A 112769-nucleotide genomic window follows, 5' to 3' on the forward strand; every position below is an offset into this window, starting at 1 on the left:
TTACTTTGTCTTCATCAAAACAAAATAGATGGAAAGTTTTGACTTCACAGAGTGGGCAACAGTGTCGAAATTAAATCGGTTACCTTCAAGATTCATTTGATCATAATCTTACTTAATGAAGGAAAGGTTGCAAACTTGAGCAAATTCTTCAAGGGACATAGTGATAAGATATTTCTTGACCTCGGAGTTGATGATTCCATCTTTGTAGGAAATATTGGCATAGAAAATTTTCACTAGTTCCGGGTACCTCTCTTGAGGCTTCTCAAATACAAAGTCCTTCAACCCAAAAGTTGAAGGCTTCCATGAAAGAGTGTTTCTTGAACAGATCTTCATCCAAGTAGTGAGAGATAAATAGTTCTCTATCAGAGTAGTAGAGATTAAAATTGGTTTCTTAAGCTTGGGAAGAGAAGTCTTAAGAGAGGTATGATGAAGAAGGTTTGGATGAGCGGGTTCTTCTTTAGGAAATTTTGAGATGATGGATGAGTGGGAGAACTAATATATTTATAATGCAATACACAAGTGAAGAAATGATGAGATGAGAAGAAGCAAAAAAGTTACCTTTATTTGTAGCTTTCTGCCTAATCAATTGAAGGTTAGAGATAATCAATTGGCACCGACAAATTTTGGGAGCTAGCTCTTGAAAATAGTTGTTGTCTTATTTATTCACCATCCTAGCCGTTGTGGTGAGAATGTTCGAATTTCTGAATTTTCACATTATCTAATCGATTGGATGCTAGTGTCAATTGACTATTCACTACTACAAATAATATATTTCATGACAAAATTTTTACCTCACCCAACAAAAAACCGAGGTATAATGCCAAGGCGCACCATGTTTTATTTTTTTATAAATAAAAACCACTTACTCCCTCGGTTTTTAATATAATTGAAGGGAAAAACAATTCAGGATACGCTTCAGATCCCAGCTATTGGGGTTTATGTTTTTATTTCTTTATCAGTGTAAACTAAATGATCTATCCCTTCGTTTTTGTAACAATCGAGGAATATAATAATCAAATTTTACTATGAAAACACTCTTTAAATAGATTTAACCATAATCCCAACTTATGTATCCACTCCAAACTCGTATGCATCATTCTTTGGGATGGATTGCAAGAAAGAAAAAATCTTCAATATTTTATGTTCTTCTATCTTGAAAAAAACATTTTTTTCTGTCCTTTCAATCTATCTCAAATAATGGTGTGGATATATTTTTGGAATAACCTTACTTTGTTGTCAATCAAAGAAAATAAAAATTCTTTTCCTTGGTTGACAACATTGAGAAATTTATTATTAAGCATGGTGTAAACTGCACACAAAAAATGGTGACTAGTTAAATATTGAAATTGAAACACGACATGTTACTTTCAATTATTTACCATTCACCTTTTTTTTCTCGAAACTTATCACCTCAATTGTTTACTATAATCGAGGGGTTTCCTTATTTTATTTTATTTTTTAATTAAAAAAGAAAATACTTTTCTCCTTGGTTTTTAAACAAAATCGAGGGGTCTTGTTACACAGCTACAACAACGAATCTCTAACCTACATTTATAAAGGAACAACACTCAGGATATTGTCAAGACATCAATCCACAACAAACTATTACATCCACCATTATATATTTTATTCACTTTCTTGTGAAAGCATTTGCTCGAGATAATGAAATTTTTTCTTAAAGTTAAATAAGGTTGAAAAAGTTCTCTATGATGAATTGCAAGTGCAGAAAATCATTCTTGCTTCAAGTTAAACAAAGAAGGGAATTTGAAAAAATTAGAAGTTGGATGCATACAAGATATGCAACAAAATCAGGATTTGTTGTCCTCCAAGAATAACAGCGACAATGATGAATATGGATTTGTTGTAATCAATGTATTTTAATATTTTGTGTAAACAACGTAATGTTTAAAAAAATGGAGGGTCCATTACTATAGTTTTGTGTGTATAAAAGTAAATAAATATTAAATATGTGTCACATGTCTTAGAAATATGTGCAATTTACACGCAAAACTATAGTAATTGACCATCTATTTCTTTTTGAGAAATTGATCCTTACTCGCATTTGATATACCCAAATTTCAATGATCCGAAGATCTAAAATTAGATCTTTAGGGGAATTCATTTTTTTATTATTATTTTGAGTAAACTATGTAATATTATTAGTAAACAATGTAGTTTGTAAACAAATTAATTTATTAATATTTTGTGTAAACAATTTAACGATTTTTTTATATAAAAATAATAATAATATATCTTACCCCTCAGTTTTAATGATAAACCGAGAGGTATAGTTTAGAAAATAATAAAATTGTAGATGCTGGAGTTCGAACCACCCATGTGCAGATAACTTAACCCCTCGTTTTTTATTAATTGAGGGGTAAAGTGACAATGTTCCATGACGCCCTTCGTTAACCCGCTTCTGTAGTCGAGGTTAAATGCATTTCGCGTCTAAGGTGAAATGTGTTTTTTGTAGTAGCGATTTATAATCGTTGAATGCGATAGTTGGTAAAAACAACAAAATGAATAACTCCATCATAGATATATTCATTTAATTGATCACTAAGGATCATAAACCTTGATATATTCTCAAATAATTTTCTTTGATCACAACGGTTGATATTTGCCATCATCGTTTTTCCTTGGATCAAAGACTTCATAAATATTGTATACTTTAGAAGTGTATTTTTGCTTTGCACAATTTTATTAATATTTTTCTTAAGACTTGAGTTACAAAGCATACTTGCAAAACATTAAGGTTGCACCTTTGGTGCTCATATCTTCTTGGGCCCAGGTGCATTTGTTACAGAAGACCTAAGAATGTTACCTTTAGATCTTTTCAATTTATCAAAGCAAAAGGGTTATAAGTGTTCTATTCTCTTGCAGTGTATGCATTTATAAACTGGACGCTTCTTTTCTTTATGATTTATATCTTTCATAGGTTTTCTATCTTTCTTAAAATCTAAACCATTTTTGTTTATGGAGAATCTTTAGCTTGATAGGATCAGGTCAAGTTTCTCCTTTTCTTGGGTGAACTTTCCTAGGGTTTCACGTGAATCAATAACTTCTTCTATAAGGCAGCTACACTGCTTACATTGTTCTCTCGAATTTCTAACCTTAGTTATTTCTATCTTGAAGGAATTATTTGTTTCTTTAATATGTCTAAATAATTCTTTAAGACCTAAGATATGGTCCCTCATTTTTTTTTCATTTTCTAAACAGTTATGAATAAAATAGTTTGATATCTAGAATAGTATATTCCTCGTAGGAGACCTTTAAGCATATTTAATCTTCTTCATTAGAAGCGTATTCCTTTATATTTCTCCCAGAAGTTGATGTTTTCCCCATTTTTTTCGATTGAGTATGGAAGAAACTTCTTATTCTTCTTTATCAGTTCTTGAAAAAAAGGGTTCTTCGTTCGATGTTGAATCTTTTGAGGATCATTCAACTACTGAGTATGTTCTTTAGAAGGATTGCACTAGAGTTGTATTATAGGAGTATGATGAAGATGATGATTCTTCAGTTTTTATTTCTTCATCTTTGGGTAATCGAACTAGTTCGTTCAATTTCTCCATAATATCCTTTTTTATTGATTTTTCCTGAAACTCATGAAGGCTCCCATCTTTTGATTTAAGAGTTGGATTAAACTTCCAATTCTTAATTCTTAGATATTTGTCAGTGATACAATTTCCAACAAAATTTCCAATATTCCTAAACTTTGAAAAACATCTGAGAGAGATATCTTTATCTTCTTCGCTTTGTTAGTTCGTCTTCTCTTGTTCAATACTTGGGGAAACTCCATATATCATTTCAAGAGTATCCCACATTTTCTTAGCGGTGTTGTATTGATGAACATAGGAAAATTTTATATCATCTAGAGACATTGTTATAAAGCTCTTGATTTTGAAATTTATTTTAAATTTCATCTTTTCCTCTCGGTCCAAAGGAAATTGAGTTTATCTACTACTTCATCATCTACTTGATGAGTTGGGATAAATTGACCATTTACTATTGTTTCCCACAATTCATAATTTATTATTTGAAAAATAAAATCTAAACCTATCTAGTCAAATACCAAATCTACTATCATTGAAATGTGGTGGTGTATTTAAAAAATGTCTTTTGTCGGAAGTCATCTTCCTTCTGAGACGATTAGTCCTTAAACATGAGTTAGACTCTGTCACTTGTTAGACATATGAATTTACACACAAGAGAATTACTTTTATACCTTTTTTTTCGGGTAAGGATCAATTAGTTGGTTGATTGTGGTGGTTAGGTGTTTAGGTTCTTCAGTGGCAATTATTTGATCTTTTGGTCATCTTCCTTTATTTTAGAAAGTTGGATTTTTGATGACTTGATTGCTCATATGTAAATTAGAGATGGTGGATATTTATTCGACTCATTTCTGATAATGAACATGAATTGACAATGTAAAATAATTTTATATTATTATTCAATAGAAAGTCATCTTTCAACAAGTCTTACCATTCACTTCAAAATATTTATGTAATTTATCAAAATACACTATGTTTATTGAATGATAGTGTAAAACATTAACCATGCATATTTTATATAGGGGAAAAAAATTGGAAGAGGGAGTAATGCATTTGCAAACAAGTCAACGGGCCAAAAATTCATAAAATCAAACGTTATAGTTTATCGTTACATGTAATTCTCATTCTCAAGTAAATATTGGAAATAAGCAATTTTAAAATGTCATGTTTTTTATCAATAGAAACTCAAATTTTCTCATTTCCGATTACAATATCACAATTTATTCTTGCATGTAATTAAAAACTAATTTCGGTTAATACGTGTCGATGTGGCAATTGGCAAAATTTGGAACATAGATTAAAAAATTCACACTATTTTATTAATGTCAGATATAATGTATTTATAATAAATAAAGGCAAATAGAATGGGAAAAAGGATGATAGAAACTCACATGGGGTTTGAGGTGGAGTGCTGATGATGATGCTTTTGGTATGAATGTTTTGCAGAGAGAGAGAGAGGGGAAATAGTATTACTATTATGAGGTTGCTTGCTAATCAAGGAAAATCACCAATGTACTTGATGGACCACCACCTCCTACTCTCTAATTTATTAATTAATATAACCTTAATTATGCTATACATTTTACATGTTTTTTTGTGACAAAATTTAAGCTAGTTGAATTTGTAGGATTCATCAGAATTAGGGAAAGTTTTAAAGCTCAGAAAACATTTATATAAATAAATATTTACATATTGTCTATAGGTTGATCTACATATGTGTCATCTAAATTGAACTAACTTATTAATTATTTTAACTCACTTATATTTAAAATATGATATGTTTAAAAAATATATATTGTAGATAAACTCGAACTAAAGACTTTTTTCATAATAAAATTCAAAATAATTACTAGGTTATGAGTTAAATATTACTTATTTTTTGAAACAGGATTATATGTTATTTATTTTATTATATTTCTATAAAAAAAATAACATAAAATAGATATGTTTAATTATTTGAGGTCTTGTGCGTCTTCTTGTGCATGTATAGAATTTGCACTGCTTTATGTAGGTGAATTCGATTCAACCCACAATATTTTGCATAGTTTTTATTTTAGTACATTAAGTTTGAGTTTTTAAACTCGTAAACTTGTGTGACATTAATAATTTTTATTTTTCGATTATTATAAATGAAAATTACAATTATAAAATGCAAATGATCTACTTTAATATATTTTTTTTACTATTATAAATGAAAATTACAATTATAAAATGCAATTGATCTACTCAAATATATTTTTTTATTATTATATATAAAAATTACAATTATAAAATGCAAATGATCTACTCAGATATATTTTTGTAAGCATTATTATTGGTGATGGTGTTATTTACGAGCTCCAATATAATAATTTTTTGTTATATGTTTAATGGTGGAGGTGTATCTATAAATACTCTCACAATTAAATTTGTGACAGTAGAAACTAGAAAGTGTGAAGTTTAAAATTTTATAATCTTTTATATATATATATATATATATATATATATATATATATATATATATATATATATATATATATATATATATATATATATATATATATATATATATATATATATATATATATATATATGTGTGTGTGTGTGTGAGATTCAATTTTCAGTAGATTGAACCATAACTGGAACAATCAAATATAAAAATCTAGATCCAAATCAAAACTAGTGTGAACATGAAAGTCTAGCCTTTTTTTCTTTTTCATTTGTCACAAACTTTACCCTTGTATTATTTTTATTCTAGTATAATATAAAGTATTGATACACATCATATTATGTAGTTTCACATAATATACACATATAAAAGAACAAAGAACATAGCCCCATGCATCATGTGGGTCCTGCATCAGCATGAAAAATCTTTGGCCTTCAAAAAGTATCTCAATCAGATGATGGTTAAGCTTCACGTTTATAACTAATTCTATGGTGTGCAGTCAAGAAATAAAATCATGGAGGGACCCTTATCATGTTACATTCAGTATAATAAATAAATGGTTATGATTGCACCTTTTTCTGTGCAATTTCCAATCTTAAAATTTCATTTTAAGATCTTAATTTTCACCTAAAAATATCATAGTCTTAAGGAATATTTATTATCTTATCTTTAGAGGATCGTATATTTGAGAGAAAAATAGACCTACCAAATTAACAAAAGAACCAAAAATAATTCAACTAGTATATTTCATTGAAAATATTAAATATAATAAAATTGCTTTTAATTATCCATTTAAATTGATGCATTATTCTAACAAATCGATGGGGCCCCTCTATCTTAATAAATTGCATAAATATTCCTTAGTTTATTATATTTATCACTATTATTTTAGTATATGGTTTAGTTGTCACACAGTGATTCAAGGAACATAATCTTTTGTGTACTAATTTTAGTGATTATACTAAAAAAAGCATAGGTTTTAATTTTATACACATTCAAATATTCTAAATACACAGCCAAAAAAAATCAAACATATAGCATAATTCATCTTTAAGGATATTTCTTCTTTTTCTTGACAAGTTTTAGGATATTGCTTAGAGTACAATTCTTTGTACGGTGGATTATGGATATGTATATTCCAGATTACAAATTTTAAAGATTTGGTTAGTATAGCTTAGTATTATTTTTATCAGAATTACAACTTAGTTGATTTAGCAACAATTCTTTGACTTATATATATTCTTCTCTACTATATATCTATAATAGTGATATTTGATATTATTTCATAAGTGATGGATCCATTAGAAAAATAATTAAATATTTGTAAATAACTCAAGATTATAGAATTTGATTTTGATTCAGTTATTTTAAATTTTTTTGATAATTTAAAAAAAATTAATAAAACTTCAATGTCAACTTCATATATAAATCAATATAAAAAGATTAAATATTCTAATACTATTTATTGAAAGTCTAGAAAATGCAGAATTCAAATCATTTTGATACCACAAATTTACTTAAAGTTTTAAAGTTGAGAAATACTTGTATGGATACGAACCTAAACCCATATTTTTAGGCACAACCAATGAAGAGAGAATATAAATTTATTTAAATTTTAATTTCGTTTTTAATTGGTATCATGGGGGTGGTTGAGATAAAAGAGGAGAGAGACAATTTTATTTTTATTTTTTAATTAATAAAAAAAAGTGATTGGTTGTGTGTAAGTACAGGTATTATGGTTGTGTCTATGTAAGTATTTTCCTTTAAAGTTTTAAGATATTATCTCACTCCCCTATCAAAAATTCTAATATCACTTATTGAAAAGTATGTAAAGCATAAAAAACGTCAATAAATTAAATATGCTAATTAATAAAAAAAATTGAAGTCTTATAGTAAAATCACTAATACTCAGATATACTAGAGAAAAAAATTCTGTTAAATTTACACATGCATGTTTTTTTTCCTATCCACTCATATTAGAACATCTGCAGGCTTAAGAATCGATCTCTTCTCCTATAGGTTAATCAAAAAATTTGTAGACCTCTCTTTTTTCACAGATACTCCTGCACGCCTAAATATATCAAATAGAACATTCTTAAAAAGTCATGTCGGTATTTGAATCCTGAAAATTCTTTGCAATCAATAGTGTTTCCGAAATATATTTAAGCACGCCTTGCGGCAAACAAAATAAATCTCAGAGAATTATAAGTCAGTATTTAAGGATGGTACGATACTCTATTGGTGATACATGTTGACCTAGACCGTCAATAAAAATAAGAAGGAGAAAATCTTCAATGTACTCTGTTTGCAAACAATAAAAACGGTTTTCTTATATATTCAATCTTTCTTTCATTTTTTTAATGTCCATAGAATTTTACTTAAAGTGGAACCATATTGAATGCAAATGTTGAAAATGGGTAAGAAATTTTAGAAAAAGGCTTGACTTAGTTTCAGTGTTTTAATATATAAAATGTGAGAAGTGAAAAAATTGATCCACTTGTTTGTTTTGGTATGGACGTCTCTTCAATGTTCCTTGTGGAGTGTAATTCTTTATTGGGTGAAAAAGGTCTTGAAATTTCACTACTACATTAGTTTGATCTAACACTCAATTTAGTCTCTCTCTTTTTCCTTTTTTTCTTTCTATAGTGAACAAATATTATAATTATTTCATTTGTGTTTCTCATCCAAATTTGTAACTTGTAGGATATAATTAAGAAGAGTCTCTAAAAGAATGAAACTAATTGGCAAGTACAGAAGTGGGTTTGACAGCTGATAATATGGAAAACAATGATGTTGATTGGTTTATTATCTTATAATTGATAGCTTTCTTCAACTTTACTCCTTAAATATTGTTTTGACCATTTGGACCCAACCTACCTTCTTTTCGTGCCAGCTTGAGAATAAGTTACAGCAAAAGCAAGAATAATTCTTAGTCCTTACACATATTTGGCAGGAAAAAGCTACAACATATTTTCGACTGTAGTAATCATGCTCATGTGTGGAAAAATCAAGGATGAAATTAAATCAATATTTATATTTATATCTGAATATAATATAGGAATATAAGTTTTTGTCAATTTTATTACTATTTACTAGAGACCATATCATCTATTAAATCAGACGATTTAAATATATTCGATCTGTAATACAAAATAATGGAGAAATAGAGAAGAATGTAAACCATCAAATTTAAGTTTAATGGTTTAAATAGAGGAGGACTTCAGGAGTTTTACATGACACAAAGATACAGCTCAAATTGTGGAAAAAAATTACCTACGATGTTGTACAGAACAAAATGTTAGATAATTAAGAATCAACACAAAAACAAATAAGTGTGACGGATACAAGAATTTTGTGTTGAATGCATAATAAAACTAGACATTATATGATTAAAATTAAAATATTAAAGGGTATTAGAGTAACATTTATAATAAAGAAAATGGTAGAAAATAAATTTTAGTGATTCGATCATGTAGAGAGGAGGCTTGTAAGAGTAGATTATGAAGAGGAAAAAAGTCAAATAAATAGAAGATGAAGACTAAAACTAAGAAAAATTAAGATCTCAAGAGATTTTGAAATTAACAATTTAGATAAAAACATGATCTTAGACAAAACATTAAGGCAGAATTTAAATCATATAACTGCCTTGCAAAATACTTGCAAAATAACTGCCTTGCAAAACATTGGATAAGACAATGTTGATCTAACGATGAATATGTAAATATTTGCCATTTGCAATTACCTGAACCACTTTCTAAATACATGTGAAAAAGTTGTATAGTATGTAAAACCTTAAATATTTATTTTAATATCCTATTTATTTACAAAATTTATTTTTATTGATTGGGATAACTTCATTTATAAAATAATAATCAAACCTGCCTTGCAAAATATGAAAGCAAAACAACATTCATCAACAAATATATTTTATTTAATTCAAAACAAGTTTACTGATCAATAAATATGACTTTGTTTCCCAGCATGGGATTTTCAGTCCGAATATTCAGAAGTTTAAAGCCCAACCTAGAAAACATACATGTGATGTGCTTCAAGGTCATTCAAATTCAATAGCTGTGTACCCAAAAATGAAGAGATATGCAGATGCTGCTTGCACACATTCACTAATTTATTGATTACAACAAGGATTAATAAGATTTTAACTTAATTATACACTTTTAGCCTTACAAGACTTGATTGCATTTCAAGAAGAATCGTAGGATGGATAAAAATCAATCTCATTTCGATCGGAACCTCCTGCTCACTGATTCATAGCTTGGAACATATAAAACTGCAAAACATGGAGCAGCAGGGTTACACTTACTACACAAGACAAAGAAATCACAGTGTTTTTTAATTAAAGATAAAAAAGAAAATCAATTTACCATCTCCATATGATGCCATTGTGAGAGGGGAAGAAATGAGCTTTTGAGAAATTGAAGCAATGTCCTTCAAATTTACTTCATCCACTGCTTTCAAAAAATCCTCCACGGGTTTCCTGTGTAGAAGGACAAGTAAGCATGCAACAAATACAAGCATCAGTTGCATCGCCCAACATTTTATTTTATAATAAAACAAACAGCTTCCGAGTAATAATCTGAATGTCATTCATAAGCCATACCTATCACCATATGTCAAAACTTGTCTTCCAATATCTTCTGAAACAACCATCTGAGAACACAAAGTACAATACTAATTAGATGGTAACAAAGGAAAACAGAAGTTTAAGTGAAAAAAAGTCATAATTTCCAAGTAAATTTTTCATTTGAGATGGATTTTCATACTCGTGATTCCAAATTCATCAAAATTGCAGATTTTGTAGCTTGTTTGGCACGATCCAGTTGTACCTGGTCAACTGCAGACAGATAGAATGTGTTATAACTGCAAGACCATTATCAATCTAAAGGTGATAGAATGTGTTATAACTGCAAGACCATTATCAATCTAGAGGTGATAATCAAGACGCAAAATACTAGTCAAAGAGCATAACAGCATACCTTGACCAGAGGTAGCAACTGCAAGAATCTCATTAGCTGCAATATCGATGGCTTTTGACACAAAATCTGAACCCTAATACATCAGATGAGAATAAGGTCACAGATGATAAAAAAAGAAAAATAAAGAATACTAATAAAAAACTTTGCAGACATTGCATTCACCATGGGTACATATAAGCCTAATGGTTCCAGGCATTTTGACCAGGAAATAAACAGGAATATCAACATGTGTTTAATTGGTTTAATACGTAAAAAAACTGAAAGAGAAAATTTTAAAATGCAAAACACTTGCTGTCCCTTGGTAAGCCAGAAATATATGGTAGGATTATATCTTCTGGAAGCTGTATAATTGCAACAAAAGTATGTATGATTGTATATATTAGTCTTTGTATTTTAAAAAGTCTTAACAGAAAAATGGATCTTAATGGCATAAAATCTTATTAGACTAAACAAATGAACCACAAATAATATGCAGAAGTCTAGCTTCAAAAACACAACATAAATCTATTCAAGCATTACCGTAAACCTGCCAAAGTTAATTTTCACACTAAGGCACAAATCTTTTTTGTTAATCATTAATACTTGTGATTTAAGCAGACTTGAATTTACGCAGATGTTGAATCATCTAATGGCTTCAAAACACACTGAAATTGTGATTAATGTCACCTTTAATGGATTAATTAAAAGTATCCATAATTACATTACTTATAACTTTGGCCAACATAAAAATTCAAATATTTCCAGAAAAAATGATTTCATTATAGACAGAATGGAGGGACTTACTGTTGTGACTTGAATACCAAAAATGCCAGTATTATTGTAAATATTGTTGAATGCTGAAATTGAATGAACTTGTGGATACTCATTCAGAACACGGAGATCTGCATGTGATAAAAGCAAGAACGTTAAGCTGACAATATTTACAGAAGAATATATATTCTATTTTTCTTAGAGGGAAACATGCTTCTTAGTTGCAAAAACTATGCATAAAATCAAGACCATCACAGATGATATGGAGCCATACAGTGCTTCCATATGTAACTGACTATTTAAATCTTATATTCCAAGCTTCAACTAAAGCAGAGAGCCAGAAAAGACTGAATACGTCAGGATAACTTACACAGCCGTGAATACATCCCTTTACCAGGGCCGCCAGCTGAGAATGATCCACCGCCTCCCAATAGCATCTGTATTATGTAAGATAAAACGGTAAATATGCTGACTTAACAGAAACTAGAATAATATAAACATACTTATAGGAGCCAACTAAACAATCCACTCTTGGACATATTTCTGACAACCTTAAAAATGGGAAGAAAAAGACAAATAAAAAGCATAATCCAGACCTGAAGAACAGTCAAAACCATAGCATCCTTCAAGTTGTGCCAGCCACCGGGAAGTTCAAATGCAAGAGCAAAATGGGTCCTCTGGCCATTAAAGGAATGTTAGACTTGACAGATGATTGAGGACAACTGTAAAAAATAGAGATGTAACATAAATAAATACAAAGAAAAATATATTTTTCTAATGCATACCCCTGTTTCAGTTTGACAACGATAATCACCACCAGTGTATACTGATTTTGGTTCCTGTGGACGCGGGACACTGGGTAAATCGGACAAAAGAGGTTCGGCAACGGATAACAACTCCTCATGCTCAACACCAGAAGCTGCAAGTACTATTCGAGGTGCGGTGTAATTTTCCTGATGTTTTACAAAATTAGAAGTCTCATAAGAAAGTTATTAACAGTTAAAAGATAGAATTTTTGAGAGGCAACTAATACTATATTATGAACTTTGAGTCGTTGAGAACTTACGGCAACAAATTCTTCCAGAAGTGCACCATTTAGTCTACCCAGTGCTGATTCTGAAGCTAAAAGAGGATTAGCCAAGGCACCAGAAAAACCAGCAGAATGAATTGCTTCCAATAGCAAGTCTTGAGGGTTTTTGGAAGCTTCACCAATCTCAGCCTTCACTTTCAGAAGCTGTATATAATTGTGGTATTAATAACAGGAGAAGATTCAAAAGGCCATGACAAATGTAAGCATCGTGAAGGTACAAAGTCGCTATATAAATCTGTCAATATTTATACACGACAACCCATATGAACCATGTTTACTCACTTTGAAACACATTCCCATTCACTTATATTGACAGAAACTTATTATTCTATAACGCAATTAAAATTTAAATATAAAAATCTGATGAGTATAGAGTATCTATGATGACTGTCTTATTATAATAAATACAAGTTTTTTTCAATGGTCAATAGTAAGTTTTTTATAATATATAACTTTAATCGTACATATATGTTAAAGCCAGTACTAGAACAAGCTCCAGGTGTTGTGCTTAAATGAGGCAAACCAAAAACAGAGCCCTAGGAATGATATATTTGAGGTGCCCGATTTTATAGTCTCTGAAAGATTAACTATCAAAAATACGTGCATACGAATTAAAGGGTAATTTTTGAGACAGGAGTTATATATTTGAAGACCAAATAAAACCAAACAGCACTGTCACATAGACACACACAAATAGGACCTGCGAATCTGTGATGTAGTTTGACAGTAGGCTGCAAAAAGTAGCTGGACCAAATAAGCAAGAAAACAAGACACACTAGATGCAATATGGAAAATATTTCTGACAGAGGCAGTTTCATCTCGATTAAAACAGACTGTTAAAATTTATTTATTTTTAAAAAAAAAAAAACATAGCATTGAAACCCACTAGTTTTTTCAGTTAAAATTATTTTACTATAGTTCAACTTAAAGTCCCCCATTTGGTCGTTAATCTCAGATAGTGTTTCGTAGTACAAACTCTTTAAAATGCTATAGCAGATAGCAGGATAGCCGCTATTGTAAAGACTAAATATCACTATACAAAGTAAACATAAATACTAAACTAGAAAAATACATAAAATTAAAGAGATCATCACACTTAATGGTTAAAGAACCTAAAGTATAGAGCATAAAACTTAAGCAGAGAAGATCATAACAAAACTGAAGTAAAAGTAGGAAGTAGGACATAAACAATTGTTTGTGAGTAAGAATATAACATAATGGAGAACAGAACACTACCCTTAAAAGGGTTCAGATTGAAATTTCTACCCTTCAAAAACAGGCAAGGGTTTAAAAAAATGGATTTGAGGAATTTATTCCTGAAACCCTAACAACAGACGCGATAACAGTTTGGGCCCATATTTAGCGGCCACAGCAACCGCTATTTCTGATGATGGCTCGCAGGCCAAAAGCCTCACACTGAACCCTGTGACCGCTACTGGCAAAACATATGTATGCATATAGTTTCTTTTGAGGCCTCCTATAGCTCACTACTGCTAGTACTATTTTCATTATGTTTGTGCTGACTTAAACTAAGGTCTATATCCCTTTTCTATAATATCTATTAGAATCATGGGAGACTACTTTCTGTTTTTAATGCTTTTTCACAGCAACTTTGCATTCAACTCATATATGTATGATGATTATCATTAAACAATTTTTTTTCTGTGAGCAGTGGTATGCATATGCTTAACGCCTTGGCATTTAGGGGTTTGACACATCAAGCCAATCTACACATTTAAGTTCCAACAGAAATGCTAAGTTGTGCACTAAACAATCAGTAAAAACATTCTACGAGTCCTCATAAGGATTCAGTGAAGTTACCTGCTCGTTAACCTCCCAATCAAGAAACGCAGGGTTCCTCACAATATCAACAAGCAACTCCACCATTTCAGGAACATAAGTCTTCAAAGCGTCAAAAGTGTAACCCATTTGCTCTCTAGAAGCCGAAGCCTGCACATTACCACCAATCGCCTCTACTTCACGAACCACTCGAAAGTGACTCCTGTTTACAGTACTCTTGAAAGCCATCCGTTCAAGCAGGTGTGTAGCCCCAAAAGTTAACGGGGTCTCATAGATTGAACCAGAATCCACATATAAACCTATCGAGGCAGCAGGAGACTAAACAACAACCCAATTAATGTCTGTCAATACTTGTAAATCCACAGATCATAAAATATATTACATAATAAAAAACCAACAATTAACTCATACCGGTGATGTTTCCGACGCGACTTTAGCTCCATTCGGGAGTGTAGTAATAATCGTTTTCCCAGGCGCAACATGATCAGGCAAAGGAGACGGAAGTACAACACCTGGAAGCGGGAAATCGAGCGGCACAGAAGCAGGTGATCCTGATCCAGTAAACCATCCAAATATTCCACCTAAACCAGAAGAAGATTGTTTCGCCGCAACCGAACTCGAACTCGCAAATCTAGTACTAGAAGGCACCCTATTGCACGAACGAGCCTAAACTCATTGGTTAACCACAATCCAAACCATTAGACAATTTAACCTAATGCAAAAAATCATAAATCTAAAACGAAATTAAAATCATATTCTAGCTACAGTAACTTCTATCAATTGCATAAACAAGTGAATTCGAATTCTATAATTCTATAATACTACAAAGCAGTAATCGGAAAACACGATTCGATTGAAGTGAATTTGAAATTATGAGATCTAGGGCATGGAATAAGGAATTGAAAATGAAGAAAAATACTAACCCTAATTGTTCTGAGGCGCGAAGAAACGTTCCTGTACATGGTGAATGAATCTGAAGGCGGAACGGAAAAGAGAAGAGAGTAAGCGAAGTTTTTGTTTATTTGATTCGGTTTAGGGCGGAGAAGAGAGAAGAAAGAAGAAGAAGAATCAGACACTTTTCTACCTATTGGACTATTTTCTTATTTTTTTCGGTAGAATATTACACAAATCTTTATAATTTGCTTTATACACCCCCGTGTTATTGATATTTAAAAGATTTATTTTGTATTTATACTTTGCTATATGAAAATGTATCCAAATATCTTACTTTTGAGTGAAAAGTTTTACAATTATATAAAAAACATTTTATTTATATTTGAAGTTTCTAAGAATATATATTTAACTTCTTGCTATTTTATAAAATATTTGGTGTTATCATCATGGATTTTAGCTTACAACAAACATGTTTTTATAAAACAATATAGATTGAGGTTTATGTTATAAGTACTTTAATTTAGAAAATTAATTGGAATTACTAATGTTTTATTTAAAATAGTTGGTCAAGAAGTATATGTTTCATGATAACATTCATCTCCATCCAAAATAAGATGTAAACTAAATATTACACAAATTTGTCATTTAAAACTTCAATGAATTCTTGTTGTCCTCCATGATGTTATTGGAGAATGTGAGTGTATAATAATCTAGAATGAAGATATTGAGTAGACCTTTCTTTTAAACTCATTTTAAAAAATATTTTTAATTAAAATTAGAGTTTTACAAGCCGAAGCACAAATTATAAATAAAAGTGAGAGGAAGTGAAGTTTTATAAAAGATATGTTTGAATGAATTTTATTGTTTGCTCAGACTATCAAGAATCACAATGATTGAAAAAGATGAAGGTTAAACAAGCAATACATCAATTAACATGATTCAATTTACACACAAAGTTCAAATTGAATTTGATTATTTGAATAGTCAATCTAACATTAAGAGTTTATACTAAGTTTACGCATATCTGGGAGCTGACCCAAAGGATGTCCTGAAGGAGATAAAAGACACTAGAGGATATAATGCTAGGTGTGGATTTCTAGAGAGCATGTATGCACAATAGCTGATAGCGGCAAAGGATGTTGATGGTGATGATGAACAAGTTATGTTTCGTAGAGCATATATATTGAAAGATTGTCTATTGTACTTGGTTGGCACGTCTACATTTATGGACAGAAGTGTCTATTATGTGGATATAGTCTACCTTAGATATTTTGTTAACTTTGAGCGGATACATGAGGAAGAGGTGAGAGAGACACTGGTGAGAAAAAGTAAAGGGTTTAGAAAAAATAAAGGCCATGTGTTAGCATTACCCAAAAAAAATTATTTTATTTACTTCATTAAATTAAACTAAGTTGTTGAGTTTTACAATCTCCCAAAAATAAACATTATTTTGTATTCACACTTGGGGGAATTGGTCATTGACGATGTGTTTTTTCTCACCCAAACTTGTCTGGTTCAACCCAATTAAACATGAGAATTTTTTGTTGCACCCCATAATCTTCTAGCTCACCGCGCGAAAATACTATAATGCCTCCAAGTTTCAAAGATGTGTCTCTGGACACACCAAACCTCTCTTAAAACATAAATTATTTCGGAAATGTATATATGTAACACCTTCGAAGGTATATTTCTAGAAACTGGCGAGGCAGAAACAGAAAAATAGAATGGAAAAATAACAACTTAACAAAATAAAAATATTATTGATCAAACATTACACTTCAATATCTAAGTGGACATTGTAACATTTTGATGATATACCGATCTAGAAATAGTCACATTCTGCCCGATCGGGACTTTTGATTCTAAATGGAAAAAGGTTATCCACATAGCCCTTAAATCAGTTGCAGTCTTCAGCTCCTTGTTGTTGAACTCAAGCTTCCCTTCTTTGTCAAGGGATGGCGAGCGTTATTCGGTCCTCATAATGTTGCGATTGTCGCTATATGGTAGAAGCTCTTGCAATGTGTAATGTAGACCTTCAAGAGGGGTGTACTCAGTGATCTTAAGTTCTCTTGATGGTGTATTGCTGATAAAGTGAATATTTCCAACATGTCAAATGATGTTCATTTTGGTTTTTTGTGTTGGTATGAAATAATATGACAAGTGATCTATATTTATAGTAGTGGGAGATTAAATGGACCTCACAAGCCCTATCTTGTACCAAGTCACATTCCAAAAATATAACTTCGGGACCTCCCTTTACTCCAAAAATATATTTCTGGAACCCACACATGACAAAACAGAAACAGAATAGGATAGAAACATGTAATCAATGCAAAAAAAATTGGGCAAACTTCAAAGTATATACATTAGACATAATAACACATTAATATAATGTCACTTACAAAAAATGATAAATATCTACTAAAATGAACATAAACACTTGTTGTCTGCCAAATCTACAACTATTGGTGGTATCCCCTTTGACTTTTGTTTATTTATTTTTTCTTTCAATCTTGCTCAATTTGGTGAGCTCTTGCATCCTTTCAACAAATTGGTCTGACTAACTCTTGGCTTTGGTTGTATAATGAGTCTTCCACTTTGGTTATGTAAGTGGTATAGGGCATTCCAGTTTCAAATAAAATTGAATAAAATGTTACGGATTTGAAACCCACCAACATGCATTACAGTGCACAGTGGTAAAAAAGTTTCCGAAAAACCGTATCTTGTAAGATCAACTACATGCATTATACTGATAAAAATGAACAAGAATATAGTTGCCGACAATGAAAACGGAAATGGTGAAGGGGAGGTGAGAAACAATGGTAATGGAAAAGTGAGAAAGTCAGTGGAGAAGGATAGGTGAGAAAGACACTGGTGAGGAAAAGTAAAGGGTCTAGAGAAAAGAAATGACACATGTTAGCATTACCCAAAAAAAAATTATTTGCTTCATTAAATTTGACTAAGTTATTGAGTTTTCAATATCCCCAAGTAAACGTGGGGAATCGGTCATCCACAGTGTGTTTTTTCTCACCCAAACTTGTCTAGTTCAACCCAATTAAAGTGGAGAATTTTTTAATGCACCCCATAACCTTCTAGCGTACCACTCGAAAATACTATAATGCCTCAAATTTTTGAGATGTATCTTTGGACGCACCGAACCTCGTTTGAAACATAAATTATTCCATAAATGTATATACGTAACATCTCTAGAGGTATAATTCCATAAATTTACGAGGTAGCAGCAGAAAAACAGAATGGAAAAATAACAACTTGACAAAATAAAATACCGTTGATATCATAAAATCAACAATACATGAGGGATTTTAACATAAATCAAATATTACACTTCAATATCTAGGTGAACATTCTAACATCTTGATAATATCATCGACTGGTCTCGAAACAATCACATCTACCTCGATCATAACATTTGATTCTAAACGACAAAAGGTTCTCCACATTGCTCTTAAATCAGCGGACGTTGTTAGAACAAGATTTGTTCTGATCAATTATCTTAGTTTTGATGATAACAATAATATGAATTTTGCTTAAGATAATATGGTACTCTAATCCAATGCAATTTCCTTTTCAGGAAATATATAAAGAGTATGCATAATTCAGCGCTCAGAAGCTTTGTCTCAAAGGGTTCAGCATGCAACATCAGAACATGGTCTGGCAAGACATCAGAAGATGGTCGAAGCAGAATCAGAACATGGGTCTATGGAAGCATCAGAAGAACATGAGATCAGAAGCACTGAAGTTCTGATGGTATCACGCTCAAAAGCACTTCAAGGTCAGAAGATCAGAAGATGCTTTGCACCAAGCTGTTTAACTCTGATGATATTCAAACGTTGTATTCACAAACATCAGATCAAAAGGAAGTACAAGTGGCAAGCTACGCTGACTGACAAAAGGAACGTTAAAAGCTATTATAGGCAACGTCAGTAGACACAGCGTGAACAAGGCTCGAGGTAGTTGACAAAAGCGTATAACATTAAATGCGATGCTGTACGGAACACGCAAAGCATTAAATGCACTCAACGGTCATCTTCTCCAACGCCTATAAATATGAAGTTCTGATGAGAAGCAAGGTTAACGATTATGAACAAAACAACTCATATTAACTTGCTGAAACTCTGTTCTATTCAAAGCTTAGAATCTTCATCTTCATCAAAGCTCACTACATTGCTGTTGTAATATATTAGTGAGATTAAGCTTAAACGTTAAGAGAAATATCACAGTTTGTGATTATAGCTTTTAAGAAGCAATTGTAATACTCTTAGAATTGATTACATTAAGTTGTAAGGAACTAGAGTGATCGTGTGGATCAGAATACTCTAGGAAGTCTTAGAGGTTATCTAAGCAGGTTGTAACTAGAGTGATCGTGTGGATCAGAATACTCTAGAAAAGTCTTAGAGGGTATCTAAGCAGTTGTTCCTGGAGTGATCAGTGTGTGATCAGAAGACTCTGGAAGACTTAGTTGCTGACTAAGTGGAGAACCATTGTAATCCGTGCGATTAGTGGATTAAATCCTCAGTTGAGGTAAATCATCTCTGCGGGGGTGGACTGGAGTAGTTTAGTTAACAACGAACCAGGATAAAAATAACTGTGCAATTTATTTTTATCTGTCAAGTTTTTAAAGCTACACTTATTCAAACCCCCCCTTTCTAAGTGTTTTTCTATCCTTCAATTGGCATCAGAGCGCCGGTTCTAAGGTGCAAGCACTTAACCGTGTTTAGAAAAGATTCAGGAAGAGAAAAACGCTTCAGTAAAAGATGGCTGATGAAACTGCAAAGTCTACACCTGCATCTACATCTGGCTCTGCTGAGCAACACAACGGTAACAATGGTTATACTAGACCGCCGGTATTTGATGGTGAAAACTTTGAATACTGGAAAGATAAACTGGAAAGTTACTTTCTTGGTCTAGATGGTGATCTATGGGATCTTCTGATGGATGGTTACAAACATCCAGTAAATGCCAGTGGCGTAAAGCTGACAAGGCAAGAAATGAATGATGATCAGAAGAAGCTTTTCAGGAATCATCATAAATGCAGAACTGTTTTGCTGAATGCTATCTCTCATGCTGAGTATGAGAAGATATCTAACAGGGAAACGGCCTATGACATATATGAGTCCTTGAAAATGACTCATGAAGGAAATGCTCTAGTCAAGGAGACTAAAGCTCTCGCTTTAATCCAGAAGTATGAAGCCTTCAAGATGGAGGATGATGAAGACATTGAAAAGATGTTTTCAAGATTTCAAACTCTTACTGCTGGATTGAGAGTTCTTGACAAGGGATACACCAAGGCTGATCACGTAAAGAAGATCATCAGAAGCTTACCCAGAAGATGGGGTCCTATGGTGACTGCATTCAAGATTGCAAAGAATCTGAATGAAGTTTCTCTGGAAGAGCTTATCAGTGCCTTGAGAAGCCATGAAATAGAGCTGGACGCAAATGAGCCTCAAAAGAAAGGTAAGTCTATTGCATTAAAATCCAATATCAAGAAATGCACTAACGCTTTTCAGGCTAGAGAAGAAGATCCTGAAGAATCAGAATCTGAAGAAGAAGATGAACTGTCCTTGATCTCCAGAAGGCTAAATCAACTCTGGAAGAACAAGCAAAGGAAGTTCAGAGGCGTCAGAAGTTCAAAGAAATTTGAACGTGGAGAATCTTCTGATGACAGAAGATTTGACAAGAAGAAGGTCATGTGCTATGAATGCAATGAGCCTGGACACTTCAAGAATGAATGTCCAAAACTTCAGAAGGAAAATCCCAAGAAGAAGTTTCATAAGAAGAAAGGTCTTATGGCAACCTGGGATGAGTCAGAAGATGATTCAGACTCTGAAGATGAGCAGGCTAACTGTGCGCTGATGGCGACAGAAGATGACGGATCAGAATCTACATCAGAATCAGATTCTGAAGAGGTATTTTCTGAACTTACTAGAGATGAGTTAGTTTCCGGTCTAACTGAACTTCTGGAATTCAAGTCTCAGATTAGTCTCAAATACAAAGAGCTGAAAAAGCTATTTGAATTTGAAACAAAGAAGCTTGAGTTGGAGAATTCTGAATTAAAAGAAAAACTTTTAAAATTATCCAATAATGTTGGACCTCCTTCTGATTCAGAAAAATCCACTCCTAGTCTAAACCATATTCTGAAAGAATATGATTTAAGTTTCAGGAAGTTCTTATCTAGAAGTATTGGCAGAAGTCAGCTAGCTTCTATGATATATGCTGTGTCTGGAAACAAAAGAGTCGGCATTGGTTTTGAGGGTGAAACCCCATACAAACTTGAACCTGTTGATGAAATGAAATTCACATACAAGCCATTGTATGATCAGTTCAAGTATGGCCACTCCCATGATATTAGGCACACTTCACATGCTCAAAGTTTTCACATAACACACACCAAAAAGCATGTGACACAACCTAGGAAATATCATGAAACTCACATTAAAAATTATCATGATGTTCCTCCTATTGCTTACAATGTTAAACCCAAGTTCAATCAGAACTTGAGAAAATCTAACAAGAAAGGACCCAAGAAGATGTGGGTACCAAAGAAAAAGACTATTTCTTTTGCAGATTCTCTTGGCGACAAAGAAGATAAAAGTCAACATGTCATGTCACCTGGACTCAAGTTGGTCTCAACACTTGAAGGGAAGAAGGACTGTCTTCCAAGTTCTGGTACTTAAATCTGTTGAAGAAACTATGTTCGTAGGAGATCAGAAAAGAAAGTTTATTAGTCTTGGAACCATCTGTTTTGTTTGTTTCTAAAGCATTGATGTTTCGTTCTTGATTATTCTGAATGCTCTAAATGCTACAGAATATACAATATTGAAACATTGATTGTGGACGAATCAATAAATATCTGGTTTGATGATAAACTTGTTTCTGATGAAACAAAGCAGCTTAAGAATTTCTGCAGATACAGTTTTGTCTTATCAGAAGCTGCAGAACAAAAAAAGTGAATCTCCAGAAGCTGTGTATATCAGAAGTAATGGATCAGAAGATCATTCAGATTTATATCAGCACACTTCAAAAGGAGTGTTTCCAGAAGAGAAACTTGATCAATTCAGAAGCAGTGATCGGAATCAGAAGGCGTAAAGCCTATTGAATATTTCACACCTGTCATCCATTATCTGATGATAAACACGTGTCTCTACGGTCAGTACGAAGCGTGCAGTTGAAAAGACGCCGACCTAGGTAACTGTTTTAAATCATTTCTTTTACCACGATCTCTCTCCTCACGTCACTCGTCATTTAATGAAAATGATTTCTTTTGATTCTGAAACTATTCATTTTGTTTATTTATTCTTTTTCATTTTCTATTTTATATTCGTCTCCTTATATTCTTTTCAAATCATATCATACATCTTTTTCGCTCCCTTGTCTCTCTTTCTTCTTGCATTCTCTCGTTTGAAAAGTTCTTAGCCGTTTTCTAAAACCCTAATCAAAAACCCAGTTCTCTTCTCCTGTTCGTTTTTGTTCATTCTGCATCCATAGCTGCCTTCTCATCCCAAAATGTTGGTACATCTGTTCCTCACCATCTCCAAGAAGAAATTTTGCAACTTACTCCTGTTGTTGCATGCTCTATTCCCAAGGACAAATTAGAAGTTATATGTGAACTCATTGTTGATTTTGACAACCTTGAAGAACATGGATTTCATCTTAAAGAAGACATCATCTTTCAAGGATGGACCTCGTTGTTCGCTGAGTTCGTTGGCCCAGTTTATCCGGATCTTGTCAAGGAATTCTGGGCACATGCTGTGGTTGCTCCAAAATCAATACTTTCTTTCGTCCATGGAAAGTTTGTTGTTATTACTGAAAACATCCTAAGAGTGATGTTTGATCTGAAAAACCCTGAAGGGGCTTTTGAGATTGATCAAAGGGCAGTTTGGGAAGATGTTCTATCCACTCTCTATCCAAATGTCAAGAAAACAAAACACGTCAAGGATTTGAGAGATATCTACAAAATCTGGACAAAGATCATTCTTGGGTGTTTCTACCATAGGAAAGCAACACATGCTTCGGATTTCATCAGTAATGAGCAAAAGTATATTCTTTATTGCATTGCCACTGGGAAGAAGGTTGATGCGATCTACATCATCTTCAACCACTTGTGGAAAGCAGTAAAGGATTCCAGAAACGCTTTCAGAGAAAAAGGTGGAACAATCATTCCTTTTGGAAGGATTATTTCAAATCTTTTGGTGCATTCAAAGATTGTTGAAAGCTTGGAATCTGAAGGTATTGTGAAAGACCTTGCTGTCACATCTGGGGCTTGTCTGAATGCATTCACTTTGAAGAAGATGAAAGTAATTAAGACTATCAGTAAGACTCCTCAACCTCTTACTGATACAAGAATTAGAAGAGCACCTGTTCTTGCTGAGTTTGAAACCTTCTTCAACTGTGAGGTACCTGTAGTCAAAACTAGGTATCTGTTATCACAAGAAGAAAATAAATATCTCAAAAATCAAGAGAAGGGTGCTCCAATGAAAATAAATAAGAAGAAGGAAGAAAGGACTAAAAGAAAACATGATTATCCTTCTGCTGTCTCTAAGAAACAAGATGTTTCTAAAGAGGTCATTGCAAAGGTTGCTAAGTCTGTCTCTGATGAGTTTGAGAAGAAAGGGAAAGAAGCTGTTGAGAAGAAGAAAACAAGAAAAAGGAAGATGATTCTTCAAGAGTCTGATGAAGAAAATGTCTCTCAAGAGGCTGAGAATCAACCAGAAGTTCTGGCATATGTCAGAAGGAAAGAAATCGCTAGCGGCAAAGCAAAGATTATTGAAGAGCCGAAGAGTAAGAAGCAGAAGAAGACTGAGGATGTGGCCAAAGCTTTTCTGAGAGGTTCCAAAGGTATATGCATTTCTGAACCTGATTTTGTTCCTGCTGTTCGTTCAGAAGTTGCACCAATAGAGGTTGTCCCTACACCTGAACCAGAAAAAGCCACATCAGAATCACCTGTCTTTGTCCATGTTCTTACACCTCCATCTTCTCCTATAACCATTCCTTCCTCTCCACCTACCATAAATCCTGTTCTGGATATACCACCCCTTCAAACTCTCTTTCCATCTCAACCTTCTCTCAATGCCACCCTTGAACATACTCCCTCCACCTCTCAAAACAATCTTTGTGATTCTCCTCTTCCAACCTCTGCATCACATGAGCAGCTGCTCCGTGATTGCAACTACACTCCCAAGCCTCGTCCTGAAGCTGAAGTGGTAGTGTTAGATTCTGATACTGAAGCAGAATCTTCTTATAGGTTGGATAGAGAACCTCATCCGTACTTCACTTCCAACCCTGCCTTTTCAAAAACCCAAATAAAATTCCGCCCTGTATATCCTATTGGTGTAGTTTTTGAAAACATAAAGAGGAATCTCAGAAGTATCTTTGATACTCTCAGAATTGCTGAAAGTTCTGGATTGAATGATGTTGCTATGCGGAACTTCTGGAGGATCTTTCGCAGAGAATCAGATGCTCTGTTTTTAGAACTTCAGGAAGCCTGTGTAGCTGCTGCCCCACGGCCTCGTGGAATTCTGAGGAATTATGAAGACTTCTGGTTTGCTAGTCTCAAAGGAAGACATCTGTTGGAAGAGAAACCCTTCTTGGATGAGATGGAACAATTAAGACTGGCTGCTGAAATGGAAGCAAATCCATGCAGGGATATCGTTATCTTTATTCCTGATTATCCTGTTCTGCTCGGAGACTTCAAGACTCTCTTTGACTATCTGAGGGAAAACCCTTCGGAGAAAGACCCAAGCTTGGTCATTCCAGAAGTTGTTGACCCACCAGAAGTTGAAGGTCCTTCTGCTCCCAGGAATCTAGCTGCCATTCTTCAGGCACTTGAGAATGGAGACTCGGAAATTCCTGCTGCAGAATATGGAGATGCTTCCATGCAAGAAGCAGATGTTGAAGATCATGTTGCTGAATCAGATCCTGTTGAGGACATCCCTGCAAATGATCTATCCATGGAAGCTATAGATCAAGTTGCTATTCCTGTGGTTGAAAGCGTTGAAGCTTCTTCTGATGAATCTTCTCGTCTTACAAGGACTCTAGAAGAAATTCAGAAGAGACAGGATGAGCAAAGCTCACTCAATGCTGAGTATAGAGCTTTCATGGTGAGGCAAGATGGACACAACAATGAGGTTCAAGAGATGCTGGCCAAGATCTTGTCAAGGCTAGGGCCATCTTAGATTGAGTCTGTGTTGTTTCTTTCTTTTCGTTGCATCTGTTTTTGTGCATCTGATCTTACTTATCTTCATGTACTTCTGTACCTGCTGTTTGAACTTCAATGAAATCATCTTCTTCCTCCGTGTGTTTCGTTTTGTTTGTCTCTGCATCTTTTTTGTTTTTTGATGATATGACAAAAAGGGGGAGAAATATGTGATAAATGATTTGATTTAATCAGTTGCTTTTACTAACAAGAACTGCAAGTTCTATATGGTTCAAGTGTTTTGCAGGTATAAAGAAGTGAAGAGAATCTTCAAAGCAAACACAAGAAGCAAAACCATAAGAAGTGTTATTCTCTAAAAAGAATAAGCTCATGGAAACTGAAGCAAGCCGAGTGCTGTCAAGCTTCAGAAATCAGAAGCAAGAAAGAAGAATAAATCAGAAGCACTGATAATAGAATTTGATCCATATTTGTCTATTTGCTCTGACAAAATTCTATTTGCTCTGATACATTATTTCAGCCTATATGGCTCTGATACATATCATGTGTTCTAATATACATTTTATGTTCTGACTCGTTCATGCTGACTTTTGTCGTTTAGTTTTTGTTCTGTAACATTTCAGGATGTAGAGATGCTCTGATGATGCTCTGGTACATTCAACAATGTTCTGATACAAATCTAGCATGAAGTGATGTTGGTAGAAATTCAAGCTCTGAAGCTATCCGAGGGAAGCAGAAATCAGAAGCTGTGAATGTTCTAAAGATCCAGAAAACTCAAGTTCTGAAGCTGTCCTAAATGGAAGCAGAAATCAGAAGCTGTGAATGTTCTGAAGATCAAAGAAATTCAAGTTCTGAAGTTGTCCTAAATGGAAGCAGAAATCAGAAGCTGTGAATGTTCTGAAGATCAAAGAAATTCAAGTTCTGAAGCTGTCCTAGATGGAAGCAGAAATCAGAAGCTGTGAGTGTTCTAGGGATCTAAAGAAATTCTAGTTCTGAAGCTGTCCAATGGAAGCAGAAGTCAGAAGCTATGAATTCTCTGAAGACAGAAGCTTATGTGATCGTCTCTACCGAAATAATCAGGGAAGTCTTTTATTAAAGTTCTTCGAGTATTTATTTCAGGGGGAGATTATTTATCTCAGGGGGAGATTGTTAATCTCAGGGGGAGACATATTCATATGCTTATGCTATAGCTGTGTAATTTGTCTTTTTCCGTCTGCTCTTTCTGATCGCAAATTCATATCATTTATATATGTTTTTGTCATCATCAAAAAGGGGGAGATTGTTAGAACAAGATTTGTTCTGATCAATTATCTTAGTTTTGATGATAACAATAATATGAATTTTGCTTAAGATAATATGGTACTCTAATCCAATGCAATTTCCTTTTCAGGAAATATATAAAGAGTATGCATAATTCAGCGCTCAGAAGCTTTGTCTCAAAGGGTTCAGCATGCAACATCAGAACATGGTCTGGCAAGACATCAGAAGATGGTCGAAGCAGAATCAGAACATGGGTCTATGGAAGCATCAGAAGAACATGAGATCAGAAGCACTGAAGTTCTGATGGTATCACGCTCAGAAGCACTTCAAGGTCAGAAGATCAGAAGATGCTTTGCACCAAGCTGTTTGACTCTGATGATATTCAAACGTTGTATTCACAAACATCAGATCAGAAGGAAGTACAAGTGGCAAGCTACGCTGACTGACAAAAGGAACGTTAAAAGCTATTATAGGCAACGTCAGTAGACACGGCGTGAACAAGGCTCGAGGTAGTTGACAAAAGCGTATAACATTAAATGCGATGCTGTACGGAACACGCAAAGCATTAAATGCACTCAACGGTCATCTTCTCCAACGCCTATAAATATGAAGTTCTGATGAGAAGCAAGGTTAACGATTCTGAACAAAACAACTCATATTAACTTGCTGAAACTCTGTTCTATTCAAAGCTCAGAATCTTCATCTTCATCAAAGCTCACTACATTGCTGTTGTAATATATTAGTGAGATTAAGCTTAAACGTTAAGAGAAATATCACAGTTTGTGATTATAGCTTTTAAGAAGCAATTGTAATACTCTTAGAATTGATTACATTAAGTTGTAAGGAACTAGAGTGATCGTGTGGATCAGAATACTCTAGGAAGTCTTAGAGGTTATCTAAGCAGGTTGTAACTAGAGTGATCGTGTGGATCAGAATACTCTAGAAAAGTCTTAGAGGGTATCTAAGCAGTTGTTCCTGGAGTGATCAGTGTGTGATCAGAAGACTCTGGAAGACTTAGTTGCTGACTAAGTGGAGAACCATTGTAATCCGTGCGATTAGTGGATTAAATCCTCAGTTGAGGTAAATCATCTCTGCGGGGGTGGACTGGAGTAGTTTAGTTAACAACGAACCAGGATAAAAATAACTGTGCAATTTATTTTTATCTGTCAAGTTTTTAAAGCTACACTTATTCAAACCCCCCCTTTCTAAGTGTTTTTCTATCCTTCAGACGTATTTAGCTCATGGTTGTTGAACTCAAGCTTCCCTTCCCTGTCAAGGGATGGCGAGTGGTATTCAATCTTCATAACATTGCGATTGTCTCCATATGGTAGAAGCTTCTGCAGTGTGTATTGCAGATCTTCCAGAGGGATGTTATTCGGGTTGAGCAGAGCAGGTGGCCAGTAACGAACAGCTTGATATTCGGTGATGGATGAGAAAAAAAGGGATTGTACCTGCAAGATACTCCGATGCCAAATTAAAAGAGAAAATAAAGGTACAACAGAAAGTATGAAGTTTTAGTCAAAGTTTGGATTACCTTGCCTTATAGGAGTAGATGGCTATTTATAATGTTCTCTTTGAGGTGGTAGGTCGTCCTATTTTTATGGGCTTGGACGTGATTTTCGGGCCCAGATTATAGGAAATAATGGAACCGTTCGTGATTAGCCAAGCAAGGGGAACTAACTGTTGGCAGGGACGGAGGCCCGGCGTGCTCGGATAGTCTTGTGTTATGGGAGACCTGTTGATGAGTCTTTCTAGGTCGAAGGGGAAGTTCTTCCTCTCCTTGCTCTAAAGAGTGTCCTAACGCTAATTGGGCCTCTTCACGCTAACTAATGGGTTGGGCCAATTTGGGACAATTGGGCTAGTCCATAATAGGTGTACTCATTGATCTTAAATTATTCTTTTTGGTGTATCGTCGGTAAAGTGAACATTTCTAACATGCCAAATGATGTTCATTTTGATTTTTTGTGTTTGGTATGAAACAATATGACAAGTGATTTATATTTATAGTAGTGGGAGATTAATATGGACCTTACAAACCCTATCTTGTACCAAGACACATTCCAAAAATATAAATCTGGAACCTCCGTTTACTCCGCAAATATATTTCCAAAACCTTCCTTGGCATAACAAAATAGAAAAAGAACAGGATAGAAACATGTAATCAATGCATTTTTTTGGGCCTATTTCAATATATATATAAATATATATATATATATATATATATATATATATATATATATATATTATAGACACCAAAATACATTAATACAATATCACTTAAAAAAAACTACTAAAATGAACATAAACACTTGTCACCTATCAAATCTACAATTATTGGTGGTACCCATTTGACTTTTGTTTATTTATTTTTCTTTGAATCTTGCTCAATTTGGTAAAATCTTGCATCTTTTCAACAAATTGATCCGACGAAGTCTTGACTTTTGTTGTATAATGAGACGTCCACTCCGGTGATGTAAGTGGTATAAGGTGTTCCCGTTTCAAATAAATTTGAACAAAATATCGTGGATTTGAAACTCATCCAACATAGATGATACAATCATTTGGATTTGTAGGTGGAGCAATGCGCAGTGGTACAAAGGTTTATGAAAAATGGTATCTTGTAAGATCAATACGCACTTGCTATTAGATGACCTATTTCATGAAAGCGCATCCATATATCCTAGGATCCAAGTCCACTAATGCAAGGTACAAGAGAGTGATAAATCTCTTCAACTTTTTCTTTATTCCCGAACACCCGTGTGTATAATTATGTATTGATCCTTAACTCTTGGATAAGAGTATGGAGGATAAGTGTGTGATCATCTTCTCTTTATCGAGTAAATTTGAAACAGTCAAAAAATCACAGTTACTGTCACCCTTGACATTGACGATCCATTCAATGTAATTGTGCATAAAAATTGGCATCTCCTAAATGAATGAGATTTTTGGTGGAGGCGGTGAAGGAGGTGGTTTTCTAATACGAACTCTTTTGAAAATACTTTTTTAAGATTTCAAAGTTGGTGAATCAGGAAAAAGTTTATCAACATGTTCAAAATATGATGGGCTATGCATTGTTGAATTTTCACTCGGTGTAGGTTCGGCCTTTTTAGGTGCTTTTTTTTTTGTTTTTATCGGTTAAGAGGGTGGATTCAAGTTTGTGGTCCCCCGAAATGTAATCTTCCTCAATTGCTCTTTGATTTGGAGTTTCGTGTTGTCATCGGCTTTTAAAAATATTTCTTGTATCACTTATCATTCAGTCAAGATGAGGATATTCAATTTATTGTCTTTCATGATACCATCATCATCAAAACGGAGTCTTTTCCAATGATTGGAGAATTTGTCCATTCGTATCGGGCTATCAAGTTTCACCTTCTTAGATATAACACAAGCACGTGGGAGACCATAGGTTCTCACACATGTACAACCGCACTTTGAGCTATTGGAACCTAAATTATGAGCTCGTTTGACTTTGTGAAAAATATAATTTAAAGTTTATCGAGATATGTTGCCGACCAACTAAGAATAAAGAGTGTTGTCTTTGAACATGTGTTCCAACACTGTGATACTACGACCAAATGATTTTTGTATCCCATTATGCTAGTTTTGTATCATTTGGTTCACAGAATCTCAATCCGCAAAGAAATCACCCTTGTTATTTTCCAACCTATTCTCCAAACAAGCATGAACACACTCAAATCGATTTGTTGTTGTATTTCCAATGTGTCTAACCTGATCGGTTCAAGCACAAACAATTTACTCCTTTACTAGGTCCAAAATTCTATTTCAACATATTTCAATAAAGCAAGATATTTCCCGCACACCTTTATGTAATGTATAATAACAGCAACGTATAGATCTAGAAACATTTATTATAGCATTCAATGCAATCCATAATTTCGGGTGCAGTTACCGTGCATAGATAAAAATCTATGCACCGTGCATAGATTATTATGGACCCTTGGATCATTAGATCAAATTCTAGACATCAATTGTTATTACTCAATACTTAATACTCACCACTCAATACTCAATACTGGATTAAAAACATGATCCAATGACTTATATAGACTTATGCATGGTGCATAAGGAAAATCCTTATGCATATTAGCCAAAGCCCATAATTTCTCCACAATATACTCCGCCTTGATCATTTTTCCATCAGCAACCTCTAATCACAACACCAAACCCCAATTTGAATGTCTCTTCACGAATCCATTATAGCATGTGATCACGGAATTCATACTCTTGTTTATTTTTAAAATGGTTTCCAATATCTACAACCTTCACATTACATGTGAAGCATCCTAAGACACAATAGGCTTGGTGATAGCATCGAGATGCACCATACCTAATGAAAGCAAAAACATAAAATAATAAGAATCATCCATAACAAAAAAATATTGCTGGAAAATAAGCACAAACAATTTCTGAAAAATGCATATTCTATCTAATGAATTCATAGAGAATCCGAAAAATACACTTGCGGTTACTGCGTGACTTTTTTTGCTTCAAATCCATATTAATGTGAGCAATGAGAGTTGAAATGATTGAACTTTACATTAAATTTCAACTCCTTTAGCTCCTTTTGATTTGATGAAACACAAGAATTTATGGAGATTTGGAGTGAAAAACTTAATTGAGAATGGATAGATTTTTGAAAAGGGTTTAAGGGGAAAAAATGGAAATAAACTCTTATCATGCATGTGGTTGTTTTTAGCAATTTCATATTTGATTTTTCCGGAGACACTTCTCCGAAATAATCTGAGATGCAAAGGTGTCAGTATTCCAAATTCCCCGCTTAAATATACCGGAGGTACATCTCCAAATTTCTCTTGTAATAGTTAATTCGCAATTTATTTTATCAAACTCCCAGAAATGTATCTCTGGAAAAAAAATTATTTGACTGTAGAGTAGAACCAAATTTGCTTGTTTGTGTTTTATGCAAATGGTACGTCCAAAAATATATTTCCGGCTGCATTACCCTTGAACCCATATTGACCAGCCCATTTATAAAAATGACAAAACTTAAGTACAATTTTTTAGGTGTGGTTCTTACTATTTTCCAATGAAAATATGACAAGTGTATAATTTCCTCTTACATATATACAAATTTCTCATATTTTCACACACTAAATAATATTTAAGTATATTTGTCATATTTTTATTGAAAAATAATAAAAACCACACCTAAAGAATTGTACTTAAGTTTTATCCTTTATTAAAACCCGTTTAGTAGGGCCAGTTCTGGACCCGCTTGCGGGTCTTGATCAACCCTAATCCAAACACAACAGAAACATTAATGATTCCAGGCTTAACTGTGTACTTAGCTCGTATTTGTTAATTGATTTAGAAGAGCAAAACCCGCACCTAACGAAAAAATACCACATAAAAAAAACAAGTTCTTGTACTATACCATTTTAGTATACCAGTCAAGTACAGTATAAATGGGAAAAAAAAACAGGTAGCTTACTTCTATTCTGCTTCCTACGGTTTAGTTGGCTGTTATTTCTAGTACAGCAGAAACTAAAGCAATAGACAAGACGGATAAGCCAATTTGCAACAGCCTGCTGAGCCTTGGTACAAATTAGGCAAGTGCAAAGAAACTGCACGAATATTGACAAGACACCCTTAGCAACCAACAATTCTGTTGATTTCACACCAATGTTTTAAACATGAACAAAGATTTCACTTGGATTTACAAGCACGCAAAAGGAAAAAATATATGTACAAGATTAAGTAGATAACTACATGATGTTCCTCTTTAACGAGTAAACATCATCTTCCCTCTTTCTTACTACGCACCCTCTCTTAAACACAATTGTACCGACTTCGTGGGAAATTATTCACTTATTTTCATAACCATCTTCTGTACAGGCCACCATGCTTGACACATGAGTGTCAAGCTGGCTTAGCAAGCACGCGACTCTGAAACTGGCAGCCGCCTTGTCATTGGAACACTACTACTGGATGCTTTTAAGGATGCAAAAAGGCAAGATAACCGTGCTATCATGGGCTTAGTCTTTGGAACTTTAGGAACAATAGCTAGCTCCATACTTGTATCAGACGTACTATGATAGCCTTCAAGATCATCTTTGGTTATGAGAACTGTGTCTCCAGAAGGAGATGGTGGTAAAGGAGAAGGTCTTTGATTGTTATAGCTTTGAACAGCCTGTGGTAAAGGAGAAGGTCTTTGGTTGTTATAACTTTGAACAGCCTGCATACAATACATGCATAGATTATACAAAAACTGAATGCTAGGAAATAAATCATTACCATAAAAGCACAACAATTGTTATATTGCGTCATTGGCCTTCTAGAAAGTAGAAGAGCAAAAATAAATAAATAAATAAATATTCTAAAACTGGGTATACCTTCCACTGTGATGGTGCTAGTAGCACTCTAGGTCTTCGAGACCGCACATACTCAAGGGCAGCCGCAGGAGTCATGTGCTTGTATTCAACCTGAAAAACGGGAATAGAATACATGGTAATCAATCAGCCCCTCAAAGCTTCGACTGGTGCCACAACTTTTAATCAGAAAGATCAGGAGCTTACCAAATAACAAAGCACAATTGTTGTACTCCTCCCACGTCCAGCTTTACAGTGAACGTAAGTTGTTTTACCACAAGTAGCATTATCTGTATTAAATACAAAAGTAAGATAAACCACACAAGCAAAACTATTTTCCAGGACACAAAACATAACTAAGAACCACATTGATAGATGGATTTACACCCCTTCCCAAAATTAAACAAAATTTAAAAAACCCACTATGAATGAACTGCACAGCCCGGTTGATATCCACAAATGAGGGAGCAAAGAGATAATCTCTTGTGGGAATTACCAAATGATCGATCCCGTGAGCCTAAAACAAATCAAGCAAACAAACAAAGCAATCAGAAATGGTCATAAACAAAATTAAAAATAGCAAAGACATAAGAAACTATCGTGGTAATGCAAAAATTCATTTTTCATGTATTAATTATACACAAACAAAATAGATATACTTGCACGCATTCATCAGAGACTCCAAAAATAGGTCATTTTGTTTTTGTAACACACAATTAGCTCAAAAAGTGCAAAGAAAATACATACTTCAAGAAAAAGGGCATAACACTTACACGATACAATGAAGATGGTACCAAAGTTTCATATGGTTCATTCAAAGTAATTACACCGCCAACACCAAGGTTCTTCAAGTGAGGAACATCTTTAGGAAACGGTACTGCACCCAGCAACAAAAACTAGAAGTAACAACAAACAAGTGTTTAATTTAACAACAACCACGCCAAAATCACCTATCGATCAAAGAACATTCAATACCACAGCCACCCTAACTAGTCATTCATTTTCAAAACATCGACAAATCATTCTAAGCAAAAAAAAAAAAAGAAAAGCAATTTCACTTCCAAATTACACTAAGCATATGTTTGGAACTACGTTTGTGTGACATTCTCGCGTCCCGAGGCACTTTCAACGTGGAAAATGGGAAGCTGGAAAATGGAGCTTTTGCTTAACGTGGTCACTTGACGCGATTTTGTTAAACTTGATGAAAATCCAAACATACACTAAATCAAAATCAAAACAACAAAAACAAAAAACCCATCACTAAAATACAGAAAAGGCAAAACCTCATCAATTTGATCCCACCATCTGAACTCAGCTTCCATTTTATTCCTCAGCACGTTATACAAAAGTGTAGGATAAAACAGAATCCGTGCACCTGCACCAACCAACGCTCTCTTCGCATCAACCCTAACAATTTGTCTCTCCAAATTCTCTTCTTCATCCCTACTACACTCTGCATCATCCAATTCCTCAATCTTCATCGCTGAAAAACCCTAAAAAAAACACAATCGTGATTCCGATTCACATAAATGAAAACCCTAAAATTGAATAATTGAAAGGAATCTTAGTTACCTTATTGATGGAATTGGAGTCAAGAAGAAGCAAAATCGAAAATTGGCGATAAATGGAAAATCGATGTGAGAGGAGAAAAAGGAATTGGGAACGACGTTAATAATCAAAGTGTTTCACAAGAAGAAGAGTGGAGTCTAGTCTAGAGAGTGGAAATTAGAAAGGACCTAATCAGAAATGCCCTTGGAATAAGGTATTACCAAACATACCCTTCTTTCTAGTCTAAAGCGACATGTCGAGGTGTCCATTTTTGGTAATTAATTTATTAATAAAACTCATCTAACTTTGGTCTATTTTCTCTTTATTGTGTTTGTATCCGCGGTGGACAGAATTGATTCTAACATAATTGAATTTGGTATAATTGATTTTGGGCCAGTTTGTTTCAGCTTTAAAAAAATGAATTTTTTCTTTGTATTTTTGAAAATAGATTTTCTAAAACCGTTTTTCAAAATATTACAAGTTTTTTTATATTCGTTTTTTCTAAAATGAAACATTAATTTTGACATCTTATAACATAAACATACATAATTGAAGACCAAAACTTAGTCAAAATCATAATTTTTTCAAAAAGTTGTATTTCAAAAATGATTTTTATGAAAATCTATTTGAAATAGCTTCAAAATTAAGTGATTTTTTGAAATTTTGATATCCAATTTTTTTTTTCATAAATAGATGAAATACCTTTAATCACATTTTAAGAATAGCTATTCAAACAAAATTTTCATTTGAAGCTTTTATAAAAAGTTTCTTTGTAAAAAAAATTTCACAAAATTTGATAACACTATAAAAATCATTTTTAAAAAAAGCCAAAACAAACGGGCCCTTTATCAGAATTGAGTTTAGTAAAATTGATTTATGTTTGGATAAATTTGTATAAAAGTGAGTTGAACAAAAAATTTCAGTGTAAAAATCATCTAGAATCAATTCAAGAGACAGAAGCTACAAATTCTAGCTTCAACTAGAATCAATTCTGGAGACAGAATCAATTCTACTTTTTTTAAACAAACATCTTAAAATCATCTAAAATCAATTTTACACTTCTATAATTGCTTTTAGCCCTTCCAAAAGTCAAACCAAACATACACGATATCTACTATCTACTATCTGCTATCAAGTTTTTACTAATGCATTGGCCAAACATCCCAAAATATCCTTCTACTATCTACTATCAAGCTTTTACTAATACATTGGCCAAACATCCTAAAATATCTTTCCCACAAAAATAATTTGCACTACATTTTGGACAACAAGGTAATTAACAAATTAACCCTAACAAACTAGCTATTTCACAGATATCTGTTTCAATTTGATTGGACCAAATTAATATATTATTTTTTCCTCCAACCTAAGAATGTTTTCATCTAGAAACATCAATTTCTCTTCACGATTCAAATTATAACTCCCTCTTCTCTCTCCTCAAACCTTGAAAGTGACTGAACAAAAAACCTAGAACACGCCTCCCTGTCGTCGCAAATCATTGAAGCATAGAAGATGAACCAGTTTTACCCACCATAGCTGCGTGTATGTTGCTGATTCTCTCTTCAATTTCACTTATTGATTTTTTCGTTTTCCTTTTGTTTAGATTTCGATAAATCTGATTGCAGATATACACAAGAAGCATTAGATTTTCAGATCTGCAATAAACTAATCTTTTTGTTGAACTAAAATTATCTGCAATTTACTTCATTAGCTAACAAAGTTTATGGCTTGAATAATGATGCATTGATATATTATTTCATTAGTGGTTTAAATCATGATACGAGACTTGAAGAATGAAAAACAATGGGTTTGTTAGCTAAAAATAAGGGAGTTGAAGTAAATTTTTGATGTTATTCTTCTTTCAATCCATATCTATTAACAGTTTAATGGTATGGATATGTTAATTGTTTGTTTATTGTCGATGTTTTTGCAGTGGAAGAAAAAATGTCTTACAGAAATTTTGAGTATCCGAGACACGGTTCTCTCGACTTTCTCCAAGGAAGCGAGATGCTCGTCATCATGAAAAAGGTTTTTTGCACTTGATTCACACTATTCTTTCAATTATTTATTTGATCTGCATTTTCATATTTCAAATCTGTGTTTAAATACATCTCTGACTTTCTTAATAGGAGTTTCAACAATGGTTGCTTATAAGGCATAACTACCTAACATACATCCTCACAAATTTGTTTTCAACCATACTGCTACTATTGGTGAACTCACTGAAGCAATATGGTCACTAGTGGTTAGTTCTTTTATATTGATGGCAGGCATGTTAGACTATTTTCTATAGATAGGTTTACATTGAATAATCATATATCTAGCTGATAGTTATTCAAATTGTCATTTTAATTCTCTGCAATGCGATTCTAATTATTTATTTTCAAGTTAATATTCCTTTCTTATCTTATCTTATGCTAACTTTTCTCACATATTCAATTTTTTTACCGAATTTGTTTCTTCACAGTTCCCGAAGCTCGAAGTGTTATTGTTATCTTCTATTTCTGTTACACGTGTGTTTATTGTTGAATTGAATTGTGTTTAATTTTTTTATGAAATTTGTTAATATTGTGTGTTGATTGTTGTAGGTTTGAGAAGAAATGTTAATGGCGTCGAAACAAGGAGTGAAATCAAAGTGGTTTGGTTCGATTGGTACAAAAGCCGCGAATTCGCCTTCTTCTTCGATGATGTCGTCTTCTAAATAGTTTCAGGAAACCTCCGTTGACGCTCCGAGCTCGTCGGCGTCGTCATCGGCGAGAAGTAAGTCGCGACAATTTTATCCAGAGACTATGCGTTTGGAGGCTTAGAAGACTAAAGAAAATGTTACTATGACAATTCGGTTTCAGACTTTGAAGTGAGTGTTTTATTTTCTGAATGCTTTGGTAGTACTTTTACATGACAGTACGAGAAAATTAATTAAGCGGAAAATCATATATGATAACAAAAACTACAAAGTGGCAAATCATATATGATAACAAAAACTACAAAGTGGCACGTGCAAATAATTTATTATTTATGTTATAGATACTTGCTTGTAAAGAATTAAAAGTATTCTTTTTCCCAGCTCCAAGATGAATAAGTTTTACTTGCAATTAGATATTATTGATTGTGAAACTATGGACTTTCGTTGAGATGTAACTACTTTCGTTGAGATACATGACTGTTACGAATGCATCAATTAATTTGATATGTATGCCAACATGTAATAATTTTTTTTGCAAAGAGTTGATGTGTGCTTATATTTGAACAGGTAGTCACTGAATGCATGACTGGTATTTTTTGCAACTGTGATGGTTTGATTCTTTGTCATTGTTTCTGAGTATATACAACTTTTAGAAATAACACCTTGTGACGGGTTTTATTTATGGGATTATGATATGGTCATTGGTTGCAGTTTTCAAATTATAATATGTATTTAACTGCGTATATACCGTTGTCATTGGCTGCAGTTTTCAAATTTCTTCAACTCATACCAGTTCATGGATTCTAACTGTTCAAGAGTTTCAAAATCTTTTAAATTTCAGAGAACGAGCATGACTTCTACTATATATGACTTGAAGTTGTTTACATTCATCCATCATCATGTACTGAACAAATGACTTCAACTATATATTAGTTGAAATTGCTTACAAATAGTGTATGATTTTTGTTTACCACAATACTAGGATTATTGACTAAAGCGTATGTTTCTTTTTGCCGACTTCTTTTCTTTTTCTTAGTAATCTAGGATTCATCTTTATTGTTGTTTAGTTTAATTAGAATTATGTACGAATTATTTTATCGAGGTTGTGATAAATATATATCGGATTTTATTGACTACCAATTTTGGCCTTTCATTCTTTTAACAATTTAGGTCTCTTATGATATTATTATTATTATTATTATTATTATTATTATTATTATTATTATTATTATTATTATTATTATTATTATTATTATTATTATTATTATTTTAAAGGAGTAAAAGAAATATTATATTAATAATGACAAGGCATGAGTCATGTCTTTCATTCTTTTCTTAAACATTGAAGCACATGCCGCCTATATTAGACCATATATGAGCCAATTTATACCAATTGCAGACAAAAAAACAAATTAATATTATACTCATAAAATTCATTAAGTGAGCACTTACATTTGTTGATTGCTGGAATGAACATAGGTGAACCGCGCCAATCTCGATCACAAATTATTTTTAATTTTGTATGTCTTTCAAATTTTTTGGTTAAAGTATAATTTAAATCTATACAATTAAATTAGTTATGTTATTTGTTAAAAGTTTTATAAAACATGTCACGTATTGCTATCAATACAATACTTATTTTATTTCAATTAATAATTATTTTTATTTAAGTTTATATGTTTATTGTTTATTTTATGAATTCTTTTTTCAAATGTTAAATATTTCTTTTTGTTCTTCCTATTTCACATGTGCTTTTTTGTATTATTATTTAATACAATTGAATTTATATGATTATTATGTATTTTACAATTAAATAGCTCATTTTAAATTTATATGTACATTTAAATGGATATATCAAATCTGATTCATCCAATAATAATTAATTCAAAGGCTTATAATTAATTTATTTAGTGATTTGTTTATTAAAAAACTAGATTCACGTGTCAAACTTGTACATTTTCTTTAACAGGACTCTATGCGCTGCCGTTTAAGGCTCTAACGCAAAAAATTATCCAGGACTGTATCGTATGTATGAACTCAACATTCTTGTATGCTCTTTGATTTTCTCTCATCATCAAATTGAAATTGATTTTTCCCCAAATTTTCAGTGTGTTCAGTTCCAGATGAGTGGGAAGGTCAGCGCCATGGAATTAATTTGTGAAATAAAGAAACACATTATGATTAAAAGTCCTTCAATTCAGTACATATCTCTGGTTTTACTAGAAACTTGTTTTAAGAATTGTGACATTACATTCTCCAAGGTGGCTGAAGAAGTGGTTCTTGATGATATGGTGAGGATTATTGATGATCTTGAAACTCTTGAGACAAACCGCAACAAACCTTTAATCATTTTTAAAGCTTGGAAAGAGTCAAGTCAACTATAGAATCTCACAGCTCCTCTGTTTTAGAGTTTAAAGGAACCTCAATTTCCAATTCAAATATGAATGATAATAACGAGGTAATGTAATATAAATAATATCTTTGCAAAAGTTTAATATTTGAAAATTTTCTATATGGTATAAGTTTTTAACTTTTACTTCTTTTACATCCAGGGCAATGAGGTTAAAAACAGTAAAGAGATTGTTTCAGAGATTTTTTTTCACGCAATGTATCAATTGACATTGAGCCCCGTAATACTTTTCCTTATGTTGGATTGGAATTTGACTCTCTCGAGGATGTTAAAAATTTCTACATAGAATTTGCTAAGAAAGAAGGATTTGGGATACGCACACTTCAAGTTCAAGTAAGCAAAATTCATACATACTTGTGTGCTCTAAGGCCGAAAAACGTATAATCAATAATATCAAAAATGAAGAAATTACTACAGTCAAACAAAAAAGTAAGAAAAAGTGTTTGACTTCAATGATTGGTTGTAAGGTGACACTTGTTACTTCAAAGACATGAAAGAGACATAAATGGACTATTGTCGGTTTCAATAATGTTCATAATTACAGTATGATCGGCCCAAATAGTGTGCAATATCTTAGGTGTCATAAGAAAATGAGAATTGCAGCAAAAAAACCTTGTGAGAAGTTTGATCAAGAGGGGTTGCCTACAGGAAAAGTTGATGCCTTATTAAACAATCAAGCTTTAACCTTCTCTAATTTGTTGGAATCATCTTAGGGATCTTCGTTCTCAAAATTTAGATGTTGGAGATGCTCAAAGTGTTTTCAACTTTTGTAAACAAAAACAGGCTGAAAATCCAAATTTCTTTTACGAAATACAATGTGACAACCATGATCGAATGATTAAAATTTTTTGGGTTGATGCAAGATGAAGGTTAGCCTATAAAGTATTTGGCGATGTTGTTACATTTGATACTACGTATAAGACCAACAAGTATAACATGCCATTTGCACCTTTTACAAGTTTGAATCATCATCACTTATCTATTTTATTTGGTTAGTCTCTCAATCAAAACGAATTAAAAGTAGCCTAGAGTTTTCAATGAATCGACTCCTGAAAAAACAACGATCATGTCAATTATGCGGAGAACATGGTCATAATCGAAGAAGTTGCAAGCTAAAAATAAGTGAAGATGAAGCTAATTCGTATACTTAAATCAGAGGTAAGAGTTTAGTAGCTCTATCTAATGATTGGTGATTTTCTTGAATTTCTGAAATTTTTATATGTTTTTACTTTGTAAGACAAAAAGTGTCTCGTCTTATATGAATGTTTTCAAGTCCTAAGTTAATTCATTTTACACTGGTTTAGCTTTGAAGGAGAAGGTGTAAGTGTAACTTTATATATGAATTTGATCTAGCTTAATTTTGTTTCTTAAATTCATATAAGGTGTAACTTAAATAGAAAGCCGGTCGTATCTAAATAAGATTCTACAATTTAGTAAAAAATGAATTCTATAGTAAAATAACATAAAACATCGGCAACATAAAGATTTAAAAGTTGCACATTAAAATGAACAATCTACAAGTATCTTGTAGATACGTTCACATTTACTCGTGGATCTATCTATGCTTACAAGGAACTTCATTACAATGAACAATCTACAACTGTTAAATTGAGAAATAAAATTAGAAATATAAAGAACTCTTAGATTAAAATACTTGACCAAAATGAATTTAGTCAACTGTTAATCGGATTTTATTAAAAAGATTCTACAATTTAGCCAAAAATGAATTTTGTAAACTTGTAAAACAATAGTAAAAAATAGATTTAAAAAATGAACATTTAAATGAACAGTCTACAACTGGTGTCTCATAAATATGTTCACATTTACTCGTAGATCTATGCCTAGGGGTGGGAATAGGCCAGGCCGGCCTACAGGGGCCTATAGCCTAGCCTACTTAAGGCCAGGCCAGGCCAGACCTATTTGATGAAAAGGCCAGGCTTAGGCTTTTTTAAAAGCCTATTTAATAAAATAGGCCAGGCTTAGGCTATTAAAAAAGCCTATAAAGCCTTATAGGCCGGCCTATATTTTCATATATATTAAAATTAGTCTAAATAGGTTGGCCTATATATGCATATATATTAGAAAGTGTTAAATAGATTGGTCTATATATGCATATATATTAGAAAAATGCTAAATAGGTCGGTCTAAATGTTCATATATATGCGACCTATAAGGCTTCTTAAGTAATATGAATTAATTGAAAACATTAATAAGAAAGAGGCTTTTAAATAGACTTTCAGGCCAGGCCAGGCTTTTAAAAAGGCCAGGCCAGGCTGAAAAAACGAGCCTATAGTAGGCCATAGGCCAGGCTCAGGCCTTGTAAGTTTATCGCAGGCCAGGCCCAGGCCTTATAAAGCCTAGCCTAGCCTAGCCTATTCCCACCCCTATCTATGCCTACAAATACATCCATTACAATGAACAATTTGCAACAGCTAAATCAAAAAATACATTACAAATAAATAAATAAAAACTAGATTAATATATTTGACCAAGAGAATATTAAATCGTTAATGTTAATCGAATTTGGTTAAAAAAATCTTTAATTTAGTCAAAAATAATTTCTTCAATAAATTAGCATATATATAATTGTAACTTATTTCCGCCGTCGACTTTTAAACATTTGTAACTTATTCTCTTTTTAAAAATAATTGTATTTAAAATATGTTTTTTTCTCATTTTTCTGATTAATTAATATTTTTAGTAATAATAAATAAATAAAATTGATTAAATATGTCGTAAAATAAAATATTTTAAACTAACATTTATATAATATAATTCTAATAAAATATATTTAAGAATAGTATTTACATAAAAAATTTATAAAAATAATTTGACTTTTTTTAATACTAGTGAAAATATACTTATCAATTTTTATTTTGCTAATAAAAATTTAAATCATTAAAATAATATCTAAACATTAACATAGTAGTTAGAAAAGACTTTTGCAAAACCCTATGTTTAAATAAGAGTAATGCTATTCTTACACCTATATTATACACCAATACAGTCATCAAAGTTGGTTAATGCAGTAATGAAGTTGGTTAATGCACGTCCGTACATGAACAGTGTCATCCGTAATTTTAAAAAAAAATTATAAATACTATTATTTTATTTTAAAAAACACTGTTCACCATATAAATACGGTGAACAGTGTTTGATGTAAATATTGGTATGTAATATGGGTGTAAGAATAACATTACTCTTAAGTATTATCTGATTTAGATATTAACTCTATGTTTTGAAACAAATGATGAATTAAAATAGTGGAAATTATAAAACGTGGAAGGGATTCATTCATTCATGGTCTACCAAAATATTTCCACCAAGATCTAGTGTTACTGGTATAAGTGGCTCGGTAGTATTTTTTCATTGTATGCATAAAAAGAGCGAGGAATGTCGTCGTAGTGCAAAGAATATTATATGCCATCTTAGAAATAACAAATGTGTATACGAAGAACAATATTCCTAAACCATTTCATACATTGATTTTGCTTAGGGTTTGTTTTGAACCGATGAAATACAAGAGAGAGAGAGAGAGAGAGAGAGAGAGAGAGAGACGAGAGACGAGAGAGAGAGAGAGAGAGAGAGAGAGTAAGCAGAGAAAGTATAAAGTTCTCTTGCTTGGTAGTGCAGAGAAATTAAGGAGAATGATTAAATTTTGTGTGGGGCCTACAACATTTCTCTTCTCCCCAATTAAGCGAAGAAAGAGGAGAGAAGACTTAAATTGTTTCTTTTTCCTGTTTTATCCTTCCAACACTCACTGTATGTATTATTTTATTTATTTTAGATAGCATTGCATTTGATTTATACTAATTTTATTAAATAATATTATAAATTAATTGAATAATTTATTTGTATTTGTTTAAAAAATTATAATGTTAAAATAAATATATTTATTAAATTAACCTAACATAGTTAATTATTTTTGTAAATAATTCATATATAATATAATTTTTTGTTTAAGAATATTAATGTCTTTTTAAAAGTTACATACATCTCTTTCTCTTTTATTTTTCTTATCTTTCTTTTATACCAAACAATATATCAAATCTACTCTATTTCTTATTATTTTCTCTCTTCTCATTATCTCTCTCACTTATTTCTCTCTTTACACTTAATCTCCACAACCAAGCACACCCTTAAGTAGCGTCACTGTTTAGACCCCACAGGTATACTACAACTTTTGAGATAACTTTTTTTCTTCGTGAGTTCAAAAAGGAGCTTCAGCTGATCCTAATTCTAATCTAAACATTGACCAAAAGTTATAGGGAAATTATTTACTAAATGCATAACATATCAAAAACTATATGGACCTGTAAAATATCATACATTGATGTGGCAAAATATGAAACATTGATGTGTGGGAAATGAGCATTATCTAGAACAATAGTAAGAGCAAAATCAATTACAGGTGCCAACTCTTTAAAGTAGTAGTTCTAATTTTTGGTGCCATCAAGTAAAGCATGCTCTAAAGAATAAAAATATCAATTAGATTTAAATTCAAAATATGGTTCATTGTGTAACACCCCTCTAAATAACCCGCGGCAATTAAACAAATTATTAAATCAGAGTAACATGTAGAGAGGTATCACAATTCATAAATAACAAAAATACACGTCACATAAGTCATGCATCATTGGAACACCTGAAAATCATAACTCATTATCCAAACCATGTTCTACACAGCGGAAAAATACCACATCAAGTCTACATTATTACTAAATGTATCAGACTTCAACCAAAACAGATAAATATAGAGTTACAATCAAAACTACAAACAAACGTTCCCAGTGTTACAACTACCAGAGCATGACACCTGACGCTAACTAAAAACACTGACTCATGAGCTAATCCTCACCGAGTCGAACAGCTGCTATCCTCAGTCTGAAAATGACAACATGTAAGGGTGAGTCTCGTCATAATTAACAAATGTTATAAGGTTATAAAGCAATAACACGTCACAGTTGCGTCATTCACCCAATTGTTTCATAAACAGACAATCAAAACAAAACAAATAACAACCAACGCATCATCAGCATTTACAACACTGGAATACCTCCAATCATGTTATGAATCATGCATATGAATGAACTGACACTATGCATGTGGTACCAACGTCATCCAATGGGAATAACCCATGACCGATCTATCATCATCCAGATACGGCCCTGCCAGCACAGATTCCACACAATGGGAATCATGCCCTTCACTGATCCAACACTTCCCTTATGGATACAGTATCAACAATGCACATGAATGAATGCAGCATATATAACATACTTATATCATTATCATCATCATCCTCAATAATCATCATCATTCAAGTATGTTCATATATATTAACATCATTCAACCACAATTCTATCATCATCATGTCGAAAACATGCACATATTTGCTACAATCATCATCATCATCAAGAAATAGCAACATATATTATCATCATTCTAAAACCAGTCAAATCATCATCACATAGATCGTTTAATAAGGTTCATTTAGCCCAAAACGGCGCATCAAATGAACCAACGGTTAGAAAGTTATGCCTCTTTGAACTTTCTTAAAATATCACAAAACATCAACAGCACGCGGCGCCATCACACATTCGCGGCGCGGAACGAATCGAAACAACGCCTTCGCGGCGCGGCCACATGTTCGCGGCGCGTACTGAACGCAACAAGACTTCCTGACCTTCTGCCTTCAGGTTCGCGGCGCCTTCCCTATGTACGCGGCGCGAACCGCGATTCTAAAAACCCCAATCTGCAGAAAAAAAACAGCATTCCATGTATCCCAAACACCCCAACACATACCAGTGCGAACATGGAGAATTAGAATGCACAAACAACACAAATTACGTCTCGTAATGCACCAAATATACATCAATTGAGATTATAACAACACATACATCATAGATTCAAACACAGGGGTCAAATATCATACAATTGACACAATCCCTAACCCTATCATATGACTCAATTGATCCGAATTCTACATCTATTCAGCATTACCAACCCCTAACCCGATAATAGATGATAATCAGACAAGTCCCCCTTACCTTAGATAATTCTGGATTCTTGGTCTCTCCCTCTATCGTTCTCCTTCACGTTCTTCGTTCTTCAGACTTCTTTCTTTCACGCTCTTTCTTTTTCCCAATTCCAATGTTTATGAAATAATAAAATTAGAAAAAGGTTTTTCAGATTTACCCCCCCTTCTTCCTCTATTTCCACATATGGCCCAAAAGCCAAAACCTCATTTATTCATTATTTCCACAATTTCTTTAATAATTCTAATTATTAATTCAATAATAAAATTAAATTAATATTAAAATTATACGGGCGTTACAACTCTCCCCCACTAAAAGAGTTTTCGTCCTCGAAAACATACCTCAAGCAAAGAGCTCCGGATAGGAATCTTTCATCTGGCTCTCTAGCTCCCAGGTAACATTCCCTTCAGCTGGTCCTCCCCAAGCTACTCTGACTAAAGCTATTTCCTTGCCACGCAATTGCTTCAGTCTTCTATCTTCAATCCTCACAGGCAATGTTTCAACCGTTAAGTTGTCTTTTACCTGTACATCGTCTACTTGGATCACATGGGACGGATCTGAAATGTACTTCCTCAATTGAGACACATGAAACACGTCGTGCAAGTTTACAAGCATCGGCGGCAAAGCGACACGATATGCCAATTCTCCCACCTTTTCAGAAATTTGGAACGGTCCAATAAAACGCGGAGTCAACTTCCTTGACTTCAATGCCCGACCAATTCCTGTCATAGGAGTAACTCTCATAAACACATGATCTCCCTCTTGAAACTCAAGTGTCTTCCTTCTTTTATCATAGTAACTCGTCTGACGACTCTGAGAAGCTCTCATCTTCTCCTGAATCATCTTAATCTTCTCCGTAGTCTGTTGAGCAATTTCTGGCCCAATCACAGCACTCTCACCAGATTCATACCAACACAACGGCGTCCTACATCTCCTACCATACAAAGCCTCAAACGGAGCCATACCAATACTCGAATGATAACTATTGTTGTAAGTAAACTCGATCAAAGGCAGATAGCTATCCCAAGTACCTCCTTTTTCCAGCACACAAGCACGTAACAAATCTTCTAACGACTGTATTGTCCTCTCCGTCTGTCCATCCGTCTGCGGATGATAAGCAGAACTCAACCTCAGTTTAGTACCTAAAGCCTTCTGCAAACCTTCCCAAAACTTAGACGTAAACCTCGGATCTCTGTCTGACACGATACTTGAAGGAATACCATGAAGACTAACTATCTTCTCGATATACAACTGAGCTAGCTTCTCCATCGGATAATCCATCCTCACCGGTATAAAATGTGCAGATTTCGTCAACCTGTCTACCACGACCCAGATAGCTTCACAATTCTTGCCAGTCCTCGGCAAACCCGACACAAAATCCATTGATATGCTATCCCACTTCCACTCAGGGATAAACATCGGTTGCATAAACCCAGACGGTTTCTGATGCTCAATCTTTGACTTCTGGCAAATTAAACAAGAGTACACAAACTCGGCAATTTCTTTCTTCATTCTCGGCCACCAAAACAACTTTTTCAAATCATGATACATCTTGGTAGCACCAGGATGAATACTCAACCCACTACGGTGTCCTTATTCTAAAATACGTTTCCGGAGTTCAACAATATCAGGGACACACACTCGATCACCAAACCTCAGTATACCATTTTCATCAATTCTAAATTCACCACCCTTGCCTTGATTAATCAAAGTCAACTTATCTATTAACTCAACATCATCTTTCTGACCCTCTCTGATCTCTTCAAGAATGCCACTAGTCAACTTCAACATACCCAATTTGACACTAGTAGGAGTACCTTCACATACCAAACTCAAGTCTCTGAATTGTTCAATCAAATCCAATTCCTTCACCATTAGCATAGACATATGCAAGGTTTTCCTACTCAATGCATCAGCAACAACGTTTGCCTTACCCGGATGGTAATTCAAACCAAAATCATAATCTTTCAGGAATTCTAACCATCTTCTCTGCCTCATATTCAACTCTTTATGGTCAAAGAGATACTTCAGGCTCTTATGATCACTGAATACCTCAAATCTTGAACCATACAAATAGTGTCGCCACAACTTCAAAACGAACACTACAGCTGCCAACTCCAAATCATGAGTCGGATAATTCCTCTCATGTACTTTAAGTTGTCTCGACGCATAAGCAACTACTTGCTGATTTTGCATTAACATACCACCTAAACCCATTAGTGATGCGTCACAATAAACCACAAATGATTCTGTCGGACTTGGCAAAATCAAGATAGGAGCACTAGTCAATCTCCTCTTGAGCTCTTGGAATCCTTCTTCACACTTTGCATCCCAAATAAAGGCTTGTCCCTTCCTGGTCAGTTTAGTTAACGGCAATGCTAACTTTGCAAATCCTTCAATAAACTTCCTGTAATAACCTGCAAGGCCAAGAAAACTACGAATCTCTGATACTGACTTCGGAGCTTCCCACTGAGACACGGCTTCTATCTTTGTAGGATCAACAGCAATACCATTCTTAGAAATCACATGTCCAAGAAAACTAACTTCTTCTAACCAGAATTCACACTTCGACAGTTTGGCAAAAAGTTGCTTCTCCTTCAACAGTTCTAACACAGTTCTGAGGTGTTCGGCATGTTCTTCCTCATTCTTAGAATATATCAGGATATCGTCGATAAATACCACCACAAACTTGTCGAGATAAGGATGAAATATTCTGTTCATATACTCCATAAAAACACCAGGTGCATTAGTAACTCCAAACGGCATTACAGAATACTCATAATGTCCATACCTTGTTCTAAAAGCAGTCTTATGAATGTCATCCTCTTTCACACGTATCTGGTGATACCCAGACCTCAAATCAATTTTACTAAATACCCGCGCTCCAACCAACTGATCCATCAAATCATCAATCCTCGGCAATGGATACCGATTCTTGATAGTAACCTTGTTCAATTGTCTGTAATCTACGCACAGCCTCATCGAACCCTCTTTCTTCTTTACTAGTAACACAGGCGCACCCCATGGAGAAACACTAGGACGAATAAATTTCTTCTCCAGCAATTCTTCTAACTGCTTCTTCAGTTCGGCTAGCTCAGACGGTACGGTGCCATCGACACTGGGCTGGTTCCCGGAATCAAATCAATAGAAAACTCCACTTCTCTTTCCGGTGGTAATTCATTTACATCTTCAGGAAAAACTTCTGGAAATTCACACACCACAGGTAATTCGCTACTAGCCACCTTTTCTTCCACATTCATCATTGCGAACAACATAAATACTGTTGCACCATCTCCGATAGCCTCATTCACCTGCCTAGCTGTCATTTCCAGATTATCAGCACAACCCTCTTCAGGAAAAATTACCGTCTTCTCAAAACAGTTGATATGAACACGGTTGAACTCCAACCAGTTCATTCCCAGGATTACATCAAGTTCTTTCAACGGAAGGCACACTAAGTCCATTCCGAATTCTCTACCAAAAATATCAAGCGGACAATTCAAGCATGCAGACGAAGTAGTTACTGAACCCGACACAGGAGTGTCAATAATCATACTTCCATTTATGTCAGATATCTCAAGATTTAACCTCGTAGCACAGTCCAAAGAAATAAAAGAATGAGTTGCTCCAGTATCAATAATCGCAACTAAAGGTGTGCCATGAATGAAACACATACCTTTAATCAATCTGTCCTCTGGAGTAGTCTCTGACCCGGTCAAAGCAAAAACTTTTCCTCCCGATTGGTTCTTCTTTGGCTTAGGACAATTAGGACTGATGTGACCCTCTTCACCACAGTTGTAACAAGTCACAACCCTCTTCTTACAATCAGCCGCGACATGACCCACTTCCTCACACTTGAAGCACTTCTTCTGGTTCAGCTTACACTCATTCCTACGATGTCCCATCTCACCACAATTGTAGCATCTGATACGAGCACTGGAATCTCCCCCACTGGGTTTCTTCCAATCAACAGGTTTACCTCTACCATATGGTTTACCTCTGTCCATAGGCTTCTTCCCCTTTCTGTCAACCAACTCGCGAGAGTGAGATGACTTCAGCTTGACGCTATCTTCCTCAAAAATCCTGCTACAATCCACCAGATCAACAAATCTCCGGATCCTCTGGTACCTGATACCCTGTTTGATCTCATCACGAAGGCCATTCTCAAACTTGACACATTTCGAGAATTCACTGGCTTCGTCGTTGTTGTAGTGCACATAGTACTTTGCCAGTTCCACAAACTTGGCAGCATACTCTGGTACAATCATGTTACCTTGAACCAACTCCAAAAATTCCACTTCTTTTCTGCCCCTGACATCCTCAGGAAAATACCTCCTCAGAAACTCCCTTTTGAATATAGCCCAAGTAACCGCTGTACCGCCGGCATCCAATTCAGCTTTTGTTGTCAACCACCAGTCATCAGCCTCCTCAGACAACATGTGGGTACCAAACCTCACCTTGAGATTCTCAGCACAATCTATGACTCGGAAAATCCTCTCGATCTCTTTGAGCCATTTCTGAGCACCCTCAGGATCGTGCGTGCCTTTGAACAATTGAGGATTGTTCCTCTGAAAATTCCCCAGTTGCCTATCAGCACCAATCCCTGCTCCTACAGTCCCTCCTCCAAGCACACCAGCAATCATGCCCAGAGCCTCAGCAAGAGCATCATCGTTTCTTCCTCCTCTTCCAGCCATTTGTTCTGCTTAAATGCAACAATCCAGTCAGAACAAAGCATCGACCAATAACTCGTATTAGTCGTATACACAGGAAAACTGACACTGACACTAAGACTCTGGTCACAACGACCGACTATGCTCTGATACCACTATTGTAACACCCCTCTAAATAACCCGCGGCAATTAAACAAATTATTAAATCAGAGTAACATGTAGAGAGGTATCACAATTCATAAATAACAAAAATACACGTCACATAAGTCATGCATCATTGGAACACCTGAAAATCATAACTCATTATCCAAACCATGTTCTACACAGCGGAAAAATACCACATCAAGTCTACATTATTACTAAATGTATCAGACTTCAACCAAAACAGATAAATATAGAGTTACAATCAAAACTACAAACAAACGTTCCCAGTGTTACAACTACCAGAGCATGACACCTGACGTTAACTAAAAACACTGACTCATGAGCTAATCCTCACCGAGTCGAACAGCTGCTATCCTCAGTCTGAAAATGACAACATGTAAGGGTGAGTCTCGTCATAATTAACAAATGTTATAAGGTTATAAAGCAATAACACGTCACAGTTGCATCATTCACCCAATTGTTTCATAAACAGACAATCAAAACAAAACAAATAACAACCAACACATCATCAGCATTTACAACACTGGAATACCTCCAATCATGTTATGAATCATGCATATGAATGAACTGACACTATGCATGTGGTACCAACGTCATCCAATGGGAATAACCCATGACCGATCTATCATCATCCAGATACGGCCCTGCCAGCACAGATTCCACACAATGGGAATCATGCCCTTCACTGATCCAACACTTCCCTTATGGATACAGTATCAACAATGCACATGAATGAATGCAGCATATATAACATACTTATATCATTATCATCATCATCCTCAATAATCATCATCATTCAAGTATGTTCATATATATTAACATCATTCAACCACAATTCTATCATCATCATGTCGAAAACATGCACATATTTGCTACAATCATCATCATCATCAAGAAATAGCAACATATATTATCATCATTCTAAAACCAGTCAAATCATCATCACATAGATCGTTTAATAAGGTTCATTTAGCCCAAAACGGCGCATCAAATGAACCAACGGTTAGAAAGTTATGCCTCTTTGAACTTTCTTAAAATATCACAAAACATCAACAGCACGCGGCGCCATCACACATTCGCGGCGCGGAACGAATCGAAACAACGCCTTCGCGGCGCGGCCACATGTTCGCGGCGCGTACTGAACGCAACAAGACTTCCTGACCTTCTGCCTTCAGGTTCGCGGCGCCTTCCCTATGTACGCGGCGCGAACCGCGATTCTAAAAACCCCAATCTGCAGAAAAAAACAGCATTCCATGTATCCCAAACACCCCAACACATACCAGTGCGAACATGGAGAATTAGAATGCACAAACAACACAAATTACGTCTCGTAATGCACCAAATATACATCAATTGAGATTATAACAACACATACATCATAGATTCAAACACAGGGGTCAAATATCATACAATTGACACAATCCCTAACCCTATCATATGACTCAATTGATCCGAATTCTACATCTATTCAGCATTACCAACCCCTAACCCGATAATAGATGATAATCAGACAAGTCCCCCCTTACCTTAGATAATTCTGGATTCTTGGTCTCTCCCTCTATCGTTCTCCTTCACGTTCTTCGTTCTTCAGACTTCTTTCTTTCACGCTCTTTCTTTTTCCCAATTCCAATGTTTATGAAATAATAAAATTAGAAAAAGGTTTTTCAGATTTACCCCCCCTTCTTCCTCTATTTCCACATATGGCCCAAAAGCCAAAACCTCATTTATTCATTATTTCCACAATTTCTTTAATAATTCTAATTATTAATTCAATAATAAAATTAAATTAATATTAAAATTATACGGGCGTTACACATTGCAGCTCTGGTAGATTTTTAGTTTTTAAATCTCAATACTATTAGTATATAGATTCGTAAGTCATAGTTCTACATATCTATCTGCTCTCTAACATCTTCCCCATTAATGATTTTCTTGCATATAACATGACCAACTTCTAATAGAGATTCTGGTTTTAATTTAATGATTTTCAAAACCACTAAGACTCTGATTCTAAAAGCAAAATGTTTATAGTTTATTAATTTTTTTATCCAGTTGTATGTGCATGAGAGGTCAAAAGGACAAATGTAATATGTTATCTGTTAGCACACCAATCCAACAACTCCAACAAAAAGAAATGAAAATAATCTAACTTGTTAATCTTCATATTTCTAACCATGATTTGAACATCTCCAAGTCCTCTATGATTACTAACGTCAACTGTCCATCCATATTTCGTTGTATGACATGGAAGGTGTTTGAGATAGTGCAAAGAAAGGGAGGATATAAACTAAAAGATGACATTATAATATAACTAGGATACATAATACGTACATGTTAACACTGCAGATAGTTGCGTAAAAAAAATGCTTGACATAAGCATATCACAATAAACCGTAATCTCAAATCTTCGTAATCAATGAGAACCTAATTACCTTTGTACATAATATATATATGATAACTGCATTGCTATAGTTTTATGTGTATATTAGACGTATTTCTAAGACATGTGACATACATTTATTATTTATTTAACTTTATGTGCCTTAAACTATAGTAATGGACCTCCATTTCATTTTATGAAACGGAGTGATCTCTACTCAATATAAAGTTACTGACCAATCAGGAAAAAGGTTAATTTGGACTTAATCAAAACATATTATTTTCTTATATGTTAGATAAACTTTCTTCATTTTTCCATCGACCATCATGACATTTGTCAAGAGTATCCCAAGCCTCATTTGATGAAGTAGCATTATGAAATTTCTTCAAATTGACAGTATCAACAAATGATGGATGAAGAAAATGCCTTGAAATCCTTATTCGATTTTTCATATTCAACAACTTAAACATCTCATGCATCATTAGAAATATCTTGCACATGTGTTTTCACTATATTCATCACATATTGAAATCCAAAGACCACTTTTATTTACCTGTTTCATCTACCTCAATTCTTTTTGTCAAAAACTAGGAGCTTCCTGCTAAATTGTTACCAAAATTCTTCAAATAACTTGCCATGTTTACTTAATATACCACTTGTTAGAATTATATGATCACATGCAGAAAAAAGAGAAAGAGATAATTTGGATTTTGGATAATAGTTTTTTGCATATAATATTATCATTAATCACATAAGTGATTATTTGTAACTACTAACTGGACTTACAAATAACCAATTAAATCCAAAACAACTTAGTTAATTAATTAATGACCTATGACAAATAACATAATTAACTTAATCACATAACTGCTTTTAACGCAATTAACTCACTAAAATTCTATATTTTAATTTCATTTCAGTCAGATTAAAATCTCTTTCACTAGAAGAGATAATAACAAAGACTCGCATGATCTTGCTAGACTAGGAAACATTTCGGGCATTAGTGTTTAATTTTATCTTAACTCAATCTATTTTTCTTATGATGTATAAAAAGCCTACTTTCAATAAAAAAAATTATTATAGGTAAATTTTTTGATATCCATTAGTTTTAATTGGATACTAGTACCTGTTAGAAATTATAAAATAATAATTACCATAGTGTGTTCTAATGTGACAAAAAATGGGAATAGATTTTTGGTTGTTGCATAATTTTTTTTTTTGAATTCAAATTTACAACATTTCATGAAGGGGTGCATTGTGTCCTTATAGATGAACCATTGCAATATATAGTGAAAATGTGTTGTTTCATCGAGAATTACAAACTTATGAAACAACACATGCATAGTCTATAAATACACATTTATGAATCCAAAATGAAACACAAAAATCATAAATCCTCCTTCAGACACTCTTCCTTACATTCGAATTTTTCGTTGGTCTTACGCAAACTCGACAAAAGGCTGAATTATCTTGGGTATTTCTGCGTTCCAACTCTAAGACATATTGAGAGTGCTTGAAATACTTATAAGGAAAGTGATTTCGTTCACGATTCTAGACTCGATTCCATTTGACTTGAATTGATTTTTCTAACAATCTTATAAGTATTCAAATAATGGCAATCGAGACTTCCGTATCAAGAATTGTCATCATGAATCTGGGTACATTTTTATTATTTCACATAAAAATTAGCACTGGAAATTTATAATATCAAGAATATAAATAGAACTTTTCTATAAATTGATAGATTATGGTTATCGCTATTATAATTCGTCTATAATGACTATTTGATTTAATAGTAATTTAAGTTTGATTCAATCAATTATATATGTTAATGTAACATAACCAATGTTGTGTTTCTTCTATACAGAAAAAAATAATTAACCTCATACCATTTCGTATTTGGTAGTAGCATAATGACAGAACGAGTTCCTTTCAAGTTCTATTTCATTAATATACATTGTATCTATGTTGCCAACACATAAACAAAACTAATATATGTTTAAAGCATGAACAATATAAATTATATATTTGATATATGTATGATGTAGATATCATGTGGTAGATATATGAATATTAATGTTATTGCTGACATTAAAAGTTCTTGCAAAGCATATAAAATGTTTTAAATTAATTGATAAGTGTGTGTAGCATGAATTAAATACACCGTTAACATTTTACAGTGTGTACTCTAATATATGTATATATTATATTTGAAATAATGAACTCAATTGATTAGTAAGTCTAATGAATTACTTTGAAATGAAGCACCGAACACTACAGTGGTGATGACATCATGGTTAATAACAGCACAGTTTGAAACTTTCAAAATTGAAAATAAAAGGTTTAATTTAAATACTTTAGTATTTTTACTTACTACATTCAAATACTACAATTCTCAGTATGCATACATAAGTGTTATTTGTATTATGGATCAAAGAGTTATATATAAAATAAATTTTTACCGTATATGGATTTGTTGGTTACTAAAAGTAGTGAAATATATGTTTCAATAAAATTTATTATTAAAAGACATATAAAGATCATATGACTTATATAGACTTATGAATTTAGAGTTTGATGTTAATATGGAGGATAAGGAATTTGAGATTCCTACAAATAAAGAATCTCGTGAGGAAGGTTCTCCACGGATTATTGAAAAACAAATCGAAAGTTTTTCACGGATTGTTGAAATATATCCCGAATTAAGGATAAGCTAGAGAGACTACAATGCTAAGGATATAGGACCGAACAAAATCACTTTTTGACTTGTTTATCTTGTGTAGAAGGAAATAGTAAGAGTTTTGTTCGTAATGTTCTTATTCTTCAAGTGGAAGACGATCCTAAGACTTATAAGGAAGCAATAGCTTCAAAGGACTCTGTTTTCGGAATAATGATATCCAAGATGAAATAGATTCAATAATGTCATACCATACTTGGAACTTGGCGATCTACTTAAAAGATCAAGATCCATTATATGCAAATGGATGTTTAGAAGAAAGTATCATAGTGATGGTACATTAAACATATACAAGGATTAATTAGAAACCAAGGGTTTTAGACAAAAGAAAGATGTTGATTATTTTGACACATATGCCCTAGATGCAAGCATAATAAAAATTATAGTTTTGTTTGCACTAGCTTCATCAAAAGGACGTCAAAACGACATTCCTAAATGGAGATCTCAATGAGGAGATTTACATGAAAAAACCAGAAAGTTATGTGCTTCTTGGTAATGAACAAAAGGTGTACAAGCTTTTTAAATCCTTGTGTGGATTAAAACAAGCACCAAAACAATGACATTAAAAGTTTAACTTTGTCATTGTAAGATTCTCCGATTAAGGTGGAGACACACAAATTAAAGGGGAGGCACGCAACTTAAGGGGAGACTTTTGAATCTTATCAAAACATTAATTCAAAGAATTTGTCATCATCAAAAAGGGGGAGATTGTGAAGAATATCTTATATCTAGTTTCGATGAAGACAAAGGTTATCAAAGAAGAAAAGGATAAAAAGTGTCATACACGTCAATGACGAAGTTGACTAAGAAGGTTTAACATATAAATTCAAGTGAAGATTTGCGATAATTGAACATAACCAATGTACTCGTTGTAATTTATATTTTACTATTTTAAATTGCTCATAATTTCATCTGTCACTTCATTTAAAAACCTTCTTGCATCACCATGCATGATTATCTAAAAATCTTCTTCATCTAATTCTTGTGACAAGTGTTTGTACACAAAGTTATGTGAGAATATTGTGATATTCCTTTGTCTCTATGTTGATTACATGTTGATCATTAGCAATGAAATGACTTGAATCTTAGAAACAAAGATGTTTTTAGCTTCCACATTCAAGATGAAAAATCTTGAAATAGTGGACACTCTTTTCGATCAAAGTAAAGCGAAAAAGTGGGGGTTTAAAACATAGTTAAACACACTATATTGAGAAAATTTTCACACTCAAGATGAAAGATCTTAGACTAGTTGACACTTTTTTAGGGATCAAAGTAATGCGAAAATAGTGGGGGTTATAAACTTAGTCAAATACACTTTGTCGAGAAAGTTATTGATAAGTTCAAACTGTCACGTTTCAAAAAGTGAATATTCAATTTGATCTTAATGTTAAAATGATGATGGAAAGTTATGGCTATATTAGAATACACAAGTGAAATTGGTTTTCTTATGCAATGTACTATATGCAATATAACAATTGCAGTTAGTAAGAGTAGATTTACTAGAAATCCAAATAGTGAGTATTGGAAGGCCATCATAAGGATTTTCGATTATCTTTTAAAGAAACCAAAATCCTGACCTCCATCATAATAGGTTTCCTATCATATTAGAAGGATATACCAATATGAGTTGGATATCGAGTGTTGGAGATCATAAATTTACAACTAAGTGGATATTTACACTAGTTGGAGGTGAGATTTCTTGGAATAGTAAGAAACAAACATGCATCACTCTCTTGACCATGGAGCCATGGTGTGTGGATCTCGCTTCCACTAGTCAAAGAAGTTAAATGGTTGAGAGACCTTCTGTCGAAAATTTCATTGGCTAAATACAGTGTTTCAAAGGTGTTAACACAACGTGTTAGTCAAGCCAATTTAGCAAGACAATTCATATAAGTTAAATGGAAAATATGGGCACTGAGGCTTAGACATTCGTGAGAAAATTGATTAAAGATGAAATCATTTACTCACATATATACGGTCGATCTATAATTTGGGAAATTCATTTACTAAGCCACTGACCAGAGACTTAGTAAAAACAACCTCGAGAGGTATGGGGTTGAAACTCCTTGAGTAAGAGTTCCGACAGCAGCGGCAACCCAATCTTACGTTAACAGAACATTAACCTCAATATTTTCAATGGGTAACAACAAGTCGTTGATTTGGATAATTGTCGAACATTTCGTGATAATGTTAATCTTAAAACGAGGGTTGAGTTTTATTTTAAAACTCTTAATGAAGTTTAATACTGAGGGTACGTGTCTCGTGGAAAAGGACGCAATATGAACTTCAGCTGTGTGAATTTCGAGATGGTGTCGTCTCAAAGTGAGAGTTGGAGTTTCTCTCATGCTAAGCGAGATATGTAGAGGAATAACCTTTAAAGAGTGCGTGTAAGGTAACGCCGTTCTAATCACATGGATTAATGGTTTAAAAGCATTGCTACCTAATATTCCGATTAAGCTTTGCATTATTCTCACTAAGGTTAAGTTTTAAATTGAAAGATACCTTACTGTATTAACATTCTTGATATCTTTATTTCTGGAATGAGTTTTTGTCATTATTAGAACAAGTGGGAGATTGTTAGAAATTATAAAATAATAATTACCATAGTGTGTTCTAATGTGACAAAAAATAGGAATAGATTTTTGGTTGTTGCATAAATTTGTTTTTTGAATTCAAATTTACAACATTTCATGAAGGGGTGCATTGTGTCATCATAGATGAACCATTGTAATATATGGTGAATATATGTTGTTTCATCAAGAGTTACAAACTTATGAAACAACACATGCATGACCTATAAATACATATTTATGAATCCAAAATGAAACACAAAAATCATAAATCCTCTTTGAGACACTCTTATTTGCATTCGAGTTTTTTGTCGGTCTTATGCAATCTCGACAAAAGGCTGAATTATCCTAGGTATTCCTGCGTTACAACTCTAAGACATATTGAGAGTGCTTGAAATATTTATAAGGAAAGTGATTTCGTTCACGATTCTAGCATCGATTCCATTTGACTTGAATTGATTTTTCTAACAGTACCTTTAGTGTAAATTCATTTAAGTTTTAATTTTTTCAAAAATAAAATAAAACAAAAAGATGATGTGGCATTGAATAATATTACTCCTCCGTTCTTTTTTAAGTGTCGTTTTAGAAGAATTTTTTTGTTCCTATTTAAGTGTCGTTTTATAATTTAATGTTATAATTTGTCAATTATACCCTTATTTTTTCAATAACTTCATCTCACATTTTTCAATTAGTTATTGGAAAAAGAGAGTAAATGAATGAATTTATTTGGAAAGAGAAAAATAAATAAGGGTATGATAGTAAAAGTAACTCTAACAATCCACTATCTTGGTTGAAGAACTTTTTGCTAAAATGACACTTAAAAAGAAACGAAAAGAGTATTTGATTGGACAAAAATATCAGTACCCAACTAAATTCAAGAGTACTGATGTGTTCACCATTATTATAACTAATTACAAATTATCATAACTAAATGAGAAACAACTAGATCAAATGTATTTTTACACAAGCACAATTAATTTCAAAGTCATTTTCTACCTACTAAATGTATTTATTTGATTGGAAGAAACAAGAAAATAGAAAATAAAAAATTTTATAATGTCATTAGAATAAGATGGACTAAATCTAATTTAACCATAGAACTGCATGCAAGTTTTTAATACCAAATTCAATTTCTCCAACGAGATTGATATACTAGTATATCGCATCCACCAGCTCTAACCATTGTCTTGTCTATGGTGATATAATATTGTTACTCACCATGTCTGTTATCAATGATTTATTTCTGCCGACTTGAAAAGCAAGAAATGCTATTCTATCTATATAGACTGCTTCACCATTGTCTATGAACACATAGTAGTCAGTATAATAATCTATAGCTTCGACAGCGCTCACCATTGTCTATGCCATCAATCAGTCCTTCTGCCGACTGCAAAAGCAAAAAGGCTATGTTTCTACCTTTTTCATAATCAACAATGTTATTTTTACATTTACACCACAAACAATGTTTTTTTTATTAATTTTGATTTTTTTAAATATATTTCTCTTTCTAAAATTACTTTAGTTAATGAAATTTTGAATATTTAATTAAGGATTTGTTAACATAGACCCACTTGATTTTATAAAATTCTATTTTAGCAATATGTATTTTAGGGTGTATTTAACTAATTTTTAGATAATGTTTGTTAAAACACGCCTTCATAAAATTAAGTGGGTGTATTTTAGCAAACGTCTGTGGGATTTACTAAAATACACTCACTTATTTTTATGAAGGTGTGTTTTAGCAACATGCACCTTAAGATGCATCTAACTATTTTGTAGTTAATTTTTGCTAAAATAGACTTTAATAAAAACAAACGGTTAGCAAATCCCTTTAATTAATACAATTGATAATTTAGTTAATATATTTTTGACATTAAAACGTAATCTTAAATTATATAATAAAATTGATTAATTAAATATAAAACTCTAGTTAATACAATTCATTGGTTAATGAAGTTTTATAATATAAATCAATTTTTGTTAATAATGTGAAAATTTATAATTAATATAATTTATAATTTAGTTAATGTTCAGACATATAAAATAAAAGAGTCTTAAGTATTAAAAATAAAATTGATTAATAAATTATAAAATATTGTAATAGATATTATAATTTAATGGATGAAAATGTTTAATATTTTGTATTTGGGTTAGTAAAATAGTGAAAATGATTAATAAATTATAAGTAAAATAAGTGATTAATAATATATATTTTTGTGATCGGTGAAGTGATAAAATTAAATAACACAAAAAATTATTCACCATATAAACAGTACAATATGATTACGATACGATGAAAGTGTGGTGTAAAACATCATTTTTGTTTTATATTTATAATACAAGGTATTACATCAATTTACCGTTAATTATAAATCAATTGTTTTCAAAGTTATTTTATACTTAAAAAAAATCTTTTAGAAATAAAATATTTGCTTACATTGCCATTATTTTTTATATCTCTTCCGCTTGTAAGTACATATTATTTTTTTAGGACACACTCTTGTCCCTTATGCCTTGTTAGAAAACAAGGGTTTTCAATGGAGCTCTTCATGTTATTGTTTTCTTAATGTTGACATTTATGTATCCTCTTTCTCTTTACAAGAAACCTAAGAACACTAACGAATATCGTCCTATTAGGCGATCGAAATGTTGGATTCCTACAAGGGATCCTTTCCACTCTTAGAGGCGATCAAAATGTTTGATCCCTACGAGGAATCATTTATACTCTTAGAGGTGATCAAAATGCTAGATTACTACGGGGGATCCTTGACGTCCTTAAAGGCGATCAAAATGTTAGATCCATACGAGGGATCCTTGTCTCCCTTAGAGGCGATCAAGATGTGGGATCCCAACAAGAGATCCTTACTTCCCTTATAGGCGATCAAGATGTTGGATCCATACGAGGGATCCTTGTCTCTCTTAGAGGCGATCAACATGTCGAATCCTTACGAGGGATCCTTAGAGCCCTTATAGGAGACTAAAATGTTGGATCCCTGTAAGGGATCCTTGCCACCCTTAGACGCAATCACAATTTTGGATCCATACGAGGGGTCATTGCCGCCCAAAAATACTTAAGCCGACATGAAAAGTCGGTATGAATATAAGTGGCTATGGCAGTGATGTCGGGTGGGCAGCAATAGCGTCGAGTAGGTCAGATACACATTTTCTGGTCAGATCATCTCCTCTACTCGGCAAGACCTTTAACTCTGAGGGATTCTCCTTCATCCACCTCTTAAATGGAAGGCGACAGAGGTTACGATCGCAACCATTACTAAGGGACTCCAAGGGTCACTTCATTAATGATGCAGTTCATCATTCTAGAGGTATAAATAGTGGTAAGCAAGACATGCTTTCATCTTGAGCTCGCACATACCATTATCATGTGGCTCAAATCCCTACAAAAATTCAGTCTAACCTACTAAGTTGCGGCCCGCTTCCGGGTTGTATTCTAAAGCAAGACATGCTTTCATCTTGAGCTCGCACATACCGTTATCGTGTGGCTCAAATCCCTACAAAAATTCAGTCTAACCTATTAAGTTGTGGCCCGCTTCCGGGTTGTATTCTAAACATATTATATATATATATATATATATATATATATATATATATATATATATATATATATATATATATATATATATATATATATATATATATATATTATCCCTGCAATTCTACCTATATATTGAATATTTACCGTCCCTCTTAATTGAAATGTTAAAAGCCTAGCAGTAACATTAAATGAAACTTTGATGGTTATTTCTGAAGCACAACAGCTTTTCACACCTACTACTTTTTCTAACAAAAACAAAACATTTACTTCTATTCTAAAGCATCAAAATTAACTAAAATCTTTTAACACTAACTCAAACTTTGAATTAGTTATCTAAGTAAACACTTAACTCATGCAAAAATTAAACTTTTCAAACCTAAATCAACAAAAAGTCCACATATTGTTTGCTGAAAAAGGTTTGCACAAAACAAAGCGTATAATCAAAGGCATAAATTTACACAAACCAAAAAGATAGTGATAAGTGACAAACCATCAAAGTAGACCCCATCATTCCATCTTGCACTCTGTCTTCCATAAAGTAACCACCTTTACTTATACACACACAAAGTCACAGCCTTAGAACTTAGAACCATTCTTCTATCTTCATCTCAAAATGAACAAAAACATCATTCAAACTTTCCTCCACCTCCTTCTCCTCCTCCTCCTCCCAAATTCATCAAAAGCTTCCATTGGTGTAGGCATTGGTGTTGGCATTGGCCTTGGCAATGGTGGTCCTAACACTAACACTAACACCCCTATCCCTTCGGGATCATCTAAGCAAAATCTAAACAATGCTTACAAAGCTCTTCAAGCTTGGAAATCTTCAATCACCAATGACCCTTTAAACATTCTATCCACATGGGTTGGTCCCAATGTTTGTTCTTACAAAGGAATCTTTTGTGAAACCAGTACAACAACAACAACTACTACTACTACTCATGTTGTTGCTGGAATAGATCTCAACCATGCAAATCTTCAAGGCCCACTTGTCAAAGAACTCTCATTACTCTCCGATTTAACACTTCTTCATCTCAACACCAACAACTTCTCCGGCACAGTTCCAGAAACATTCCAAGACTTCACTTTCCTTCAAGAGCTAGACCTCAGCAACAACCATCTCTCAGGTTCTTTTCCGACAGTTACCTTAAACATGCCAAGCCTAATCTACCTAGACCTCAGATTCAACACCTTCAAAGGCTCACTTCCTGAAGAACTCTTCAACAAGAAACTCGACGCAATATTTCTCAACAACAATCAATTCAGCGGCGAAATACCTCAAACCTTCGGAAACTCACCTGCATCAGTGATCAACTTAGCCAACAACAGATTAACAGGAAACATACCGATAAGTTTCGGTTTCATGAGTCCTAAACTGAGAGAGATTATTTTCCTGAACAATCAGTTATCTGGCTGTATTCCTCAAGGTGTTGGCGTGTACACAGAAATGCAGGTTCTTGATTTGAGTTTCAACTCTCTTGTGGGTCATTTACCTGATACGATATCGTGTTTGCGAGATATAGAAGTTCTTAATCTAGGACATAACAAGCTTTCTGGTGATATATCTGATGTTGTATGTTCTTTGAGAAGCTTGTTGAATTTAACTGTTGCTTATAATTTCTTTTCTGGGTTTAGTCAAGAATGTTGGAGGCTTTTCAATATTGGTTTTGATTTCTCGGATAATTGTATTCCTGGTAGGAATTTGCAGAGACCTGAACCTGAGTGTTCTTTGATTCCTGGTGGTGATTTGAGTTGTCTTAGAATTCCTAGTCCAAAACCTCTTGTTTGTGCTAGTTTGGCTTCAAGTATTGACTCATCATCACCTTGATTATTAATGTGATGTATTTATTTAATTCATATAACCTTGTAATTTTTGTTACTCATATTATTATAATAGTGAATTACTATATACTTAAGATTTGCAAGAGTTGTGTGTTTATTTAAGATGTATGAAGATTATGTGTGACACTTGGCATGTTCATTTGATCTGTAAAAGTATCACAGGTTATTTAGATTGGGCATTCAGGTTCATTTCCCTATATGATAAGTCTCTATTTGATTGCTTTGTGAGTTCTGATCACTGGTGAAACTTGATAGTAGTGTAATTGGAAGAAGGGTCACAAGTGGTATGAGAGAGGTAAAAATGATTTTATTTAAAGATGAAATGAATTTGTAGATTTTGAAATGAATTTAATTGATATATATCAAGAGGTGGAAGCATCAAGAGAAAGTATAATGTTTATGGAAGCATCAAGAGAAAGTATAATGTTTAGCTACCATAGTAGCTTAGAAACATACAATAAATCAAACAATGACTAAATAGTCAAAGAAGCATACCACCACAATTTTAGTGCATGACAACTTTTAATGAAAATCATTACATATGAATTGAATGAAGAACCAACTTCGACTCTAAAATCATTTATGGACTTTAAATAAATTGAGTACCAAAAGAGAAGTTCCAATACTGAAAAAAGAAAAGAAAAGAAAAGATAAACCTACAAATATGTTTTTATATAAAAAAAATAAAAATAAAAAGGAAAATGAAAAAGAGAACAGAAAAAAAAAATAGAATTAGAATAATTTCTTTAAGGTGGATATATCATAGTTATAGCTATAGACATTAGTTGAGAATTATAGTAGAGTCTAATAAAAGAAAAATAAATTAAATTAAAATATTAGAAATAATGAATTTGAAATTTAGAGTAAGGAAAAGTTGATACCAGTGTTTTAAAAACCAGACCGGCCGGTCAAACTGAGAACCGGTCAGATAACCAGTCTGGTTCAATAGTTGGATCGAGAATGTCATTAAACCGGTGTGAATCGGCCAAAACCGATGTAAACTGCTAAAACTGAGAAAATCGGCGGTTTTTGTGAACCGGCGGTTTAAATACTTTTTTTAATTTTTTTATTTTAAAAAATTAAAACTTTAATTAAAAATTAAAATAATAAATAAAATAAAAAAATTGTTTCATATGCGATTGATTTTGTTACCGATGATTTTGATATTGAAGAAGGAGATCCCAACATTGAAACAATTTTTCTTTTATTGAAATTAAATTTAGTAGACAATGGAATTATTTTGTTATAAATTATTCAATTAGATTATGTTGTAATTAAATTTTTGTTTGCAATTATATTTTATAATTATGTACTATTTTATTGTGTGTGATCCTTATGTGTAAAATTTGAATTTAAATTATGACCTTGTGAATTTTTTTATAATATGATGTTTTCAAAAAATTTAAGTGTTAGTTATATTTTGTAGAGACTGAATCATCCGGTTCGACAGATTTTATACCTATATAATTTTGTTATAACGACCGGTCTATTCAACCGAGTTATCCGGTTTAACCCGATTTAGTCGTGCGGTTCGACCAATGACCCAGTGGTTCGACCAATAAATCAGTGACCCAGTACCCTCACAGATTTGATGTCCGGTTCGTTAGAATATATATTTATATAGTCACTTTAGGTTATATTAGTTTAACCAACTTTTAATTTTTTAATTTATAAAAAAAATTTATTAATAAAATAGCATAATTAATTATTATATTTTTAAATTAACACAAAATTTATACATGATAAAATTTATATAGAAATAAAAGGTAAAGACAATATTTCAATGCACCTCGTAGATCTCTTACACACTGTGCGCGATTCTATTTTTGCCCTCTACTTTCGTAGATGCACTTCTGGAAGCACCTCATTTTTTTTTGAAAAATTTAGTTTTTTATGCATCTACGGAAGCGTTAAAACATAGTGAAATTTGAGATTTTCACAATTAATAGAGAAAATCCGATTTTTTTCTCAATTAATTGAGCAATTAATTTGGAACTTTCTCAATTAATTTGTAACTTAATTTGAGATTTTCCCAATTAATTGGGAAAATCCCAAGTATCACTACGTAAGCATTAAAACTTAGTGAAACTCTCAAAGTCGCTTCAAGTAAAATGGTCAAACATGAGAAAGCGTATTCCGATAATCAATATGCTTTTAACCCATTTGTCTTTGACACTTTTGATTTTATAACACAAAAGCAATTTATCTTTTATAAAGAATTCAAAAGTTTATGCATAACAATGTTGTGTCATCTATGACTATGAATATAGTTTTTAAGCGGATTGACTTTGTCATTAAAAAAATAATAGCGGCACAACTTGTTATCCGTTTGTTTGTTATTTCCGTATAATCTTTAAATTTGTTTTAATGTAACGTTAGTCAAAAACAATAAATGCAATACATTTAAAATTTTTTAAAAATATTTATTTTTTCCATTCTAAGTACTAAAAATTAATGGTGATGCACTCTCTTCTTTTCACAAAATTGCAATATAGAACTTTAAAGAACTTTTTCAAACTAACATTTTCACACATTAGCTTTTATCAGGGGCGGCCCAACCCGTTTAGAGGCCTAAAACAAATTTTAAAGTGAGGTCTTTAAAATGTATTTCAAAATATTAATTTTGTGGTTGTTAAGAGTTGAACTAAATACCAATAGGAAAAGAGGCCTATATATTAACAATTCAACTACAATAATATATGTAATTCAAATGTTATTATATCTAAATAAAAAATTTGAGGCCTTTTTTAAGCCCAAACTTGTGAGGCCTAAAACCCTAGCTTTAGCAGCTTGGCCCTTGGGCCGGCCCTGACTTTTATTAGCTATTACTCATGTTTATTTCTAACTAACTTCTAGCCAACTATTCCTTCAATTTCCCAACTATACCTTCCATTTCAAAAAGTATTCAAAATTAAAGCCATTGTCCTTATCTTGAACTAGAAAGAAAATAAATTCAATCATCAACAAGATTACATTTATAGATTATAGAAACAAACACACATTTACATTTAATCTTTCTGTACAGTTGAAATCTTCAAAATTCAAACTTACATTCAATCATGATATAATGTTTTTGTAACGGTGACTAAAAACTTCAACAAGCCATTTAACTTCTAGCACTCCAATCACAAACTGAACAAAAAAAATGTTCACAATATGTACTTGAACAAAATCAGGAGTTGGATTGCCTGCAAGAATTGAAAATCAATCAAATTCATTCAATGGAAGCTAAGAAAAAGAACAAAATTGTTGATCAGCACAAAGTTCTTTTCAAAGTTTATGTGAAAAAAGCTGGCAAGCATCCATGCTAAGATCAATAGCAGCAGCAAGAGCAAGAAAGACAGCAGCATCAGGCATGCAAGTCACGTGCCGCGTGCCGACTTGTACAACGGGTTTAATCACTTTCCCTTCACCACTCACAGTTGAACCCATCACAAACCCTTCACCACTCACAGTTGAACCCATCACAAACCCTTCACCGGGTAACCACTTCGATCCTAATATCCCCGAATCAATGCAGAATTTACCACCTTTTTTCACACTCATTTTGCCTTCAGCAATTGGAACTGCATTAACAGGTCCATTATCAGAGAAAAGCTCTACCTTGTAGCCCAAGCCATCTATAGAACCTCTCTCTCGCCATGCCTCGAGACGGCCCCATGGTTTCCAGCTACAGCTTGTCACGGTGGAGCCTCCTATTGGACGAGGAATAACCCACGCGCCCGCGTTTGAGCCGGGGGATGGAACAAACGGTGTGATCATCGAGGCTGCAGCAACCAGCGAGCACGATAGATTGTGAATTACTATCATCCAACCCTTCCTCTCAGTCAATTGTCCACTTTGTTCTCTATCACCTCTCAATGATCTTCTCCAATTACTTGAATTATTGTTCTTAAAATCTGATGAAAGAGACCTGAATTTTCATTTTTTCGTTAATAAACAGCAAAAAAATTAAAAAATACAACCTGTTTTATTTAATTTTATTTCTTTACATTTTTTTTTAAATAATTATTTTTCAAGGTATATTGGTAGATATTAACAACCATAAAGTGTAACATCAATAATTTTATCCATTTGAAAACTGGAATTTCCAGCCAATAAGTATAGAAAACGACATTTTAGTGGTGTGGCCGTTGCCAGTTTTCACAGTTCATTCTTTCTCTAAACAAAAAAAGCAAAGAAATTGATTATATTCGCCAACAAGAAAACGAAATATTTGTCCCACCAATTAATAATTTTGCAAAATATGTCTATTCATAAAAAAAGTGAGTTATTAGTTAAAATGGAAAAATGACTTACTGAGATTTATAATTACGATCAGCGCTGAATTTACAGCTAAAAACCGGTTGTTTAATATTCTCCTGAATCTGGAAAATAACAGGACTATACTCCAGTTCACCACTAAAGTGAAATACGAACCGAGGATCCGGTTCAGACCGGACCAGAACATGAAGCAAATGCGACGGTTTATCGTTGGTTTCATGGTTCAGTTTGAGCCAGCCATTATAGAAGGTGTTAGGAGAAGAGAGTGCGGCTGGTAATTCGACGGGGAGGACGACACTGCCGAGTAGTTTTGCACTGCGGATGCCACAGCTGCGGCTCATTGGACCGGTGTAAACGGAGATGGAGAGCGTGAGAGGTTTGGCGGAGTCAAGGTGGAATGCGGGGGCTGAGGTGGTGGATGAGGGAGGATTAGAAGTGGAGAAGAGTGGAAGGAGGGCGGTGTGTGAGGGGAAAGATGGGATGCGGATTTTGCAGAAGCAGGGAGTGGTGGAAGGGTGGATGCCGGAAAGTGGAGGAGGTTTTGTTGGAGAGGGAAGGAGTTTGAGGGAGAGGGATTCTACTATAAGGAGGATAAAAGGACAAGGATCCATGGTGGAAGAATTTAGAAGGATTAAGGATTGGTAAAACACCTTGAATGAGAATGTTGAATTTAAGAAACACTTTTCTTCTTAGTTCTCACTCTAATACGAGGATGCATGCTGTCTTTTTTTGTTTTGTAAATTGTAGTTGTGGAATTTTATAACTTTCCAATTATTTGAAGAGTATTAGGATGTGTCACTCTTAATTTGGATTTTTTAAGGAAAATATTTGGTGCACATCAACATGGTTGTAAAAGAGTGGTTTGCTATAATTCAAAAAAAAATTGGTTGGATAAATATGGTGACTTGTTGATGTGATATGAATTGGTTGGATAAATATGGTGACTTGTTGATGTGATATGAATTGGTTGTATATGTATCATTATCAATGATAAGTGTATGCTAATTTAATTTTTATTGAGTTTAACATTCTTAAAATATTATTTCGAATAATTATTAAAGTTATAGTTATTTTTTTTTAAAAATATTTATATTGTAGATGATTGGGAATCTATGTATTTGCTAGGATAGTGTCTGGAGCAGTCAAATATCCATAATGATTTTGATAACATTATGATGTGAAGTCTTCATCAGTCAAGATCAAGGTATTATATCAAGATGATCAAAATGCTTTGTTGGTGAGATCAAGATGTTAAAGTCAATCTCTCTAAGAACAACACCTAATATCATGCGGCGTTCAATGAAATTCCTATTGATCTCAAGTCAAGTAATCTCTAATAATGGTTTCTATGTCAAAAAGCTCTATCGAGTCTCGTAAGTTGGAAGAATTCAAATCTCATATGAAGCGAGGAATCAAAAAAGTGATTTTGAAGTTTCAAAGATTGTGAAAGAGAGAAACTATGAAAGTTCGTTTTTTTTTGTGTCTGAGTGACTAAAGTATTGTAAAATTTTAGAATAATTTTTAAACTACTCGGGAAGCTTAAAAATATTTAGGACTTAAAACCTCTCTAAATATTTTAAAACCTAAAAATATTTTAAAACCTCTCTAATTTGCTAAAACTCCTTAAAACCTATGGAGGAGCCATCAATGTGCTTTTGTGGGATTGACCAAGAATGTTCCATATTATCTAGGAAGCTTGTATACACTTCCTAATCAATTAGAACATTAACTAATCGATTAGAGCAAGACATAAAACTTCTTAATCAATTAAGACACTCCTAATCAATTAAGAGCACTCTTAATCGATTAAGATACATGTTATCGTATGATATATTTTTTAGTATTGTGGAGATATTGATACCATCACTTTGTCAACATGTTGTGATTATGGATTGAAAAATAAGCTAGCCTCTTTCCAAAGACCCCCCATATAGGCCATGAAATATTAAACAATAAGCTTAGTAGTGAAATAGTTTGGTTTGATTCTCACAAATGGTGTAAATGAATTGTTCTTGTGTAAAAACTGGGAATCACCAGGCCTATCCTCGAGGGGTCGTTACGCTAGTGAATGTGATTGTGTTTATGGGTTGCAAAAAATTAAAAGGATAGGGGATAAATATAGGAGATATGAGTATTAATAAGGTAAAAAAGATTCCATGTTTTTATTAGGGTTAATAGTAGTTTACCCCTGTAATATGAGCGTGTTTCGGTTTACCCCCCACCGTTGTCAAAGGTAGGTTTTGGCAACGTTTTTTTTTTTTTGAAAAAACCGTTGCTAAAAGGTAGGGAGGGGGAAAAGCAAAATTCGTTAACATTAAGGAGGGTGAATTACTATTAGCCCTTTTTATTATTGTTTTACGAAAGTGAATTTCCGGACATTTATTTGAGACAAAATAGAAGCGTCTCACTTGTAAAGCACACCCTTAAAAGTGAAAAGAGCATTTTCCTTGGTGTTTATGAAGTAATATTTTCTAAAAGCCCAATAGTAAACAACCCCGGTTAAACTAGAAAATTATACCCCGTACCCCAACGTTTATCCCAATACCCCTACAATTTTAAAAAAATTCCAATTTTATCCTTTTTTTTTACTTTTAACTTTTTTTTATTTTTTTTTTTATTTTTTCATTTTTACTGTTTGTACGGAGACTGTGACGTTGCCTAAACCGGATATCCGAAAATGCAGATTTCCGGTTAGTAAAATCCAAAACCGGACAACCCAGGGGTGGGTGTTCCGGTTCGTTTTTTTCAATTTTGCGCAACCGGATATCCCAGGGGTGGGTGTTCCGGTTTGCGGTTAGATCCATGTTTTATAATACCTCAAAACCTCTTTCTCCTTTTTAATTATTATCGATTTGTTGTTGTTGTTTGCACTTGTTCTTGTAGTATTTGTTGTTGTTGCTTGATGATTTCATAACTATATTCATTTCCCATTGTTGTGTTGCAATTTATCATGCCATTAACTGTTGTTGTTGCTGTAAACATCGTGGTTGTTGTTGCTGTAAACATACCGAACCGATTTGAGAGAGATGAAACGAGTTTTGTTGTCGTTGTTTTTGCGCTTTTCGCGAAACCGAGGTTTTGAATTGTTTGTTGTTGTTCGGTTCATAGGAGTAGAGAAATAGATTTAGAAGAGAGAGATGTGAGCTGCCATTGTTGTTGTTGAAACAAGAGCGTGAGAGATTTAAGTGGCAGAGGGAGGAATTCGGTTTTGAAGCCGAGAGAACGGAATCAAGGAGAGAAATCGTGAGAGGGCCGTTTTTTGAGAGGTGGAAAGTTGCCATTGTTGTGGTTTCTGAAGCAGAGCGTGTTTGAGAGAAAGAAGAGGATACAGAGGACCGAATTTTGAGTGAGAGATTTGGATACTTGTGAGGCAAAATATCTCGTTATCCGGCTGAGAAAAAAGGAACCGGAAACCCCATCATTGGGTTATCCGGCTGGTAACGGAAGAAAACGAACAGAACCGGAAACCCCATAGCTGGGCTATCCGGCTGAGATTTTTTTTTGAAAAACTTACTTTTTAAATGAAATGTGAACCGGAACTGACGAGGCTGGGTTATCCGGTTTTGGCTAAAAAAAATTCCCTCTTCTCAAACGCTGTGTAACTGTGAAAATGAGTGAAAAAGTGAAAAATTTTGTAATTTTTACTATTTATACAAGGGTAAATTTGTCCAAATTTTTTTTTTAGGGGTATTGGGATAAACGTAGGGGTACAGGGTTTAATTTTCGTTAAACTATAGTTATAGCCCAAATAAAATTGTGCTAACTTAGGGGCTTTTGTAGGCACGTGCGAGGGAAGTGCGTGCACGAACCGGTGTAGAACCTTCTGGGTCTTTAGGAAACAATTTAAGAACTCTCATTTCAACTACCAAATAGGGTTTCGTTTCAACAATCTTCATCGCAACGCCATGACTACTCCCGGCGAGTAAGTTTCTCAATCACGCTATCTTTTTCAAATTCGTAACCTAGAATCGCATCTTCTCCGTCACATTGTTTCCAATTTCGTTTTCTTCATCATTTCTATGTAATTTTGTTGTTGAAACTTGAAAGTTTAATCGCTGATTCAATCATCACTCGTATTTTGTTAGGTTTTACAAATCGCTTCCACCTATAACCAAGGCTTATGGAACAGCTTGTTTCGTTGCTACCGTAGCGTATGAACTTGGATTATATAAACCACAGTACATTGCACTAATATTCGGACAAGTGTTCTATCGTTTTCAGGTTAGAATTTCATATGATTAAGATCGTTGGTACTTGGTTTTACAAAGTGTTGAATGATTTAGCTCATTTCTTGCATTCATTATTAGCCAAATTTCATCGAACATTGTTTGTAATAATACCTCCAAATTGTCAAACACTACTGCTGTAACCCCAGGGGTTGACCATTGGGTCTTGACTCTGTGTTCTTCTTAAGGTGTGGATTGGTCGGTCGCAAGGCCGGATCATTATAGAAAAGGTTATTCTATATTTAGCCGCTAGGGGTTGACCTAATGGTGAAACTATGGGTCATGACTCATGAGATTGTGCTCTTCTCAAGATCTAGATGCAAACAATTCTTGGGTTGGGCCATACAGAATTTTGATTGTGCTCCCCACAAGTGGCCGGTGGATCGGTCGCTTGGATTGGTCGGTAGCAAGGCCGGATAACAAGATTTCATTAGAAAAAGATTATTCTTTATTTATGTTGTTATTTGTATTTGTATATCAATATCATGTACTGCATAAACAACCTCTTTCCAAGTAACCAATCGACTTCATGACAGATACCATTGCTTCTCGCTTGTGTCTTAATTATCTGTGGTTAGTATAACTATTATGACTTATGAGCTTCAAGGACTAGGTATTATATTTCTATATTTCAGGGACTAAGTTGGAGAGAGACTGATAGTTTAGGGATCAAATTGATCGTTTATTCTAGAAAGAGGTGAGATACAGGGGATGCAGCAGGGTTTTCATTAGGTTGCAAGAGCAAAAAGGTTAATCCTTTGGCAGAACATAGGTTGTAGATATGGACAGAGAAAATGTATTAGTGTAAATTGTACCGGGAATTATATTGGTCAATAAGTAGTCAGCGGAAGTTTTACATGCCGTTAATAACCTCTTGTGGTGATTTTAGAGTGTTTCATTTCCAGTCAAACTATTTAATACATTTGTAACATCATCACATCATCTGTAGGTTTGGAGGCTGGTCACAAACTTCTTTTTCCTCGGTGGATTCTCCATCAGTTTTGCTTTTCATCTTTTAATGCTGTAAGTTACTAAAAAATAACGTGCAATTTTCACTTTTACCTAACTTGAACTAATTCCCATCCCATAATCAACAGAATAAGGTACGGTATGCAACTTGAGAAGGGGCCATTTGAAAGACGAACTGCTGATTTCTTGTGGATGATGATATTCGGAGCATTTGCACTATTGGTATCTGAGATCCTCTATATATCGTTTCAATGAGTATTTATGTGATATTTTTTCCTTCAAAATGCTGGAAGTGTAATTTTGAAGTATCTACTTACACGACTCATGTTTATCACTTTGAGAAAGAAAAAGGCTACACACTTTTTGTTAGATAAAAAAGAAGAGGAAACACTATGCTTGTTCTAATTTTATGTTTTTCTTTCCCTGTCTTCATCATTTGGCCATCCTTCCTGTGGAAGATGCTCCATGTATGTTCAATACTGGGATAACTATAGATATATGTAGTGATATACTTCTGCATGTGGTTGATTTATGCAAAGTTAGTAGGAAAATTTTCACTGCGGGGGTTGATGGGTGATGATCCTTGTGAGGATGGTAAATAAAAAACTATGCATGATGGGGCTTTATTAAGAGAACAATGACTGATTCATTGTCAGAAATGGCTGATGGTAAGTGAAAGATTATTAGCATTTGGGAATATGACTTGATGTGATTGAGGATTTGTGATCTATGGGAGGGGGAGACTAAGGAAGATAAAAGCCGGTTAGGTAGGATAGGTGGTATAAATGATGGCTTGAATCTTTCATATAAAACAACTTCACTGATTGAAAAAAGGCATTCAAGGAGTTCAGAAAAGTTAACTTATGAAACAAACTGTTACCATTCTTGGTTGATTTCTCATTTCTTCAGTCTCATTTTTTACTCAGTGCCCTAATATTTTTTTCTTTGCAATCTAGGTTTTGTCTGTAATCGTAATCCCCTTTTTTCGGTCCGCGTTTTTGGGAGTATCGCTTGTTTTTATGCTCCTTTATGTATGGAGTAGAGAATTTCCAAATGCCGTAGTCAGCTTTTATGGACTTGTTTCACTTAAGGTATGCTTTAATATTAATAAAGTTATCCTAGTTTTTATGCTTACATTACTTGAGCTAGATGAAGCATATCTTTGTCTAATATAGGAACTAAATGTTAAATTATTTTTCAGGCCTTCTATCTTCCGTGGACGATGCTTGCTTTGGATGTCCTTTTTGGTTCTAGCATAATGCCTGATCTGTTAGGTATCATTGCGGGACATCTTTTCTACTTCTTGACAGTCTTGCATCCATTAGCAGGTGGAAAAAACATTTTGAAGACTCCAATGTGGGTGTATCCTTTTTTTACTCATGATCATGAAAGTTGAAATTTCTATTTACTCCTAAATTGGTGAATGACTTCTAACTTTGTAGAACACAAAATTTGACCAAGAGTTGCTAGCTAGTTTTGTTGTGTTCCTTAACTGGTATTTTCCAGACACAAAGTGGTTGCAAGATGGAGAATTGGAGGACCACAAAATACTCGTGGCCAGCCTGTTAACAATGTCCAACCAGAGAGCACTTCAGGAGTTTTCAGGGGAAGATCCTACCGACTTAATGGATAGATGCAGTAAAGAAAGAGGGTGAACTTTGCTGACAAGTTGTTTCACCACTGACATATGGAACTAAACATCCCTTGTGAATTTGAATGAGAACACTCTGTATGAACCTTGACAGTTCATTGAAAAGCAAACTTTCTTTTGGGGGAGCCATATAATTTGAATAGTTATCTTGGGAAAATTTTACTTGTAAGAAACACTAGGAAAAAAACTTGTGAAGTTAGTAGTTGTCAAATGTTAATCTTGATTACTTCTATATTCAGTAGTATTAAAGTCGGTTCCGCAATTTGCATGGCCCACACCAAACTCTAGATGTTTAAGAAAATTAAGTCAGATCAATGCATATGCAAAATTGCTACATACAAATAATTGTCTTACTTCATTTTTCTTACCTTTTTGTTGATCAAACTTCTTTTCATTGTAAAATACTTAAATTGGATTTGCATATAGTTGTTTGGGTACAATTCAATATAATTTTGTAAGCTCTAAAACTTTTTTTCCATCTGTTAATTTAAAGGATAATTTTTTTTTTTTTTGGTTGAGTTTATAGTTAATGTTTGTCAATTCATTGGTTGTAGATTACATATATATTTTCCTATTGCTCAATAGGCTTCTTAATTGTATTCCGAGGCGTATACTTTCTTTATTCATAACAAGTATTGGCTTGTGAAGGCGTGTGTCGTGACAAGGTGTACTCTTTTTGTCTAATAACTTAATGATCGAAATTTTATTCTGTAAATAAATTAGTTTTCATGGGTTAGTCAAGGGTTTTATCATGTCTTTGTACATTTACCAATTCAATTGGTTTAAAGAGATTGCACCGTCTTCTATTTTTTATTTTATAGTATAACTTTTATATTTTGTTGACATTTTTTATTTTATATTACTTGTCATGTGGTGATGATCACTGTTGAGCAGTGCAGGCTTCTAAGACAATGAAGACTTAGGATCGGAATATCAAGTGGGTGTTACTGACTGTCAAAGAAATTTTCTTGAACACGTTATTCTTCTAAAAGGTTCAAATCTAATGTGCATGATTGAACTAGAATAAAATATCATGAAGCTTTGTTACATTAGGCTAATGATATTATGAGTTTGCATTTTTTTTTACAATGGGGGAGAACCCCTGTTGGAAACTCCATAATACCTTTGATTTCGGAGATGTATTTTTGAAAAAAGTCACCTCTTTTTCTTATTTTCTCAGAATTCGGAGATGCATCTCCGAAAACGGGTGTTTTCGGATATGCATTTTCCAAACCCCCATTTCCGAAGATGAATACTATTGCGCCATGGATATGATTAAATTGTCAATAGCATAAACGTTGATTCTATTGCGGTAGTGTTGTTTATTCGGTTATGTTAATTTTGTTGTTTGGTTGTGTATTGTATTAAATCTTGAGAATTGATTGGGAACCTCGGTTTTTAATTTAGGGGTTTGCTTGTATTTGATTTTTGTTTTGATTGGAGAACTGAGATAAAGAGTTTTTGTTTTTGTATGAAGTGTGGTAAAAAGAGGGTAGAATATTTGAGTGAAGAAGTAGAATCAGATTTGAAGAAATTGAGCGTGGTCAAAAGTACAGAGTATGAAAGATTTGAATTCAGACAATCATCAAAAAAAAAGTTTTCGGAAATGCATCTCCCAAAAACACATTTTTTTTTGAGAAACAAGATGTCTTCGGAGATGCACTTCTGAAATAAAGGGGCTTTTTAGGAATTCCGCGCAAGTTTCTAAGAAGGTTCGGGGTGGATAAGTAAATTGTCCTATTTTTTTCTTTGAAGGATATTTGTGGTATTCGATCACAGACTTACAATTTTAAAACCTCTTTCCTAATCTTTGTGGTTGCCCTACAGGCTTGAACTCTTTTTCCAAACTTAATTTTGTGATGCATTAGGCATACCTTTCAAATCTTTTATGCTCCTCAATGCTGTCTTGTTCTTCCTCAAAACTCTCAATAGTTTTTCTTCTTCGAGTTTTGATAAAGAACTACTAATTACAGCTAAAATTGAGCTTTGATAAAGACATATTTCAGATGTTTTGGTAGCTCTTTCAACCATGGATCTCGTGGTTCTGAAATTGGACTTTGTTGTTCTGATCTTGTGTTGCTTGAAGTTGAAGTAACCTTTCTACTATATCTATTTCATATTCATCTTCAACTTGTTCTACTGAATTCATAATGGTCAGATCCATCAGAAGGAACAATGTCTCTGTATCGATTATCTTCTGCACACTTTCTTCTACCACATCAATTTGATAAAATTTCAAACTCTTCTTGTGACGTCGCATGGCTTTAAAGACATTGAAGACAATATTTTTATTGAATCGCAATATCAATTATCTAAGTTCTACATCAAAAAGTACTCTATATGTTACTAAAAATGGCCTCCCTAGAATGAGGGGTGTCTTAACATCTTCAGGCATGTCAAGGTCACAAAATTAACAAGGAATAATAAACCATCCACCTTAGCCTACAGTCAGTGGACCGATTATGCAAGGAATGATGAGTCGACCACCGTTAATTTTAGAGGTATCTTCCTTTGGATGATAGCACCACATTTTTCTACTAAAATTATGTTCTCATCCTCTTTAAATTTCCTCTTTCCCGACAAAATCTCTTTCATGAACTTTACGTAAGTCGACCTTTGTTTGAGAGCTTCACAAAATGGAATATTGACTTGTATCTTTCTCAACATTTCCATAAACTTCTTATACTACTATATTTCAAGCTCTTGCTTCTCCTTCTTCTTTAAAATGTGTAGGGTGGTTTAATGTAGTATGGAAGTTTTTGATTGGGATCATTCAAGATTTTCTTTTTAGTCCTTATCCATTGTGAGTCTTTGTCTATAAACTGATCAAGAGTATACCCTCTCACCTCCTCTTATATAGACTCCTCATTTTTTTCTCCCTCATATTCTTCCTTAACTTCTAACTCTTTTTCAATGTTTTTCCAACTACCACATAATTTATTTCTTTGTTAGAATCCTTTTTCCTTACAACTACCCTAGGATTTAGCTAGCATAAAACAATTTCTTAATACAAGGTTTTAACAAATTTCACTCTTTTTGGCCACCTCTGGACACACTCTAGACTGCCATTTGTTGTGACAACTGTCCACTTGCATCTCCAAACTTTTGATTGATGATACAATACTTTGGTTTATGGTGTTTTGGCTTTGATTGATCTCTCTTTGACTCTTAATCATTTTATCGAAACTTGACTCAATGGGTCGCGTGAAATTTATCAGTGCTTCTTCTAGAGGTGAAATTTCCTGACTGCTTTGGAAATTAGGGTTATTACCCACCTGAAAGTATTGTTGGTCTCTCCAAGCCTCTTTAAGTGACTCATATTGTCATGATTAAAATTTGTGGTTGTAGTTCTTCTTTCCACAAACTGCTCATTTGAATAATATCTTCCTAGGAACATTTGGTATACATAACAACCATTCCTTTGCCTTATCATTCAGAGAGAAACCGAACAAATGTAGTTTCACTCGATCAACAATGACCTCGTTTGGGTTTCACATTAAGCATGTTTCATAGAACCTAGTCAAATGGCCCCACAAATCCTTGATGGTTTGTCCATCAAATTGTCTATCTCGTAATCCTGACAATACGAAGCTTATGATATCAAATGTCACCCGGTTTTCCAGTTGAGTTCCCGTGATATATGTCTGGTATTGATTCTTTTAAAGTAATCTCCCAATGTCTGTTGTGGTGGAATCACCATCTTTTTTACTTTTACGACTGATTCTCTCTAATAAAAAAATCCCACAGAAGAAAAGTCGAATTCGAACATCGCACAAACACAAACAAAAATACCTTAGCAACACTATACCAACAGAAAATTAAACACTTAACAACTAAATATTCAATACAATAATACAGACAAACAATTCCGAACACAAAACAAACGAATTTGAAAAGAAATTACTTCACACATTATGCCTTGTTAAAAATATCATCAATCCCCGACAATAGCCTCAAACTTGATGACAATTTACTAGAAAGTGTACTATCATTATAATTGAAATAATAAAAATAAATTCGTCTTCATAGGGATTGTGAATTTAGAACAAGGTGATGTCAGTATAAACAATAAACCGAGGGGGGGGGGTGGTTTCAAAATTGTTTGGTCGAAAACACAAGCAATATTTTTATAACAACGATGAGAAAGGCAAGCAAGTCATATTATTAGAATCCCATATTTTAATTTAATCTATGAAACACTCGTCAACAGACATGCAATGACTACAGAGTTACACGACATACTAACTTACCATAATACCTAGTCCCTTGGCGTGTAACTCACTAGCCTATGCGTTAATTCCCCAACCGATCCCTCAGACCAATTGTATCGTTAAACTAGGCAACAAAACACGTTAGTCTATAAGCCACAATTCTTGATTATACCATCCCTAATCAATTAGAGAATTTAACAATTAAAGTAATTTAGATAAATAACCCTAGGGTCAATAGTCGCTACTTATCCAAATCAAATTGAATGCCGTAACAAACAATAAGCAATGAGCATAATCAATATCTGAATAATAACAAAGAGTCAAGATTATCTGATCATATGTCCCAATCAAATACAAATAGGTTCATCATAAAATAAAACACAAACTAAGAGAAATCTAGTTACTCATGTTGAAATAAATCATTATCATAAGTGTAGATTCGAAGATCATGAAGAATCACCTAAGAAAAAACTCTCTAATCGCTCCAATGGCATTAAAAAGCTCCAAAATCGCCCATATATAGCACTTTTTTGTCTAGGAAATCGAAACACTCTTTTCTTCCTCTATTTTTCCTTTTAAAGCCATCAAAAAGTGTGTTAGGAAAGAGCAACAACGCGGTCATGCTGAGTTGCAACGCGAGCGTATTGAGTATTGATGGCAGAAACGCGGTCGCGTTATGAGGTGGCACGGCCGCGTGGATTCCAATAGCTGCAGCGTATTTCTGCTCCTTTTATTCCTCCAATTTTCACACTAATTCCTTTTCTTCACTGTTTGTAACTTTTCCATGTTTTTTCTACACTTTTGCTTATAATTTTCTCATTTTTAATCCGATTGTCCGAGTTTTCTTACTAAATGACGTGCAATAATAACATGTCATCAGTCATGTTTGAGAAGAAGACCGAATTGAATGATGCCTTTGAGGTAACATAGGATTATCTTGATTGCTTGCCAATGTGAATCAAGTTGACGTACGATAAATTGGCAGATCTAATTGACAAGAAGCAAATGTCAGATCTTGTAATGATGACACATTATAGTGCTTCTACAATAGACTTGTATTGAATAAGATCAATAAAGGTCTCAGACCCTTATTTTAAGAGCTCGGGACTGTCTATCATTGGTGAGGGTTGAGATTTAAATTTATGCAAATTAGTCTTGGCCAATAAATCCCTTATATATTTTCCTTGAGAGAGGAATAGACGTCGAAGTTTAAATTCAATGTCTAAGAAGTAGTACAGTTTACTTAAGTATCTAAGAAGTAGTACAAATCACTTAATTCTTTGAGAGAAAAGCTTGAGTTGAGATTAGTGACTATGGATGTAAGGAGTTGAGTAGTGTTGCTCGTGGGGATGATATCAATTGCATAAACCAACGAATACATGAATGTGGTATCTTTTTATTGGAGCATCAATTCGAAGGTCAGAATGAGGGAGCATGTTTAGTTTAGGGTCTTTCTTTATGAACAACACACATTGTCAGAGATACACCACATACTCACCAAAAATTTAAGATGATAGGTGTGTGGAATGTTTCACTTATAAATGCTCAAATTTCCACTTTTCTAATAATGTGAAACTTCCCCACACTTTGTTTCTCAAAGTTTCCAACTCACTTATTATTCTCAACAATTTTTAGTAGATGAATGAAAAAGAATCACATTTACTAGTACGAAAGCCAAACTAAAACAAGGTATCATTGTGTCATGTCTTAATATATGTAGGGTTGCCCCTAGGATTGTTCATGGAACAGTTTATGAGAAAACTGAACCGACCGAACTAAATCATAGTAAAAATTTACTCGAACCGATCCGAATCGTTTCAATTTACTAAGAACCGAGTCAGACCAAAATCATTGGTTTAGTTTACCGTTTTAAAATTTTGAACCGTTAGAAGACAATTTTTCTCAAACCGCGAACCGAACCAAATCGTAAACTATTTTTCAATTTTTTAATAAAAAATTTAACTTGTTTTAGTATTTTTTTTATTTTTAATTTTAGTTTTGTTCGGGTTCAATTTCAATTCAGTTTTGATAAAATTATTTGTGCTTTATATTTGGTTCACTAATAAAACATAAATGTTCAATTATTTTAACTTCAATTCAATTTAATTTGCGTTAGATTTAATTTTAAAATTTTTTGAACTGTCCTAATTATCCTTAAATATATTGGGACTTCAAATATGTATCTTGAGAATCCTCAAAAATTTAGTGCAGGTGAATTTCACTATTAAACTTTTTAAAAAAAGAAAAAGAAAAACAGTTTTGATATCATGATAGTCTCAAGAAATCCACCCACTTATAGATATTTTACTATTTAAAATAATGGTTTTTCATCTCATTTTTAAATTTCATAGCAATATTTATAAATATGCAAGCAATATATATATATATATATATATATATATATATATATATATATATATATATATATATATATATATATATATATATATATATATATATATATATTTATATATATTACAAAATTGCTATAATAAAACTTTTTTTTCCCCTTTATTGAGTAATAATTATGCTCTTCATCTACGATCTATTTTGGGGGAAATTAGAACAAGAATATATAGTAAATAGAGAGAGTAGTTAAGTCCTAAAATGAAGGAGAATGAAAATGAGTGGCAACAATTGAGTGGAGGTAAAGCAACGGTAGACCGTGCATCATCCCTCACCTATCATTTAATTCCAATCAAACCCTTATTTAAAACTATATCTATAGCTCACAAACGTAACCTAACAACACTACACAACAAGAACACAAAAGTAACAAAATTTTTAAGGTAAAAATGTCGTGGCAAACTTACGTTGATGACCATTTGATGTGTGATATTGATGGCACCGGACACCATCTCACTGCCGCTGCTATCATTGGCCATGATGGTTCTGTTTGGGCTCAAAGCTCTTCCTTCCCTCAGGTATATTCATCATCATTCTGTGTTTTGTATCTGTGTTGTGTCCGGTGTCTGAATAAAGCGAAAGCGGAATGATCAATTTTTTTGGTGATTCTTTTACAGATTAAGCCTCAAGAGAACAATGATATCATGAAAGATTTTGATGAGCCTGGTCATCTTGCTCCTACAGGCTTGCACATTGCAGCAGTCAAGTACATGGTCATCCAAGGAGAGCCTGGAGCTGTCATCCGCGGAAAGAAGGTAAAATATTATTATTATTATTATTCAATTTACTACACAAATTTCAAATGCATCTTGATGATGAGTAACATGACAATGTGTTGTGATTTGGTATAATTTGATTGCATGGATAGGGATCTGGAGGGATCACCATAAAGAAAACTGGACAAGCCCTAGTTTTTGGTGTTTATGAGGAACCTGTAACTCCTGGACAATGCAACATGGTTGTTGAGAGGTTGGGAGATTACCTCATTGATCAGGGTCTGTAAACACAGATCATAAGATGATTTCAACATCAGTTTATTAATTTGATATTATTCTTTGTTTTTGTTTTACATTTTTTTCATTTTTATATCGTCTGTATTTATTTACCACAATGCAACCCTTAATTGGGAGTTGTTGCAGATAATAACAATTTGAGACTTAAACAATTTTATGTTGTTATCAGTATCTTGTTTCCTTTTCATTTCATTATTACACTCTCTTAAGGTCATATATATTAAACTGTTACACGGCCGCAACAAAACGGTTTTGACAGATATCGATACCGATATCACCGTTTTTTATATTAGAGAATAAATTGTGATTAATTCACATTACGACGACCTGCAATCAATTACACAACCGCAAAGCGACAACCCAATAATACTTTTTAAATGATTTTGTTGTTCAACAATAAAGTTAATACAATGATAGGCTGGCTAATAACTTTCCATTGTAATTTCTTTTAGCGGTTAAAACAATTGCGTGGAAAAAAAAACTTTGTTAATCAGTGGTGATTTCTTAACTTCCTTAAATAGTATCAAAGTACAATATTAAGTTTTTATGAGTTATTGAAATAAATATGCATAAATACAAGATAAGTTTTGGAAAATAAACTTAAGCAAAAAGATAAAGAATAAAAATTGCGAAAATAAACTAATTTTTTATGGATTAAGTATACGTTATCTCTGCAATGTTAACGAGATTTAATTTATTCTCTTTAAACTTTTTTCTTTGTAATATTAAGATTTTGGGTCTTTGCCAAGAAAAAACTAATTTTATACCTTAGGAGAGGCCATATAAGAGAAAAGTTTGTTTATGGTTCAAATTTTTTTTATGGGTTAAATATCCGTTACCTCTGCAATTGTGTTTTTCCTTGTACATTGATTTTGTGTGTGAACTGATTTTATATCTTAGGAGAGGCCATATAAGAGAAAAGTTTGTTTAAAATGGAAACAATTCATGAGCAAATCGATTATGTACATTCAATAAATGGTCATTTATAAAATAAAAGGTTTTGATATAAAGTTGTTAACAATCATTAAAAGGATGTCAAAATTGATTATGAACTTGGCTAAGTATCATGTAATTGATTAGGCATATGATCTAATCGATTAGATAGTTCAAAAAATTGTCTTAATCAAGCAGCCACCTAATCAAAACATTTTTAGGCGATTTTGTTTCGTAAAGAGAGACTTTAAAAGTATTTTAAATGTGTTTGTGCGTGTGCACGCGTGCGTGTGTATGTGTGACTTATCTTAGTATCCTAAGTGTTACTCTCCTATTTTCTTAAGATGGTGGTCACTAAAATAGACACGAATAGTCGAGATTTCACACTTTTTCTCTTTCACAACTCCGGTCACATAAGCACTTAATTGGAACCTCGAATCTCATGCTTGATGAAGCTTGATATGTCTTCAAGTAAAATACCATCATCAAAGAGTTGGAAATTAAAGATATTACTACTGACTTCAACAAGTCTAAGCCTTGTCATCATCAAAACACCAAGAAGATCACCAACATCTTGATCATCAAGCTCATACCTTCCCACACATAGCTCACAATTTTCATGGACCTTTTGCTAAAATTCCATTTTCTAAGGTTTATGGAGGGATTTTCAAGATTAGTTTAGGGGGTTGTGTCTTTAACTTTTGTTGAGACTTTGTCTTAGAGTAGAGTAATTATGTGCTTGCTGATTTCAATGAGTTCTTGTGATCTATAGACGTAGTTAATGATGATTTTTTTGTTTAAGCTTGGATTGAAATTGATTTTCTTTTTAGAATTAGGGCTTTTAAGTCAATCTCCTTGGTGCCTTGGGAGACAAAATAGAGACGGAAAGCCTACACTACTTTAATTACATCATGACTTTCTATTATTATTCGCATGTATAAGAAAAGAAATATTTTTACGAATTTTTTCTAGTATAAGCCTCACATTTACTCTCTTTACATTTTTTTGACGTTATACCTTTGAATATTAGAAATTACTTTTTAAAAATTAGGCTTCGTAGCGTTTGTTTCTTAGGTTTATATTCTTTTGACAGAATTTTGGGATAATCTCCTCACTCCTCTTGTGATCTCTTCTTCTTTCCATATACGAGGTCTTTATAAAAAATGAAAAATTTCAATTCATTTCTAAAACTATATTTTCAATGAAATATACTAAGTATTTAAAAAAAATCAAATAAATTAGAGTGGCGCAGCGGAAGCGTGGTGGGCCCATAACCCACAGGTCCCTGGATTGAAACCAGACTCTGATAAATGTTAATTTTTATTATTTTATTCTTAAATTTTTATTACGAGAAAAGTTGGCTTAAAATGAAAACAATCCATAGGCCGATTTAATGGCTTGACTGATTATTTTGCTTAAAATGGAAGGTATGGATATAAAGCCTTTAACAATCATTAAGATACTATCATAATTGATTATGGATCCGATTAAGTATCATGTAATTGATTATGCATATGATCTAATCGATTAGACAATTAAAAAAATTGTATTATTCAATTAAACAGTCCCCTAATCGACTGACCAGGCCTTCTAAACATTTTTAGGTGATTTTGTTCAGTAAAGAGAGGTTTTAAAAGAATTTTTTTGTGTGTATGAGTTGCCTTAGAATCTTAAGAGTTACTCTCTTACTTTTGTATGATTCTAGTCACTTAGAAAGACTCAAATGTGAGTGCACTATTCTCTTAGATGTTTTGAATGATGTCAAAACTAGGTAGTATTTAGTATTTGTATATTGGACCTTATCTCTCTATGTCTAGGTATGCACTTTCATCTTAGGACACTTATATAACGAGTCAAAAGCATTTGGATAAGTCAAAAGTATGATTTTTCATGAAAAACTATGTGTGGAGTTGACACATCCATGTTAGGAGTCGACTCCCTTTGAAGAAAAATGAAAACAAAATTCTTTGCCTAGTAGGAGTCGATACATAGGCATTTGGAGTCGATACACAACACGAATGGTTCGACTCCCTCGATCTGTGGTTCGAACCCACTGAAAGCATTTTTAAACAAATTTTTTTGCCACTTATGAGTCGATACATAGGCCTTATGAGTCGACACACAAAATGAATGGGTCGACTCCCTCGAGTTGTGGGTCAACTCTTTCTGTAGCATTTTTCTTTAAAAAAAATTCCAACGTCTAGGAGTCGACTCCCAGGAAGCATCGGTCGACTCCCCAACTCCAATGAGTTGACTCCCAACTTGAATGAGTTGATGCCCACTAACTTAAAATGTCCAAAACTAAAATTTTGTATATCTAATTTTTATGTTACTTCTTTTACACACACACACACATATCTAAAGGCATTCATGCATCATTTTAAAGAAGATTGAGACCATGAATATACAAAGAATTTTTCTTCATCTTCATCCTCTCTTATTGCATACATACAACAACTAACATAATCATTTTTGTTGTGTGATCAAGAAATAGTTTTATAAGGTCCAATTAGGTTTGTTGAAATCAATTGGGTTAGAAAATCTTTGGGGGTTTCAAGATAAATTCAGCTGTGGTTTTCCTCAAAGATCAAGGATTGATTTGGGGGTTTTTCAGAAGATTTCGTAAATTGGATTCAGCCAAGTGAAAGCTTTGAAGAAGGATGTTTCTATCAAAGGAGTAACGATAATCGAATGATCAATTTGGTAACCTTGGGTCATAATAGTTCACAATTTAGATTCAACTGAGTGAAAGCTTCGGGAAAAAAGGGTTTTGTAGAAGGAGTAGTGGTAACTAGAGGATCAAATTGGAAGTATTGAGTTACTTGACCGAGCTCGAGATCAAGGGAAAATATGAAGATAAGATCAACATTAAACATAGGGTTTGGAGGGTTGGATTACTACTTTTTCTCTTGTAAACAACATTTGCAAAGATTAATTTTCATTAGGAATTGGGGGCAGACGTACCCATAGCAAGGCCGATTAGGGAATTGCCTAAACAAATCCTTCTCTCTCTCTGTCTCTCTCTCTCTCTCTCTCTATATATATATATATATATATATATATATATATATATATACTTTCATTGCAAATTGTGAATCCATTGATTGTGCAATTAATATATTGAGATAATTTATTAGTCAATAGTATTTAAAACTGTTTCTGTTAAGTTGATTGCAATCTATATGATTGCAATTGGATTTTCATATCAATAAAACCCAAAAAAAAATTCTGATAAGAATTGATTGCACACCAAGTGTTCGACAAATAACTTATGTAAAGTTTTTGTTTAATATTTACTTGGAAATCAATTATCATTGTGTGTTTTTCTTAAAACGTTATTGTTGAAAACATATTGATTCATTTTCTCATCAGTCAAATACGTTTGTTATGGTTTAAACACATATCTGATCCTTTTGATAACGGTTCAGGATAGACGAGTTTCTATCAGGATAAAACACCTCTCAAATACCATACTCTTAAATTTACATAGAGGTTTTCCCTTTGTAAATGTTGATCATAATTGTGTGTATGATATATGTCATTATGCTAGGCATAGAAAGTTGAAATTTTCTTTTAGTACCAATAAAGGTGAAAAATGCTATGAAATGTTTCATTTTTGACATTTTCTCTCACTCATGTCAAAATTCTGAGAAGTGACAATGGGCCTGAGTTTTTAATGTCTTAATTATATGCTTCTAAAGGAATATGACATCAAGCTAGTTATGTTGATATTCTCCTAACAACATGGTCATGTTGAAAGAAAGCATCAACATATTTTAAATGTTGGAAGATATTTACTTTTTCGATCAAAATTACCAAAACAATAATAATCTTATATAGTCATGCAAGACATTTTCATCATAAGCAGAATTTCTAATCCTATCTTACAAAAATGTCGCCTTATTTTTATAGATTTAGTGCTCACCCTGATCTTAATGACCTCAAAATTTTGGGATACCTACCCCTACCATCAAAATCACATAATAAAATTGGATGTTAGGGGTTAAAAGTCTTTTTACTTAGGATATAAGCAAGGTGTCAAAGGGCTATTTTGCTTGATCTTAACACTAAAACTATTTTCATTTCTAGACGTGTAACTTATCATGAACATGTTTACCTTATCACAACATAAATCCACCTTTTCCATTGCAATTATCATCCCACTCATCAAATTCCTACAAGTCTTTGCATCGTCACTAATACTGAACCTAATCATGAACATACTTCCCCAAATATTGACATTGACACCATACTCACCCATGTCCTATACCTGGTGACATTGACTCGTTGGATTCAGTCAGATCAAAATCTTCAAGTATTATCTACCTTATCTTTCGTTATCATTCATATGCTAACATTTCAAATACACAACCTTTGATAAGTCCCTCAATACTAATGATGAACCTGTCAATTATAATCAAGATAGCACTCAACAATGTTTGGTTCAGGCTATGAATGTTGAGTTAAAAGTCTTACAACAAAACAAAACTTGGATTTTTATGGATACTCCAACTCTTATCAAACCTATAGAAAACAAGTGGATTTACAATGGAAAACATAAGGAAGATAGTAAAATTGAAAGGCATAAAGCAAGGCTGGTTTTAAGGGAATATAATCAAGTCGAAGGAATTTATTTCTTTGAAACATTCTCACATGTGACCAAGATCACAACTGTAAGGGTTCTCCTTACATTAGCAGGCGTCAAATCTTGGTATTTACATAAATTAGGTATAAAGAGTGAATTCCTGCTTGGGGACTTACAAAAATAAGTTTATACGACTATTCCTCGAGGTGTTACTAGTCCTAAGCCAAACCAAGTTTGTAAGTTACCCAAGTCCCTTTATGTTCTCAAACAAGTAAGTAGAAAAAGGTATGAGAAGTTGACAGGAGTCTTGCATGACTAAAGGTATAAACAATCAACATCTAACCATTGTATCTTCACTTTTCACAAGGATTCCTCTTTCATAATTCTTTTGGTGTATGTAGATAATGTGATTCTAGTAGGAAATTCCCTTTACAATTTTGATAAAATAAATAAAATTTTGGACAGTCAGTTAAAAACTAAAGACCTTGGCCTGTTGAAGTATTTCCTTGAAATTGAGGTAGCTCATTTCAAAACTGGCTTCACCATGTATCAAAGAAATTATTGTCCTGATTTGTTACATGATGCAGGACTTCTTAGAGCTAAACCTGCCTAGACACCACTTTATCCCTCAATTAAGTTACACCAAGATTCATCAGCACCCTTTGAAGATGTTGCAAGTTATAGAAGATTCGTGGGAAAGCTCTTTTACCTATCCAATACAAGACCTGATATTGCATTTGTCACGCAACAACTCAGCAAATTCCTCACTTCACCTACCATTAATCATTATGAATTGCATGCAGAGTCATAAAGCATCCAAATGTTCACATGGTTCAGGTTTATTTTTCAGAAGAGATGCACAACTCCAATTACTTGATTTCAATTATGCGGATTAAGCAGGGTGCATTGACACTAGAGATCTACCAATGATTATTGCTTGTTGTTTAGTTCTTCCTTGGGTTCTTGGAGAGAGAAAAAAACAACATATAATATTTAGAAGTTCCTCTGAAGCAAAATATAAAGCACTTTCTTTTACATCTTGTGAGCTTCAATGGTTGGTTTCATTACTTGGAGAATTAGAAGTTAATTGCACCAAACCTCTAGTTTTATATTGTGACATTCAAAGTGTCATACACGTTGATGTCAATCAGTTTTCCATGAGAGAACCAAACATCTTGAAATTGATTACCATTTTATTCAAAAAAGAATTCAAAAGAAATATTCACGTTGTTGCACCCCAAAATTTGTCCACCCCTTATATATTTGTAAATATTATTTTATTTTGAATAAGTGCAATGGCCTAGCGGGTAGTGAAGTTGAGAGTGTAAGGCTTGCGAGTACAAAATCCAAGGTTCAAAACCCACATCCAATTTTAGAAGATAAAGAAGATTCACATTATTCTTTTCTTTGTTGTTCTTCTCCCATCATATATCCCCAATGTTACTTCTGTTAACAATGATTTATGTGTAGCAGATTTATCACGCCCGAAAACTCCTTCTGGGTATCAGTCCAAGTCAGAGAAAGATGTAACCGTCAATGATGTTGTCTTCTCTGGCTTTGTACCTGAAAACCCGACAGAAAATTTCAATACCGGAATAACCTTTGTAAATGTCGATAAATTACCTGGTCTTAATGGACTTGGTATCTCTACAGTAAGAGAAGATTTGGATGCAAATGGAACAGTACCATTGCACTCTCATCTTGATGCAATTGAGTTAATTATCATTGTTGAAGGTCAAGTGAATATTGGATTTATTACACCAACAAACGTGTTTTAGAAAGATAGTGACTGTTTGGCTTAATGATTACAGTGAACCATCATTGACTTTCGATTCACATCTCCAACATTTCTTTGATGTGTGCGGAGAAAAACTTGTAATTGAAAACCTTATTTAAGAGGTATCTTGAATGAATCTCTTGTATTTGAATGCACAGATGAATAAACTGAAAACTACTCATCCCCAGGTTAAGATTGCGGGTTTTTTCGTACAAAAAAAAAACTCCAACTTCAAAGGCTCAAAGGGGTTGACAAGGGATTAACTTCCTTATTTCTCCGGTGTTTGAGAGTTGAAACAATGTCTGTACATCATCAGCAAAGTTGTATTCGAAAGCATATCAAAAACAGACAAAATACACAGAGTCGCCACCCACATTGCTTCTAATTCACACCAAGTCAAATTGTTTATTTCTTCACCAAGCCATTGTCACCCAAAACTTACCATTGTTTTATATCTAAGCTCAACATACTAGACATCTACCATAATTAACTTGAGAGAGTGTTGAACTTGTATCTTACATTTCAAGCAACTTTCCAATTTAAGTGTCATAACCTATAACTTACACGACAAGTCATCTCTGTAGCTGAACGTACATTTCTTAACTTGCTCTTACATGAGGTTGTTAAATTTGGTAGGTAGCGTTGGTTAGAATGCTCACATGCATTCTGTAACTAACTTGAACTTTATCCAATTCCAACTTGAACTTCATTCCATTCCAGTTTCCATAGATCGAAGTTTGTTGTAACTAACTTGAACTTCATTCAATTCAGACTTGAACATAATTCAATTCCAATTTTCATTAGCTTTCCTTTTTCTTTGTTTTCTGTTACAGTTCTTCTTCTAAATGAAGAACTTCATGAATAGTGACCTCCATTACATATAAAAAGAAATACTACCTCTATAATGACATGCTGATACTTATTTTATCTAAACAAAATTCTTGTATCATGTTAAATTTATATTAACTAAACTATCAACTTTTTTTTTAATAGTGAGTCAGCCAAAATATAATTCGATCCAACTCCCCCATATTGACGGTATCTTATTATTGACTCAGCCATGTCTTTTTTTAAAATAAATAAATCCAAAATATAAATTCTTTGTCTGACGGAAAGATTAAAATTTAAAAATAATCAACCAAAACTAGTCCTCGCAACAACAAGCCGGTATTACTAAATTGAACATCATCACCAAAATTCAAACCCTAGTCCTCACAATAAATTATGTGTAAAGTTTCTAATAATTATCATCACTAAACTAAATTTACATACCGAAAATAATAATAATAAAATAACACTCCTAACTTAGATTTAAAGCAAGTAAAGGACAAGCTCCATGTGATAGGACAACTTTTCAATAATGATGTTTTATCCAATCAGAAAGCTCGAGATCACGAATGATCTCTTTAAGACGAGGAAGCAGAAATAAAGACAGACAGACAAAAGTTACCAACAGCCTAGCATTCAAGACAATAATCCCATTTAGAACCGAAAGAACATAATTTGCATTAAGAAAAGAAAACAAAAGATGAACAGGGATATAAATATGAGAGCTTTCTGCCAGATAGATATGAATCTGCAAAGAATTCAAAAATATGCCACAACCATTATACCATAGCATTAGAATTTAAAACCACTTTAATGTATAGGGTACCCACTAAAAAAAAGTACAAAGACAAAGATTATAGTTATCATTTCTCAAGCACCAAACACTTCTTCGCCACACCAGACCCAATATCCAAAATAATTATTACACTGCAATCAAGCATATCCCATTCGAGATCGACGCAAAAACCTTGTACAGAAGCCAATGAAATATGAACTGTAATAAGATATGTTGAGGGGCTTAGAGACCCTGTTCAACGAGATAATCACCAAGCCTTTCAACTACCATGTTGCACTGACCAGGAGTCATTGGTTCATCATAAATACCAATCACCAAAGCCAGAGTGGTCTTCTTCACAGTAACACCACCAGGACCCTGGATAATGAGGGATAATAACAAAACATTACAACTATAATGGCCAAAAAAGCATTAGGAAAGTGTCTAAAGAAGTGATTAAGAAAGAAAAACGGCGGATGTTCATAATTTAAAATTGATTCAAAAATATTAGCCATATACATTTTAGATTAAAATTGAAGGTAATGTTTTACACAGGACATTCCTAATAAATACTCAATTGAATGCAATGTTTATGCAGGACAATCCTAATAAATACTCAAATTTGAATGTAATTTAAAATATTTATAAAAAGGCTGTTAAATTCTGATCAGATTTAAGCCCAAACAATAATATATGGTTCCTGAAACCGATTTTGTTGTGGTTCCTGAAATTGTAAGGTGCTCTAAGAATAGTTCCCGAAATAAACAAATAAAATTGACAACATTTCTGAAATAGTAAATTATCATCATAGTCCCACTTTATCAAATGGTAGCATTTTGAATTTTAGCTTATGGGTAGCAATGATTAGAAGTATAAAATACAATTTCAATGAATGTTTTATCTTTTGTCAATCTAATCTTTCAAAATTTCAATGATGTTTTCGCCAATTTAATAATTTCATAGACCAACTTGTAAACACTATAATTCAATGGACCAACACTATGATTCACTCCAATGTAAAACATATAGATATGGATCATTAGAACACACAAGGCTTTAAAAGGCTATGGGCGGGTTAATTCCCACCGTGACGACCGCGCTCAATGTCGCAACACCTGTAACGACAGAAATGGCCACGACAAAACGGCATGGTCAGGATAATTCACACCACGGCGACCATATTCAACGTCGCAAAAACTGAAACGACCAAAACGGCGGCGAAAAAACGGTATGGGCAAGTTAATTCACACCGTAATGACCGCATTCAGGGTCGCAACACAAGACCTGTATTGACCAGTATTGACCAAAATCGCAAAATCCTTGACAACAAATAAGAGTTAACATGAATCAAAATTAAAGCAAACATGATTAATAAACAAAGGTATATTTACCTTCTTCCCTCGAATGACAGCTCCAGGTTCACCTTGAATCACCATATATTTAGTGCCACCAATGTGTAATCCAGTTGGAGCAAGTGTCCCAGGCTCAGCAAAATCATTATTGATAGCAGTAATTTCCTCAGGCTTAAACTAAACAAAACAAACACCAAAATATCACAAATAAAATCAGATCAACTCAACCAAAAACAGATCTACATCCATTATACTTCACAACACCAAAAATGTAACAGTTGCATGCGGATCCAATTTCAATCATCAACAACAGCAATCAGTGAAGTTCAATTTCACAATCGCATTGAACACAGATCCAAAAATTGCACAAATAATCAATTTAACAAATAATTAGTTTAACAAATAATCAGCTTAACAAATAATCGATTAAACTACAAATCGCGTTACGATCAAATCGGATTAAAAAAAAAAGGTAAAGGAAGTGAGATCGATTGAAAACCTGAGGGAAATTAGCACTCTGAGCCCAAACGCTGCCGTCTTGACCGAGGATAGCTGCATGAGTGAGATGGTTACCTTCGATATCACAGAGAAGGTGATCATCGACGTAAGTTTGCCACGACATGGTTGAAGTTTTGAGAGATTATCTGAAAAGCGATTATTTGCTCGCAAAAGCGATTATTGAGTTTGAGTTTGGGTGAAGCTGCGTTGAAATGACGGAGATAGCTATCCTTTAAAAATGAGTCTAAAAGATGGAGTGAGGATGGAAGTTACGAGAATGCCCTTTTTGGTTACCCTATTATCGCTGTTTCTGGCTGGCAAATAATGGAAAATGAAAAGGGGAAAAGAGATATTCTTTATTTATTGATGATCGTGATTCCCTCTTGGGGAAATTAATATTAGGAACAACCGTTTTGAAATGGAAAAGAAAAAGAAAAAAGGTTTTATTTTCTTTTTCTTAAAGGTTCAATGTCGCTTTTATGATTAAATTTCTTCTTTTTTATCTGCTTGTTTTCCATTTCAAGCACCGTCTTGCTTTTTATCTTGATAATTCTAAGATGGAAAATACGTAAACGCAAAAGAAAGAAAGAAAAAAAGTACGTTTCGATTTTTATTTTAATTAATGCATTTTATTTAAATACGAAGAGTTATTTTAATTAGATTCAAATATATTTAAGAGAAATTTTTAAATATTTTTGAATTTCAGATTTTATTATACATGTATCATTCATGAAATATTTTTAGCTATGTTTTTTTTAGGAGTTTAGAAGGTAAAAATAGAGCTATCAAATAGGTCGGTCTAATCCAGATCGTTTTGATTTGGTGGGCTAACATGTTTAGATGGATTGGTCCGGCTTAATTTTTTAATAGGCTAAAGAACGTGAGTCTGATCCATTTTTCAAAGGTCTGCATAGTCCGATAGACCAGCTCGGTCAGTATTTCAAAATTATAGTTTATTAAAAAGATATAATGGATAAAAATTAGATAACATAAGTAAAAGACTAATCATAAACTTAGTTAAGTGATGTTTAAAATACTCATCAAATATTCATTATAGCATTCTAACATAAAAATCTCACTTTTATATATATATTAAATAAAAAATTATTCTTTATAGGGTTAAATATCGTATTTTAAAATTATAGTTTATTAAAAAGATATAATGGATAAAAATTAGATAACATAAGTAAAGACTAATCATAAACTTAATTAAGTGATGTTTAAAATACTCATCAAATTAACATTCATGTATAGCATTCTAACATAAAAATCTCACTTTTATATATATATTAAATAAAAAATTATTCTATCTCCTGCAATATTGACGAGAGACGAGATTCGTTTTAGGCTGTAATTTTATTTTTTGAATTATTATTTTAAGGTAATTTTGGATCCTCTAGTCGAAATTACACAACACCCTAACATACGATACTCAAATTGTATTGATGAAATGAAAATGAAGTTTATAAACAGTTTTATTGTGTGTTATGCTTTCAATGTGGGACTATTGGTTTCATTGTTTGTATAAAAAATGAAACACACACATTACTGAATTGAATGGCAATCTTATGCCTCCTCCTTCATCTGCAGATCAATCCCAAAACATTAGAAATGTGCCTATGCCTCCTCCTAACTCATCGACGGAGAAGACATCATATGGAGCTGATTCAGAGTATGAGAAATTAACCAAAAAAGAATCATTCATTTAAGAACAACATACATATTTACATAGGATCATTTAACAATGAACAACATACATATTTTCATTTTCAACTCACACACAAGTAAACATATCCAAACTGATTATATATGAAACATTCAAGAAGATGAAGTAAACATAATAGAGATCTTTACATTCCAAATTGAAACACAAAACTAAAACGTAACATCTTTGTTGTGTCCAGCATGTTTCCAGCATCTATGTTATCTAACTCTTCCTTTATGTTTGTCAATTATGATTGTTATCTAATTATGAGAGTAAACATGGCTATCTAAATATACTATAATCTGTACATACAAAGATAATTGTGAAAAACATGCAAACATGGCTATCTAAATGTATGTTGGAAATCAGATTTTAACAGAGCTACAAAAGTAAGTGGAGAAATGTATTTTTTTTATTAATCAGTGGCTAATATATAGCCATCTTACAAACAAAAGGAAATAACCAACTCTACTCTTTACATGCCTACAGAGTAGTAAAATAAGTAACAAACCCTATTTCTCCTAAAGAATATGTCTTATTCAAACAGACCAATAAAACAGTAGACTAAAACAAATACTAAAACACTAATACGTGTCCACCTAACATTCCCTCCATTAAACTAAAACACATGTATTTTAGTTTAACTCCGACGCACTAACCATTCCAAGCATACCACAGAGTTTTTCAAACTATTCAAGTTTGAGTGGTTTTGTCATCAAGTCTACTACTTGCTCCTGTGAGTTGTAGTACTTTAATTCTACAACACCTTCCTTCATTCACTAAATCCCTTAAAAAATGAAATCACACATGAATATGCTTATTTTTTCCGTGAAAGACCAGATTCTTAGCCAACTGAATGGCAGAGCTGCTGTCACATTGAATTATAGTTCCTTCAACCTGCTCCACTCCAATATTTCTCAAGATTCTCTTTAGCCATATACACTGACAAGCACATAGAGCTGCTGCGATGTATTCGGCCTCGGTAGTTGATAAAGTCACCACTGGCTGTTCCTTTGACGACCAGGATACAACTCCAGATCCTATCATGAGCACATATCCAGATGTACTTCTTCTATCATCAAGATCACCCGCATAACCACTATCTGTGAATGCCAAGAGTTTAGAACAACCTTCATTCTTTGTGTAGAAAACGCCTAGCTCAGTTGTTCCCTTTAAATACCTCAAAATTCTTATGCCTGCCAACCAATGGGACTTTGTTGGTCTAGACATGTACCTGCTTATGAGACTTACACCATACATTAAGTCAGGACGAGTTATAGTTAAATACATGAGACTTCCAACCATTTTTTTTAACAATGTTGCATCAACTTTAGTTCCTCCTTCATCCTTTGACAACTTTGTTCTCGGTGCAATTGGATTTTTCACACTATTGTTATTTTCCATTTCAAATCTTGCTAACACTTCTCGCGCATACCTTATTTGACAAATAAAAATATCATTTGAATTTTGAAGCACTTCCATTCCAAGGAAGTGTCTCATTCTTCCTAAGTCGGACATATCAAACTCTATCATCATTGACTTTTTAAATTCCATACACATGCTCACATCACTTCCAGTAAAAATTAAGTCATATACATAAAGGCTAATTATTAAAATTTTACCTCCTTTTGACTTGGTGAACAAAACAAAGTATGCTCACTGGAACATTTCTCGAAGCCTTCACGCAAAAAGTAAGCCTCAATTTTTGTTGTACCACGCCCTTGGCGCTCGCTTAAGGCCATAAAGAGCCTTTTTAGCTTGTAAAACTTCCCTTCTTCTCCCTTCTTAACAAACCCTCCAGTTTGTTGTGCAAATACTTCCTCCTTGAGCTCACCATGAAAGAAAGCACTTTTTACGTCAAGCTGGAAAATCTCCCAGCCACACTATGATGCTACTGCAACTATTGTTCGAATGGCATCGAGCCTTGCCACTGGTGCAAATACTTCAGTGTAATCAACTCCATACCGTTGTGCATAACCCTTAGCTACCAATCTCGCTTTATGTTTCTCGACATCCCCATTTTCATTAAGTTTGGTCTTAAAGACCCACCTAACTCCAATAGGCTTGGCATCCTTAGGCAAATTCATCAATTCCCATGTTTGGTTCTTCTCTATAGCTTTCATTTCTGCTTCCATAGCCTCTTTCCACTTCTTAATTTTGACTGCCTCTACAAATGAAAATGGATCATTCTCTGTTACCATCATCATTGCATGCATATCTTCTTCTTCTTCTTCTGAGAGACCTTCTCATGTTTCATAGTCCGCCGTCCATACTGGTTTTGTTCTGACTCTTTCACCCATCCCTTCATCTGCAACTTCTTGAATGCTTTCTTCATTTTGTGGTGAATAATCAGAAGTAGTATTTCTTCCCATGACCTACTCAATATTATCCTCGCCGACATGCTCTTTTTCACTTTCATTATCATCTTCTAGCACATCCAAATTCAGTTCTTCTTCAGTTCTTCCCCAATCCCAGCTATCCTCTTCTTCAAATTGAACATCGTTGTTGATCATGATCTTCTTAGTGGTTGGATCATGTAATCTATAGGCCTTGGATTCATTGCTAACACCTATGAATACACACTTCTTGCTTTTGGCATCTAACTTACTCCTCTTTTGGTTTGGAATATGAGCGTGTGCTATGCAACCGAACACCCGGAAATAAGTTGTTGTTGGTTTCACTCCACTCCATGCTTCCTCTAGAGTTTTCTCTTTTATCGTTGCGGTCAGGCTCCTATTTTGAACGTGAACACACCAATTTACAGCTTCTGGCCAAAACACTTTTGGAACTTTCTTATTAGCTAATATTGAACATACTACATTCATGATTGTTTTGTTCTTTCGTTCGGCAACTCCGTTCTGTTGTGGAGTGTATGCTACTGTCAACTTCCTGCTTATACCATGAGCTTTACAAAATTCTCCAAATTCATTTGAGTTAAACTCACCTCTTCTGTCTGTTCTCAAACAAGTTATATATGCACCAGCCTCTTTTTCAATAAATGCTTTGAAATTCTTGAATGCACTAAAGGCTTCTGATTTTTCATGTAAAAAATAAACCCAAGTTTTACGTGAAAAATCATCAATGAAACTTATGATATACCTTTTGTTACTATTGGAAACAGGTTTGATAGGCCTACACAAATCAGAATGCACGAGTTGAAGTTGCTTTGATGCTCTCCAAGAACTTTGTTTTGGGAAGGATCCTTTATGCTGTTTGCCAACCAAACAAGTTTCACATAATTTTTCTGGAACTTTGAGCAGCGGCACACCGTCTATCATTTTCTTGTATGCAAGTGTTCTTAATCCTGTGTAATTCAGATGACCAAATCGACGATGCCACAAGTGTGATTCTTTCTCAGAGGAAAGTTCACCCTGAAGACACATCAAATTTTCTTTTGCTGCCATAGATGCTAACATATAAAACATTCTATTTCCACTCATGTTAGTTTGCATAATTAACCCTCTTTTAGGGTGATAAACTTTACAAGTCCCTTGTTGAATTATAATAGCTAAACCCTTCTCCTGAAGTTGCCATATGCTCAACAAATTACTTTTCAACTCAGGTATGTAAAAAACATTTGAGATTACCTGAATAATATCGTTCACTTGAAGTCGTACACTCCCTTTAGCTACCACAACCATTCTAGTGTCATTCCCAAGCTTCACAATTTGTTTAAATCATTCCTCTAGCTTCGAGAACCATTCTTTATTTCCGGTCATGTGATTCGAACACCCAGAGTCAAGAAACCAAGCTTCTTCTATTTTTGTTTGATCAGCATCAACATAAGACATCAATAGAACCTCTTCTTCTTCTACATATTCAGCATAGTTAGCCCGTTTCTCCCAATCAGGACACTCATATTGAAAGTGTCCCAACTGATGACATTTGAAACATTCTACAGTGGCTTTATTCATAGATGACCTCCCTCTTCCTCTACTTCGACCCCCTCGGAATGAGCCTCTGCCCTGCCGTGGCTTGTCGTCATAAGAAATTCTTAATGCTTGTTCTTCCTCCTGATTCCCATGCATTCTTTGCTCTTGAACAAGTAAACTTCCATGGAGCTCATTAACAGTCATATTATCTATGTCATTTGACTCCTCAATTGAACATACAACATAATTGAACTCGGGAGTCAAAGATCTCAAAATCATACCCACCACTGTGCTTTGCTTCATATCTTCTCCATTCACTTTCATTTTATTTACCACCATGAGGGTTCGTGAAATGAAGCTATCAATCTTTTCTCCTTCTTTCATAACCAGCATTTCAAACTCCTTCCTCTGAGTTTTGTTTCTTTGACACTTTTCCTCTGAGCCTCACCTGCCGGCGAAGTCCCGATTGCTGGTGCTGGAATACCTTCATCCACCAAGTTCCACATCTCTTTGCTCCTCGAGAATTTATCCATCAACATCGACCAATGGTCGTAATGTCCGTCAAATCTTGGAGTCACAAATTTCTCAGAGTTTGTCATACTTCACTCACTCTCACACTCCTATTTAGTCACCCCCTTTTGAAAGCTCCTGATACCAAATGTTGGAAATCAGATTTTAACAGAGCTACAAAAGTAAGTGGAGGAATGTGTTTTCTTCGATTAATCAGTGGCTAATATATGGCCATCTTACAAACAAAAGAAAATACCCCACTATACTCTTTACATGCCTACAGAGTAGTAAAATAAGTAACAAACCCTATTTCTCCTAAAGAATAGGTCTTATTGAAATAGACTAGTAGACTAAAACAAATACTAAAACACTAATACGTGTCCACCTAACAGTTTACACTACATGGCTATCTAGATATCACTACATAGTTTACACTTTTTTCTTGAGTAAATTTAACCAGTTTCATATTTGAAGGCAAGTGTAATGTTCTGAGTCAGGAATAATTTGATACACATTGGTCTAAATTACAAACCAAATTAATTTTCATCTTCTATTTTGTTTATAACTATAGGACCAATGTAGTGATGATTAATATAAACCGAAAACTATATGGTAGCGACTTACGCCGTATCCAGAAACTATAGTAAGGTTTGTATATATGCTAGTAAGTAATTGCTTTACTATTAATTATCTCACGCGTGGTAAGTAATTGCTTTACTGCTTTATTATAGAAACAAATTGAATATTATGTTTATTGTAACTAGTAAAAACCCGTGCATACGCACGGGTTCTGTTCGGTTACGCGAATTTGGATACATCATTTATTTTAAATAAAAATGTTAAAAAAGAAAACAAATTTAAATAAATAATTAATTATTTCATATATAAAAATATTTAGATCAATAATAAATTTTTTCCCGTATACCAATTTTGGATTAAAAATATTTAATCATAAATATCATTTCTCGTATATAAAAATATTTAAATCAATAATAAATTTTTTCCCTTATACACTTCATTTTTGTTTACGTATCATTTACAAAAATATATGGTTTAATAGTAAATTTCGTAAATAAAAATATTTAGATCAATAATAAAATTTTTCCCGTATACCATTTTTAAATAAAAAATATTTGGGTCATAAATACCATTTTTCGTAAATAATAGATATTTTTCCGTATACAAATATTATTTTTGTTTAGGTATCATTTACAAAAATATTTGGATCAATATTACATTTTCGTATATTAAAATATTTAGATTAATAATATATTTTTCCCGTATACTATTTTTGGATAAAAAATATTTGATCATAAATATCATTTCTCCTATACAAAAATATTTAGTTTAATAATAATTTTTTCCCGTATACATAATTCATTTTTGTTTAGGTATCATTTACAAAAATATTTGAATTAATATTAAATTCCGTATATAAAAATATCTACATCAATGGTAGATTTTTTCCCGTATACCATTTTTGAATAAAAAATGTTTGGATCATAAATAACATTTTTTGTAAATAATAATACAAATATTATTTCTATTTAGGTATAATTTACAAAAATATTTGGATCCATATTAAATTTTTGTATAAAAAATATTTAGATCAATAATAAATTTATTCCCGTATAGCATTTTTTAATAAAAAATATTTAAACATAAATACCATTTCTCGTATATAAAAATATTTAGATTAATAATAAATTTTTTTCCAGTATTCAGACCTCATTTTTGTTTAGTATCATTTACAAAAATATTTGGATAAATAGTAAATTCAGTATATACAAATATTTAGATCAATAGTAGATTATTTTCCCGTATACCATCTTGGAATAAAAATATTTGGATCATAAATATCATTTTTCCTAAATAATAAATTTTTTTCCATATACAAATATTATTTTTGTTAAGGTGTCATTTACAAAAAATATTTGGATCAATATCAAATATTCGTATGTAAAAATATTTACATCAATAATAAATTTTTTTGGCCTATTCCATTTTTGAATAAAAAATAATTGGATCATAAATAACATTTTTCGTAATAATAAAATTAAGAACTTTATGGTACAAAGACCAAAAAACCACAATTTTAATGTGGTGGCAAAAAATCAAATAAGGGTATTTCGAACTTTTCCACAACCATTAATTTTCTTATATTATAAATTGATAGATTTTTTTTTTGGAAGAAAGAAGTGAGAAAGTGATGAAAGAGAAAAAAATAGAGAATATGTAGAGATTTGATAAGTTTGATAAAATATAAGAGTTATATTATTTTAATAATAAAATTAAAAACTTTATGGTACAAAGACCAAAAAACCACAATTTTAATGTGGTGGCAAAAAATCAAATAAGGGTATTTTAAACTTTTTCACAACCATTAATTTTCTTATATTATAGATTATGATAATATAAGTAATGCAAGCAAGAGGTAATAATGGAGGTGTTTTTTGTGTTGTTACGACTATGCGAACCAGAAAAAGAGAAAATAAGTGGAGTTATCATAGAAGTTATGAAGAAAAAGGTATGTCACAGTGGAGAAAGTAACTTGCAGCGGTTGGTTGATTTCTGTCACAGTGGTGGATTTTGTAAAAAATGAAGAAGATCGTGTTTCACACACGGTGATTTACAATGGAAAAAAAGTTTGTGTCACAGTGGTGGTTTGTTGTCTTGCTTTATTAAATATAGTCCCACATCAAAAACTAAAAAAGAAATTAAAGTATTTATAGAGCCATTTGACACAATAGAGTTAAAATATTTAGTATTGGACTACCTTAAAAGTGTTGCTGGGCCTAAAATATTGTTCTTTAAGTCCAGTTTAATATTTTAATGACTACTTTATAAATAAATTTAAATAAAAAATATTAATAAAAATAGTTTAAGAAAATGTCAAAATTAATAATAAAACCAAAATAATATTACATGATAAAAAAAACAAAAAACAAAAAATCAAATAAAATAATTAAAGAATTCTACATGGCTTCTAAAAATTAAATCAAAAATAAAAATTTAAATAAATAAATATTAATAAAAATAGTTTAAGAAAATGTCAAAATTAATAATAAAACCAAAATAATATTACATAATAAAAAAAACAAAAAATCAAATAAAATAATTAAAGAATTCTACGTGGCTTCTAAAAATTAAATAAAAAATAAAATTAAAATCCACCTAGAGTGCCAAGTCATTTAGAGAATATGGAAATTGCAAGGGGGATTTCCTAGATGCTAAAAACAAATCCCCTTAATATTACCGGGAGGGGGGGGGGGTATATTTAACCCTTCTTTATAAAAGTTAATATTTCAATTTTCAATGCATTGAATATGTTTTTTTTTTGAATTATTATTTTAATAATTGAATATTACAAAAACATCGATGTAAAAGTACAAAGTAATTTAATATTATCACCAATATTTATCAAATTTTTTCTTCATCTCACAACCATTTCCTTGATCACATCATCTTAAAAATATATCTTCATTCTCTTTAACTTTTCTTTATCATTTGAAAACACATTTATGTAAATATATCTTATCTCTATCTTTTTTTCCCTAAAGTTTACCAAAAAATATTTAAATGGGTAAGCTCGAAGCCCGTTTGGCCCAGTCGAGCCCATGAAAGACAGAGATCTGATGGACTGGGTCGAAAAGATATGATCGTATTTTTTAAAGGTATTTTGCAGTCCAGTCCGTGCTAAATTATTCGGTTAATGAGTCCGTATGATGGGTCAAACCCCTTTTGACAACTCTAACGGTAAAAAAGGAGAGAATCTTGTAAAAAAAAGGAAATAATTAATTAAAAAATAGAAGGATAAGATAAAAAAGAATTTTAAAATTTTATTAAAATCAAAATATTTTTAATTTAGTGAATTGAAAAGTTGTCTTAGAAAAGGGATTTAAAAGGTTTTAGAAGATTTAGATAAATTATTCAAAAGTAATTTATGTTAAGAATAAATATTTTTTATTCTTATAGAAATTTTATTTTTAAAAATTTTATTTTTAAAAATTTTATTTTTACCTCTTCTCCAAAGTATCAAACAAAAATAAAACCTAAATAATTAAGTGTTTACCTATATTTTTTTCTCTAAAATTATGATGATTTTTTAAACCATAAATTCATTAAAAATTTGAATTACGGGGTTTAGGCTTTGGTACACCCAAAATCTATTTTTATCAACTATAGCCTTTTGGGCCAGTCTGCGGGCCTGAACGTTATTGACGCGACCAACATGTTAGACCGAACTCGTTTTGAATCAAGTTAGGGTTCGTTGTATTTGTCTCACCAAATTTCTAATATGGGTGTGATTATTAGGGATGGCAAAAAAATTCATACTCGCGGATAATTGTGGATAAAATCCGTCACGAATATGGGGCGGATAACTTAATAGATATCCACGGATAAAATACATGAATATTTAAATATCTGTTTTTTAATCGATATGGATGCGGGTTTAATGATACTCGTGTCCGTAAATATCTGTATCTGTTAATAAATTATAAAAATTATATAAATATTATTAGTTTATTACACCTTGTATTTTCACCTTTTAAAAAATTAGTTTTTTTATATTTCATTTTTTTGTTGATTTTTTTTTTATGGTTTCATATTTAAGCTTCTTCAATACTTCATATCTTACTTCAATTATTCAATACTTCATATCTTACTTCAATTATTCTACCGTTTAACCAACAAGTCCATTTTACTGCTTGATGGCATTTAAAACCTTTGTCCTAGATCAAATAGGATAAATTAGTATAAAAAGGTGTTTTTCAAACCAAAAAGGCAGACTCAACTCTCTCACAAAAATATACCCATTCTCACTCTTATCGGTGGAGATCAATAGAGTTATCAATTAGTATTTATGTGAATATTTTTATTGTTTTTGTTTTTTTTTTCTTTTCTTTTCTTTTCTTTTCTTCTTTTTGCTTTTGTTTTAAATCTTTCTATAAATTCTTTTTTTCCTTTTTTTCAAATTAAACTATATATATATATAAAATCAAACTTTTTAATTTAATTACTTTAATTATTTAAAAATTAGGTTAATTTAATTAAAATTAGAATTAATTAATTTAGTTTGTGTTAAAGATACAATTTCAAAAAAAACCTTTTGCCTTACTCTTTTTTTCAAAGCCTTTTAATTTATTTTATCAAATACTTTCTCTTTGCCTTGCCGTACTGGTATTATATTAATTATTCTATTAACTGTGGTTAACTTGTTTCCCCATTTTGGGATTTTTCTTTATCATTTGCCTAATTTTGTATCTGCCCCAAAGCCTTGTAATGGCTTATTGTATTCCTTCTATATTTTGCCTCTATTTCCCTGCAGATGTTTATTGTAATAGTTTAGGTTTATAATTCTTGCCTTTATTTTTCTGCCCACGGGTGTTTATTGTAATAACGTAGGACTTTTAAATTCTGCCTTTAATTTCTGTTTTTTTTAAACTGCGTGGTTAGTAATTAGGGAGTGCAACCCCTGAATTGAATTAGAATAATTTATACAAGATAAATATAATCGAATACAATCATGTGATTGCTGCAGACACCCACCTTTAGGGTAACTCCTCTCACTGTTGCCTTTCGATCAGAATAGTCAAGTCCCTTCGAATGTAAGGACTCCTTAGCCTGTTGCCTTCGATAAAATCATCATAGTCCCTCGATATAAAGAGCATAGTCCCTTCGAGTTGCTTACGATAAATATGATATCGTCCCTCGATGTTGCCTCGATAAATGATGATCGTCCCTTCAAATGCTAAGGAGTTTTTACATGTTGCCAAAAATGACTATTATATCCTCCCTAAGACTACCTGCCCCCCTTTATGGTAGGGACAGTCTTGTGGCGAACGATGACTCTCGATGACCCGATGACATCTAACTGAAAGACTTCTTGCCCTCTCATGGTATGGATAGACCCTTTCGCCCGAAAGACTTAAAGAACATGAAAGACAAACTTGGGGTAAGTAGTTCTCAATTGCTTGCTCACATTCAATTCAAAATTCAAAATGCTTTTCACACCTCCTTTTCAAAACAATTTCTAAAAGGCTACGCTTATTTACAAGCTAAAGTCCTTATTCAAATCTTTTCAATTCACACACGACACTTTTCAAACAATTCAAACAAATAAGTGAGCTTAGCAATTAAGAGCCCATGGATAACCATGGATACAAAGTGTGCTTACACCTTCCCTTTGTATAACTTACCCCCCGAACTCAATCTCTTTCAAAAAGTTTTTTCTGTTCTTTTAGCCTTTCTATAAATTGGATAAAATAAAAGTCGATGGCGACTCTTGCTATCCGCACATTTCTAAAAAGTCAGTTCTTCCACCATATTACACAATGCATCATCTAAACCATTGCACTAAGGTCTCAAAGGTCCAAATTCATGATAGTCAAGAGTATTGATTTCAACTGGTCTTTTGTAGGTTTTAACTGGCATTTGTGATTGAGAATTAGAGGAAAATAGTCTAAGTGTCTGTTTGAAACTGCGTTTGGAGCAAAAATATCGCGGCCCAATGCTTTTTCAACGTGAAAATGAAGAAGCTACAAATTGTAGTGTCATGGTAAACGCACGTATTTTGGATTCTAAACGTACAAGCAAACACACACTAAGAGTTTACTTTTTACAGTTAGTTCTCTATTCATGAATCCTCCGAACCATTGTCATTCACCAACATTCTTTTGAAATAAAAGTCAGGAGTCAAAGATTGACTCTGTTGACTTTTGTTTTGAAGTTCATTTGCATAACTTTTAATTTCTCATTAATATGTATTGGAAATAAGTCAAAAGTCCAAGAGTTGACTTTTGACTTTGATCTTTTATTAGTTAATGATCTTTTCTTTTTGTTTTTGTTAAGTTTCAATTTATTTAATACTTGTTTTATTCTAATGTTTTATGAATATCTGAATAAGATAAAGATATAATTCATTAGAAGTGAAATTGTTTTTTTACTAAGCAATTTTTACTTTATTACAATATTACACAAATACATTGCATTACACCCACATACCACACATCAGTACACGTTGTTTTTTCACACTACATACAACATATCCATCAGATTACACACAAATCATATTATACATTACAGTCTAGGGGTGTTCAAAACCGAACCGACCCAATAGAAAATCGTCAAACTGAATCGAACCAAACTAAAACTGCAAAAAACTACTTCAGATGTATTTGGATCATTTTCTAACAGAATTGCGCAGTTCGTTCAGTTTGCAGTTTATATTTTGCAAACTGAACCAAACCAAACCGTATTATATTACAAAATCATACTAACCAATATATATTTCTTTAATTCTATAGAAAAATCAACAATTATTGTGTGTATATTTTATCATATTCTTTATATGATACTTATTTTAATTTACATATCAACAAAAAATATATCAACAAAAAATATTATATTATTCATTTATAAATACTATTTTGACAAAATATATTTTATCGTATTTTTTGTATTATATTTATTTAAAAATGCAATTTCATGTATATCATTCTTTAGACCTAAGATAAAATTGTAAGACGTAACTTTATGTATCAAATTATAGATTTATTTTGACAATTATAAACTTTTTTAATGGTAATGTATGAATGATTAAACACAATTATATTTTTATCTATATGTGTATGTTTGGCTCAATAATTATTTTTTGTAAAAAACTAAACCAACTGAACCAATTCAAACCGCATTAGTTTGGTTTGGTTTTATTTTTAAAATCCAACCGAATCGAACCGCACACTTTTTTTTTTGCGGTTCAGATGATTTTTAGCGTCAAAACCGCACCGCGAAGACCCCTACATTACACCATATACATGTACTACTTGTGCTACATAAACAAGAAAAAACAAAAAAAGAAAAAGGAGCTTCAAATGCAAGCCAAGCCTTCAAGCCTCATGTCGTTGTTTCCTCAACACCATAGCATTTCTTCAAGTCTCTACCTCTATGTTATAACTTCCAAGCCAAGCCACCAAGCCAATCACTCCATAGCAAATCATTCCATGTGAACATATAAAACAAACAAAAGGAATAATTCTTTTAGAAACTCATCATGCCAATCATCAGTACATCATCACATGATAAGAGTGGGACCTCAAACAAGCATTTCACACGCACAAAGCATCAGTGACGGAGTCAGAAAAATTACAAGTCTGGGAAAAAATTTAAAGACCGCGAATTCCCATTGTATATAAACCAGATAGAACACAACACATTTTCGTTATCCCAAATTCATCTGCTTTCGTTGTGTTCCGAATTCGTTTTCTTTTCTCCCCCTTTCATTTTTGCCCTTTCAATTTTGTTGCCTTTCTTCTTCTTTTTTGTTTTACCATTTTTGCCCTTTGTTTCCTTTTTTATCTCAGATCAGAAAAAAATTGGGCCAGAGCCTGGACATGTGCCCATGCAAAGCATCAGTAACAAACTTGCAAAACAATTTTCACCAAATGCATTTTAAATTCATATTTCTAACAAACACATTACATATCCCTATTTTATTATTAATGTGACAAGTAGAAATAAATGGACCATTGATAGCAAAATTCTGCATTTCAAAATAATTAGCTTTGATAAAAAAATTCATTTTAGCTTTCTCTAAGTCAAACCTTTCATCAGAAAATATTGGAGGTGTATTTATGAAAAGTACGTTGTTAAAAACTCAATAATTTTTTGCATTCATCATTCTTCCTCTTGAAATGATTAGTCTTATAATATGAGCTAGACTTTCATACCACTTGTTTGACAAGTGACTCCTAACACGAGAGAATGGAGGGGAGGGGGGTGAATTGTGGAGGTTGAAAAATGATGTCCAATTATAAAAATCTTGATTTATAAAAATGTTTCAATTAATATTATAAATCAAATAGAGATAACGCCGCAAAATATTCAACGGAATGAAAATTGGGAAGATAAAGAGATGAGAACACAACAAAAAGAAATAAAGAACTGAAATGTAAAAAGATAAGGGAATAGAGAAATGCACCAACAATTTATATATGTTTGACCTAACCACTTGGCCTACTCCTGTCCCCGAGAATTTTTTATTGAGAGATTTTTATAGGTTATGCTCAAGAACCTTCTTACAACCAATTATGAGATTTTAGATTGGATAATCTCCAAACTAAATACGAAATTTTACACTGGTCTAATCTCAAATCCAATACATAGCTTTTACACCAGGATGAGCTCAAGAACTAAATAAAGTTTTTGACGGCTAAACTCAATAACCAAATGTGAGATTTTAATAAGCTTAACTCAAAAACCTAAATAGAGATTTCATATGGCTAATCTCTAGAGCTAAACAAAAATTTTACTTGGTTTATCTCACGAACCAAACAATAACTTCTTTCGAAGATATGATACAAGAGACAAACCATCTTGAGTTACTTACAAAATTTCTACAACACAAGAACAAAATTCTCACTAATTTTTTCATTCTCAAAACTTTAAGGCAATTTCATGAATAAAAAAGAGAGATATGAAATTGAGATTGTAGAGAGTGAAAAAGTATGATAGAAATACTATTGTCATAAAAAATAAGACTTCAACTTCAAAAATGCAAAAGTATCTTAATCTTGACTATTATTTTATTCTTAAAAAATGAAGACTTCAACATCATGTCGTTTGACATATAATATTGTCATCATAAAAAACATAATCAGTATTTGACAGTTGCAGATAATTGTACTGACAATCACATAAACTAATGGGATTTGATCTATCCTTCAAGTTTTCTCTCCAACTATCTCCTTCATAAATATGTCTTTAATCTCTCTATAACATTTCTCTCTCTTCTATTTATCATTTTATTAAATTTTCTCTATTCTATGTTTTGGTTAAAGGAGACAGAATGTTGGAAGGAGAGGATTCACTATCATAATTAGGGATGGACAAAACTCGCCCATGCGGCCCAACCCAGTGAAAACCGAAAAAAAATAAAATAATTGGGCGGGTTGGATCGGCCCAAAAGATCATTCGGGTTTCAAAACCGGATTAATAGGGGTTCATAAGGGTGGGCCGGGGTACCAAAAGCTGACCCACGGGTACCCTAACCCGCGTAACTAAGATCAGCAAAACACGTCGTTTTGCATATAAATGACCTTCCTTTCTCTCTTTTCCATCTGACTTTTCTCTTTTTTTTCTCACCTTACCTCATAAACCCTAGCCTTGTTGTCACTGCTCCTTCAGGGTTTGTTTGGTTCAAATGAGGGGGAGGGGAGGATAGGGATTTTAATAGAGGGGAGGATAGGGATTTTAATAGAGGGAAGGGAAGGGGAGAGGAGGTGAGGCATTTTTTTAATCATATAAGTGTTTGGTTGAAAAGAGAGGAGGGAAGAGGAATGGAGGGATTTAATTTAAAATATGTTTGGTTCAGGAGGGGAGAGAAGGGGTTTTATTAATAATTTACATTTTTATCCTTATGATCTTATATAAGTTATACTATATTCAAATGTGAAAAAATCATTTGGTACTAAAATTTCTAATATTAAGTGACTAAAAAGTTATAATCTAGTACATAACATTAAAAAATTGAGTACACTTCATTCAAATTATAACTCTCGGACACAAATTAAACCATATGATGATAACAACTTTTAAATTCTAATGAATCATCTAACAAAATAAATACATAAAATAACTTATTATTAAAATTAATGATTTAAACTTTTTTAATAAAATGAATAAAAAATGAATGATTTAAAATTTGATATAAAAGAAAATATGATAGGATAAATAACAAAATTAAAAGAAAAAACAAACATAAAAAAATTATAAAAATAGTGCAATGATTATGATTTCTATTAATTACAAAAATCCGACAATGGTGTGAAGGTAGAGAACAATTATAATAGGTTGATGGAAACAATCGAGAAAAATCACTTCGAAGAAAAATAATAACACGAAATAAAATAAATAATTTTTAAATAATAAAATTAAACTAAGAATATTTTAGTAAATATAATAATTTTCCAATTAAAAAAGAAAGTTTCTCAACCCACCCCATACGTCTCTTACACACCACACAATTTTCCATTTTTGTCCATGCTTCTGTAGATGTACATCCGGAAGCACTCCATTTTTTAAAAATATTGGTTCCTTCCGTAGATGCATCTACGGAAGCGTATAAAATAAAAGAAAACATAGTTAACTTCACCTTATTTTCATTTTAATAATACTTCCGTAGATACATCTATGAGAGGTGATGAAATAGAGTGCTCCGTAGGTGCATCTACAGAACAATCTGTTTTTTTTTAATTCATGTCATTTTCATGATGAAACTCCATGTTTAAAGACATATATTTTCATATTCAGTAATGCAATTTAAAGACAACAGTAGGTAGACCAATAAAAATACAATATATAAATAATGTCGGTTAAAGTGTCGAGTACATCATCAAATACAAACAAAAATAAATTATAAATACATCATCAAATATAACTACTGAGTATGTCGGGCATCCTCTTGCGTACCATCATGCACATCCCCTCCGAATCCACGAAGGGATCTGCTGTCTCTACCCCTAGCATCAAGTGTCCCACAGTTCCTGGCACGATGTCATCCAACACACTCCTAGAAGAAATACCCTTAGGGAATAAACCCTCTGCAATGACTCCGACGCCCCTGTCGACTATCTGACGACACAGTGGAAGAAGATCTTCAATATGGTCAAACTGAGCCTGATGCACATGGAGAATCTCCTCGTGGGCTGGTCTGGGAGGACCTCCCTCTGCAACTAGAAGCATGTATGAATGAGAGACTCTATAGTACCATATGATGTACCCCTCGTCACAACTCTAGTCGTGCTCTGCTAGCGTCGCTCGTGCCTCCTTAGGGACCATGTGATGCTCCCAGTTTGTAAATACATCATCTAACTGCCTGCAGGTCATGGCGATGAGAGCTGAAACATGAGGATCACGAGGTATTGTATGCTCATATCCAAACAAACACATGACGCGCTCTGGAAGGTAGCGTACAACAATCATTGAGTTGGCGGCTAACCATCCAAAATACAGACATATCTCGTCAAACGGAACCGCCACCCGGTGCTCATCATAGCAGCAGTACCTGATGTCCTCAGCGGCCACACGGTCAAGAGAGCGCCTGTAGCTGAAACAACTGGATCGAAATCATCAAAATGAAATCAATGAAGTCGCCATCGATTATTTATTTATCCCAAAAATGGGAAAGGAAAACATCGACTAAAACCTATAAAGAAAACAAACAACGGTCTTACGACCCAGAGAACTAGGTAAGGGTGTCGGTTACGCAAGGAGAAGGGTTAGCACTCCTCACGTCCGTCGTACTCGACGGGATCCGCTCTTGTTAGTCTAAATCTAAGGGTGTTATCTAGAAATCTAAGCCTAAAACTAAAGGGAAACGCACGAAGAAAGAAGAGAAAAGAAACACGGGGAAAAGAAAGGAAATATTTACAAGATTCTGCTCGTTCAGGCCCCGCGACCTAATGCCTACGTATCCCGATTAAGGAATCAGAGCAACCGTAGTTCGGCTCAAAACATTTTGTGAATATGTGATGTTAAACGTCGCGTTCCACTACTGCTCGACCTTTGGAGACTCACACAATTGTTGTGGAACGGAGTTAACACGTGCATAAAAGAAAATAAAAGAAAATCGAACAAGGCATTTTAAAAGAAAAAAGAAAATATAAAAGATGAATATGTACAAAACATAAGTAACTAAAAAGGAAAATAAACAAGTTAAAATATTTTTGTATTTTTTAATATGAAAATGAAAATAAAGTCTAAATTTAAAATAAAAGCATGTTTTTGGTATTTTTGATATCATAAAATCTAGATCAAACAACTATCAAAAAGAAATTTAAATCAAATAAAGCAAATAATAAAGTAAATAATAAAAAGGGCTTAAATAAGAAAGAGCAACATGGGGTGCAGGCGCAGAAGCAGGTGTGCTGAATGGGAAACGGATTGGGCCGCTCCAGCTTAAGCCCAAATTCACTATCCAAAAAAAAACCCTAATGTGAAGAAGAACCTGTCCGCCTCTCTCTCACATTCTCGACCGCTTCTCTCTTCTTATTTTCCTCTGCTCCACAACTCTGCTTCATGAAATTCAATCTTAGAACAAAACCTCTTCCGTAAATCTCATGTTCGAAATCTTTTCAATCTTTCTCTAATCAAAACCGTAACAACAACCAACACTAAACCTAACTCTCTCTCGCAAATGACTCTGTTCCTATCTCACGCTAATCTCTCTGTTTCGTTTCACAAATAACTCTGCTCTCAACTTCTTCGAATCAATCATAACAACAACAAAGTTTCACGGTTTTTAACAGAGCAACAACA

The 112769-nt window shown here is 33.1% G+C and overlaps 8 protein-coding genes across 10 annotated transcripts; 4 read left to right on the top strand and 4 right to left on the bottom strand.

The window, feature by feature from the left end:
* Positions 1–9888: 9888 nt before the first annotated feature.
* Positions 9889–15714, bottom strand: LOC131603802 (mitochondrial-processing peptidase subunit alpha-like). 2 transcript variants are annotated; one of them, XM_058876235.1, is made up of 13 exons: positions 15537–15713; positions 15025–15279; positions 14635–14931; positions 12790–12957; positions 12509–12676; positions 12320–12400; positions 12094–12160; positions 11757–11854; positions 10974–11046; positions 10761–10831; positions 10598–10647; positions 10362–10474; positions 9889–10267 (listed from the first exon to the last, which is right to left on the bottom strand). In XM_058876235.1, the coding sequence occupies exons 1-13, from the start codon at positions 15573–15575 to the stop codon at positions 10215–10217; spliced, it is 1533 nt and encodes a 510-aa protein (XP_058732218.1). In that variant the 5' UTR covers positions 15576–15713; the 3' UTR covers positions 9889–10214. The 2 variants fall into 2 exon arrangements, with proteins under 2 accessions (XP_058732218.1, XP_058732219.1); XM_058876236.1 differs by lacking the exons at positions 9889–10267; positions 10362–10474; positions 10598–10647; positions 10761–10831 and adding an exon at positions 10862–10882 and having other exon boundaries at positions 10927–11046; positions 15537–15714.
* A 16610-nt stretch (positions 15715–32324) lies between these two features.
* On the bottom strand, positions 32325–35028 carry LOC131603803 (phosphatidylglycerophosphate phosphatase PTPMT2-like). Of its 2 annotated transcripts, none has more exons than XM_058876239.1 (7): positions 34858–35028; positions 34569–34768; positions 34059–34181; positions 33709–33802; positions 33493–33575; positions 33310–33399; positions 32325–33152 (listed from the first exon to the last, which is right to left on the bottom strand). In XM_058876239.1, the coding sequence occupies exons 2-7, from the start codon at positions 34764–34766 to the stop codon at positions 32847–32849; spliced, it is 894 nt and encodes a 297-aa protein (XP_058732222.1). In that variant the 5' UTR covers positions 34767–34768; positions 34858–35028; the 3' UTR covers positions 32325–32846. The 2 variants fall into 2 exon arrangements, with proteins under 2 accessions (XP_058732222.1, XP_058732221.1); XM_058876238.1 differs by having other exon boundaries at positions 34569–34778; positions 34858–35026.
* Positions 35029–62590: 27562 nt separating this feature from the next.
* Positions 62591–63986, top strand: LOC131608147 (leucine-rich repeat extensin-like protein 4). Its single transcript, XM_058880079.1, has one exon. It carries the CDS (start codon positions 62653–62655, stop codon positions 63862–63864), a length of 1212 nt encoding a protein of 403 aa, XP_058736062.1. The 5' UTR covers positions 62591–62652; the 3' UTR covers positions 63865–63986.
* Positions 63987–66336: 2350 nt separating this feature from the next.
* LOC131608148 (uncharacterized) lies at positions 66337–68959 on the bottom strand. Its single transcript, XM_058880080.1, has 2 exons — positions 68178–68959; positions 66337–67791 (listed from the first exon to the last, which is right to left on the bottom strand). The coding sequence occupies exons 1-2, from the start codon at positions 68750–68752 to the stop codon at positions 67149–67151; spliced, it is 1218 nt and encodes a 405-aa protein (XP_058736063.1). The 5' UTR covers positions 68753–68959; the 3' UTR covers positions 66337–67148.
* Positions 68960–71909: 2950 nt separating this feature from the next.
* On the top strand, positions 71910–75239 carry LOC131603804 (derlin-1). The gene is made up of 7 exons (XM_058876240.1): positions 71910–72063; positions 72227–72362; positions 73317–73390; positions 73465–73558; positions 74293–74427; positions 74538–74698; positions 74843–75239. The coding sequence occupies exons 1-7, from the start codon at positions 72047–72049 to the stop codon at positions 74967–74969; spliced, it is 744 nt and encodes a 247-aa protein (XP_058732223.1). The 5' UTR covers positions 71910–72046; the 3' UTR covers positions 74970–75239.
* A 6697-nt stretch (positions 75240–81936) lies between these two features.
* On the top strand, positions 81937–82737 carry LOC131608149 (profilin). Its single transcript, XM_058880081.1, has 3 exons — positions 81937–82122; positions 82222–82359; positions 82473–82737. Exons 1-3 carry the CDS (start codon positions 81994–81996, stop codon positions 82605–82607), a joined length of 402 nt encoding a protein of 133 aa, XP_058736064.1. The 5' UTR covers positions 81937–81993; the 3' UTR covers positions 82608–82737.
* A 5979-nt stretch (positions 82738–88716) lies between these two features.
* LOC131605972 (auxin-binding protein ABP19b-like) lies at positions 88717–89913 on the top strand. The gene is made up of 2 exons (XM_058878259.1): positions 88717–88972; positions 89609–89913. The coding sequence occupies exons 1-2, from the start codon at positions 88717–88719 to the stop codon at positions 89911–89913; spliced, it is 561 nt and encodes a 186-aa protein (XP_058734242.1).
* A 1595-nt stretch (positions 89914–91508) lies between these two features.
* LOC131603805 (profilin-1) lies at positions 91509–93588 on the bottom strand. The gene is made up of 3 exons (XM_058876241.1): positions 93367–93588; positions 92907–93044; positions 91509–91893 (listed from the first exon to the last, which is right to left on the bottom strand). Exons 1-3 carry the CDS (start codon positions 93487–93489, stop codon positions 91759–91761), a joined length of 396 nt encoding a protein of 131 aa, XP_058732224.1. The 5' UTR covers positions 93490–93588; the 3' UTR covers positions 91509–91758.
* Positions 93589–112769: the final 19181 nt, after the last annotated feature.

This window comes from Vicia villosa, linkage group LG5 (assembly GCF_029867415.1).
Source record: "Vicia villosa cultivar HV-30 ecotype Madison, WI linkage group LG5, Vvil1.0, whole genome shotgun sequence".
NCBI lineage: Eukaryota > Viridiplantae > Streptophyta > Magnoliopsida > Fabales > Fabaceae > Vicia > Vicia villosa.

Bases quoted from the DNA above. Each gene is read 5' to 3' on its own strand.
- LOC131603805 (XM_058876241.1), bottom strand. From the start codon at position 93,489: ATGTCGTGGCAAACTTACGTCGATGATCACCTTCTCTGTGATATCGAA. The intron at 93,045-93,366 runs GTTTTCAATCGA...TGTTTTGTTTAG, and splicing joins AGAGTGCTAATTTCCCTCAG to TTTAAGCCTGAGGAAATTAC. The intron at 91,894-92,906 runs GTAAATATACCT...CTCATTATCCAG, and splicing joins CTGTCATTCGAGGGAAGAAG to GGTCCTGGTGGTGTTACTGT.
- LOC131603804 (XM_058876240.1), top strand. The intron at 73,559-74,292 runs GTATCTGAGATC...TTTGCAATCTAG, and splicing joins TCGGAGCATTTGCACTATTG to GTTTTGTCTGTAATCGTAAT. The intron at 74,428-74,537 runs GTATGCTTTAAT...ATTATTTTTCAG, and splicing joins ATGGACTTGTTTCACTTAAG to GCCTTCTATCTTCCGTGGAC.
- LOC131603802 (XM_058876235.1), bottom strand. From the start codon at position 15,575: ATGTACAGGAACGTTTCTTCGCGCCTCAGAACAATTAGG. The intron at 10,832-10,973 runs GTATGCTGTTAT...ATCTGTCTGCAG, and splicing joins AGTTGCTACCTCTGGTCAAG to TTGACCAGGTACAACTGGAT. The intron at 10,475-10,597 runs GTATGGCTTATG...CCTTCTACACAG, and splicing joins GTTTTGACATATGGTGATAG to GAAACCCGTGGAGGATTTTT.
- LOC131608148 (XM_058880080.1), bottom strand. From the start codon at position 68,752: ATGGATCCTTGTCCTTTTATCCTCCTTATAGTAGAATCCCTCTCCCTC. The intron at 67,792-68,177 runs GTAAGTCATTTT...ATGAAAATTCAG, and splicing joins GATCGTAATTATAAATCTCA to GTCTCTTTCATCAGATTTTA.
- LOC131608149 (XM_058880081.1), top strand. From the start codon at position 81,994: ATGTCGTGGCAAACTTACGTTGATGACCATTTGATGTGTGATATTGAT. The intron at 82,123-82,221 runs GTATATTCATCA...ATTCTTTTACAG, and splicing joins AAAGCTCTTCCTTCCCTCAG to ATTAAGCCTCAAGAGAACAA. The intron at 82,360-82,472 runs GTAAAATATTAT...TTGCATGGATAG, and splicing joins CTGTCATCCGCGGAAAGAAG to GGATCTGGAGGGATCACCAT.
- LOC131603803 (XM_058876239.1), bottom strand. From the start codon at position 34,766: ATGAAGATTGAGGAATTGGATGATGCAGAGTGTAGTAGGGATGAAGAA. The intron at 34,182-34,568 runs GTTTTGCCTTTT...TGTTACTTCTAG, and splicing joins GGTGGGATCAAATTGATGAG to TTTTTGTTGCTGGGTGCAGT. The intron at 33,153-33,309 runs GTATACCCAGTT...TATTGTATGCAG, and splicing joins TAGCACCATCACAGTGGAAG to GCTGTTCAAAGTTATAACAA.
- LOC131605972 (XM_058878259.1), top strand. From the start codon at position 88,717: ATGCAGGACTTCTTAGAGCTAAACCTGCCTAGACACCACTTTATCCCT. The intron at 88,973-89,608 runs GTTTATTTTTCA...TATGTGTAGCAG, and splicing joins CAAATGTTCACATGGTTCAG to ATTTATCACGCCCGAAAACT.
- LOC131608147 (XM_058880079.1), top strand. From the start codon at position 62,653: ATGAACAAAAACATCATTCAAACTTTCCTCCACCTCCTTCTCCTCCTC.